At 44.5% G+C, this 144,179-nt stretch overlaps 1 protein-coding gene across 1 annotated transcript; it reads left to right on the top strand.

The window, feature by feature from the left end:
* The first annotated feature begins 26,909 nt into the window (after positions 1 to 26,909).
* On the top strand, positions 26,910 to 119,339 carry LOC149456584 (solute carrier family 22 member 6-B-like). The gene is made up of 10 exons (XM_089684772.1): positions 26,910 to 27,369; positions 45,176 to 45,279; positions 53,718 to 53,872; positions 82,079 to 82,247; positions 86,845 to 86,968; positions 97,947 to 98,065; positions 99,699 to 99,913; positions 106,179 to 106,287; positions 106,359 to 106,559; positions 119,152 to 119,339. The coding sequence occupies exons 1-10, from the start codon at positions 26,995 to 26,997 to the stop codon at positions 119,213 to 119,215; spliced, it is 1,635 nt and encodes a 544-aa protein (XP_089540898.1). The 5' UTR covers positions 26,910 to 26,994; the 3' UTR covers positions 119,216 to 119,339.
* The last annotated feature ends 24,840 nt before the right edge of the window (positions 119,340 to 144,179 follow it).

Raw genomic sequence — 144,179 nt, forward strand, 5'->3', positions numbered from 1 at the left:
GTGAGGCCAAAGTTGTTGGAGTTACAAAAATCAACAAATTCTAGTATGCGAGATTGGGGACCATCCCAGATGATTATGATATCGTCGATATATCGACTATGAAACACCAGATGTTGACTAAACGGGTTGTTCTTCCAGATGTGCTGGTTTTCCCACAGGCCCATTGTTAGATTCGCATAACTAGGAGCAAAATTGGCTCCCATGGCTGTGCCTTGTATCTGTGGGTAGAAATCACCATCAAAGACAAAATAATTGTGTTCCAGCCAAAATTTTGTAGCTGTAAGTAGGAAGTCGGCTGTGACACTTATCAATGTGAGTGGTTTTATATGAATTTGAATGAATAAATATTCTGTATGGTTTTACGCTATATGGATTCCTTTTTCTTTCTCCTCCATGTCCTACTCTGAATATATGATGAATTAACTGCCATTGAGAGGTATTCCATCAGCTGAAGTCTGTTGCCATAGAGTATAGCTGGTGTATTTTTTGCCAGCATGGAGCTCTGGTGATTGGATTCAATCTATTTGGTGGTGGATTTTCATTTGGGTTAACATTATACAAGATAAAGAATTTTGAAGATTGGAGCACCTCATCATTGTTTCACTGACTGTTTCACCTATTGTCTCACCAATTTATTGACTTTTTTCTTGTGGACACTTTCTCATAATATTTGTTGCCACTTTCGGTTATTGTTTGATGTCAATTATTTTAAGATATTAGTATGTTATGTTTTTGAACAATTTTCCACACATTTCAGTTTTGGACACTTTCCCACATTTTTTTATTACAGTTTTTTACATTTGTTTTTTAGCACTTGTTATATTATTAGAGATATTTTTCGGGTAGAGTGCAATAAATTTCCTTGGTTGTTTGCCCTGGTTGGGGTTAAATATTTCTTCCATCATTTTACCAATTGGTTCACGAATTGTTTCACAAATTTATTGATTTTTTTTATCTTTTTCTTTTGAACACTTGCTTACACCTTTGTTATTAATAATTATAAATACTTTTTTTGATATATTTGTTTATGTTAATCACTCATAGATATATTGATTAATAATATGCCATGTTTTTGAATAGTTTTCCACACATTTTAGTTTTGGACACTTTCCCACACTTTTTTATAGTTGTTATAAAAGCAGTTTTGTATTATAAGAGATATTTTTTGGGAAGAGCGCTGTCTTGATATTTATTGCTTTAATATATAAAGAATGGCTGGTAGTGATACTTTCCATTGCAGCCACAATTGGACGGCCCGGGGTTTTTTTGGATCCTTGTGCATCTTGGGCAAATGGTAGAAATAAGGGACTTTGTAGAATTCTTTTTGGAAGAAAGAGGCCTCAGTTTTAGTTAAGGTGCCGTCTTCAAGGGCCTTGTTGATAATAGTTTGGGATTTTGTCAGATAGAAGTCTGTGATCTTCGGTAAAATAATCGGTTCTGTTTTTTATCACTATGCCACCTCCTTTATCTGCTGATTTGATGATAATGTCAATGTCACTGACTGAGAGTGTTTAGAGCTGTTTTTTCTAAATACAACAAGTTAGATGTAAAGTGTTTGTTTCTGGACTTCTCTTTCTTGCACATATCACTTGAGGTGATTGTAGCCGTATTAGTGCACTTGCGACAGAAACAACTGAGTACTGACGTGATACTTTTTTTATTTGCACTAACATAGAATTTTGAGGACAAGCTTTTGGGGAGTGTCCCTTCTTCAAGGTCCAAGCAGTACTATTATTACAAAGTGTTAGCAGAATGTTAGAGATGTGGGGGATGAGAAAAAAAAAAAGCAGAAAGAAACACAAGCCTAGGGTTAGCCTAGAGATAAGACACAGCAAAGCAAAGACTGGGGGGGGGGGGAGAACAACACTCACAGAGAGAGTCATAAAAATGTTGGGTAATGATTGAGGAATCCCATGTCCAAATCTCTAACATTCTGCTGAAACTTTGTAATAATAGTACTGCTTGCACCTTGAAGAAGGGGACATACCCCAAAAGCTTGTCCTCAAAATTGTACATTAGTGCAAATAAAAAAAAGCATAATGTCAGTACTTAATTGCACATATCAGTGAGTTCACTGAAAACTATTTGATAGAAGGTGTCCACATACGGTCCTTTGGATTGTGTGGGGTTAAATACTGGTTTTGGTTTGAAATGAGTATGTTTAGTGGGTGGGGATTTATTGGGATGTTGTCACCAAAAGATAAGGTTGTCATCTGTACTTTCATTCCATAGGTCACATAAATCTTGAAGACGAGATTCCTCTAATGATATGGGGGATAAAACGGGTGAACAATATCTAATTTGGGATTTTATGAATTTTGAATGTTGAAGTACATTTTTAAGGTTAAATTACAGATGAATCTATTCAAATATTTAAACAGAGTGAAGGAATTGGGTAGGGATGTGGGTGCAAAGTTCAAACCTCGTAAGAAGGAGACTTCTGCTGGGGAAAGATTATGTGAGGATAAATTAAACATTTTTATTGTTTCCGTAGTTTTTGTGGGGGGGGGGTGTTTGTGTTTCCCCCCTCTTTTGCTTCTCCTGCAAATTTTCTTTTGATGATAGAGGATGCAGAAATGGGGGGTTGAGATGATGACCTGGATTGGGTAATAGGGGTGTGTGTGGGGGATGGATGAGGGCTGGTGATCAACTGAGGAGGGGTTTTGGCGGAAGCATGGTTGGGATTGGGGAGAGAAGTGCCTCAGGGTATTGGGATGAATTGGAGTTAGGTTTATGATGTTTTTTGGGGGGTGATGGATGGTTGTGTTAGGAATGGACTTGCCAGTAATGGTGGGACTCACCTGCCTTGTGGGCTGCAGTACCAGGGCTGACCAGCGGGTGCTCCCAGCAATCAGAGACTCAACCCTGCAGCCAGCCAAACACCTGAAACTGCTTAGGCAGGTGTATTTAAGTGATGGCCAGACCTGCAGTCTTTGCCTTGGTGTGTGTTTTTCCTGGGCCCTGTATCTTGTTCCTGCATCCCTGTTCCTGTCTCTGTCTCTGTCTGATTCGTTGCTGACCCTGCCTGATCCGGACCTCTGCTGACTTCTCCTGCTTTATCCCTGGCTTGTGACCCCGACTATTCTCTGCCTGACCCCCCTGTACCTACCTGCCCGATTGTTATTGACCCGGCCTGCCTGACGACGCTTGCATTGTATGTATTATCTGTGGGTGGTTTGGTTCGTTTGCACTGTGTTATGATTTAGTATTGCACTGCGTTTATGTTTGTATTGTTAGTCTTTAATAAATTATATTGTTGATAACTTATCTGAAGCCTGCGTTTCCCTGCGTCGGTCACATACCTCTGGTCATACCCTGGAGCCCTGACATTACACCAAGGCCAATCCTGACCAGAAGTGGCTGCACAGGGAAGCCATCTTGGCTTGTTGCTGGGAAGGATGGATCTTGATGAGGTTGTGTATTTATATCTGCTAGTGTTTGATGATAGAGAATATGCTTATCAGACTCTGAAGGAGTATCCCAGGGATGAACTGCTAGAATGTATACGGCTCGCTCATGTTCTAGTAGATCAGGGCACAGAATTCTCTGAGGTGCAGCCATTGATTCAGGTTTGTGCGGAGTTGGTTTCATCTGGTACCCCCGAATGCACGGATGAATTATTGCCGCCATTTAGTGCCGACCAGGTAGAGTCCCTGGTATGGTTATTAGAGGATGATGTGGATTACTTTCTGGAGCGTTATTCTGCATGTTCACCACAGATACTAAGAGATTGTATAAACGCAGTGCAGTCATTGACCAGACAGGCTTTGTGTAAACTGAGCTTCGTTCAACCCATACTGCAGACATGGTCAGACTTGTTGCACCCAGCCTCAGTCAGCTTACAACATCATTCCTCCACTCAAGGCACTCTTCCTACATCCCCGACAGCACCCCCAGTGACTGCCCAGTATACTCTAACTACCACATACCAGTCCTCTGCTCCCACTCGCTGCACCTATCCTTTCTTTAATCCTGTAAAGAAGTCCTCTGTAGCAACTGCTCCCTCCTCTGTTCCATCTTCCAGCTCTTCTCTGTCCTCAGCTGCTCCATCCATTTACAAACCTGCGTTTACTTGCAGTGCCCCAGTAGTTAAAACCAGAAAAAAGCGGAAATTCTTTCCAACCAGTACCATCCTGCCAGTATCCAAACCGGTGAGCCTGCCGTCTGAGAACCTGCCTTCCGTGGTTCAGCCTGGTGCCTCGGCACCCGCACTTCAGCCTGATGTCTGTACCCAGCCTGATGTCTGTACCCAGTCTGATGAACTGATCCAGCCTGATGATCCTATCACGCCTGATGACCCAGTGCCCGCTGTCGAGCCAGACGATCCGGTACCTGATGACCCGGTGCCCACTGTCATGCCTGGTGACCCGATGCCCGCTGTCGAGCCAGACGATCGAATGCCTGATGACCCAGTGCCCGCGGTCATACCTGGTGACCCGATGCCTGCTGTCGAGCCAGATGATCCAATGCCTGATGACCCAGTGCCCGCTGTCATACCTGGTGACCCGATGCCCGCTGTCGAGCCAGGAGATCCAATGCCTGATGACCCAGTGCCCGCTATCATGCCTGGTGACCCGATGCCCGCTGTCAAGCCAGACGATCCAGCGCCAGATGACCCGGTGCCCGCTGTCTATCCAGACGATCCGGTACCTGAGGACCCAGTGCCTGCTGTCATGCCTGGTGACCCGATGCCCGCTGTCGAGCCAGACGATCGAATGCCTGATGACCCAGTGCCCGCAGTCATACCTGGTGACCCGATGCCTGCTGTCGAGCCAGATGATCCAATGCCTGATGACCCAGTGCCCGCTGTCATACCTGGTGACCCGATGCCCGCTGTCGAGCCAGGAGATCCAATGCCTGATGACCCAGTGCCTGCTATCATGCCTGGTGACCCGATGCCCGCTGTCAAGCCAGACGATCCAGCGCCAGATGACCCGGTGCCCGCTGTCGATCCAGACGATCCGGTACCTGAGGACCCAGTGCCTGCTGTCATGCCTGGTGACCCGATGCCCGCTGTCGAGCCAGACGATCCAACGCCAGATGACCCGGTGCCCGCTGTCGATCCAGACGATCCGGTACCTAAGGACCCGATGCCCGCTGTCGAGCCAGACGATCCAATGCCTGATGACCCAGTGCCCGCTGTCATGCCTGGTGACCCGATGCCCGCTGTCGAGCCAGACGATCCAGCGCCAGATGACCCGGTGCCTGCTGTCGAGCCAGACGATCCGGTACCTGATGACCCGGTGCCCGCTGTCGTGCCAATTGACTCAGAGCCCACTGTCGTGCCTGGTGACTCGGTGCTCACTGCCTTGCCAGATGACGCGGTGCCCGCTGGCGAGCCAAATGACCTGATGCCTGGTGACCCAGTGCCCGCTGTCATACCTGGTGACCCGATGCCCGCTGTCGAGCCAGACAATCCAATGCCTGATGACCCAGTGCCCGCGGTCATGCCTGGTGATCCGATGCCCGCTGTCGAGCCAGACGATCCAGCGCCAGATGACCCGGTGCCTGCTGTCGAGTCAGACGATCCGGTACCTGATGACCCGGTGCCCGCTGTCGTGCCAATTGACTCAGAGCCCACTGTCGTGCCTGGTGACTTGGTGCCCACTGCCTTGCCGCCGCTCCGCCTGGGGGCCCGAGACCTGTCGCTCCGCCTGGGGGTCCGACGCCCGCCGCTCTGCCTGGGGGCCCGAGACCTGTCGCTCCGCCTGGGGGTCCGGCGCCCGCCGCTCCGCCTGGGGGTCCGAGGCCTGTCGCTCCGCCTGGGGGTCCGGCGCCCGCCGCTCCGCCTGGGGGCCCGAGGCCTGTTGCCCCGCCTGGGGGCCTGAGGCCTGTTGCCCCGCCTGGGGGCCTGAGGCCTGTTGCCCCGCCTGGGGGCCCGATGCCTGTCGCCCCGCCTGGGGGCCCGGTGCCTTTCGCCCCGCCTGGGGGCCCGATGCCTGTCGCCCCGCCTGGTGGCCCGGTGCCTGCTGCTCCGCCTGGTGGCCCGGTGCCTGCTGCTCCGCCTGGTGGCCCGGTGCCTGTCGCCCCGCCTGGGGGCCCGATGCCTGTCGCCCCGCCTGGGGGCCCGATGCCTGTCGCCCCGCCTGGGGGCCCGGTGCCTGCTGCTCCGCCTGGGGGCCCGGTGCCTGTCGGCCCGCCTGGGGGCCCAGTGCCTGTTGCTCCGCCTGGGGGCCCGGTGCCTGCTGCTCCGCCTGGTGATCCGATGTGCCTCTGCCCGGAGTCCAGCCCGATGTGCCTCTGCCCGGAGTCCAGCCCGATGTGCCTCTGCCCAGAGTCCAGCCCGATGTGCCTCTGCCCGGAGTCCAGCCCGGAGTCCAGCCCGATGTGCCTCTGCCCGATGTGCCGCTGCCCGGAGTCCTGCCCGATGTGCCGCTGCCCGGAGTCCTGCCCGATGTGCCGCTGCCCGGAGTCCTGCCCAATGTGCCGCTGCCCGGAGTCCTGCCCGATGTGCCGCTGCCCGGAGTCCTGCCCGATGTGCCGCTGCCCGGAGTCCTGCTCGATGTGCCTCTGCCCGGAGTCCTGCCCGGTGTGCCGCTGCCCGGAGTCCAGCCCGGTGTGCCGCTGCCCGGAGTCCTGCCCGATGTGCCAGTCTTTGATATCCCGCCAGTTACCAGACCCGGGCGGTGGAACATTTTGCCCAGCTAGGACTGTTTGGAGCATCCTGAGGCCGCTCCTTGAGGGGGGGGTACTGTTAGGAATGGACTTGCCAGTAATGGTGGGACTCACCTGCCTTGTGGGCTGCAGTACCAGGGCTGGCCAGCGGGTGCTCCCAGCAATCAGAGACTCAACCCTGCAGCCAGCCAAACACCTGAAACTGCTTAGGCAGGTGTATTTAAGTGATGGCCAGACCTGCAGTCTTTGCCTTGGTGTGTGTTTTTCCTGGGCCCTGTATCTTGTTCCTGCATCCCTGTTCCTGTCTCTGTCTCTGTCTGATTCGTTGCTGACCCTGCCTGATCCGGACCTCTGCTGACTTCTCCTGCTTTATCCCTGGCTTGTGACCCCGACCATTCTCTGCCTGCCCCCCCTGTACCTACCTGCCCGATTGTTATTGACCCGGCCTGCCTGACGACGCTTGCATTGTATGTATTATCTGTGGGTAGTTTGGTTCGTTTGCACTGTGTTATGTTTTAGTATTGCACTGCGTTTATGTTTGTATTGTTAGTCTTTAATAAATTATATTGTTGATAACTTATCTGAAGCCTGCGTTTCCCTGCATCGGTCACATACCTCTGGTCATACCCTGGAGCCCTGACAGGTTGTGAACTAGTTTACTGGTGGGATTGTTGGTGACTATGGTACTGTATGAATTGCTGTTGCTCTTATTGATGGTTCTAGAAACGGCCTCTTATGTGGTAATAGGGAAAGGTCCATAAGAGGTGGTATAGATTTGGTCTTTTTCTTCCAGCTGAAAACTCTATTGAGGTTGTAGTAATCAAAATCTCTACGCAGTTTAGTTAGTTTAGTTTTAATCAAGAAATCTTCTGCTTTTTTGGTATTTTTTTTAAAATGGGATCATTGAGATGGCGCGTCTGCCGGAAGTCACATATCCGGTTGTTTTGTCATACACCTGACGAGAGACTGCATAGAAATTGGACCCTTAAAAGAGTTCCTAGGAGGTCAGCATTTCAGCACAATGACAAAAGTGAAGCAGGAGAATGGTTGAGGCGTACTGACAAATCCTTCTATATCTAAGCTTTCCAGACGTTAGTTAAACGATGGGATAAGTGTATAAATGTAGTAGGGGAGTATGTTGAGAAATAAGTGCAGTTTCCACTCTTTGAAATTTGAATTTTTATTATATAAAGTCAAAAGTCCTGGTTTGTCTTGAACATGCCTTGTACATGCTGTTGCTAGGTACGTGTGTAACAAGGTAATGGAAATATACAAATGGAAAAGGACATGAAAAGTTATCCAAATCAAGCAGACCAAGAAAGATCACAGCCACACTTGTTCTGATACAAAGAACAACCCACAGGTAACCTCAGGAGAAATACAGGCTGCTGTGGTATTTCTCCTGAGGTTCTACTGTGGGTTTTTCTTTGTATTACAACCAATTCTTCTGGCAGTTGTGGCTGCGATCTTTCTTGGTTTGTACCAAGTACCTGTACTTGGCTTGGTACCAGGATATCCCCGAATTTTCCATTTCTTAATAAGTGACTGAACAGTAATGACCTGACATATTCAAGGCTTTGGGTATCTTTTTATATCCTTTTCCATCTTTATAAAGTTCTCTTACCTTGTTACACATGTCTTTTGACAGTTCTTTTCTGATCCCCATGGCTTAGTATCTAGCCTGCTCAGTGCATCCATGAAAGCTAACAAACTCATTGACTATTTATCCTCAGCCACTAATTGAACTTTAAAAAGCTATAGATGTTGGAAATTAACCATTATTTTCCATTTTAACCTGTGTGTGTCACCTTGTGTGCCTGTACCAAGACCAATTATTCCAGGGTATGTAAACTTTTGATCAGGGCCATTTGGGTGATTTCTGTTACCACTATGATTTAAAAGAAAGCCAAACAACTATGTGATAAAACATGGCTTCATATGATCACTATCCTTAAATAAAAGACAGTTTTTTGGCATAAGCAGTCATATTTTCAATACCGATGCCAACATTTTCCAATTTCTGCCAAGGTATGCAAACTTTTGAGCACAACTGTATATATGAATCCTCTCAAAATGGTTTTCAGATGCAGGTTAACACAAATTGAATAGTCTTTAAGCACTTTGTTTTCTTTTAGAAAATATAAAATTGAGCGAGGTAAATGTTTAAAGAATAACTGAATGCTGTGAATAAATGAATAAAGAGCTCCAGTCTTGCCTCTACAGAGCACTATGTTTCAGAGTTCTCAAATTACACCAATAGCCAAAAAAAATGAAAGCTGTCCTTTGTTACTATAAATAAAAGGGATGCGTGGCTTGGCGCTCGGCAGAGGCCACACTAACTGAGCTCCTGGATTCTCACAGCTCCACAGCCTACAGATCAGTCACCAGAAGCTAGATGATGGGCAAACTTTCTAAGCCCATGCAGCACACCCGTTAACACCGTTTATCTGCCTCCCCTCCAACCAGTCACCGGCAATCTTCAGATCACAGTTGGCCTCCAAACGTGGCACTTCAGTGGGCAAGATGGCAACGGCCCGCCATGAGGAAGACAGCAATGAAGAATCATTGCCAGCATCTGAGGACTTGGTAAGAGAAACTGATCATGCTGATCATCCCCTCACCTTCTCTGATATGACAGCCAAAGCTACAGATATCAAAAGCTCTCTCACAGCAGCTATCACAGATCTAAAAGCAGATCTCCTTGTAATGTCTGATCTACTGGCTGCAGAAGAGCGACAAGGAAGGCAGAGAGACAAAGCTATTGCTAGACCAGAGGACATGACTCTGTGTCTTATTCCAGCCACTTTATTGCTATGGACAGACACCTAGAAGATCTCGATAACAGAGGAAGGAGGAATAATGTGAGTGAGAGGGGTTCCTGAGTCTGTAAATCCTGAGCAGACGAAACCTGCCCTAAAAAAGATCTTTATTGGTATCTAGGAAAGAGACCCTGAAATTCTCATTGATTTTGACCAAGCACATAGATCACTAAGGCCTAGAAGTACAGACAATGCACAACCCAGATATATCATTTGTTGTCTCTACAATTTCTGCTTAAAGGAGGACATACTCTCTAAAGCCAGACAAAGCGACCTTAGCATATTTAATGGAAACACCATTAAGCTCTTTCAAGATCCGTCGCCTATCGCTTTAAATAATAGAAGGGCTCTGCGTCCCCTGCTGGAGGTACAGGCGGAAATTTGCCTTTGCATTACAAGTCACACTAAATAAAAAACAATATCTGCTAAGAACACCAGAAGAGCTAACAGAGTTTATTTACAAATACCATACACTAACCTACTAGAATGATCTCAAAAATTCAAACTCCCTTCACCGGTCTCTAATTCCTCAGAATCACCTGGCAACTCACCTAACAAAACATCTCACAAAAAAGGAAATTATAAACCAACTACATCTAGATCTGCTTTATCCTCCCGTGGTCAAAAATGCCTAAGACACAAATCCAACAACTCCTGCGCTCAGAGACCCAGATCAGAGAAAGGCCAATCGAACAATATGACAATACGATGAAAGTATAATGTTCATCCAACACTGATCAAAGGTTGTGCAGCTCAAACACGAAGCTGGGGAAGCCCGATAACAACTGTAGTAAAGAAAAAAAACAGAGTGCACCAACCTCGTGCATTACAATAGAGAATTAAATTTATTGATAAGAAATATACTCACAAGAATAGCAATATAAAAGGCATGTAACAACGAACAGTGAAAGTGGGTTAGGAGACACATGCAAAACCCATCAGGAAGGGGGATAATCTCTTGGCCAAACTGACGCGTTTCGAAGGGGGGTCCCTTCTTCCTCAGAGCTCTTGACCAAGAGATTATCTCCCTTCAGGACGGGATTTGCATGTGTCTCCTAACCCAGTGTTTTGCTGTTCGTTGTTACATGCCTTTTATATTGCTACTCTTGTGAGTATATTTCTTATTAATAAACGTATTAATTGAGGTAATGAGCAAGGTCCGTGCGCTCTGTTTTTTGTTCTTTACTGCAAAAATGCCCAAGGCCAGAGAGGACACCTGACTTAAAAAACGTCAACTTTTTCCTTTCTTAGTGTTTTGACCCTGGGCTCACTTGGATATCCATTTTTATAGGACATTATGAATCTCGTCATAGATCTATGTAGTATGACTGTCTGATGGGCAGACACTGACTATGATTAGTACATTTATCTACTGTGCCTTCTCGACTATATTGCTACGCCAGCCCTGTCACACAACTCTCACTTCCAGTCAATCATTTGAGTCTCACTCTTGCCACTTCAGGGGGGAAGTATACTATATACTTGGTGGACAGTGTCCAAACCCACTGAACATAACCAGACATATATAGATAAGCCCAATCTGAGATTTTGCTGCATATATTACTCACGTTATTTGATAAAAAACTTTATTATTGTTTATTAATACTTTTTGCCCAACTGGCCTAATATTACTGCCTGAAGTTCAGACAAGGAAGTTCTTATACAGTCAGGTCCATAAATATTGGGACATCGACACAATTCTAACATTTTTGGCTCTATACATCACCACAATGGATTTGAAATGAAACAAACAAGATGTGCTTTAACTGCAGACTGTCAGCTTTAATTTGAGTGCATTTACATCCAAATCAGGTGAACGGTGTAGGAATTACAACAGTTTGCATATGTGACTCCCACTTGTTAAGGGACCAAAAGTAATGGGACAGAATAATAATCATAAATCAAACTTTCACTGTTTAATACTTGGTTGCAAATCCTTTGCAGTCAATTACAGCCTGAAGTCTGGAACGCATAGACATCACCAGACGCTGGGTTTCATCCCTGGTGATGCTCTGCCAGGCCTCTACTGCAACTGTCTTCAGTTCCTGCTTGTTCTTGGGGCATTTTCCCTTCAGTTTTGTCTTCAGCAAGTGAAATGCATGCTCAATCGGATTCAGGTCAGGTGATTGACTTGGCCATTGCATAACAGTCCACTTCTTTCCCTTAAAAAACTCTTTGGTTGATTTTGCAGTATGCTTTGGGTCATTGTCCATCTGCACTGTGAAGCGGCGTCCAATGAGTTCTGAAGCATTTGGCTGAATATGAGCAGATAATATTGCCCGAAACACTTCAGAATTCGTCCTGCTGCTTTTGTCAGCAGTCACATGATCAATAAATACAAGAGAACCAGTTCCATTGGCAGCCATACATGCCCACACCATGACACTACCACCACCATGCTTCACTGATGAGGTGGTATGCTTAGGATCATGAGCAGTTCCTTTCCTTCTCCATACTCTTCTCTTCCCATCACTCTGGTACAAGTTGATCTTGGTCTCATCTGTCCATAGGATGTTGTTCCAGAACTGTGAAGGCTTTTTTAGAATGTCGTTTGGCAAACTCTAATCTGGCTTTCCCGTTTTTGAGGCTCACCAATGGTTTACATCTTGTGGTAAACCCTCTGTATTCACTCTGGTGAAGTCTTCTCTTGATTGTTGACTTTGACACACATACACCTACCTCCTGGAGAGTGTTCTTGATCTGGCCAACTGTTGTGAAGGGTGTTTTCTTCACCAGGGAAAGAATTCTTTGGTCATCCACCACAGTTGTTTTCCGTGGTCTTCCGGGTCTTTTGGTGTTTCTGAGCTCACCGGTGCGTTCCTTCTTTTTAAGAATGTTCCAAACAGTTGTTTTGGCCACGCCTAATGTTTTTTCTATCTCTCTGATGGGTTTGTTTTGTTTTTTTCAACCTAATGATGGCTTGCTTCACTGATAGTGACAGCTCTTTGGATCTCATCTTGAGAGTTGACAGCAACAGATTCCAAATGCAAATAGCACACTTGAAATGAACTCTGGACCTTTTATCTGCTCATTGTAATTGGGATAATGAAGGAATAACACACACCTGGCCATGGAACAGCTGAGAAGCCAATTGCCCCATTACTTTTGGTCCCTTAACAAGTGGGAGGCACATATGCAAACTGTTGTAATTCTTACACCGTTCACCTGATTTGGATGTAAATACCCTCAAATTAAAGCTGACAGTCTGCAGTTAAAGCACATCTTGTTTGTTTCATTTGTGTCAATTTGTGTAGAATTGTGTCGATGTCCCAATATTTATGGACCTGACTGTATGTAGTACATAAGGTGTACATTTATTGGCTAGGTTACTAGTTAATATAACTATCACTTCTATGATAGGAACACCTTGTATGCTTTTAAATTATTTATTTATTTCAGGTATTTATATAGCGCCGTCAATTTATGCAGCGCTTTACAATCTAAGGTCCCTAACTTACATTCATACATACATACACTAGGGCCAATTTAGACAGGATCTAAATAACCTAACAGCATGTCTTTGGAGATTGGGAGGAAACTCACGCAGGCACAGGGAGAACATGCAAGCTTCAGGCAAGTGGTGCCGTGGTTAGGATTTGAACCGATGACCCTAGTACTACCAGGCAGAAGTGCTAACCGTTTAGCCACTGTGCTGCCCATTTAAATGCCCAGTTGCCTTTGAGTTAGGGACCCTCGCATATAACCTGTGATGATTACTGGAAGAGAGGTCCTAGCATCTTTAATAATGTTAAGTGTAACTGATCTGCATCACCATGCTCAAAGAGATTAATGTTTAACCTTACAAACTTAGAAACAGTTTGTTTATTCTCCTTCTCCCTGGGGCTATGGGTATACCCAGATGCTCCTATATATGGGACATTGTGACCCTCTCCATACATAACCTGACTGCTTGATTGTTTAGTATAAAATTTGACCACCATAAATGCCCATAGTGGTTTAACTACGGTGGTGGTCTGCCAATTCTGAGATACATCTCGCTGGTTTATACTTCAATCATTATTTGTAAGTTGCCAGAATATCCCTCTGAGTTTCCCTATTCACCGCCTCAGGAGGGAGATATGCCTACCAGGACATGTCATCTATATGTTTGAAGGCAGGCTATGCACCCTTTATGCATATGCAGTCATGTATAGTTTTGTTTTTACAGGGGTCCTGCTGCATATAATTGCTTGAGTTAATAAATAAGACATTCAATTACTGTTTATTACTGTTTTTGTACAAATGGATTAGTGATTATTACTGACGGTTGGATTTGAAAGTACTTTCTCCCAGTGCCTGAAGTGTTCATTAACTGGTCATACTGCTAGCGAATACAACCATTATATATAGGATATGAATCCCCAGTTGACAGTTGTGCACCAGCTAGGGGTTCACCTATATAGTTCAGATGAACAGCAGACAATAAGTTTTAGTATTTCATTAAAGATAATAAGGCATTGATTTTCATTGTTATACTTTCTATCAACAGCATACACATTATATACTTGTTTGATATACTATTATCATTTTTTTAACCCCTCAATTGACCGACTAATTGACTTATTTTCTTGTTTTTCTTTATTGTGGCTGTGGAGCTGTTGATATCCATCTTTCTATGACAGATTGCTTCATAATTAATATATCTGGTTTAGATATTTTGTGTGTGGCACACCCATATAGGTTATGGGCACTCCCACTCTCCTGCATAAATTGTAGATTTTGCTCAGCTATTATATAGAATATCTATATCTTTTTGCTATCTGTCTACAGTCTAACCACCTTAGGATACTCTTTGTTTTGTAGTATCATAGGTATTGTTACACATCTTTGCTTCTTCTTCCCTCTTGAGGGATAAACCTCTTCTCTCTCTCACTCTCTCTCCCCCCCCCTTTTTTTTTCTTTTCTTTTATTGAAACATCAAGCCTACGGATTTGTGACCTATATTAGGTATACATCCTTGATTTATTAACTGTGAAAGTTACTACCTTCAAAACATCTGTTGCTCATAGTTGCCATCCGCTCCTGACCCCCCATAATGATAAAGGAATAAATATCCCTGAGAAGAGATCGACTCTTCTAAGAGAACTTAAAAAGGTGAAACCTAAGGTGGTCTTTATACAAGAAACACACGTTATAACATATAATATCCCTAAACTTGGTGACAACTATTTTACTAAAGCTTTTCATTCAACAAATTTTCTAGCCAAAACGAAAGGAGTCTCCATACTATTAAGTAAAGATGCTGCTTTCTCCATTACAAATCAACTAATAGACCGTGATGAAAAGTATATTTTTATTAAAGGGACCCAGGAAGGTGGACCTATCACTCTGGCTAATGTGTTCTTCCCGAACTCTGCTCATCCTTTTGCCAATAAAATTGTGGATGATTTAAAATGGTTTGCCACAGGTTGTATAATTCTTGGAGGGGACTTTAATATACCCCTAAATCTGATTCAGGATACCTCCTCTGGCAAAACTTGTATCTTTTACAGAATACGTCAGAAAATCAAATGTATGTTAATATCGTTGACACTGGTCAACTTTTAGAGGTCCAAACATCCAACAGACAAATATTTAACCTTCTATTCACCCCCACATGACCAATACTCTTGGATAGACTATTTTTTCTTCTCTCAGAGAGACCTCCCCATTCTATCAGAAGCTAAGCTAGGAATTCAATCCTTTTCTGATCATGCACAAATCTCATTAGATATCTCAGAACAACTCCCTAAAACGTGTAATTGGAGATTGAATCCATCATTACTCATTGATCCCACCATCCACGAACATGTTGTGGAGGCCATCAAAATGTATTTCACCCTCAATTCATGTGAGGACCTCCCCTCTTAACAATTTGGGAGGCATATAAATGTGTTGTAAGAAGAGAATTAATTAAATGGGGTTCAAGATGCAAAAAGGAAAAAGAAAAACTACTGAATTACCTCTCTGCTAAAATTGCCGAACTTGAATCATTACATAAATTCTCTCTCTTGACCCAATCGGCGACGGAGTTGCTAAAAGCTAGAACAGTATTAAAAACAATCTAGACCAAAAACTTAAATGCTCGCTATTTTCTAAAAACTAATTTATTATGAGCATGGTGATAAAAGTGGTAAGTTCTTAAACAAAGCTTTGAAGGACAAAGGAAAATATTTTCTGCATCAACACAGGAGATGGTAAAATAGTACATGCATCTGATAAAATTGCATCGCAGTTTCACAAATTCTATTGTAAACTGCACAATTTCCCATAAACCAACCACCTTACACAGTAAAAGAGACCAAATTTTTAAATTATTATTATAGATTTCTTCAGGCAGAGCAAATTACCTGCATTACTCGCATTATCTCAGACAGCTACTAATGATTTAGAATGCAATTTCAGAGAAGAATTATTACTGGCTATAAAAGACTTCTTTCTGCATTGGGGAAACCTTAAGAACATTGTGCCCTAGTCGAAAATTTCAGTGAGTAGTCTCTATACAATAAGGCCAATCCTTTTAATTCATCAATCATACTGCTTTTCACATGGTGGCCTGTTCTTTCCCCCAGCTGTTTGAAATTGTGCCCCCCACATCCCCCCTGGGGACTTGGTCTGCCTGCGGTCTGGTGGTGTCCTATCTATCGCCCTGAGAAATTTGCATATTACATGATATTTATATGCCTACATTCTAGTAAGTGCTTTACCATCTCTTTCTTAACTGTATATAAATATAATAGCTCTGGCTATTCTTTGTAAGTTTCTAAATCCTATAGATGCATTTCAAACCCATGAAGAAGTGACTCCAGTCGTGAAACATGTTGGGCAGATTGTGAACAGTGGAACCCCCTACAGTTGGAACAAGTGGACTATTTACATCCATACTATGTGTCCAATGTCAGGAACCTTAACCGAATTGGGGGGAACACACGTTTTTTATAAAATGCATCATAATTTTAAACAAGTTATATCGACTTTAAGAAGTTATGTTAATATGTTATTACGTGTTTTTATCCATATTGGTATTGTGCTTATGTGCCTATAAAGTCCATGTTGATTATACCCCAAATTCATAGACTAATCAATGCTTGGGATGACCAGGCAGATGGAGTTGACAGACTGCCTAGCAACAAGGATGCATTGAGTGGGCTGTGCTGCCAGCGGCAAACAGTGCTGAGGGGGTGCCCTTCTGATTGCCTGCAAAGAGGTTGTGGGCAGGATAGAGAGTGGCTGGGCAGTAGGGAATAGAGCAGGAGCCAAAGTATACTTTATGCTCCTAAAAGCAGGAGCATTTCACCGCTGGGGTATCCAAGACATATAAGATGTCAGGGCCATGTGCACCCACAATTTTGTGAAATTATTTGCCCTTGCTCTTTGGACAGCCTGTTACTTTAGCCGTGGAGTAGATAGAAGTGGTTCAAACAGTTTGAAAGTCCTTATAACTGTTACCCCTAAATACAAATGGATTAAATGTTAAGATTAGCAGACCACTGGCATAATCCGGAGCTCCGTCGCCGACCTACACAATCCACCGCCATCCATGCTGCTGCGGACCACGGCGGAGCAGCTGGATCCTTGGGTGCTTCCCCTGTGCCTGGGAGAGAAGCCCCGGGGGATATCTCCGCCATCTGTGGCGGTGGATGCGCGCGGCCTAGCGCAGCCGCATGGTCCGTGACTCCGGAGGTTTCTGCCTGCATCCGCTATCATCCGGGCGGCGGCGGACCCTCCTGAGACGTTGGTGACATCCTCTGCATCCCCTGGACCTGGGGAAGAGACGGAGCAGCATATTGCCGTTCCCTGTGGCTGCGGCCTACTGCATCCGGCCCGGACCTCCTCCTCCTCACATCCGAGCTACGGTGAGTGCAGGAGGCTGGTAGACACTGACCATCCTATCCCCCTTTGACGTCTCAGGGGACGGGGCTCCCGCCCACCACTCCAGGGACCCCGTTCCTCTGTGATTGAGGCCTTTGCTGGGCCCAGAAACCCACTGAGGCCTATATACTGCCCTGGAGGGGTGTATGGGCTGACTATACTTGCTCTGGAGGATTCTTAGGCCATCATAAGGGATCCTCTGTCCTATACTTGCCCCCCTGTTCATCCCAGACCCTGGAGCTATTAATGGGGTGCACCACGGCCTATGTCCACTCCACATCCTCATGGCTTGCTAACTGTATTTACAATATAAAGTTTTTTCGGATAAGCTTGACAGCGTTTATGTAAATACAACCCTAAACCTGATTCGGGCGTTATAGGTCCCCTGGGGTCATTATCTCCTTTTATCATCCAATTTCCAGTTGATCACCCCCGGGAGACTCTCTGTATGCCGTCCACCAAAAAAAAGAAGGGACAAGCTCAAAAGTCCCTCACTACATATCTACTTAAGACACACGAGATTTGCAACATGTCTCTAGGTGACGCAGAACGAGCATCCCCATCCGAACCCTTGCGTGATATCACAGCTCCTTCATTAACTCTGGTCAGTGAAGATGCACAGCAACTTACAAAGGGTGACCTGGAATCTTGCTTGGAAACCATGTACACCAAATTGGCCGCCAAATTCCAATCAGAATTACACAAAAGCACTAATGTTCTCTCTCAGGAAATAGCCACACTGGGCTCTAGAACCGATCGCTTGGAAACTAAACATGATGAACTTAGCCTAGCCTATGGGGACCTTTCCAGAGAACATGATCATCTACAAACGGCCTTTTTACAATTGCAGGCACAGGTTGAAGACCTTGATAATCGCAACCGCAGAAATAATCTGCGAGTCAGGGGAATTCCGGAATCTGTTTCTGATCTCTCACAAACCGTTACCAAGCTATTCAAATCTCTCCTTCCGGATTGCAATCCCGGATCCTTTGCCTGTGATCGCATCCATAGAGCCCTGCGCCCTAAACCCCCTAGTGATAAACCGCCTAGGGACATTGTTCTGTGTCTAAAAGATTTCCTGACCAAAGAAGACATACTCAGAGCTGCTCGCAACACTCCAACGATCTCCTTTGAAGGCTCGGTTTTACAAATTTTTCCAGATGTTTCTCCGGCTACATTGGAGAAGCGCAGGAAAATGAAGGAGGTTACAACGGCTCTTTTTTCAGCTCGTATCCGTTATAAATGGGGCTTCCCTTTTAAGTTGATAGTTCCACATAATGGGAGCACATATATAGCTACATCCCTTCCTGAGGGCAGAGAGATCCTGACCAAGTTGGGCCTGGCGGATGCCCCATCACCTCGACGTCCCCCCCCTACACCTCGTGTCTCTCCTATCTGGCACACTCCATCTCCACGGAGGGAAAGGAGGAGGGCCCGACAAGAACTGGGCTGATGGGACCATGCCTTCCTGCCTATTATTACTTGCATCGATGATCCTGGTCAGCGATTTCCCTTGATTGGGATAGGAGGCAACCCACGGGATGTCTATTGTTCAGCACCCCCTACACATTGGGGATATATATATGTGTTTTTGTGGACGCTGTTGAGCTGTTTCTGTGTTTATATAGACTATATATGCTCTCTCGTTGATAACTGGATGTGTTTAAGTCTAACAAGGGTCTTCGGGCCCTCTGAATATCGCCCACTGATTCATAGCCTCACAACTCTTGGACACGTTACCCCACCCTGCCTCCTGACATGACCGGAGGAATCACCGCCCGATTGTGGGGTGACGGCTCCGTTTTTCATGTGTTATGGAGACAGGGTTTGGGCCCGATTGGCCCTTTGATGTTGAAATTTTTTGTTTTTTCAGGTACAGCTAATTGCATACCTGATCCATGTCTCTCAGTTACTCTTTTCATTGTCGCAGCTATCATTGCTTCACTTTTACTGTTTTTTGTCTTTTTTTTCCTCAAAAATTTCGTACATGATGTTGACTTGATACCGGTGTGTGGACGTCACGACCCCCATTTTGGGGTCTGGATGTCCCCCAGACTGGTAATGCTACCCGTAAATCTATTTGTTATGGACTTGAAGGTCCTTACATCTAGCCAAATAATTCGAGTATATGTCTTGTCAATGTATATTTTTTTGCTGATGGTAATAATTTTTGCATATTATGGCAATTCAATGTATCTCGCATAATGTCCAGGGTTTCAACTCGCCAAACAAGCGCAAAACAGCCTTTCTTCAGTATAGGCGATTAGGGGCTAAAATTATTTTATTGCAGGAAACACATTTTGCAGCCGCAAAACACCCGACATATTTTCACAAATCCTATAGACAAGGGTATTATACTTTACACTCCTCCAAGAGTAGAGGGGTGGCCATTTTTCTGCATAATTCAATCCCCTTTGAGGTTCAACATGTGTACCGTGATCCAGACAGTAGGTTTATTATTCTTAAGGGCACCCTTTCAGGCCGAGAACTTACAATAGCAAATGTCTACGCACCGAATTCGGCACAAGCTACCTTTTTCTCAAAATTTTTTGATGTTCTTGATAGATTTTTGTCACCCCATCTATTGGTGGGTGGTGATTTCAACCTGGTAGCAAATCCTCTTTTGGACCGTAGCTCACTCTTGCACTCTTCCCACGCCTTCCCAAAATCACTTACTAAAAGACTAGAGGCCTTCCAATTAGTAGATGCCTGGAGGGCGCATAATGTAGGAGCTAGAGAATATTCATTTTATTCTCACCCACATGACTCTTATGCTAGATTAGACTATATTTATTGCACCCCTATTTTATTAGCAAACTCTAGGATAGCGAACATCCACTTGAGTCCTTGGTCGGATCACAATATTATAGCCTTGTCTATCACATGTATGGGACTTGCACCCACTCCCTTCTCATGGAGACTCAATGATTCTATGCTTACGGATATTGACTCCCGCCATGAAGTAGCTGCATCTATTTTGGAATATTTTCAATCTAATTCGACTCCTGATATTTCTCCAGCCACATTATGGGTAGCCCATAAGGCGGTCCTACGAGGCCGCCTTATTTCTATGGCTTCATCCAGAAATAGAAAACGATGGCAGCAAATTCTGCTTCTTACCCGAGAATTGGAAGCACATTACTGAAGTCATATTGCTAACCCATCTTTTCTTAATAAACAGTTACTATCTCAAAAGCGCTTAGAATTGAATACTCTGCTATCCCAAAAAACTGAAAAAGCTCTCCGCTGGTCAAAAGCCACATTTTTGTTACATAGCAACTCGGCTTCCTCTATGTTTGCAAGGAAACTGAATCACTCCATGCGCCCCCCACATATTTATAAATTGCGTACTAACTCGGGTGCTATTTCATCTCTGCCTCAGGAGGTTTTGGGCATTTTTGAAAACTTTTATTCTAACCTATTAGCCCCTCCACGGTCGGACTCTGTTTCACCAGCAGCCTCGTGGCTAGATTCTATACCCCTCCCTGCTCTCACACCTTCTCAAGTTGCTTCTCTTAATGCCCCCTGCACTCTGTTGGAGATAACTCGTGCAATTAGCGCCCTGAAAAGCTCTACTGCGCCAGGTCCAGACGGGTTCACTGCTAGTTATTACAAACATTTTGCCTCTACTTTGGCTCCCTATCTGATAACTTTATTTAATGATGTTTTGCAGGGGGGTAGGTTCCCGGAGGAGATGCTGTTGGCTAACATGTCTTTAATACCCAAACCACAGAAAGATCACAGCTTACCACAAAACTATAGACCAATCTCCGTAATGAATAATGATCTGAAAATATTTAGCCGCATCTTGGCGGACAGGTTGGCCCCTATTATCTCCTCTTTGGTCTCTCCGGACCAATCTGGATTTATCCCAGACAGATTTATCACTGATAATATTCGCCTCACGCTCAACGTTATTCAAGATGCTAATTTACATTCTAAAGAGGTCTTGCTGATGAGTCTGGATATAAACAAGGCCTTTGACAGTGTTCTTTGGCCCTATATGTTTTCCTTGCTACGAAAAATGGGCTTTAATAACGAATTTTTAGCCGGTATACACGCCTTATATGACTCTCCGAAGACAAGAATACGGCTCCCTGGCTGCAATTCAGACTTTTTCACATTGGGTAGAGGTACCCGTCAGGGCTGTCCCCTTTCACCCCTTTTATTTGCACTGGTGTTGGAACCCTTGGCAGTAGCGATCAGATCACACCCGGATATTTCAGGCTACCCGTTGTTAGTCTCACAATTTAAAATGAGCATGTATGCTGATGATGTTATGCTTTTTCTTACTAACCCGTTGACTTCATTGCCTAATTTATGTGTCATACTGAATGATTTTGCTATAACGTCAGGTCTTACTGTTAATTTTACCAAATCGGTAGTTATGCCGATTAATATTCCTGATTCCCTAAGTGCATCTCTCCGCAGCTCCTTCCCATTCCGCTGGTCTACAGACCGGATATCCTATTTAGGTGTTAATCTCACTCCCAGTTATTCAGATATATTTGCTGCTAATTATCCACCGTGTATATCACGTCTATCTACTCTACTGAGGATTTGGCATGGTTATCCTATTTCATTCTTGGGTAGAGTCACGGCTGTTAAAATGAATATTTTGCCTAAACTTCTTTATCTTTTTAGAGCTCTTCCAGTTCCAGTCTCAAAAACGTTTCTGAGCCAATTTCAGCGGACCATTAATAATTTTATCTGGGGTAATAAGCGTGCACGTTTTGCCTCAGCGATTTTATACCGCTCACAACGGACTGGAGGCCTCGGTCTTCCCAATTTTTGGATATATTATCTTTCGGCTCGTTTTGTGCAGCTATCACAGTGGGCAACTATTAACTCTCAGATCCCATGGGTCAAATTTGAATCTCAGTCCATACGCCCATTCTACTTACCGAGCATCTTGTGGTCCAGGGTCTCTCCACGTTCACTTACATTTTATAACTCCATAGTGACCCATTCAATGACACTTTGGTCCACATACAAATTTAAATTAAATTTGGTCTCTCCTATTCCCCCCGGTATTTCATTTTTTGGTGATCCAACTTTTACACCAGCTTTTTCTTCTCCTCAACTGTTTCGTTGGTGGTATGATCAATCTCTTATCAGATTATCTGATTTTCAAAGAGGAGGATCTTACATTACCTTTGATATGCTACGCGCGCTTTTTGATATTCCCCTTCGCGAGTACCATCGTTACCGACAGATTAGACACTTTTTTGAATCACATTCTGGCCTTACACCGTCTTCTCTGGTTTCCTTTTTTGAACGTACCAGCCATGACTCTCCCAGGGGTAGGGGTCTTATTTCCAATTTTTATCACCAATCTTTACTTTGTCTTTTTCATACGCCTCCGTTGTACCGACAGAGGTGGGAGGAGGATAGTGGTACCACTTTTTCGGATGAGGATTGGGATTCCATGGTGGATAATATCTGTAAAAGCTCTCGATCTCTTTCGGTTCGTGAAACGGCCCTTAAGGTTTTAACTAGATGGTATTATACCCCATCAAGACTACATAGATTGTACCCACAAACGTCCCCTCTATGTTTTCGAGGCTGTGGTTTTACAGGCACTTTGGTGCATATATTTTGGGATTGCCCGTCCATATCTCTGATTTGGCGCAGGATATCCGAGGTGGCCACCTCACTGGCGGGTACCCCAGTATGCTTATCTATTCAAACTTGCCTATTGGGGGCTCACATCCCAGGGGTCCCTGATGCCATTATGAGATTGATACATACTATTTGTATTGCCACTTTATGGTCTATTGCCTTACACTGGAGATCCAATGCTGTACCTTTGGCCTCCATCCTGCACAGAATTGATGCTGTAATGCTCATGGAACGCATTCATTATACTTTGCTGGATAAGATGCACTTATTTGATAAAAAATGGGAGTCATGGAGGGATTATAGACATTTATTGCATGATTGATAACGTTTTCAGTGAACAATGACTGACAGATGCTGTTGACAGACGTATTATTCAATTTCTCTTATCATTAACGTATTTCATGTACTTGCAATCTACTTTTCTTCTGTTTCTTCTCTTCATTATTATGATATCTTTTTCTGAATTGTACTTTTCCAAAGTGCCTTGTTTTTGCTGTTAATATTTGAAAATGTGCTGTTATTTTATTGTCTACTTATACTCAATAAAATCGTTTGTAAACAAAAAAAAAAGATTAGCAGACCACTGTAAAGGTAGAACTTCTCTGTTGTGTCCTTGGTACTTTAGGAACCTCTAGTTCTCTTGTGTGACGTATTACTTGGTAAAGAAAACTCGACCATCTGCATAGAATATCACTAAGTAAAGCTTGGCCCCCTGAGATACATTATTCAGAAAATACACTGCTCAAAAAAATTAAAAGAACACTTTTTAATCAGAATTTAGCATCAACTCAATTAAACTCCTGGGATATTGATCTGGTCAGTTAAGTAGCAGAGGTTGTTAATCAGTTTCAGCTGCTTTTGGTGTTCATGAAATCAACAACAGGTGCACTAAATGGGCAACAATGAGATGACCCCCAAAACAGGAATGGCTTTACAGGTGGAAGTCACTGACTTTTTTTTCCCTACTCATCTTTTCTGCCTGTTTTCACTAGTTTTGCATTTGGCTAGGGTCAGTGTCACTACTGGTAGCATGAGGCGATACCTGGACCATACAAAGGTTGCACAGGCAGTCCAACTCCTCCAGGATGGCACATCAATATGTGCCATTGCCAGAAGGTTTTCTGTGTCTCCCAGCAATCAAGTCTCCCAGTCTCAAGAGCATGGAGGAGATTCCAGGAGACAGGCAGTTACTCTAGGAGAGCTGGACAGGGCCATAGAAAGTCCCTAACCCATCAGCAGGACCGTTATCTGTTCATTTGTGCAAGGAGGAACAGGATGAGCAATGCCAGAGCCCTACAAAATGACCTCCAGCAGGCCACTGATGTGAATGTCTCTGACCAAACAATCAGAAACAGACTTCATGACGGTGGCCTGAGGGTCCGACGTCCTCTAGTGGGCCCTTTGCTCACTGCCCGGCACCATAGAGCTTGATTGGCATTTGCTATTGTACACCAGAATTGGCAGGTCCACCACTGGTGCCCTTTGCTTTTCACAGATGAGAGCAGGTTCACCCTGAGCATGTGTGACAGACGTGAAGGGGTTTTGGGAAGTCGTGGAGAACGCTATGCTGCCTGTAACATCATTCAGCATGACCATTTTGGTGGTGGGTCAGTGATGGTCTGGGGAGGCACATCCATGGAGGGACGCACAGACCTCTACAGGCAAGACAATGGCACCCTGACTGCCATTAGGTATTGTGATTAAATCCTTGGATCCATTGCCAGACCCTACGTTGGTGCAGTAGGTCCTGACTCCCTCCTGGTACACTACAATGGTCTCATGTGGCAAGAGTATGCAGGCAGTTCCTGGAAGATGAAGGAATTGATACCACTGAATGGCCCCCATGCTTGTCTGACCTAAATCCAATGGAACACCTCTGGGATATCATGTTCGGTCCATCCACCGGTGCCAGGTTACACCTTAGACTGTCCAGGTGCTCAGTGATGCCCTGGTCCAGATCTGAGAGGATATACCCCAGGACACCATCTGTCATTTCATTAGGAGCATGCCCCGATGTTGTCAGGCATGCATACAAGCACATGGGGGCCATGCAAACTACTGGGTGCTGTTTGAGTTGCTGCAATGAAATTTCAGCAAATTGGACTAGCCTGCTGCATCAGTTTTTCACTTTAATTTGTGGGGTGTCTTTGAATTCAGTCATCTGTAGGTTGATACGTTCCTAACACATTACCCAGTCCATATCAGCATAGGTATCCAGTAGAGATGAGCGAATCGAACCAGGCGAAGTGGAATTTGTTTCGAATTTCAGGAAAAATTCGATTCGTGCCGAATCCGAATATTAGCCAACTTCGGGTGCGCAAATCGGATTTTTCCCGATCAGCCGGCAAAAAGTGTCCCTGCAGAGAGCTCCGCTATTTCTGACAGTTCTCTGACAGTTCCTTCACATTTACAGCGGTTGAAACATTGTATCTATTTGTTTCCATTTAGGATACAGATGTTTTTATTCGGAAACAGATACAATGTTTCAACCGCTGTAAATGTGAAGGAACTGTCAGAGAACTGTCAGAAATAGCGGAGCTCTCTGCAGATACACTTTTTGCTGTACTGGAAAACTTCTTCTTTTCATTCTTCTTTTCATTCTTCTCATTCTTCTTTTCATTCTTCTTTTCATTCTTCTTCTCATTCTTCTTTTCATTCTTCTTCTTTTCATTCTTCTTTTCATTCTTCTCATTCTTCTTTTCATTCTTCTTTTCATTCTTCTTCTTCTTTTCATTCTTCTTCTTCTTCTTTTCATTCTTCTTTTCATTCTTCTTCTTCTTCTTTTCATTCTTCTTCTTCTTCTTTTCATTCTTCTCATTCTTCTTTTCATTCTTCTTCTTCTTTTCATTCTTCTTCTTCTTTTCATTCTTCTTCTTCTTCTTTTCATTCTTCTTTTCATTCTTCTTCTTCTTCTTTTCATTCTTCTTTTCATTCTTCTTCTTCTTTTCATTCTTCTCATTCTTCTTTTCATTCTTCTTTTCATTCTTCTTCTTCTTCTTTTCATTCTTCTTCTTCTTTTCATTCTTCTTTTCATTCTTCTTCTGCTTTTCATTCTTCTCATTCTTCTTTTCATTCTTCTTTTCATTCTTCTTCTTCTTCTTTTCATTCTTCTTCTTCTTTTCATTCTTCTTTTCATTCTTCTTCTTCTTCTTTTCATTCTTCTTCTTCTTCTTTTCATTCTTTTTCATTCTTCTTCTTCTTTTCATTCTTCTCATTCTTCTTTTCATTCTTCTTTTCATTCTTCTTCTTCTTCTTTTCATTCTTCTTCTTCTTTTCATTCTTCTTTTCATTCTTCTTCTTCTTTTCATTCTTCTTCTTCTTCTTTTCATTCTTCTTCTTCTTCTTCTTCTTCTTCTTCGTCGTGCCCCGTGACTGCCCAAATGAGTGAAGTGTGCGGTGATTCTAAGATCGACGGCACTCATCTGCATGTCATACTGACTGACAGTATTATTTCTCTTCCCCAGCAGACTCCAAGGGCATTTAAATTAAAGGTACAGTGTTCTGCACTAATTTAAAGGCTCTCTGAAGCCTAGAAACCCTTTTAATTAGTTAAATTCACAGCGAATAAATTCGCATCGAATCGAATTTCTCCCGCAAATTCGGCGAATCAGCCGAATCGAATTTTTGAATAATTCGCTCATCTCTAGTATCCAGCATGATATTTTCCCCCATTGAGATCTGATGTGTTTTCAAAGTGTTCCTTGAATTTTTTTGAGCAGTGTAGTACAAGATAATATATGCAATAAGGTACATCTATTTACCATTTAGTTTCAGAATATTTCATCTGAATTGAGAATAAAAACACATTACATAGTCCATAGAATACTTTTTGGTTTCATAATGAAGCATGACTGGTACATCTAGCATTGCCCTTTATACTCTGATGTATTTTACAAGTTAATGCTTCATTATATAAACTAAACGTTTAACATTTGACAATGCAGTTTACTCTTAAATAGGACCAAAGCTTCACATTCACAGCATTCAAACTACCAACAAACACCATAAGGCTTGCAGTGAATTGACTATGATTTTGACAACCAACTTCCAGTCTTCCTAGTAGTCAGTGTATGGACTATTAGCAGCCATGGCATTTCAAGAGATCCTGATGCAAATAGGGGGCATGGGACGTTACCAGGTCATACATTTCATTCTTCTAGCCATGCCCTCAATCCTGCTAGCCAGCCACAATCTCTTGCAGAATTTCACTGCAGCAATTCCAACACATCGCTGTAGACTCAATGATTCCTGGGAGGATGGCAATTTTACTGGGATTTGGGTGGAAGCCTTTATTCCAGTTGAAGCAAATGGAAAACCCTCTAGATGTTTCCGCTATACCAGCCCCCAATTCCATATTCTCAATGCCACTTCTTCAAGTAACACAAGTGATGCAGAAAAAGAGCCATGTGTAGACGGATGGGTCTATGACGGCAGTGAATACTCTTCTACTGTCATTAACCAAGTAAGGCATTTTATATTTTTTTCTAATCCATTTGTTCTTTTTCTTAGATGTTTATGCTATATTGATAGCTAGTCAGAAATATAATGATAGCCAATAGCATGTAGCTTCCTGTGAATTATAGGATATGATTTACAGCATGCAGAGTACTACTTTATCATTTATCTGTCTATTTATTTATCTATCTATCTATCTATCTATCTATCTATTAATATATAGTTTGAAAGTATTTTGACTGATATATTCAATGTTATTTGTTGTCAGGGATTATTTTGTGCTTTGGGGCTTTATACTTTCTGCTTCCCTAAGACAAATTATGCAAGCCTCTCCTCATGCAGTCAAGCAGTTAAACTTACAATCAAATTTGGAAAATCAGATATTACAGCCATATGATTCACGTCAAGTTCAGGAATGAGAGGCTGAAACAGACAGCTTGATCCTTCACTTCCGTGTTACCGCACTAAGCTAGCATTTTACTAGGTGTCCATACAGGGACCGGAGCAATGAGAACTACAAATGGATTGTACTGACCAGAAGGGTGGTGGCCTGGAACCATGTACTGTACAAGAAAGTGTGTCACTAACATTTAGGAACACAATACAAAGATTGCTGTGTTCTGTTCCTAGAAGCCCAGCTGTCCTAGGCTACAGCTTATGGTGCTTTTGCAGAAATCCAACCATAGGAATTCCACAGTGTCGTTTGTGTTCATAGAACCATCCCTAAATCAGCCTGTCTGTGGCTAGCCATTACTGCGTCTAAAGCAGTATCACCCCATTAAGCATTAAGTCCATTCACATGCATTTACACTAACAAACTACCCATTCTACAACCACAACAGAATCTGTAATATTACATTACAGTCAACAAAACCCACAACTGCTCTGAGGCAGACGAAGTAGTTCAAAATAGTACTATAGTACTATTAATAATGGCTTCATACATTGAAAGAGCTCTGATCTTTTGCAGAGGAGAGGGTTGACAGAAGTTCTTGGAGTAGTGTTTCCCAAAAACTTTTATAGATTTCAATTGGGAGACTGTTACTCCCAGGTACTTTGAAGCTAGGGAAAGCTGTGTCTGTTTAAAATTCTTCAAAGTGAGGGGACTATTGAGCATATTTCTATCTACATCCTCTAGCTGAGTTATGTGGATGTTTTGTAGGAAGTCTAGGAGGTCCTCCCCATAATATACAACTTTAGTGTTACATAAATGCTCAAATTATGATCTGAAACCATGAAAAATCAAGGGGATATCAGACACAATATTAGTAGGGGAGATGGCTATGGAGGAGACAAAATAAGGTCCTTCCTGTGATCACACAATGCCCGCCAACAGGTGACCTCTTTTTTCTCTTTCCTCAAAATAAGTGTGTAATGTACATTGTAAAAAGGCTTCTGAGGACAACATGTATTGATGACGAAACGCAGCAAGCAGAACTTCTTGTGTGTCACTTCCGGTCTGGTGTGGAATGCACGCTGAGGTGTTGGTGGCTTCCACGTGATCAGAGGAGGGATTGCCTATGTGTTTTTTTACAGTTTTATATGGGCATAGTCCTTTTTATCCTTTTAATAAAATACACAGTTTTACACTATGAGAGGATTCTACTTCTCTCTTTTTTTAAACATATGCCATTTAAACCATTGGAATATTATTTGGATATTGCTGAGGAGGTAACAGCATAGAGATCCAAGCAGGCCTTTGAGGGACCACAAAGTACAATGTAACCTTTCTTGTTGAAAAACAAGGAGGTCAATGGAATCTGGTAAGTGAGGGTAGTTTACATTCACTGGTGGTGGAACACTTAATGGTGATATCAGTGAAAAGAGCACTCCTTTATGTTATATGGACTTCCTATATACTATAATGGTGTTGGTGTTGATGCAAGCACACATCATTTGGGACTTTACACTTAAAATTCGTTTGGAGGAAGCATTTTGGACTTTGCACTTATAAGTTGATATGAGGAATATGTTTTTTAGAGCACATTTATGTTATAAGTTTTTCACATTATATTGAGTATTATTTAGCAAGTGCTATCAGTTATATATGGTAATTAAGATCTTCTAAGGTAAGGGATAGTGGCTGCAGTCATTAATTTATGTGTCTTTTTTTGCTATTATTTAATATTATTTGTTACTATTAGTTGCGGGTGGTTTTTGTGTATTAATAAGCAATATGTCTTTCCATCAAAGACTCCTAAGATATACTTTCAATGTGTCCTACACAACTGAGGTGGCATCCGAGTGTCTGTTAATTAGTACAAATGTTTATCATATGAGCCGTATTTTTAAAATGGTTAGCCAAAAGGGGTTCAGCTTCCAGAGGACCTACCTTTGGGGGGGACCATTACGTGGGATACTTAGTATCTCAAAAGGCCCATGAGCAGATAACAAACTCTTGGCATCAACTGGAAAAATAAATGATTATCCAAGGCAAGGTCAACCCAGGATAAGGAGAGATGAGTACTTGAAAAACAAGAGAATTATGTAGTATGTGGATGACAGCTTTCAATGTACTTTTTCCATGCATGCACTATATTCTTTTGCTACCTGTACTCTCTTTGGGATAAAGTGTATCTAAAGCCAAACATTTTTAGGATTAGATCGAAAAGACAATGGTTAAAAGCTGTCTTAGGTTTTTTTGAGTTTGGTAACCCTTTAGGTATATTTATTTTCACATCCTGGCTGGAAAAAGTGACTGGAAATTTTCCAAAGTGAGTATAAATCCCTCTCTGAAAGGTCATCAAAACAACTGACCCCATTGAGGGACTGAGTTCCCAGCAGCCATTTGTCAGTGTGAGTTGGAATAGTTTAGGGAGAACTGACAATCTGTTGATGGAGAGTTAGGTGCTATATGGTGCTTTATTGTGCTAAGTTACTGTGGATTGAAAACATTTTCTATTTTTTGTAAACTATTGTATGCTGTTTAATAGCATCGCAGTATAAATGAGTACAGCAGCCCCAGCCATTCATGTTAATTAAAGATTTTACACTCAACATTGGCTGCCTGAGTGGAGGAAATACATCAGACATTACACTGAATGAGCTCAATCAGAGCCCTTATGAGGGGTTTATGTTTGCCTAATTATTTAATTTAGCTTGTATCTGACTCTCAGTTTGAGGTAGAGGATACGGATGAGCTAACAGTTCACTCGGAAACTGAGACCTCACACTTTGTTTTTGCCTTAGGTACCCTATAAAATCCATAGCAGACTCAAAGGGGTTTATTTACTAAAGCTGGAGAGTCCAAAATCAGACTCCCTTCTGCATAGAAACCAATCAGCTTCCAGGTTTCATTGCCAAAGCTTCATTGAACAAGCTGAGGTTAGAAGCTGATTGGTTTCTATGCAGAAGGGAGTCTGATTTTGGACTCTCCAGCTTTAGTAAATAAACCCCAAAGGGTCTGGTAAGCATTTTGAGGGGAACTATAGGAAATTTGTGATCTTGTGCTACAGCAAAAGTGACATTTACAAAAAAGAAAAAAATTGATGCAGTTCAAATTTCCAGCAAACAACATTTATTGCCAGCTCCAGCACACAGACTCCTACGAAAGTCTCCCAAATTACATAGCCGATGCCGTCTTTGGACTGTTTTTTTTTCTTAGATGCACGTAATGTAATGTCATTTGCTGGCAATTTTAAACATTTTCTTTTCCTTTGTAAATGTCAGGGCTACTGCACTTCTGTACATCACAGACATGCGCCCCTTCACAGGCAGAATTAGAGCACCACCAAGCATGTTATTTAACCACTTGCCTACAGGGCACTTATACCCCCTTCCTGCCCAGGCCAATTTTCAGTTTTCAGAGCTGTCACAATTTGAATGACAATTGCACGGTCATGCAACACTGTACCCATATGAAATTTTTATCATTTTTTGAGACAGATAGAGCTTTCTTTTGGTGGTATGTAATCACCTCTGGGTTTTTTATTTTTTGCTAAACAAACCAAAAACCACTGAAAATAAAAAAAAAGTTTTTTTTTAGTTTTTGTTATAAAATTTTGTAAATAAGTGATTTTTCTCCTTCACTGATGTGCGCTAATGGGGCTGCAGTGATGGGCACTGATAGGCTGCACTGGTGGACACTGATAGGTGGCACTGATGGGCACTGTTGAGGAGGCACTGGTAGGTGGCACTGATGGGCATTGACAGGCATCACTGATGGGCACTGAAAGGCAGCACTCATATATGGCACTGATAGGCAGCACTGGCTGGCACTGTTAGGTGGCATTGATAGGTAGCACTGACGGGCACTGATAGGTGGCACTGATGCGCACTGTTAGGCAGCACTGACTGGCATTGATAGGTGGCACTGAAAGGCAGCTCAGATGGGCACTGATATGTGGCATTGATGTGGCACTGATGGGCACTGGCAGGTGGCATGAATGAGCACTGACAGCTGGCACTGATGGACACTAACAGGTGGCACTGCTGGGGCTACACTGATCATCAGGGCACACTGATCATCAGTGCCCTGATGATCAGTGCACATGTCCCCTCTGAGGGATGCCAATTACCGGCTCTCCTCTTCTCTCGAGCTGTCAGCGTGACAGATCGTGAGAAGAGAAATGCCTATAAGCAGCATTTTCCTATTTACATGTGATCAGCTGTGACTGGACACAGCTGATCACCTGACCGAGCTGACATCTTCGGTTCTTTCCGTTGATCCGCTGTGTCCAAGGGACACAGCGCACTGCTGACCAACGTGCTGCACCGAGCATGCGTGATTAGAATGGGAGGACGTCATATGACGTCCTCCCAGAACGAGAGAACCATCTTGCACCCGTCATTACCTTATATGGTGGGCGGGAGGCGGTTAAAAGATTTAGGCCAAACGTAGTTCCTACATTTTGTTTTCATTTCTACATGTTCCCCAGGACAGTCAACCCCCCACCCCCCTTATATTTTTTGAAACATCCTTGCCTATTAGCTCAGAAAATGGGCATTTTTAATTTGACAAATTTGTCTTCCATTGATTTCAAAGGGGATCAAAGGGGATCAGCTTCTGAACTTCTTTGAATTTCAATGGTAGATTGATTTCTGCCCAACTACTGTGCTAAGACAAGTAGTTTCAGTTACAAAAACAAAGTCTTAAAGCAAAACTGAATGTTTAAATAAAAGCTGTACTTTTAAATAAGATATGTAATGAAGTGTTCTCCTGATTCTTTACTTCATTAAAACAACTCTGTTGCTAAACATGATTTTTTAAGTTGAAGCTGTGCCCGTAAAGGAGAATTTAAGTACCTCTCGTGAGGACTGTGCCACTAAATGCTGCTCTGATTAGGGTGTCCTTTTATGAAACAGAGATCAGCGGCGATCCTGAGGATCGTTGCTGATCTCCGATCATTAGTGGTTTAGGAAACAGAGATGATCAGCGGAGAACATGTTCTCCTCTGATCATCTCAGCACACAGACTGTCAGTATATGAAGGAGCGATGTCAGCCCTTCACTGGCGATCTGTGTTCTCCCTTTAGATTCTCCAGCTTAGAGCTGGAGAATCGGAGGAAACGCAAACGAAGCAGCGGTAATTTACCACTGTTTAGTAAACTGTGTTTGACTGATCTTTTACTGTAATCTCGCGAGATTATAGTAAAAGCAGCCGTTTTGCAGCATTTTTAGATCACTTCTCCCTTCATTCGGAGAACTGATCTACACCGTTTCATAAAAAGACATTCACAGAACTGTGTTCTCCAAGAATGCCGGAGAACTGAGCAGCGGTCATTTACAACTGCATGATAAAAGGACACCTATGAGGAATTGCTAGCTAAAGTCTGTGCAGAAAACTACACTTCAGGGTGTGTTGATTTATTGTTGCCCTTGTTGGTTTCTCCCAATGACTTCTACCTTACTACTGTGTCTTATATTGACAAGAGAATTGGTGGGAAGAACCACAGAGCTGCAAGGAAAACAGGAGATCAACACTCCTGATTGTATTAGTTTCTGTATTGACTTCATATGGTGATTCCTCTCAAACAGAGCGCTGTTCAGTGTCACGGTCAGCAGGACAGGTAAGTATTTACACCCTTGTTTACAGTAGGGTTGCCAACTCGTCCCTTTAAACCGGAACACATATTCATTATACAATTTCTGTGACTTATTAAGGTGGTAATTAAATTAGAGCCTTATATGCATTAATTTAGCCTCAGAACCTGTGTAATTAATATGTGTTTGGGTTTAAAGAGATGAGGTGGCAACCATAGTTTACAGGTACAGCTTTAATTTAAAAAAAAAAATGGAAAAAAAACAGCTTAGGAAAGAAGTTACAAAGTTTAATGAGGAATACATTTCATTACATGACTGGTCTAGTTGTATATTAATTTGAAAGTGTCCATCAATAATAATAATATACTGTTGCCTATTCTGGATTTATGTCCAGCAAAACTGTTAGCAGGAAATCAGAGTTGCTTATCATTAAATGATTACCCAGAGTAAATTGCTGATCAGCTGTCTTTACACTAATAGATTTTCGAACAACCTTTCACTTGAATGTTTGTACAAATATTCATATCAAAATTCTTTGTACATTTAATGACTGAATGAATGACGTTCGAAACTACTTTAACATTTTGTTGCTTTTAACATTCAGTCTTGGAATGAATGTAATTTCCTGAATTAAAACTGCATACACTGCTATAAATCTGTCCGTTAGAAGAAAAAAGTTTTCATTCTGCTCTTTCAGAACATTAATTTGACCCCACTAACAATTAGAAAATGGAACAAATGTTATTAAAGCAATAATATTTTGAACAAAATTCTATTAGTCTATAGTCAGCTTTAGCCATACATTACAAAACCAGAGCAGTGTTAAAGGGATGAATATCAGTGTGTACCAGAGGCGGACTGACAACTCATGGGGCCCCCGGGCAATAGGGGATCATGGGGCCCCTGTGTCCTTGCCCAAACTCCAAAAAGCCTATGAAAAAGGTACCAGGGGCATCTCATGGGGCCCCCTACTGACCCCGGGCCCTCGGCAGTGCCTGGGTTTCCAAATGGTCAGTCCGCCAATACTAAAAAGAATTCTCTTTGAAACTATTGTGTCCCCTATAATTACCATGAGTAGTAGCATGTTAAATAATGCATTCAATAGCAGCAGTAATGTTTATATAGAGAATTTATTGCATGGAGTAGCTATCTACTCCTCAATTACTGTGTAATATAATGCACATTTGGTAATGGTGAGTCAATAACCATTTTAATTGTAACACCCTCCAGGTTAGTCAGATAGTTTTTGTTAGATAGAGGCTGAGTATCAGCCTAGGGATGAGTCAGCCTGAGAGTGAGGAAGTGAGGGTACCTCAGGACAGACTAGGAGGCTGTAACAGGTCAGGGTTTCTGGAGCCCTCCCAACTCTCCAGAAACTTGAGAGCTTTCTGGAGGTGGGGTGGAGGCTCAGATCTGCTTGAGGGACCCTGGCCAATCCCCTGGCAGGAAGCTAGGCATGGTGACCATGCAAATCTGAAGGGAGGGGGCCCTAAGGAGGGAAGCCTACCTACAAGCAGGTTGCTGGAAAAGAAGATCTCCACTGCCTCAACGTCTCCCAGAGAGGATAGCCTGTGTAGCAGGGAAGGAGCGAGTCCAGCGGAGGGCATTCAGATGCAAGACCCAAATAGCTTCTCACCTTGGACTTTTCTAAAATAACAGCTCTTGGGCGCCCTTGCTCAGGGATACCCTCAGGCAGCTGGGTGAAGAGAAGGAATCATCCGGGGTCTGAGGAGGTACACCTAATAGCCTTTGGTGCTCTAAAAGAAAAGACTGTTGCTAATCCGAATCTTTGTACGTAGTTGCTAAGGAGTTGTCCTCAAATTCTAGTTCCTCGGGCATCCCATATACACCTAGACCACATCAAAGCTCTTAACCCCTTAACAAAATCAGAAAACCAAGCTCAAGGACTGTTCTTTGACTCCAGTGTCCAAAGTGTGGAAAATGCATATTGCCTGGCCATGCAGAGCATAGGGGGGACCCAAATCAAATCCAGCGGCCCCAAACGGGTAGTGCTACATAATCCTTAATGTTTTTTTAAAACGATCTTTAAAGCAGAACTAGCCTGAGCTTTACAAGCATATCAAACTATTCAGGTCAATATTTCTAATTTTAAAGTAAACTCACCCATCCATTTATTTTTTTTAAAAATCGTTTTAAAAAACAGCCCCTTGCATTCCTATCTGAGACCATTATAAGAGCAGGTGATTCAGATAGCATTTACTTCCTATAATCTATCTGCTCTTGTAGGCAGGGGGGTGTGCTAGCTGAGAAAGCTCGTCCTCCCATATTCCAGATGCCAGTTTTGTGACATGGTGCATTATCCTGCTGGATGCTGCCATCAGAAGATGGGTACAATGTACTCCTAAAGGGATGGACATGGTCAGCATCCGTTGTGCTGTTTAACCGGTGCTCAGTTGGTACTAAGAGGCCCAAAGTGTGCCTAGAAAATATCCCCCACACCATTACACCACCAGCCTGAACCGTTAATACAAGGCAGGATGAATCCATGCTTGTTTGCACTAAATTCTAACCCTACCATCTGAATGTCACAGCTGAAATTGAGACTCATCAGACAAGGCAACGTTTTTCCAATCTTCTATTGTCCAATTTTGGTGAGCCTGTGTGCATTGTTTCTAGTGCAACCCGGTGTGGTCTTCTACTGCTTCAAGGTTTGATGTGCTCTGCGTTCAGAGATGGTATCTGCACACCTTGGTTGTAATGAGTGATTATTTGAGTTAATGTTGCCTTTCTAACATCTCAAAAACGTCTGCCCATTCTCCTCTGACCTCTGACATCAACAAGGCATTTTTGTCCACATAACTGCCGCTCACTGGATATTTTCTCTTTTTCTGACCATTCTCTGTAAATCCTAGAGATGACTGTGTATGAAAATCCTAATACATCAGCGTTTTTTAAATACTAAGACCAGCCCATCTGACACCAACAACCATGCCTTCTTCAAAGTCACTTAAATCCCCTTTATTCCCCATTCTGCTTGAACTTCAGCAAGTCATTTTCACCACATCTAGATGCCTAGATACATTGAGTTGCTGCCATGTGATTGGCTGATTAGCAATTTGTGTTACGAAGCAATTGAATAGGTGTACCTAATAAAGAGGCCAGTGAATGTATATACATATTACAAGTGTCCCAACCCAGAAGGTTGAATGTGTAGTTCACTCATGTATATTTACCTGCAAAGGTGAACCTGGCATACTTGTTCTGCATCTCAAGGCTTCTTAAACCAGAGGGTTGAATTGCTTTAACTCCCAATATTCATGTTCTTGGATACACCATAGTTATACATTGTTCTCCCATTTAGAACACTTCTTCCCAGTAAATGATACAGACAAATTCTGCCATTAAATAAAGATTGTTTTACTTGTAAACTTGAAATGTTAACAGGAACATATTACATCACTATTCAATACATTTTCCCCACACATGTACAATTGATTGTTTAATACTGTTAAGCTAGATTGGCTGTGCTGCTAGATCAATACACTGTCCCTAGCGGTGTGTGATTAGTTCAGAGGAAACTGTCATTGTATGTGGCTTTGCAAACACTGGTTGTGCTGAGCCCCTGGACAGCTCACTGCTATTTGAGAGAGCATAAGGTTCTCCCTGCAGCATTGGTGAGTTGTGGTGATGTAAGATCAGTGGGTGAAAGCAAATAGGGGTTATTTACTAAAATGGAGAATGCTAAATCTGGGCAACTCTGCAAAGAAACCAATCAGCTTCCAGATTTTATTGTCAAAGCTTACTTGAACAGGCTGAATTTAGAAGCTGATTGACTACTATGTACAGCTGCACCAGATTCTAAGTGTTCCGGTTTTAGATTGTAAGCTCTAATGAGCAGTTCCCTCTGAATCCTCCTGTATTTAATTGTATTGTAACTGTACTGTTTGCAGTCATGTTGTAAAGCGCTTTGCAAACTGTTGGCACTATATAAATCCTGTATAATAATAATTAGTAAATCTACCCCACTGTGTATCAAAGAACCATAAAAGAGTAATAGCATAAAATGACCATCAAGTCTGCCCCTTTTTTTCATTTTTTTTTTCTCTCCAACTTTATTGTCTGAGAACAGACTTATGTTTATCCCAAAATGTTTACATTCAAAAAGAAGCCTCCAACACACCCAAAAGTGTTGGAGATTATACAAAGCAAGAAGAGCAGATTGTTTAGGAATAATTGAACTTTTTGATTCAGGGCAGTAAAAGTAAGTGCTCCATAACACTTTTATATGATACAATCAGGGGGAATTCAAAATAACCCCAATAACAGTTTTCTGGTTCTAGTTCCCTTTAGGTAACCCATAGATGGGTCAATTTTTTTCATTCAAACAGCAGATTGAATTTAAAAACTGACCCGATTCTCTCATTCACATATTCAAGATGGATGAGGGAATCCTCCCCGCTGAGCTATTGTATTTTGACAGTGGGGAGACTTCCCCACCATCAGAATATTTCACACTAAGTGCAGTGCTTATCACAATAAACATGAATAATAATAATACATTGCAAAACATAAATAGTAATACAAATAGTAATATAGATTCGGTATCCAAAAAAATTTATACAGTCATGGCCGAAATTGTTGGCACCCTTGATATTTCTCCAGGAAATCATGTATTTCTCACGAAACGTATTGCATTAACACATGTTTTGCTATACACATGTTTATTCCCTTTGTGTGTATTGGGACAAAACAAAAAAAGGGAGGAAAGAAAGCAAATTCGACATAATGTCACACAAACCTCCAAAAATGGGCTGGACAAAAGTATTGGCACCCTTTCACAACTGCGGATAAATAAGAATGTTACAAGCATGTGATGCTCCTGTAAACTCACCTGGGGCAAGTAACAGGTGTGGGCAATATAGAAATCACACCTGAAAGCAGATAAAAAGGAGAGACGTTCACTTAACCTTTGCATTGTGTGTCTGTCTGTGCCACACTAAGCATGGACAACAGAAAGAGGAGACGAGAACTGTCTGAGGACCTGAGAACCAAAATTGTGGCAAAATATCAACAATCTCAAGGTTACAAGTCCATCTCCAGAGAACTAGATTTGCCTTTGTCCACAGTGCGCAACATTATCAAGAAGTTTGCAACCCATGGCACTGTAGCTAATCTCCCTGGTCGTGGACGGATGAGGAAAATTGATGAAAGATTGCAACGCAGAATAGTCCGGATGGTGGATAAGCAGCCCCAAACATGTTCCAAAGACATTCAAGCTGTCCTGCAGGCTCAGGGAGCATCAGTGTCAGCGCGAACTATCCGTCGACATTTAAATGAAATGAAACGCTATGGCAGGAGACCCAGGAGGACCCCACTGCTGACACAGAGACATAAAAAAGCAAGACTACAGTTTGCCAAAATGTACTTGAGTAAGCCAAAAGCCTTCTGGGAAAACGTCTTGTGGACAGATGAGACCAAGATAGAGCTTTTCGGTAAAGCACATCATTCTACTGTTTACCGAAAACGGAATGAGGCCTACAAAGAACAAAACACAGTACCTACGGTAAAATATGGTGGAGGTTCAATGATGTTTTGGGGTTGTTTTGCTGCCTCTGGCACTGGGTGCCTTGACTGTGTGCAAGGCATCATGAAATCTGAGGATTACCAAAGGATTTTGGGTCGCACTGTAGGGCCCAGTGTCAGAAAGCTGGGTTTGCGTCCAAGATCCTGGGTCTTCCAGCAGGACAATGACCCCAAACATACGTCAAAAAGCACTCAGAAATGGATGGCAAAGAAGCGCTGGAGAGTTCTGAAGTGGCCAGCAATGAGCCCAGATCTAAATCCCATTGAACACCTGTGGAGAGATCTTAAAATTGCTGTTGGGAAAAGGTGTCCTTCCAATAAGAGAGACCTGGAGCTGTTTGCAAAGGAAGAGTGGTCCAAAATTCCGGGTGAGAGGTGTCAGAAGCTTATTGATGGTTATAGGAAGCGACTGATTTCAGTTATGTTTTCCAAAGGGTGTGCAACCAAATATTAAGTTAAGGGTGCCAATACTTTTGTCCAGCCCATTTTTGGGGTTTTGTGTGACATTATGTCATATTTGCTTTTCTGCCTCTGTTTTATATTTGTTCCAATACATACAAAGGGAATAAACATGTGTATAGCAAAACATGTGTTAATGCAATACCTTTTTTGTGTGAAATACTTGATTTTCAGGAAAAATATCAAGGGTGCCAACAATTTCGGCCATGACTGTAAATAAAATACAACCCTGTGTGACACTCCAAAAAGTCCCACTTTCACCCTTGAAAGTCAAATTATAAATAAACCTTTTTGTTTCAGTAAAATGTGCAAAGTCCAAAATAGGTCCAAATAAATTATTCCTCCGTGTTCAACTTCAACATCCCCATGTGTCCAAACAAGTTGTATATCTCAAAAAAACAAAAAACTAAATAGTGTGTTACCTCAAAATAATCAATAGGTATATACTTCAATATAATCAATAGGTATTTTCACAAGGAGGTTTGCACATTTAGCCTCAAAGATGCCCATAAAATTAAAACAAAATATAAATAACATATACAACAAATTAATAATAATAAATGAAAAATGAATTAGATTGTAAGCTTTTGGGAGGAGGGCCCTCCTAACCCTTTTGTACTGAATTGTGTTGTTACTGTACTATATCTCTAAATATTTTAATGTGCTGCGCAAACTGATGGTGCTATATCAATTCTGTATTATATTAATAATGTTAACCGCTTCCTGTCTGCTCTATAGCAGATATAGAGGTTTTGCATTTCCGGGTAGGGGGCCCGCGCGAGCCCTACCCGCACCGCCTTTCGAGTCCATGGCTGTCAATCACGGGTCCCGCCCGGTGATTTCTCATCGGTGCCCAGTGATTTCCAATGATCTGCGACGGGGAGGAGAACTGTTTTGTTTACTAACAGTTCTCCTCCCTGTCAGCTAGAGCACACTGCATAGCACAGCCATCCAAAGCAGTGTGCTTACAGTGAAGCACACTGACACAGCCCCCTATGTAAAACACTCCCAGCACACAGTTAACCCTTTGATCACCGCTCATGTTGACCCCTTCTTGCCCAGTGCCATTAGCACAGTGTCAGTGCTTTTTTTTTTATCACTGATCACTATACTGGTGTCAGAATGCTCTCCGCAGTCCCGAAGTCCAGCTATAAGTTGCTAATCGTTGCCATTACTAGTAAAAATTAAAAAAAAAAATTCCAGTATCTATACCACCATTTGTAAACGCTATAACTTTCACGTAACCAGTTAATATACATGTATTGGGATTTTTTTTTAGCAAAGACATGTAGAGAATACATTTTGGCCTAAATTTATGATGAAATTAGATTGTTTTATTTTTTTTACTGGACATGTTTAATAGCAAAAAGTCTAAAATATTATTTTTTTCTCAAAATTGTCAGTCTGGTTTTTTTTTTATAGTGCAAAAAATAAAAACCGCACAGGTAATCAAATACCACCGAAAGATAGCTCAATTTGTGGGAAAAAAGGACATAAATTTAATTTAGGTGTAGTGTTACATGACCACGCACAAGAACAACACACTTTTCCCCATTATGCCCAGGCTTGATACGTCACACCCTTTTCCTTGCTTTTCTTTTCTTACCACCCCTTTTCCCAGTACTCCTTATCTGACATATTTCCCCATCCCACTTTTCCAACACTTCTCCAGTGTTCTTCATCTATTTCTCTCTTTTCTGATCCCCTGCTGCTCATATTTATCATCTTTGCCGTAACCCAAATGTTAATATGCTCTCAATACATTGTGGAATACACAAAACCTCTACATACTACCTATGTATCAAAAATAATTTATAATGTTTTACCTAATGTTTCATATTCTAGTGTGCTATTTACATTGAATATTTATATGTAACTTTGCAGTCCGTTTCTTGTGTAACACCTTGCTATTATGTAGTAGGATGCTAAAAGAGACACAAGGTGACAGTGTCCTGTAACTCAGTGGCGCGCACTCTGGTGAAAAGCTTTATAGATTTTGTAGACTGAACAGCAGAACTTTGTTAGAAGGTAGCGAACTAGGGGACTACGTTTCCCAGAGGAACTGGCATGTGGTCGAAGCCATGTAAAGGCAGATGCCCGAGAACAAAGGCAAAAAGTGAACTGGGTGAGAGCTGGAAGTAAGGTGTGAAGAGAAAGCTGTGAAGAATGCCGGAGGACTGGACCAGGCCGCAGAGTGGGAGAGCGCAGAACAAGGGAGCCATCTGCTGACATCGCCAAAGAATCTGGAGAACTATCCTGGGGGTCGAAGACCCGGAGGGCTGCTGTCACAAATGAACTCTGCAAGAAGAACTGCAGGACCGCTGGGGGCCCCATCTACAGAGAGATCACCAGTGACTGGGATGATGCCACAGGTGTGAGTGTGTCCCAATTTACAGCCAATTAAGTTGTCACTAACATTCTATTGATTCAACCACTCTCTATACCAGCAATGGGCAAACTACGGCCCGCCTGACCTTTTAATCCGGTCCGCGGAGCGTGATACTGTCAGGATGGCTCTCAGGATGTGTGTAGGCGGGGCAGCGTGACGAACGCGAGGGGAGCTAGGCTCCTCTCACAGTCTGCCCTGAAGACCGGTGTAGCATGAAAATCTGTCTCTTATGAGGATCTGTCCCCCTCGACGTATCTGCGCATGTGCCGGAGATCGCAGATCGGCTGCTAATGCCTGAAACTGGCACATGCGCAGATACGTCGAGGGGGACAGATCCTCATAGGAGACAGATTTTCATGCTACACCGGAACGGCGCGGGAATACAGCGAGAGGAACGCGCGGAGCAAAGGTAAGTGAATTGACACAGGGGGGACTTAATATGGGGGATGAATTAATATGGGGAATGAATTACTATAGGGGGGATGAATTACTATGGGGGATGAATTACTATATGGGGGATGAATTACTATGGGGGGATGAATTACTATATGGGGGATGAATTACTATATGGGGGATGAATTATTATATAGGGGATGAATTACTATGGGGGATGAATTACTATATGGGGGATGAATTACTATGGGGGATGAATTACTATGGGGGATGAATTACTATATGGGGGATGAATTACTATGGGGGATGAATTACTATATGGGGGATGAATTACTATGGGGGATGAATTACTATGGGGGATGAATTACTATATGGGGGATGAATTACTATATGGGGGATGAATTACTATGGGGGATGAATTACTATGCTTACTATGGGGGAATATTACTATACTTACTATGGATGACACATACACATCATTCATCTACTCTTGGTCCGGCCCCCGGGTCCAATATATGAACCCTGTCAGGGCTCCCGAGTGTGACCAGAGGTGTGTGACTGACGCAGGGAAACGCAGACTTCAGATATGTGATAAACAATATAATTTATTAACACTAACAATACAAACATAAACGCAGTGCAATACTAAAACATAATACAGTGCAAACAAACCAAACCAACCACCCACAGATAACAGTACATACAAGCAAGCGTCGTCAGGCAGGCCGGGTCAATATCAATAGGGCAGGTAGGTACAGGGGGAGCAAGCGGAGATTGGTCGGGGTCACAGGCCAGGTTCAGCAGGTAGCAAGCAGCGTAGTACAGAGGGTCAGGCAGAGGGATGGTCAGGGTCACAAGCCAGGGATCAGAACAGGTAGCAAGCAGCGTGGTACAGAGGGTCAGGCAGAGGGATGGTCAGGAGCGAGCCGGGATCAGAGCAGGAGAAGTCAGCAGCGGTTCAGATCAGGCAGGGTCAGCAAAGGAACAGAAACAGGATGCAGGACAGATACAGGGCCCAGGACAAACACAACACCAAGGCAGAGTCTGCAGGTCTGGCCATCCCTTAAATACACCAGTATAATCAGTTCCAGGTGTTAGCTGGCTGAAAGGTTGAGTCTCTGATTGCTGGGAGCACCCGCTGGCCAGCCCTGGTACTGCAGATCAAAAGGCAGGTGAGTCCCACCATTGCTGGCCAGTCCATTCCTGACAAACCCATTGCGGCCCTCAAGTCAAAAAGTTTGCCCACCCCTGCTCTATACAGTTACTGACATTGTTGACAAGTTACACAAGCTGAGTCCTAGTTCACCTGGCATATTAGCAAACACAACTTCAGCTTAATCCAGTCATTAGAGCCAACTGCAGTCTCTGCCTCTTTGGGCCAGGCTACACTTTCCTCTACAATTGGTCTACATCCATCAAGGGACACTTGTCATTATTGCCATCGGCTACTGTGGCTTAGAGAGGAATTAACCCTTTGCCAATAAGTGCATCTACCGACCCTTTAAGTCTCTTGCTTAAAACTTGCATCTCATTTTATGCTTTAAAGCAGTACTGCCCAAGGTAAATACCACTTAAAGAAATAGTGTCTGTGCTTGCCTAAATCCTTTTTGAGGGACTTCCACCTATTGCAACCAAGGAGATCTGGAGTGTTGTAGTGCCCCAACTGGGTCCCAACAAGCATGTAGATCTTTTACTGCAGTTAAAACTTAATTAAAGAGTTAAAAGTTAATTAAAGAGCTCTTTCTTCATCTCAGATTTGAACCTTGTCACCAGCTTCTGAGAGCCCAAAGTAAGCCAGCCTTATTCTTTAGTAGTTTTTCCTTTGCTCACTGGGGACAAAAACATCTCAGAGTTGAGGCCTTTGGTTAAATTCTCACTTGCAGGATGTCCAAAACTGCTTGAGATTTTAACTGTATGTGTTGACCTGTTATTATTTACCATAATTTTGTGCTGCTGTAATTATATTCAACTTTAATATACAGAAAGTATCAGCTCACTCTAACTTGTGTGTGAGTTCATTTTCTGGTAATATTGAGAGAGTTTACTCTGACCAAAAGTGTACGGTGGTGTCAGCAGGGATTGGGCTTTCAGAGTGTGGTCAAGAGTGACAGGGAGCCCGAAAACAACTCAGTGACCCTTAAGGGGGTAGTGCTACACTTGTTATATTGATTGTAACATTATCACTCATTCTATCATAAAAATTAGAAAAAATATTATTGAAAATACCAACATAACATTTAGTTGCCTCTGCATATCGGTGATATTTAGTACTTTGGGCATTGTGTTTGTAAGAGGATGCTTTTTTTAACAATATACTATGCGATTATACACTAATATTAAACAGGTTTATGACTACCAATACAACTCTGATTGGCTTTTACCTTCCACCGCTGCCCTGACAGTCATACAGTGTATGTTCAGCCAAAAACATTTTTTTTTCTTTTTTTAGTTATGTATAGAGTTAGAAAGCATTAGAAATATTTTTGCTACAAAGATTTCTCCTCACTTACAGTCACAGGAACAACAGTCAAACCATAGAGGAAGTGATGACAAATCTGCAACAGGGGTTAATTTACTAAAGGCAAATAGACTATGTGGTTTGCAAGTGCAGTTGTTCCAGAGTTTTGGAAATTAGGTGAAACGTCACTTTGCAAAAAATACCCAATCACATGCAAGTAAAATAAAAAAACAGTATCTTTGCTTGCACATGATTGGATGATGGAAGTCAGCAGAGCTTTAACTCATGTACTGAGCTCTGGAGCAACTGCATGTGCAGAATGTGCTTGCAAAGTGCATAGTCTATATGCCTTTAATAAATCAATCTCACAGACAGCAATAAAAAATTGACTGGGATTCTAGCCTTTTCTTCCTTTACTAGAAGCAAATTAATTTTCTGTTTGCTATGGCTAGCAGTAAAACATAAAATCCTTCCTCGCTTTTCAGATTCCACCTCTCACCTTATTTGCCTCTTTTAAAGTAGTTTACATATTAATTTTCTGTGTTGTTTCTCATGATTCTTTCTCCCCTTGTCCCTTCTTTCTTGTAGTGGGATCTGGTCTGTAGTCGTCACAGGATGAGACAACTGGCTCAGTCCATTTACATGTCGGGAGTTCTGGTTGGGTCCATTGTGTTTGGAGGTCTTGCAGATAAGTAAGATTTGGCCTGGTCATAATATGTTCCAGAGGGATTGATTGACTAAAACTGGAGAGTGCCAAATCTGGTGCAGCTCTGCATGGTAGCCTATCAGCTTTTAACTTTAGCTTGTTCAGTTAAGCTTTGACCAAAAAAAGCCTGAAAGCTGATTGGTTTCTATGCTGAGCTGCACCAGATTTTACACTCTCCAGTTTTAGTAAATCAACCCCCGTGTGTCTATCAAGGGCATAACTACATATCATGGAGAGCCCCAGCAACCTCAGTACTGTCATTGATCTTCACATAAAGTTATTTACATGTGAATGCTGACATGGGCTGCATACTTGAGTCATCTGTACATGGCAATAGGACAGAGCTTGTAAGCACAGGTGACAGCACTTCACACTGAGATATCAGACACAGCCTGGGACAAAGATTTCCAGGTACAAGGGAATGTAAACCAGTACATTTCAACAATGACTGGGCCCAGGGCAGCTGCTGCTCTTTTTGCCCCTTTTGCCCCACCTTAAAGATGGCCCTGGTCAGAACACTATTAGGGACAAGAGCTTTGGACAGATATTGCCAAGAGACTTTTAAAAATAATTTTACAGCTAACCACTATGTGCTCCTTAGCTACCTTGTATTTATTAGCATCTCAGATCTCAGGGCCTCAATGTAAATTCTAAGCCCCCCCACCCCCTTCCACTGCTACAGCAAGCAAGTCCAGAAAGAGGTGGTGTAAAAAAGAGTTTTAGTAGCAAAAATAATGTGTTATATAATGAAATAATTACTGCATAATTACTCTATAACTTTAAGACAAACTTCTTTCATCTTTGGGTTTTTTAGTTTTTGTAGCATTACAAACAGCTGTCAGAGATACCCTGGTATTTCTTTACACCCTGTGCAATTGTGTTAGGCATACAGGGTTAAAGTGGAACTTAACTGTATCTGAGCACCACAAACTGAAAATGTTATTTGATTAATTTTTATTATTCAGACTCATCCATGTCTCCATGCTTTAATTAGTTGACAAATCATTTAGCAAAAACACCTCCCTAGCATTTCTATCTGTGGCCATCTTGAGTAAGGGCAGATGATTCATGTAGCATTTACTTCCTGGAATTATCTGCCCTTAGCTCAGGCATGCAGAGAGAAGGGTGTGCTTAGCTGAGAAAGCCCCTCCTCCCCTCCCCCAGATGAAAGAAAAAACAATGCCCATGAAGACTCCTCGGATGTATGACATCATTTGTATAGGCCTGAAATCAGGAAGCAACTGAAGAAATGTAAAAAAAGTTTAAAACAAGTAAATATAATATATATTTTCCTCTGTTTTCTAATTGCTAGCATAATAAGGATTAAAAATAGTTAATGTTGATTGAAAGAGTTCAGTTTAATTTACTTTAATTTTAGTGCTGGACAGGATGACCAGAAGCTCTGAGGGCAATTTGTTTTAAAATTACAAATATGAAAAGGTTATAGGGTCAGTATTTCAATTGCCTAAAAACCCCTTTAATAGGGCCTCCTGACACCCCAGGCCCCATAACAACTGTGTACAAACTATGTCTATTGTTACATGAATGATGTTTAACCACTTCCATACTTTTACCCCTTCCTGCCCAGGCCAGTTTTCAGCTTTTAGTGCTGTCGCACTTTGAATGACAATTGCGCGGTCATGCAACATTGTACCCATATGAATTTTTTATCATTTTCTTCCCCCACAAATAGAGCTTTCCTTTGGTGGTAATTAATCGCCCCTGGGTTTTTTATTTTTTTCACTATAAACAAAAAAAGACAGAAAAATTTAAAAAAAAAATAAGGTTTTCTTTGTTTCTATTATAAAATTTTGCAAATAAGTAATTTTTCTTCATAAATTTAGGCAAAAATTAATACTGCTACATACGTTTGGTAAAAACCCCCAAATCAGTGTATATTATTTAGTCTGTGTGAAAGTTATAGAGTCTACAAGCTATGGCACCAATCATTCCAAATTGGTCACACCTAAAGCACTGATGGCCTATTTCATTTCTTGAGGCCCTAATATGCTAGGAAAGCACAAATAGCCCCCAAAAGACCCCTTTTTGAAAAATAGACAGTCCAAAGTATTTAGTAAAAGACATGGTGAGTTATTTAAAGTTGTCATTTTTTACAACAATACCACATTTGAGACTTTTTCACAGCCTAGCTAAAGAAAGATTATCTGTGGTTTTAGGAGAGCATTGGACCAGGAAGCAGGCAACAGCCACAGGAGTCGACCAGGCAGCAGGCAGGAATATGGTGGATAAACACGCCAGGGTCAGAACAGGCAGCAGGCTGGGATCCATGCAGAAGGAAGAAACATGGTCGATAAAAAGTCCTGGGTCAGTACAGGCAGCAGGCAGACATATGGTCAGCAGAGCCAAAGTATTGGTCCAGGCAGCAGGCAGGAACATGGTCTGAAAAAGTCTTGGGTCAGTACAGGTAGCAAAAGGAGATATGGTCAGCACACCAAAGTATTGGTCCAGGCAACAGGCTTGAACATGGTCCATAAAAAGTCCTAGGTCAGTACAGGCAGCAAGCATAGATATGATTAGCACAGCCAAAGTATTGGTCCAGGCAGCAGGCAGGAACATGGTCAGAAAAAGTCTTGGGCCAGTACAGGTAGCAAGAGGAAATATGGTCAGCACAGCCAAAGTATTGGTCCAGGCAACAGGCAAGAACATGGTCCATAAAAAGTCCTGGGTCAATGCAGAAAGAGATATGATCATCACAAAGGTCCAGGCAGCAGGCAGGAACATCAGGCTTAGGGCCTTGCTCAGGTAGGACCGGGGCACAGGGGTAGAGGCTTTGTCCCACCCAATCTTTTCGAAGCTTCCGAACAAACAGACCCTGTTCCAGAAATTACAAAACCCAGAGAAAACCAAAAACTGTTTTTTCTCTATTCTGAAGCCCCTCACATATGAGACCCCCTCATGAATTGATTATAATTGTGGATACACTCTGGATTTTGGTCGGGACCTTGTGTTCTATGAATTTCTACCATTATGTCATTATGGATAGTGGACAGGACATAAACATCTCTCCTATCCCTCCACTTCACGGCCAGCACTTCCTCTTTCCTAAGACTTGCAGATTCCCCTCTTTGTAGAATTGTGTTAACTAAATTTTGTGGGAAGCCCTTCCTGTTTGTGCGGGCAGTACCGCAGGCCATTGTTTTTTCAAGGTACAGGTGGCAGAAAAGGGGCAGGCTTGTATAATAATTGTCTAGGTAGATGTGATACCCCTTTTGGAAAAGTGGACAGGCCAGGTCCCAGACAATTTTTCCACTTGTGCCAATGTAGGTTGGGCACCCAGGGGGCTGAAGCTGGGAGTCTTTGCCTTCATACACGTGAAAGGCATGCACATATCCCGTGACACTTTCACACAGCTTGTTGAGCTTCAGTCCATACCTGGCCCTTTTACTAGGAATATATTGCTTGAATCCCAGCCGGCCAGTAAAGTGGACAAGAGATTCGTCCACACAGATATTTTGATCAGTGACATAAAGTTCAGAAAATATTCTAGAAAAAAAATTAATTAGGGGGCGAATTTTATACAGTTTGTTATAGCTTGGCTGATCTGGGGGAGGGCACTGGGAATTATCACTGAAATGCAGGAAGCGCATTTTCATGTCATAACGTGACCTGGACATCACAGATGAAAAGATGGGAATGTGATGGATGGGGTGGGTGGACCAATATGAATGTAATTCATTTTTTTTTGTAAGCCCCATGTTGACCGTAAGGCCCAAAAACAATTTAAGCTTCTCTACTGTTAGCCATCTCCACTCGAATGGACGGGCATAGCATGAATTGGGGTTGTCTGTGATATACTGTTGGACAAATAGGTTAGTTTGATTGACAGTTTATTGAAGGAAATTATCAGGGAAAAATAAATTTAAAAAATCAATAGGGGAAATATTTTCTGTGTTGGGCTGCGCGCCTGGTTGTGCAGTGAAAGGGTGGATTGTAGCTGATCCTGAGCTGGAAGACAACCACAGAGGGTTTGCCAGAGCGTCTGGGAGGTATGTTTGGGCCCTGACTCTTGGGGTCTGGCATGATATCCCAGTGCTGGTACTGGGCCTGTCATCCTGGGTCTAGCTCTGTTGGCATTTGCTGACTGACCATTTTGGTGTAATGGCATTGGTACGTTGGCGTTGCTCGTTGTTGCCCGCTGTTCAGAGTGTCTTACTCTTTTAGGAGGGACTGCTTCCTCTTCTGATTCGGTCACTGATCCACTGCTTTCTATTGGCTCGTAATTCAAATGAGAATCAGACAGTGAGAGCTCCCTGCTGCTCTCGTCCGTCATGCTGAGGATTTGGAAAGCCTCCTCACTAGAGTAATATTTTTTTGACATGTTGGCAGTATGTTAGGCAACTGTAATGGGTACACAACTGATGGGCTGCAGTGATGGTGGCTCTGTTATGGGTACTCTGATGACAGGCTGATGACAAGTACACTGACAGGCTGCACAGTTGTATGCATTGACAGATACACTGATAGGCATTGGACACCCTGGCTGCCGTTGTGCTACATGCTGGGTGTCAGGTGCGCTCCCATGACCTTAATGAGGGGTGGGCTCCCTCAGGTTCACCTGCCCTTGTTTCTATCCATTTAAATGCATGTGCCTCCATTGTGAGAACTCTCAAGATTTATAGAGTTAGGACCACAGATACTCAGGGTGCCGTGATGTGGCTCTGTGGCTTACGTATGTATTTGCAAATGTGTGCTAACTAAACCCTTGTTTTTAAACGCATGTTCTTAGACAGGTTAATTTGGTTTTTGATAGTTGGCTAACTGGCTGGCAGTTTGAACTGGCTTTCTTATCCCACTCTGCTGATAAGTTATACTTATCCATGTTCCTTGCCGACAATAGCCATTATTAGACTGGGGTAGGCTGGCAAGTTGAACTGGATAGTCCTATTTTTTTTACTTTGTGACGCCTTCCATGTTCACTGTTTAAAAAGCCAGTTAAAAGACCTGGGTAGGTGACCAGTTTTTTCTTTGTACACTGATAGGCTTCCCTTATGAATGTGCTGACAGGTACACTGATGGGCTGCTGGACAGGTACGCTGATGGGCTCTGCTGGACAGGTACGCTGATGGGCTCTGCTGGACAGGTACGCTGATGGGCTCTGCTGGACAGGTACGCTGATGGGCTCTGTGGACAGGTACCCTGATGGGCTCTGCTGACAGGCTGCACGACAGGTACACTGATGCACTGTACTAGCAGGTATTTGATGGGATGTGCTAGCAGGAATGTGATGGACTGTGCTAGCAGGAATGTGATGGGCTGTGCTAGCAGGAATGTGATGGGCTGCGCTAGCAGGTTTGCTGATGGGCTGTACTGACAGATACATTGATGGGCTGCACGACAGGTACACCAATGGGTTGTGCTGACAGGTATGTGATGGGCTGTGCTGACAGGTACACTGACAGACTGGTGACAGGTATGCTGTTGGGCTGGTGGCAGGTATCAGGAACGCTGATGGACTAGCGACAGGTACGCTGATGGACTGGCGACAGGTACGCTGATGGACTGGCGACAGGTTTGCTGATGGGCTGGCAACAGGTAGGTTGATAGGCTGGTGACAGGTAGGTTGATGGGCTGGCAAAAGGTACACTGATGGACTGGCGACAGGTACGCTGATGGGCTGGCGACAGGTAAGCTGATGGACTGGTGACAGGTACCAGGAAAGCTGATGGGCTGGCGACAAGTACACTGATGGGCTGGCGACAGGTAGGTTGATGGGCTGGCGACAGGTAGGTTGATGGGCAGCTGTGACAGGTAGGTTGATGGGCAGCTGTGACAGGTACACTGATGGGCAGCTGTGACAGGTACACTGATGGGCAGCTGGTGACAGGTACACTGATGGGCAGCTGGTGACAGGTACACTGATGGGAAGCTGTGACAGGCAATCAAGGCAGTGTGGAGGCAATCGGTAGTGTGGTGCACAATACTGATAGCTGTAACTCACTGTTCCCCTTCTTCTCCTCACACAGGATCCATGTGTGAGGAGAAGAAGTGGTAATAGCAAGTTACCGCTTTTTGTTTATAGTTGTGAGCGGCTGTGATAGGACACAGCCGATCGCAGGGTAAACAGACAATTTTATTGGCTGTTACCCTCATCAAGGATGCGCTGTGTCCATGGGACACAGCCGACGAGAGACCGGCACGCTGCGCACCGCCGGGGGCACGATCTGGGGGCGTGTCCAGAAGGACGCCATATGGTGTCCAACCGGATGGACGAGGTGTTTTGCCAGCTGCCTTTGTGCTATTGGCCAGGCGAGAACCGGTTAAAGGAGTTGTCCAGTCAATCTGTAAAAAAATAAAAGTCAGCACTACAAAAACTGGTGTCTTCCCCGCAGCCTGTTTCACCAGCCATCCTGTGTTCCCGGCGCCGGCATCTTCAGTGTGGACAACTGGCATGTGCAAGTAGTGCTGCACTTCCTGAATGGTCCTGTAGTCTTCTGGAACCTGTCAAGTGTCCCCAGAAGACTACGGGGGGGGCAACATCTGCTTCCGATCACCTAGGCAATCGCAGAGGAAGTAGGAATGAGTACCTGTCAATTTCAGGTACCCACTCCCCAAAGGTGCCAATCCTTAGCCTTTTGGGTGGAGCTCCACTTGAATATATATTTATATATAGATATAATTTAGAGGGTACTGCAAATGTAATGTTGATTTGTGACTAGTTCAGTTGAGATTAAAGTATACCTGTCAAGAGAGCTGTAAGGGCTGCTATTGCTGAACCACACACTTGATAAATATAAATGAGTGTCAGAAACTTGTTAGATATCCTTATCCATAGTCTATACATGTCCTGGGTCAGTAACTCAAAGTATGGAAGCCAGAACATCAGCATGACACTCAGGGGACCAACATTCTCAAGCTGATAGTTGAGGAACTGCAGCCTACATAATTCTTTATAATTTCTTTCACATGTAATTTTATTGTAATGACTCAAGTAATTTTTATCGGGATCTACATTACAGGGCCAAAGATCTATCTAGTCAGTTCTTCACAGTAGACATCTGTGCAATTTTGATCCACATATATTTGAAAATGTATACAATGTAACAAATACTGAAACCAGCGAATTTATACATATTCAAAACATTAAAAAAAAGTTTTGTCTCTAGCTCTACTAATTGACTAATCTTTTTATAACTCATGAACTATACATCGTGTGTAACCACTTGCCGACCGCAGATAGCCAAATGATGGCTACACTGGGGCCGGCCAGTTCTGGGAGGACGTCATATGATGCCCTCCCAGAAAGCGCTCTCCTGAGAACCCCCGGGGGCGCACTACCGGCGATCTCCGTGATCGCTGTGTCCTACGGACACAACTGATCACGTGATGTAGTAAAAGGCCAATCACAGCGGCCTTTTACCACGTGATCAGCTGTGTCCAAATGGAAATGCAATTGCCGGTACTCGGCTGCACTTTCCTCACGCTGTCAGGCCGTGAGGAAGGTACTGCTGACAACCGGCAGTTATCAGAGCAGGGAATCGACACCAATCATCATGGCACTGATGATCAGTGCCCTGATGATTGGTGCCCAGCAGTGCCACCCACCAGTTCCGCCCACCTGTGCCCAGCAGTGCGCTCACCTGTGCCCAGCAGTGCACCCACCTGTGCCTAGCAGTGCGCCCACCTGTGCTCAGCAGTGCAGCCACCTGTGCCCAGCAGTGCCACACACCTGTGCTCAAAAGTGCCACCTACCTGTGCCCAGCAGTGCCACCCACCTGTGCCCACCAGTGCACATCAGTGCAGCCCAACAGTGCTGCCAGTCAGTGCCACCAGTCAGTGCCCAGTGGTTGTGCCAGTCAGTGCCCAGAAGTTGCGCCAGTCAATGCCTAGCAGTGCCGCCAATCAGTGCCCAACAGTGATGCCAGTCAGTGCCACCTATCAGTGCTGTCTATCAGTGCCACCTATCAGTGCCGCCTATCCGTGACACCTCATTAGTGCTGCCTATCAGTGCCGCCTATTCGTGCCACCTCAATAGTGCTGCCTATCAGTGCCGCTTATTAGTGCCCATCAGTGCTGCCTCATCAATGCACATCAGTGAAGGAGAAAAATTACCTGTTTGAAAAATTTTATAATAGAAACAAAGAAACTTTTTTCTTTCAAATTTTTTGCATTTTTTGTTAATAGCGCAAAACATAAAGTGCCCAGCGGCGATTAAATACCACCAAAAGAAAGCTCTATTTGTGAGAAAAAAATGATAAAAATTTCATATGGGTACAATCTTGCATGACCACGCAATTGTCAATCAAAGTGCGACAGCGCTGAAAGCTGAAAATTGGCCTGGTAGGCAAGTGGTTATTACAATAAAATTACTGGTTTAATATAATACCTTTACACATTTAAATTAAATGCTAATAGTAGTTTTACTTGGTGTTCTGGAATTCAGAAAATATTTTCCTATCATAACAGGTTTGGTCGCAGACCTTTGCACATATGGTCAAACCTTCAGATGTTTGTGAGTGGAATATGTGCATCCTTTGCTCCCAATTACATCACATACTGTGTGTTGAGATTTCTGACTGGAGCATCTCTCTCTGGTATTGTTCTCAACTCATATTCTCTGAGTAAGTATCTCGTTTATCATAACATTACTGTATCAGTATGGGTGTCCAACAATCTTGGACACCTTTTAAATAAACTGGCACAACGTTTAAAATACGCTGTACCATTTACAAAAGGATGGTTTAATGCAAATGCCACATCTGTAGACCTTTTCTTTCACGCATCAAGCCTGGCCCATGCATTACCAATATTTATATTCCTAAGTCCTGGCTTCTTTCCACGACATGGGCTATAAAAAAATGGGCATCGAGCCTCCTTCTTTGAGGACAACTAAAGAGGTTACTACTGTCATCATCCTCAAGAAAGAAGGCTCAGTGGTCATTTTGTTCTACCCATGTCCTGGAAAGAATCCAGGATTCAGGGGTGACAAAAAAGACCTACCGGTATGGCATTTGCATTAAACAATATTGTTACTAGAGATGAGCGAAGTATTCAAAAATTCGATTCGGCTGATTCGGCGAATTCGAGGAATAAATTCGATTCGATGCGAATATATTCGCTGCGAATTTAACTTATAAAAAGGTGTTTCTAGGCTTCAGAGAGCCTTTATATTAGTGCAGAATACTGTACCTTTAATTTAAATGCCATTGGAGTCTGCTGGGGAAGAGAAATAATACTGTCAGTCAGTATGACATGCAGATGAGTGCCGTCGATCTTAGAATCACCGCACACTTCACTCATTTGGGCAGTCACGGGGCCAAAACCAGAGTGTGGAGCCACAGTGTGGCGGTGGAGGCAGCAGCAATGGGAGGCCATACAGCACCCTATGACAAAATGGAACCCACCAGCAGTGTGAGGAGACCTGAAAGTGGCACATGGCAGAGTGTGGCGATGGAGACAGCAGCAATGGGAGGCCGTAAAGGGACCCATGACACACTCTGGACCTGGCAGCAGCATGAGGAGGCGGTACAGGGGCCCATGACAGATTACGGGCCTGGCAGCAGCAATGGGAGGCCCGTAATCTGCCAGCACCCTATGACAAAATGGAACCCACCAACAGTGTAAGGAGACCTGAAAGTGGCACATGGCAGAGTGTGGCAATGAAGTCAGCAGCAATGGGAGGCCGTACAGGGACCCATGACACACTCTGGACCTGGCAGCAGCAAGAGGAGGCGGTACAGGGGCCCATGGCAGAGTGGCGAAGCGTAAGCAGCTTAAATTGAAGGCCATACAGAGGCCTATGTTAAAAATAATAACATGTTTGGGGCATGATTCATGGCGGATTTAGTCAGTTGTGTCAGGAACTGGTGGTTTGAAATCCAGACTAATCCACGCCTGATTCATTTTCACAAACGTGAGTCTCTCCACACTTTGGGTGGACAGTCGTGTCCTCCGCGGAGTTACAATACCTCCTGCCGCACTAAACACGCGCTCCGATGCCACGCTACTGGCCGGGCATGACAGCCTTTCAAGGGCAAATTCAGCTAGTTGGGGCCAAAGGTCAAGTTTCGTTGCCCAGTAGTCAAGGGGATTGTCTACCTCGGTTGGCAGGGTGCTGTCCAAGTAGGCCCAAGCCTGTTGTTTGAGGTCCTGCTCCAGGTCCACCTGATGCTGCTGCTGCTGCGACTGGTTAGTAGTTTCCTCACTGCGCTGGTGAAGAAAGCTACTCATCATCGACTGCAGACTGAAGCAGCCGCTGCTGGTGGAGCTGCCACTGCTCTTACCACCCCACCCCTCCCCTGCTGCCATGGCAGCGGAACGCGAGCGCACAGGGCCCACAGTGTCTGAGGATGGACGTTGGCGCAGAAAGGCAGAGACCAACTGACTACATAGGTGGTTTTTATAGTACGTTATTTTGGCCTCCCTCTCAGCAGGTGTGAAAAAGGCCTCCATTTTTGAACAGTAGCAAGGGTCCAACAAGGTGGACAGCCAAAAGTCATCCCTCTGTCTGATGGTTATTATTCGGCTGTCGCTACGCAAGCAAGCGAGCATGCTATGGGCCATTTGTGCCAAGGAATGCGAGGGACTCCCTGCCTCCATCTCCACAGCATACTGCCACGGTGCGTCTGGGTCCTCTGTCTCCTCCTCCTCTACCAGATGCTCCTGCTCCTCCACTCCTGTCCGCTGAGTGGAAAAACCACCCATTTCACTCAATAATTCCTGAGCACAAATGTCCTCCTCTACCTCCTCCTCTTCTTCCTGTCCTGCCCCCACAGGGGTCATGTGGCGTTGAGATCTGTGCGCCACGTCTACCGCACCCTGACCAGCCATTGTTAACAGCATTTGTTCCAGGACGTGCAACAGAGGAATGACGTCGTTCATCCCATAGTCCTGCCGACTCACGAATAGCGTGGCCTCCTCAAAGGGCCTGAGCAAGCGGCAGGTGTCACGCATGAGCTGCCAATGGCTGACATCGAAGTTACACAGGGGAGTACCTTTATCCGCTTGTAACATCAGGAAATCGGTGATGGCCTTTCGCTGTTCGTAAAGGCGGTCTAACATGTGTAGGGTTGAATTCCACCTTGTTGCAACGTCGCAGATCAGGCGATGCTGTGGAATTCCGTTCTGCCGCTGCAGCTTAAGGAGGGTGTGCTTTGCGGTGTAGGAATGGCTGAAATGCATGCAAAGTTTACGTGACGTTTTAAGGATGTCTTGCAGTGGGATGGTGGATTTTAGGAACCGCTTGACAACCAGATTGAACACGTGAGCCATGCATGGCGCATGGCACAACCTTCCTTGACGCAGAGCAGACACCATGTTCTTTCCGTTGTCGGTCAACATGGTTCCGATTTTGAGTTTGCGCGGAGACAGCCATCTGTCGATTTCTCTGTTCATTACACTCAGAAGTTCCTCCCCTGTGTGACTACGTTCGCCAAGGCATACCAGGTGCAGCACAGCGTGACACCGTTGCGCCCTGCACATGTGATATGCCGGTCGGGTAATGGGACTTGGCACGGGGGTGGCGGCTGAGGACACGGCGGAAGAAGAGGTGGTAGAGGCGGACATCTTTTGTGGACCAAGGACGTGCAAACGTGGAGGCAAAAGCGGCATGACCTGTCCAAGTTGCTGGTGCGGCTGTGCCGGCACCACGTTCACCCAGTGGACCGTAAATGACATGTACTGTCCCTGACCATAGTTACAGCTCCACACGTCGGCGCTGCCGTGCACTTTGGCAGAGACCGACATGCTCAAAGACTGGCCCACCATTTCTTCTACATGTGAATGCATGGCTGGCATTGCCTTTTTGGCGAAGAAATGACGGCTTGGCACTCTCCACCGCGGCGCGGCACAAGCCATCATTTCTCGGAAAGGTGCTGAGTCCACCACTTGGAAAGGGAGGGACTGCAGCACCAGCAACTTGGACAGGAGGACGTTCAGCTTTTGCACCGTCGGGTGCGTGCTCTCAAACTGTTGTCTCTTGGAAACGGATTCCAAGAAAGACTGCTGACGGAATCCGTGAAGAGGAGTAGCAGGAGAAGGAGCATCTGAACGAGCGGAAGATGCCAACGAGCGACAACTCCCCTCAGCAGAGGTGTTGGAGCCTTGACTGGCTGATAGAGGGCGATTGACGTCGGGTGACGGAGCAAGTAACGGAGCGGGTGATGGAGCGGGGGCTGGGGCAGGCAGAACCGCCGTATCTTTATCACGGTTTTCCCAGGCCACCAAATGGCGACGCTGCATATGCTGACGCAACGCTGTAGTCCCAACATGGGCCCCCTGGCCACGCTTGACTTTCTGGCCACATAGTCGACATACGGCTACGTTTACTTCCTCGGGCGGCTTGACGAAAAATTGCCACACCGCCGAGTAGGAAACTTTGCCCCCGATACTCCTCACTGGCTGACTGCTACTTCCTCCGTGCACACCGGCACCACTACTGGCCGTGGTGGTAGGCTGCAGTGGAGCTGGTGCTCTACTCCGTGGCCGTTTGCCTCCACTGACACTGCTGCGACCCTGCTGCCTCCTGGGCAACCCACCGACTGCTTTGCTCGCTGCCAAGCTGCCACCCTCTTCTCCTGATGCTGCGGAAGCAATAGCCTGATGACGACGAGGCTGCCAAGTGCGATCAGCCTCATCATCATCAATTAGGGTCTCCGCCTCACTACTAGCCCCCTCGGCTGCGTGTGGGTCAGGAGACAGACCTGTCTCTAGACCGGCTACCGAGCCACTCTCTTCGCCAGTACTTCTTCGCCTGGCTGCTGAAGAGGCGGATGTCTCCCCCCGTTCCTGACCGCCCTCTGTTAGCTCTTCCTCACTGTACAGTGGGGCTGAGCCCACAGCATGCGATACTTCGCTTGGTGAGGGAACACCAAAGGACAGGGGCAGGTAGAGGACACGTGATTTCAGTGGGCTTGCTCCCGGGCCATGCCAAATAACGGTTGTGTCTGACGTACCCACCGACCGTTGGCTGTAGGTGTCAGAGGGGACCTGGGAAGAGGAAGACGACCGAGCCAACCAATCGATGATGGCAGGGTTGTCGGTGGAGACACGACCACTGGATGACACCGGGAGCACTGGCCTCTGGCTGCAACTAGTGCTGCCTCCACCCCTTCCTCTGCTGCCACGTCTGCTCGCTCCTAAAACATTGCCTCCTCTGCCACTCCTCTGCGTGTTGTCTGACATACTCTTTAATTAAACGATTCTGTGTCCCTGAGTAACAATTCTGTGTCCCTGAGTAACAATTCTGTGTCTGTCCCTGAGTAACAATTCTGTGTCCCTGAGTAACAATTCTGTGTCCCTCAGTAACAATTCTGTGTCCCTCAGTAACAATTCTGTGTCTGTCCCTGAGTAACAATTCTGTGTCCCTGAGTAACAATTCTGTGTCCCTCAGTAACAATTCTGTGTCTCTCAGTAACAATTCTGTGTCCCTCAGTAACAATTCTGTGTCTGTCCCTGAGTAACAATTCTGTGTCTGTCCCTGAGTAACAATTCTGTGTCCCTCAGTAACAATTCTGTGTCCCTCAGTAACAATTCTGTGTCTGTCCCTGAGTAACAATTCTGTGTCTGTCCCTGAGTAACAATTCTGTGTCCCTGAGTAACAATTCTGTGTCTGTCCCTGAGTAACAATTCTGTGTCCCTGAGTAACAATTCTGTGTCCCTCAGTAACAATTCAGTGTCCCTCAGTAACAATTCTGTGTCCCTGAGTAACAATTCTGTGTCGCTGAGTAACAATTCTGTGTCCCTCAGTAACAATTCTGTGTCCCTCAGTAACAATTCTGTGTCCCTCAGTAACAATTCTGTGTCCCTCAGGAACAATTCTGTGTCTGTCCCTGAGTAACAATTCTGTGTCCCTGAGTAACAATTATGTGTCCCTGAGTAACAATTCTGTGTCCCTGAGTAACAATTCTGTGTCCCTCAGTAACAATTCTGTGTCCCTCAGTAACAATTCTGTGTCTGTCCCTGAGTAACAATTCTGTGTCTGTCCCTGAGTAACAATTCTGTGTCCCTCAGTAACAATTCTGTGTCTGTCCCTGAGTAACAATTCTGTGTCCCTGAGTAACAATTCTGTGTCCCTGAGTAACAATTCTGTGTCCCTCAGTAACAATTCTGTGTCCCTCAGTAACAATTCTGTGTCTGTCCCTGAGTAACAATTCTGTGTCTGTCCCTGAGTAACAATTCTGTGTCTGTCCCTGAGTAACAATTCTGTGTCCCTGAGTAACAATTCTGTGTCCCTCAGTAACAATTCTGTGTCCCTCAGTAACAATTCTGTTTCCCTCAGTAACAATTCTGTGTCTGTCCCTGAGTAACAATTCTGTGTCCCTGAGTAACAATTCTGTGTCCCTCAGTAACAATTCTGTGTCCCTCAGTAACAATTCTGTGTCTGTCCCTGAGTAACAATTCTGTGTCCCTGAGTAACAATTCTGTGTCCCTCAGTAACAATTCTGTGTCCCTCAGTAACAATTCTGTGTCTGTCCCTGAGTAACAATTCTGTGTCCCTAAGTAACAATTCTGTGTCCCTAAGTAACAATTCTGTGTCCCTAAGTAACGGTTCTGTGGCCCTAAGTAACGGTTCTGTGGTCCTAAGTAACGGTTCTGTGGCCCTAAGTAACGGTTCTGTGGCCCTAAGTAACAATTCTGTGTCCCTAAGTAACAATTCTGTGTCCCTAAGTAACGGTTCTGTGTCCCTAAGTAACGGTTCTGTGGCCCTAAGTAACGGTTCTGTGGCCCTAAGTAACGTTTCTGTGTCCCTAAGTAACGGTTCTGTGTCCCTAAGTAACGGTTCTGTGGCCCTAAGTAACGGTTCTGTGTCCCTAAGTAACGTTTCTGTGGCCCTAAGTAACGGTTCTGTGGCCCTAAGTAACGATTCTGTGTCCCTAAGTAACGGTTCTGTGTCCCTAAGTAACGATTCTGTGGCCCTAAGTAACGGTTCTGTGTCCCTAAGTAACGTTTCTGTGGCCCTAAGTAACGGTTCTGTGTCCCTAAGTAACGGTTCTGTGTCCCTAAGTAACGATTCTGTGTCCCTAAGTAACGATTCTGTGGCCCTAACTCTCTCCCTGAATACAGACAGCTCTGCCTCTCTTGAATGACTGGAGGCTAATGCAGAATTCTAAAATGGCCGCAATTTATAGCTGGACCATTACACAGTGCTGGCTGGCTGGCTGCTGATTGGCTAATGCGATCACATGTCATGAATGAATGCATAATGGGTCAGCGCGCCTTGTCTGTGCACCTTCCCAGAGATCCCCGCTCCGTCGCCGCACATGTCGCCGCCATTTTAGGAAAAATTTCCTAATATTCGAAACGAATTCCACTTCGCCAAGTTCGATTCGCTCATCTCTAATTGTTACAAACAGTCCAGTGTATTTTAAACTAGTGAGGCCTCTTGTCTGCATTGACTAGTTTATGTAAAAGGTGAACTTAGCCTTAAAAGCTAAAGTCTGTGCTGGAGAAAAAGTTACCCCTGTAGCGGGTTCTCCTATGCACTGCATGGGTTAACTGCTTGTTTTGTCTAGGGGGATTAGAATAAGGTGAAATGCTTACCTTATTCCTCTCAACACTAGACTTCCTCCATGCTGCCCGACCAGTCCCCTAAAATAGGTTCTCTTTGCTGCTCGACCAGTTGTAGCTCTCTGACATCATCACATACAATGTAGGCCCAGAGGTCCTGAATTATACATGAGGACACCAAGGCCCACCCACATCCCAGGAGCACTGGACAGCACAGGCTGCTGAGGAGCAAGGAATAAGGTGATAGAAATAATTATAATGTACTGTATTTTACTAATGAGGAAATTACATTACTAAGTGCCTAAATACTAATGTAAGGTTCTTTAAATAATAACAGGTTCACTTGGCAGAATGACTTTGCAGAAAGATGTAATTAGAATGCCTTGAAATGCCTTGTTGTGGAACTTGGATACAGTTAGTCTCCTTGAGTTACACTGAGGTATTTGGAAGTCTAGTTTGGTAAAGTTAACAAGTTGTTCCAAGACAGCAGAAATGAATGTTTCTTGTAATTATTGTGGGATGCTAAGACAAATTCTTAGGTGTATAATTTATCATGTAAAATATTTCTGTTGGTGAGAACTAGAGATGAGCGAATCGAAGTAGGCGAAGTGGAATTCGAGTCGAATATTGGAAAATTTTCGATTCGCGCCGAATCCGAAAAATAGCCTACTTCGGACGCGCGAATCAAAATTTTTCCTAAAATGGCGGCGGACATGTGCGGCGACGGAGCGGGGATGTCTGGGAAGGCGCGCAGACAAGGCGCGCTGACCCATAATGCATTCCTTAATGACATGTGATCGCATTAGCCAATCAGCAGCCAGGCAGCCAGCACTGTGTAATGGTCGAGCTATAAATAGCGGCCATTTTAGAATTCTTCATTTGCCTCCAGTCATTCAAGAGAGGCAGACCGCTCTGTATTAGGGACAGAGTTAGGGCCACAGAAACGTTACTTGGGAACAGAGAAACGTTACTTAGGGACAGAGAAGCATTACTCAGGGACACAGAATTGTTAATGAGGGCCACAGAATCGTTACTTAGGGCCACAGAAACGTTAGTTAGGGCCACAGAATTGTTACTCAGGGACAGACACAGAATTGTTACTGAGGGCCACAGAACTGTTACTTAGGGCCACAGAAACGTTATTAGGGCCACAGAATTGTTACTCAGGGACAGACAGAATTGTTACTGAGTGCCAGAGAATTGTTACTTAGGGCCACAGAAACGTTAGTTAGGGCCACAGAATTGTTACTCAGGGACAGACACAGAATTGTTACTGAGGGCCACAGAACTGTTACTTAGGGCCACAGAAACGTTATTAGGGCCACAGAATTGTTACTCAGGGACAGACAGAATTGTTACTGAGTGCCAGAGAATTGTTACTTAGGGCCACAGAAACGTTAGTTAGGGCCACAGAATTGTTACTCAGGGACAGACACAGAATTGTTACTGAGGGCCACAGAACTGTTACTGAGGGCCACAGAAATGTTAGTTAGGGCCACAGAATTGTTACTCAGGGACAGACACAGAATTGTTACTGAGGGCCACAGAACTGTTACTTAGGGCCACAGAAACGTTAGTTAGGGCCACAGAATTGTTACTCAGGGACAGACACAGAATTGTTACTGAGGGCCACAGAATTGTTACTTAGGGCCACAGAATTGTTACTCAGGGACAGACAGAATTGTTACTGAGTGCCAGAGAATTGTTACTTAGGGCCATTGAAACATTACTCAGGGACACAGAATTGTTACTGAGGGCCACAGAACTGTTACTTAGGGCCACAGAAACGTTAGTTAGGGCCACAGAATTGTTACTCAGGGACAGACACAGAATTGTTACTGAGGGCCACAGAATTGTTACTTAGGGCCACAGAAACGTTACTCAGGGACACAGAATTGTTACTGAGGGCCACAGAACCGTTACTTAGGGCCACAGAATTGTTACTCAGGGACAGACACAGAATTGTTACTCAGGGACACAGAATTGTTACTCAGGGACACAGAATTGTTACTGAGGGCCACAGAACCATTACTTAGGGCCACAGAATTGTTACTCAGGGACACAGAATTGTTACTGAGGGCCACAGAACCGTTACTTAGGGCCACAGAATTGTTACTCAGGGACACAGAATTGTTACTGAGGGCCACAGAACCGTTACTTAGGGCCACAGAATTGTTACTCAGGGACACAGAATTGTTACTGAGGGCCACAGAACCGTTACTTAGGGCCACAGAATTGTTACTCAGGGACAGACACAGAATTGTTACTGAGGGACACAGAATTGTTACTGAGGGCCACAGAAACGTTAATCAGGGACACAGAATTGTTACTGAGGGCCACAGAATTGTTACTTAGGGCCACAGAATTGTTACTCAGGGACAAACAGAATTGTTACTGAGTGCCAGAGAATTGTTACTTAGGGCCACAGAAATGTTACTCAGGGACACAGAATTGTTACTGAGGGCCACAGAACTGTTACTTAGGGCCACAGAAACGTTAGTTAGGGCCACAGAATTGTTACTCAGGGACAGACACAGAATTGTTACTGAGGGCCACAGAATTGTTACTTAGGGCCACAGAAACGTTACTCATGGACACAGAATTGTTACTGAGGGCCACAGAACTGTTACTTAGGGCCACAGAATTGTTACTCAGGGACACAGAATTGTTACTGAGGGCCACAGAACTGTTACTTAGGGCCACAGAAAGGTTACTCAGGGACACAGAATTGTTACTGAGGGCCACAGAACTGTTACTTAGGGCCACAGAATTGTTACTCGGACAGACACAGAATTGTTACTCAGGGACACAGAATTGTTACTGAGGGCCACAGAACCGTTACTTAGGGCCACATAAACGTTAATCAGGGACACAGAATTGTTACTGAGGGCCACAGAACCGTTACTTAGGGCCACATAATTGTTACTCAGGGACAGACACAGAATTGTTACTGAGGGACACAGAATTGTTACTGAGGGCCACAGAACCGTTACTTAGGGCCACAGAATTGTTACTCAGGGACAGACACAGAATTGTTACTCAGGGACACAGAATTGTTACTCAGGGACACAGAATCGTTGAATTAAAGAGTATGTCAGACAACATGCAGAGGAGTGGCAGAGGAGGCAATGTTTTAGGAGCGAGCAGACGTGGCAGCAGAGGAAGGGGTCGAGGCAGCACTATTCGCAGCCAGAGGCCAGTGCTCCCGGTGTCATCCAGCGGTCGTGTCTCCACCGACAACCCTGCCGTCGTCGATTGGTTGGCTCGGTCGTCTTCCTCTTCCCAGGTCACCTCTGACACCTACAGCCAACGGTCGGTGGGTACGTCAGACACAACCGTTAGTTGGCATGGCCCGGGACCAAGCCCACTGAAATCACGTGTCCTCTACCTGCCCTTGTCCTTTGGTGTTCCCTCACCAAGCGAAGTATCGCATGCTGTGGGCTCAGCCCCACTGTACAGTGAGGAAGAGCTAACAGAGGGCGGTCAGGAACGGGGGGAGACATCCGCCTTTTCAGCAGCCAGGCGAAGAAGTAGTGGTGAGGAGAGTGGCTCGGTAGCCGGTCTAGAGACAGGTCTGTCTCCTGACCCAGACGCAGCCGAGGGGGCTAGTAGTGAGGCGGAGACCCTACTTGATGATGAGGAGGCTGATCGCACTTGGCAGCCTCGTCGTCATCAGGCAATTTCTTCCGCATCATCAGGAGAAGAGGGTGGCAGTTTGGCAGCGAGCAAAACAGTCGGTGGGTTGCCCAGGAGACAGCAGCAGGGTCGCAGCAGTGTCAGTGGAGCCAAACGGCCACGGAGTAGAGCACCAGCTCCACTGCAGCCTACCACCACGGCCAGTAGTGGTGTGCACGGAGGAAGCAGCAGTCAGCCAGTGAGGAGTATCGGGGGCAAAGTTTCCTACTCGGCGGTGTGGCAATTTTTTGTCAAGCCGCCCGAGGAAGTAAACGTAGCCGTATGTCGACTATGTGGCCAGAAAGTCAAGCGTGGCCAGGGGGCCCATGTTGGGACTACAGCGTTGCGGCAGCATATGCAGCGTCGCCATTTGGTGGCCTGGGAAAACCGTGATAAAGATACGGCGCTTCTGCCCGCCCCAGCCCCCGCTCCATCACCCGCTCCGTTACTTGCTCCGTCACCTGACGTCAATCGCCCTCCATCAGCCAGTCAAGGCTCCAACACCTCTGCTGAGGGGAGTTGTCGCTCGTTGGCATCTTCCACTCGTTCAGATGCTCCTTCTCCTGCTACTCCTCTTCACGGATTCAGTCAGCAGTCTTTCTTGGAATCCGTTTCCAAGAGACAACAGTTTGCGAGCACGCACCCGACGGTGCAAAAGCTGAACGTCCTCCTGTCCAAGTTGCTGGTGCTGCAGTCCCTCCCTTTCCAAGTGGTGGACTCAGCACCTTTCCGAGAAATGATGGCTTGTGCCGCGCCGCGGTGGAGAGTGCCAAGCCGTCATTTCTTCGCCAAAAAGGCAGTGCCAGCCCTGCATTCACATGTAGAAGAGATGGTGGGCCAGTCTTTGAGCATGTCGGTCTCTGCCAAAGTGCACGGCAGCGCCGACGTGTGGAGCTGTAACTACGGTCAGGGACAGTACATGTCATTTACGGCCCACTGGGTGAACGTGGTGCCGTCACAGCCGCACCAGCAACTTGGACAGGTCACGCCGCTTTTGCCTCCACGTTTGCATGTCCTTGGTCCGGCAAAGATGTCCGCATCTACCACCTCTTCTTCCGCCGTGTCCTCAGCCGCCACCCCCGTGCCAAGTCCCATTACCCGACCGGCATATCACATGTGCAGGGCGCAACGGTGTCACGCTGTGCTGCACCTGGTATGCCTTGGCGAACGTAGTCACACAGGGGAGGAACTTCTCAGTGTAATGAACAGAGAAATCGACAGATGGCTGTCTCCGCGCAAACTCAAAATCGGAACCATGTTGACCGACAACGGAAAGAACATGTTGTCTGCTCTGCGTCAAGGAAGGTTGTGCCATGCGCCATGCATGGCTCACGTGTTCAATCTGGTTGTCAAGCGGTTCCTAAAATCCACCATCCCACTGCAAGACATCCTTAAAATGTCACGTAAACTTTGCATGCATTTCAGCCATTCCTACACCGCAAAGCACACCCTCCTTGAGCTGCAGCGGCAGAACGGAATTGCACAGCATCGCCTGATCTGCGACGTTGCAACAAGGTGGAATTCAACCCTACACATGTTAGACCGCCTTTACGAACAGCGAAAGGCCATCACCGATTTCCTGATGTTACAAGCGGATAAAGGTACTCCCCTGTGTAACTTCGATGTCAGCCATTGGCAGCTCATGCGTGACACCTGCCGCTTGCTCAGGCCCTTTGAGGAGGCCACGCTATTCGTGAGTCGGCAGGACTATGGGATGAACGACGTCATTCCTCTGTTGCACGTCCTGGAACAAATGCTGTTAACAATGGCTGGTCAGGGTGCGGTAGACGTGGCGCACAGATCTCAACGCCACATGACCCCTGTGGGGGCAGGACAGGAAGAAGAGGAGGAGGTAGAGGAGGACATTTGTGCTCAGGAATTATTGAGTGAAATGGGTGGTTTTTCCACTCAGCGGACAGGAGTGGAGGAGCAGGAGCATCTGGTAGAGGAGGAGGAGACAGAGGACCCAGACACACCGTGGCAGTATGCTGTGGAGATGGAGGCAGGGAGTCCCTCGCATTCCTTGGCACAAATGGCCCATAGCATGCTCGGTTGCTTGCGTAGCGACAGCCGAATAATAACCATCAGTCAGAGGGATGACTTTTGGCTGTCCACCTTGTTGGACCCTCGCTACCGTTCAAAAATGGTGGCCTTTTTCACACCTGCTGAGAGGGAGGCCAAAATAACGTACTATAAAAACCACCTATGTAGTCAGTTGGTCTCTGCCTTTGTGCGCCAACGTCCATCCTCAGACACTGTGGGCCCTGTGCGCTCGCGTTCCGCTGCCATGGCAGCAGGGGAGGGGTGGGGTGGTAGGAGCAGTGGCAGCTCCACCAGCAGCGGCTGCCTCAGTCTGCAGTCGATGATGAGTAGCTTTCTTCACCAGCGCAGTGAGGAAACTACTAACCAGCCGCAGCAGCAGCAGCAGCAGCATCAGGTGGACCTGGAGCTGGACCTCAAACAACAGGCTTGGGCCTACTTGGACAGCACCCTGCCAACCGAGGTAGACTACTTGACTACTGGGCAACGAAACTTGACCTTTGGCCCCAACTAGCTGAATTTGCCCTTGAAAGGCTGTCATGCCCGGCCAGTAGCGTGGCATCGGAGCACGTGTTTAGTGCGGCAGGAGGTATTGTAACTCCGCGGAGGACACGACTGTCCACCCAAAGTGTGGAGAGACTCACGTTTGTGAAAATGAATCAGGCGTGGATTAGTCTGGATTTCAAACCACCAGTTCCTGACACAACTGACTAAATCCGCCATGAATCATGCCTCAAACATGTGCCACTTTCAGGTCTCCTCACACACTGCTGGTGTGTTCCATTTTTTGTCATAGGGTGCTGGCAGATTACGGGCCTCCCATAGCTGCTGCCAGGCCCCTAATCTGCCATGGGCCCCTATATACCGCCTCCTCATGCTACTGCCAAGTCCAGAGTCTGTGATGGGTCCCTGTACGGCCTCCCATTGCTGCTGTCTCCATAGCCACACTCTGCCATGTGCCACTTTCAGGTCTCCTCACACACTGCTGGTGTGTTCAATTTTTTGACATAGGGTGCTGGCAGATTACGGGCCTCCCGTAGCTGCTGCCAGGCCCCTAATCTGCCATGGGCCCCTATATACCGCCTCCTCATGCTGCTGCCAAGTCCAGAGTCTGTCATGGGTCCCTGTACGGCCTCCCATTGCTGCTGTCTCCATCGCCACACTCTGCCATGTGCCACTTTCAGGTCTCCTCACACTGCTGGTGTGTTGAATTTTTTGACATAGGGTGCTGGCAGATTACGGGCCTCCTATAGCTGCTGCCAGGCCCCTAATCTGCCATAGGCCCCTATATACCGCCTCCTCATGCTGCTGCCAAGTCCAGAGTCTGTCATGGGTCCCTGTACGGCCTCCCATTGCTGCTGTCTCCATCGCCACACTCTGCCATGTGCCACTGTAAGGGACCGCCCGGCGGTACTACTAGCACTCCACTGAATAGGCGTCCCCAGCGCACGGAGTCTAAGTCCCAGGGTGCTTGTTCACCAGGGCCCCTGATGGTGGGGATGGACTTGGAACTCCCTGAGACCAGGTCGTGACTACTGGGTGCGCCCGTCAGTGGTAGTAGTATGCGCAAGGGGCTCCCACGGGGAAGAGTCTGATGTGAGGAGGTCAGAAGACCCCGCTGCAAGGGATGGATGGATGGATGAGCAAGGTCAGACGGGCCGGGTCGGTAACAGAGAGGACGGCAAGGTACAAGGCAGCGGGCATAGAATGGTCAGGTCACACGCCAGGTCAGCAACAGCAGGTCAAATCCAATAGGGGGCATTCAGGAGAGAGGTCAGGCAAAGCAAGGGTCAGAGCAGGAGAAAGCAGCAAGGTCAGGTACAATCCGGGTCAAAACTTACAAGGGGCACAGGATCACAGGTTCACAGGATGCAGGGAAGACCAGAAGGCACTGAATGACAGCTCAGGGCCATTTAAATATCCCGCCCTGCGCTGCCATTGGTGCCCAGCGGGCGGCCGCGGCTTCTACTGCGCATGCGCGAACTCGAACGCCGCGGCCGGCCCGGACCTAGTGCCCGTGTCCCTGCACAGGGCGGTGCACTGCGCCTGCGCCGGGACCATCGCGGCAGGGATCGAGGAGATCCCTGACATTGCCCCCCCCCTACGGGCAGCCTCCGGATGCCCACCCGATCTCTCCACCACGGGTGATCGCGAAAGAACCTCCGGACAAGTCTGGGTGCATGGACATTACGGGCTGGTTCCCAAGAATTGTCCTCAGGGCCATAGCCCTTCCATTTGATAAGGAATTGGGTCTGGCCTCCCCTCCTCCGACACTTCAGGATCGTTTCAACCTCAAACTCTTCTTCTCCTTCGACCGTTACCGCTTCCGGGGGTCTAGATTCCCGGTCAGGGAAGGCATCTGGGACCACTGGCTTCAGCAGGGACACATGGAAGACCGGGTGGATCTTGAGCGTGTCAGGGAGGGCGAGTTCGTAGGCCACTTCGTTAACCATCCGTTTAATGCAGAAGGGGCCTATAAATTTGGGCCCCAATTTCTTTGACGGGCAAAGCATCTTTAAATTGGACGTCGCCAGCCAAACCTTCTCCCCAGGCCGCAATACCAGATCTCCCCTCCGTTTCCTGTTGGATGCTTTCCTGTAGTCTTCCTGGGCCCGACTGATGGCCACTTGAAGCTTCTTATTGTTCGCAGCGAAGAACGTTACCACATCTTGTGTTGCTGGTACTGGGCATTCCGACACCAAATCCAGGAGGAAGACTGGGTGAAAGCCATAGTTGGCAAAGAACGGGGACTGCCCTGTTGCTGAGTGGCGGGCGTTGTTATACGCAAATTCCGCTAGAGGTAGAAGTGGCAGCCAGTCATCTTGAGTAAACGAGGTATAGCATCTCAAGTATTGCTCCAAGGTCTGATTGGTCCTTTCGGTTTGACCGTTAGTTTGAGGGTGGAACGCAGAGGAGAGAGATAATTGGATGTCCAGGGCCTTGCACAGTGCTCTCCAGAATCTGGACGTGAACTGGACCCCTCGGTCCGAGACAATGTCTTCGGGGACCCCATGCAACCTGACTACCTCACGAATGAAGACTCGCGCGGTCTCGGCCGCCGAGGGGGTTTTCTTCAACGGGATGAAGTGGGCCATCTTGGACAAGCGGTCCACGACTACCAGGATTGCCGTGTGGTCTCGGGATGGCGGAAGCTCGACTATAAAGTCTAATGAGATCTTTTGCCAAGGCCGTTCAGGAATAGGTAAGGGTCGCAGCAGACCCCAAACCTTGTTTCTTGATGGCTTGTTCTTCTGGCAGGTGACACAGGACCTTACATAGCCCTTACAATCCTTAGCCATGTCTGGCCACCAGAATGAGCGTCGGAGAAGTTCCAGGGTCTTTTCTGGGCCAAAGTGCCCCGCCATCGGGTGGTCGTGGCAATGCCCCAAGACCAGGGTTCGGGCTTCGTCCGGCACCACAATTCGATCTTCCCTCCATAGGAGTCCCCCTTTGTTCTGGAGCGGCCCTCCGCCTGGGGTAGAGAAGTTTGTGGATGCTTCCATTAGTCTGGAACGAAGGTCCGACTGAAGGACCAAGAAGTTACCCGAGGACAGGATGGTGTCGGGTACTGGGGTCTCCTTGGCGTCTTCGTACATCCGTGATAACGCATCCGGCTTAGTGTTCTTCGATCCCGGCCGGTACGTAATGTGGAAGTTGAATCTTGAAAAGAATAGTGCCCATCTCGCCTGTCGCGGGCATAGACGCTTGGCGGTTCTCAGATACTCTAAGTTCTTGTGGTCAGTAAATATTAAGATGGGGTGCACCGCACCTTCCAGCAGGTACCTCCATTCCTCTAACGCCGTTTTGATCGCTAGTAGCTCTCGATCACCGATATCATAGTTCCTCTCCGCTGGGGTAAGCTTCCGTGAGAAGAACGCTACAGGGTGGAGCAGTTCCTTGGTGCCTTTTCGTTGGGAGAGGATGGAGCCTAACGCATTCTCCGACGCATCTACCTCCAAGATATAGGGCAGAGCGGCGTCTGGGTGACCCAAAATGGGTGCCGAAGTGAACAGCTTCTTCAAGACTTCGAAAGCTCCCTGCGCTTCTGGTGTCCATCTGAATCGGGTTCCCAGCTTGGTTAGCTGAGTAATGGGGGAGACCAGACCCGAGAAGTTCTTGATGAACTTCCGGTAAAAATTTGCAAAGCCGATAAATCGTTGGACGCCTTTCCTGTCTGTGGGTTCAGGCCAATCCAGTATTGCAGCGACCTTCTGGGGATCCATCGCGACCCCCGCGGTGCAGATAATCAGGCCCAAGAAGGCAATGCTGGATTGTTCAAAACAACATTTTTCTGCCTTGGCGTACAACCCATGCTGCCGTAACCGCCCCAATACTTTTGCTACATGTATTCTGTGTTCCCCCAAAGACGGGGAGAAAATCAGAATATCGTCTAAATAAACGATCACAAAGACATCCAGAAAGTCCCTAAAAATATCATTTACAAAGTGTTGAAAAGTGGCCGGAGCATTGCACAACCCGAACGGCATGACCAGATATTCAAAATGACCGAAGCGGGTGCGGAAGGCCGTCTTCCACTCGTCCCCCTCCCTTATGCGAATCAAGTTGTACGCCCCCCTCAGATCCAGCTTGGTAAAAACCACTGCTGACTTTAGACTTTGGAACAGCTCTGGTACTAACGGTAGTGGGTAACGGTTTTTTATCGTGACCCTGTTCAATTCCCTGTAATCGATGCACGGCCTTAAGGTTTTATCTTTCTTTTCAACAAAGAAGATTCCCGCCCCCGCCGGTGAAGTGGAGTGGCGGATGAACCCCTTCTGGAGGCTGTCCTCGATATATTCCTTTAGAGCCCCCAATTCGGGCTCTGAAAGGGGGAAGATTCGCCCAAAAGGAATTTCTGAGCCGGGTAACAGGTCAATGGGGCAGTCATAAGGGCGGTGGGGGGGTAGAGTATCGGCTCCCCGTTTGCTGAACACATCTAGAAACCCATGGTAGACTGCAGGGATTACTTGTTTTAATTCAGCTTCCCCCTCAGAGCACAGGAGGATTTGGGGGGCCCCCGGGCCCGGAGTGCGGCAGTATATCCGACAGTATGGGGAAGGGAACGTGATTACTCCGGTCTCCCAGTCAATCTGGGGGTTATGGGCCCGTAACCATGGGAGCCCCAGAATGACTGGGAAGAGGGGTGAAGCTATAGCATCCAGGCGGAGGAGTTCCTGGTGCTGGCCGGCAATGACAGTGGTGATGGAGGGGGTTTCCTGGTTCACTACCCCCGATTTTATCCGGGAACCGTCGGCCAAATAAATATTGAACCCCTTCTGTTTCAATTGAAGGGGAATACCCTGCTGGTGAGCAAAATTAATATCCAAGAAGCAGCTGCATGCCCCAGAGTCAATTATGGCCGATACTTCCACGGTCCTTTCTGGAAGCTGAAAGGAAAGGGGTACCACTAAGTATTGGGATGGACCAACATTGCCAATGGATAAGGAAGAAGAGGTGCACTTACTCATTTTCTGCGGGCAGGAACGTGCCATATGACCAGCTTCGCCACAATAGAGGCACAGGTTCTGGGATCGTCTGCGCAGATGTTCCTCTGGGGATAGTTTAGGCCGTGCCAGGCCGAGCTGCATGGGTTGTCTCCAGGTGGCCGGTTTTGGATGATTGGCCTAGGTGTTTGACTGGGACCTTGAAATGATCCCCAGGGATTTCCATGACCCTGGCCGGACCTCTCAAACCTGCGTTCCCGCAGTCTACGGTCAATTTTAATGGTCAGTGCTATTAAGTCCTCTAAAGTCTCAGGTACCTCCACCCGGGCGAGCACGTCTTTCAGGCCATCTGATAGGCCAATACGGAACTGATGCAGGAGTGCGAACTCGTTCCAGCGAGTATCCCCCATCCACCGCCTAAATTCAGATGCGTACTCCTCGGCCGCTCGACGGCCTTGCCGGAGCGTGTACAGAGTAGCTTCAGCAGAAGCTGCCCGCTGCGGGTCATCATAAAGGATGGCCATAGCATCAAAAAAACTGTCAACCGAACTGAGGTGAGGGTCATTTTTTCCCCGTAATCGATGGGCCCAGTCTTGGGGTTCACCCTGCAGAAGGGAGATGACGAACCCCACCTTCACGGATTCAGTCACGAAGGTTCGGGGTTGTAGCTCAAAATAGAGGAGGCAGGACTCGCGGAATGATCTGAAGCGTGTGCGGTCCCCGTGGAAACGTTCCGGTAAGGGTACTCGGGGGTCGGCCGCCGGGAGTGGTGCGGATGCCCCAGACACCAGCACAGGGGCTGCTACGGCAGGAGGTGCGGGGACCGTGGCCTGTGGGGCGGGAACGGATATAGTGCAGGTCTGGAATTGAGTTTCAATCTGCTGGCATCTATCCTGCAGGGCCGATACGGCCTGTGTCAAATTGGACAGGTGCCTGCAGATCTCCTCCAGCGGTGAGGGACCTCCTCTAGACTCAGTCATGGCCTTCTGGTACTGTAAGGAACCGCCCGGCGGTACTACTAGCACTCCACTGAATAGGCGTCCCCAGCGCACGGAGTCTAAGTCCCAGGGTGCTTGTTCACCAGGGCCCCTGATGGTGGGGATGGACTTGGAGCTCCCTGAGACCAGGTCGTGACTACTGGGTGCGCCCGTCAGTGGTAGTAGTATGCGCAAGGGGCTCCCACGGGGAAGAGTCTGATGTGAGGAGGTCAGAAGACCCCGCTGCAAGGGATGGATGGATGGATGAGCAAGGTCAGACGGGCCGGGTCGGTAACAGAGAGGACGGCAAGGTACAAGGCAGCGGGCATAGAATGGTCGGGTCACACGCCAGGTCAGCAACAGCAGGTCAAATCCAATAGGGGGCATTCAGGAGAGAGGTCAGGCAAAGCAAGGGTCAGAGCAGGAGAAAGCAGCAAGGTCAGGTACAATCCGGGTCAAAACTTACAAGGGGCACAGGATCACAGGTTCACAGGATGCAGGGAAGACCAGAAGGCACTGAATGACAGCTCAGGGCCATTTAAATATCCCGCCCTGCGCTGCCATTGGTGCCCAGCGGGCGGCCGCGGCTTCTACTGCGCATGCGCGAACTCGAACGCCGCGGCCGGCCCGGACCTAGTGCCCGTGTCCCTGCACAGGGCGGTGCACTGCGCCTGCGCCGGGACCATCGCGGCAGGGATCGAGGAGATCCCTGACAGCCACTTTCAGGTCTCCTCACACTGCTGGTGTGTTGAATTTTTTGACATAGGGTGCTGGCAGATTACGGGCCTCCTATAGCTGCTGCCAGGCCCCTAATCTGCCATAGGCCCCTATATACCGCCTCCTCATGCTGCTGCCAAGTCCAGAGTCTGTCATGGGTCCCTGTACGGCCTCCCATTGCTGCTGTCTCCATCGCCACACTCTGCCATGTGCCACTTTCAGGTCTCCTCACACTGCTGGTGTGTTGAATTTTTTGACATAGGGTGCTGGCAGATTACGGGCCTCCTATAGCTGCTGCCAGGCCCCTAATCTGCCATAGGCCCCTATATACCGCCTCCTCATGCTGCTGCCAAGTCCAGAGTCTGTCATGGGTCCCTGTACGGCCTCCCATTGCTGCTGTCTCCATCACCACACTCTGCCATGTGCCACTTTCAGGTCTCCTCACACTGCTGGTGTGTTGAATTTTTTGACATAGGGTGCTGGCAGATTACGGGCCTCCTATAGCTGCTGCCAGGCCCCTAATCTGCCATAGGTCCCTATATACCGCCTCCTCATGCTGCTGCCAAGTCCAGAGTCTGTCATGGGTCCCTGTACGGCCTCCCATTGCTGCTGTCTCCATCGCCACACTCTGCCATGTGCCACTTTCAGGTCTCCTCACACTGCTGGTGTGTTGAATTTTTTGACATAGGGTGCTGGCAGATTACGGGCCTCCTATAGCTGCTGCCAGGCCCCTAATCTGCCATAGGCCCCTATATACCGCCTCCTCATGCTGCTGCCAAGTCCAGAGTCTGTCATGGGTCCCTGTACGGCCTCCCATTGCTGCTGTCTCCATCGCCACACTCTGCCATGTGCCACTTTCAGGTCTCCTCACACACTGCTGGTGTGTTCAATTTTTTGACATAGGGTGCTGGCAGATTACGGGCCTCCTATAGCTGCTGCCAGGCCCCTAATCTGCCATAGGCCTCTATATACCGACTCCTCATGCTGCTGCCAAGTCCAGAGTCTGTCATGGGTCCCTGTACGGCCTCCCATTGCTGCTGTCTCCATCGCCACACTCTGCCATGTGCCACTTTCAGGTCTCCTCACACTGCTGGTGTGTTGAATTTTTTGACATAGGGTGCTGGCAGATGACGGGCCTCCTATAGCTGCTGCCAAGCCCCTAATCTGCCATAGGCCCCTATATACCGCCTCCTCATGCTGCTGCCAAGTCCAGAGTCTGTCATGGGTCCCTGTACGGCCTCCCATTGCTGCTGTCTCCATCGCCACACTCTGCCATGTGCCACTTTCAGGTCTCCTCACACACTGCTGGTGTGTTGAATTTTTTGACATAGGGTGCTGGCAGATTACGGGCCTCCTATAGCTGCTGCCAGGCCCCTAATCTGCCATAGGCCCCTATATACCGCCTCCTCATGCTGCTGCCAAGTCCAGAGTCTGTCATGGGTCCCTGTACGGCCTCCCATTGCTGCTGTCTCCATCGCCACACTCTGCCATGTGCCACTTTCAGGTCTCCTCACACTGCTGGTGTGTTGAATTTTTTGACATAGGGTGCTGGCAGATTACGGGCCTCCTATAGCTGCTGCCAGGCCCCTAATCTGCCATAGGCCCCTATATACCGCCTCCTCATGCTGCTGCCAAGTCCAGAGTCTGTCATGGGTCCCTGTACGGCCTCCCATTGCTGCTGTCTCCATCGCCACACTCTGCCATGTGCCACTTTCAGGTCTCCTCACACACTGCTGGTGTGTTCAAATTTTTGACATAGGGTGCTGGCAGATTACGGGCCTCCTATAGCTGCTGCCAGGCCCCTAATCTGCCATAGGCCCCTATATACCGCCTCCTCATGCTGCTGCCAAGTCCAGAGTCTGTCATGGGTCCCTGTACGGCCTCCCATTGCTGCTGTCTCCATCGCCACACTCTGCCATGTGCCACTTTCAGGTCTCCTCACACACTGCTGGTGTGTTCAAATTTTTGACATAGGGTGCTGGCAGATTACGGGCCTCCTATAGCTGCTGCCAGGCCCCTAATCTGCCATAGGCCTCTATATACCGCCTCCTCATGCTGCTGCCAAGTCCAGAGTCTGTCATGGGTCCCTGTACGGCCTCCCATTGCTGCTGTCTCCATCGCCACACTCTGCCATGTGCCACTTTCAGGTCTCCTCACACTGCTGGTGTGTTGAATTTTTTGACATAGGGTGCTGGCAGATTACGGGCCTCCTATAGCTGCTGCCAGGCCCCTAATCTGCCATAGGCCTCTATATACCGCCTCCTCATGCTGCTGCCAAGTCCAGAGTCTGTCATGGGTCCCTGTACGGCCTCCCATTGCTGCTGTCTCCATCGCCACACTCTGCCATGTGCCACTTTCAGGTCTCCTCACACTGCTGGTGTGTTGAATTTTTTGACATAGGGTGCTGGCAGATTACGGGCCTCCTATAGCTGCTGCCAGGCCCCTAATCTGCCATAGGCCCCTATATACCGCCTCCTCATGCTGCTGCCAAGTCCAGAGTCTGTCATGGGTCCCTGTACGGCCTCCCATTGCTGCTGTCTCCATCGCCACACTCTGCCATGTGCCACTTTCAGGTCTCCTCACACACTGCTGGTGTGTTCAATTTTTTGACATAGGGTGCTGGCAGATTACGGGCCTCCTATAGCTGCTGCCAAGCCCCTAATCTGCCATAGGCCCCTATATACCGCCTCCTCATGCTGCTGCCAAGTCCAGAGTCTGTCATGGGTCCCTGTACGGCCTCCCATTGCTGCTGTCTCCATCGCCACACTCTGCCATGTGCCACTTTCAGGTCTCCTCACACACTGCTGGTGTGTTCAATTTTTTGACATAGGGTGCTGGCAGATTACGGGCCTCCTATAGCTGCTGCCAGGCCCCTAATCTGCCATAGGCCCCTATATACCGCCTCCTCATGCTGCTGCCAAGTCCAGAGTCTGTCATGGGTCCCTGTACGGCCTCCCATTGCTGCTGTCTCCATCGCCACACTCTGCCATGTGCCACTTTCAGGTCTCCTCACACTGCTGGTGTGTTGAATTTTTTGACATAGGGTGCTGGCAGATTACGGGCCTCCTATAGCTGCTGCCAGGCCCCTAATCTGCCATAGGCCCCTATATACCGCCTCCTCATGCTGCTGCCAAGTCCAGAGTCTGTCATGGGTCCCTGTACGGCCTCCCATTGCTGCTGTCTCCATCGCCACACTCTGCCATGTGCCACTTTCAGGTCTCCTCACACACTGCTGGTGTGTTAAATTTTTTGACATAGGGTGCTGGCAGATTACCGGCCTCCCATAGCTGCTGCCAGGCCCCTAATCTGCCATAGGCCCCTATATACCGCCTCCTCATGCTGCTGCCAAGTCCAGAGTCTGTCATGGGTCCCTGTACGGCCTCCCATTGCTGCTGTCTCCATCGCCACACTCTGCCATGTGCCACTTTCAGGTCTCCTCACACACTGCTGGTGTGTTCAATTTTTTGACATAGGGTGCTGGCAGATTACGGGCCTCCTATAGCTGCTGCCAGGCCCCTAATCTGCCATAGGCCTCTATATACCGCCTCCTCATGCTGCTGCCAAGTCCAGAGTCTGTCATGGGTCCCTGTATGGCCTCCCATTGCTGCTGTCTCCATCGCCACACTCTGCCATGTGCCACTTTCAGGTCTCCTCACACTGCTGGTGTGTTGAATTTTTTGACATAGGGTGCTGGCAGATTACGGGCCTCCTATAGCTGCTGCCAGGCCCCTAATCTGCCATAGGCCCCTATATACTGCCTCCTCATGCTGCTGCCAAGTCCAGAGTCTGTCATGGGTCCCTGTACGGCCTCCCATTGCTGCTGTCTCCATCGCCACACTCTGCCATGTGCCACTTTCAGGTCTCCTCACACTGCTGGTGTGTTGAATTTTTTGACATAGGGTGCTGGCAGATTACGGGCCTCCTATAGCTGCTGCCAGGCCCCTAATCTGCCATAGGCCCCTATATACCGCCTCCTCATGCTGCTGCCAAGTCCAGAGTCTGTCATGGGTCCCTGTACGGCCTCCCATTGCTGCTGTCTCCATCGCCACACTCTGCCATGTGCCACTTTCAGGTCTCCTCACACTGCTGGTGTGTTGAATTTTTTGACATAGGGTGCTGGCAGATTACGGGCCTCCTATAGCTGCTGCCAGGCCCCTAATCTGCCATAGGCCCCTATATACCGCCTCCTCATGCTGCTGCCAAGTCCAGAGTCTGTCATGGGTCCCTGTACGGCCTCCCATTGCTGCTGTCTCCATCGCCACACTCTGCCATGTGCCACTTTCAGGTCTCCTCACACACTGATGGTGTGTTGAATTTTTTGACATAGGGTGCTGGCAGATTACGGGCCTCCCATAGCTGCTGCCAGGCCCCTAATCTGCCATGGGCCCCTATATACCGCCTCCTCATGCTGCTGCCAAGTCCAGAGTCTGTCATGGGTCCCTGTACGGCCTCCCATTGCTGCTGTCTCCATCGCCACACTCTGCCATGTGCCACTTTCAGGTCTCCTCACACTGCTGGTGTGTTGAATTTTTTGACATAGGGTGCTGGCAGATTACGGGCCTCCCATAGCTGCTGCCAGGCCCCTAATCTGCCATGGGCCCCTATACCGACTCCTCATGCTGTGACGTTGCAACAAGGTGGAATTCAACCCTACATATGTTAGACCGCCTTTACGAACAGCAAAAGGCCATCACAGATTTCCTGATGTTAAAAGCGGATAAAGGTACTCCCTGTGTAACTTAGATGTCAGCCATTGGCAGCTCATGCGTGACACCTGCGCTTGCTCAGGCCCTTTGAGGAGGCCACGCTATTCGTGAGTCGGCAGGACTATGGGATGAACGACGTCATTCCTCTGTTGCACGTCCTGGAACAAATGCTGTTAACAATGGCTGGTCAGGGTGCGGTAGACGTGGCGCACAGATCTCAACGCCACATGACCCCTGTGGGGGCAGGACAGGAAGAAGAGGAGGAGGTAGAGGAGGACATTTGTGCTCAGGAATTATTGAGTGAAATGGGTGGTTTTTCCACTCAGCGGACAGGAGTGGAGGAGCAGGAGCATCTGGTAGAGGAGGAGGAAGAGGAGACAGAGGACCCAGACGCACCGTGGCAGTATGCTGTGGAGATGGAGGCAGGGAGTCCCTCGCATTCCTTGGCACAAATGGCCCATAGCATGCTCGCTTGCTTGCGTAGCGACAGCCGAATAATAACCATCAGACAGAGGGATGACTTTTGGCTGTCCACCATGTTGGACCCTCGCTACCGTTCAAAAATGGTGGCCTTTTTCACACCTGCTGAGAGGGAGGCCAAAATAACGTACTATAAAAACCACCTATGTAGTCAGCTGGTCTCTGCCTGTCTGCGCCAACGTCCATCCTCAGACACTGTGGGCCCTGTGCGCTCGCGTTCCGCTGCCATGGCAGCAGGGGAGGGGTGGGGTGGTAGGAGCAGTGGCAGCTCCACCAGCAGCGGCTGCCTCAGTCTGCAGTCGATGATGAGTAGCTTTCTTCACCAGCGCAGTGAGGAAACTACTAACCAGCCGCAGCAGCAGCAGCAGCAGCAGCAGCAGCAGCATCAGGTGGACCTGGAGCAGGACCTCAAACAACAGGCTTAGGCCTACTTGGACAGCACCCTGCCAACCGAGGTAGACAATCCCCTTGACTACTGGGCAACGAAACTTGACCTTTGGCCCCAACTAGCTGAATTTGCCCTTGAAAGGCTGTCATGCCCGGCCAGTAGCGTGGCATCGGAACGCGTGTTTAGTGCGGCAGGAGGTATTGCAACTCCGCGGAGGACACGACTGTCCATCCAAAGTGTGGAGAGACTCACGTTTGTGAAAATGAATCAGGCGTGGATTAGTCTGGATTTCAAACCACCAGTTCCTGACACAACTGACTAAATCCGCCATGAATCATGCCCCAAACATGTGCCACTTTCAGGTCTCCTCACACTGCTGGTGTGTTCCATTTTTTGTCATAGGGTGCTGGCAGATTACGGGCCTCCCATAGCTGCTGCCAGGCCCCTAATCTGCCATGGGCCCCTATACCGCCTCCTCATGCTGCTGCCAGGTCCAGAGTCTCTCATGGGTCCCTGTACGGCCTCCCATTGCTGCTGTCTCCATCGCCACACTCTGCCATGTGCCACTTTCAGGTCTCCTCACACTGCTGGTGGGTTCCATTTTTTGTCATAGGGTGCTGGCAGATTACGGGCCTCCCATAGCTGCTGCCAGGCCCCTAATCTGCCATGGGCCCCCGTACCGACTCCTCATGCTGCTGCCAGGCCCGTAATCTGTCATGGGCCCCTGTTGTCGCTTGTTGGCATATTCCGCTCGTTCAGATGCTCCTTCTCCTGCTACTCCTCTTCACGGATTCCGTCAGCAGTCTTTCTTGGAATCCGTTTCCAAGAGACAACAGTTTGCGAGCACGCACCCGACGGTGCAGAAGCTGAACGTCCTCCTGTCCAAGTTGCTGCTGCCAGGCTCATAATCTGTCATGCGCCCCTGTACCGCCTCCTCATGCTGCTGCCAGGTCCAGAGTGTGTCATGGGCCCCGTACCGACTCCTCATGCTGCTGCCAGGCCCGTAATCTGTCATGGGCCCCTGTACCGCCTCCCCATGCTGCTGCCAGGTCCAGAGTGTGTCATGGGTCCCTGTACGGCCTCCCATTGCTGCTGTCAGGCCCGTAATCTGCCATGGGCCCCCGTACCGACTCCTCATGCTGCTGCCAGGCCCGTAATCTGTCATGGGCCCCTGTACCGCCTCCTCATGCTGCTGCCAGGTCCAGAGTGTGTCATGGGTCCCTGTACGGCCTCCCATTGCTGCTGTCTCTATCGCCACACTCTGCCATGTGCCACTTTCAGGTCTCCTCACACTGCTGGTGGTTTCCATTTTTGTCATAGGGTGCTGTATGGCCTCCCATTGCTGCTGCCTCCACCGCCACACTGTGGCTCCACACTCTGGTTTTGGCCCCGTGACTGCCCAAATGAGTGAAGTGTGCGGTGATTCTAAGATCGACGGCACTCATCTGCATGACATACTGACTGACAGTATTATTTCTCTTCCTCAGCAGACTCCAAGGGCATTTAAATTAAAGGTACAGTGTTCTGCACTAATATTAAGTCTCTCTGAAGCCTAGAAACACCCTTTTTTAAGTTAAATTCACAGCGAATATATTCGACTCGAATCAAAATTTTTCCACGAATTCGCCGAATCAGTCGAATCGAATTTTTGAATACTTCGCTCATCTCTAGTGAGAACCTTACATAGCAACTGTCCAGGATTGGAGCTTAAAAGTCTCTGGATTGACTAGATGGTCAGATCCTCGGAAACGTCTGTCATTTTGGGAGTCTCTACACATGTTAATTGTTCTTCTTTACTCGTCTTTACTTTGCAATCCTTCTCTTCTAAAGAAAAAAAAAGTACTTAAAAAAACTTCTCTGTGAGCAAAGGTTGGTGATTTCCATACTAAAGATGAGTCACCTTACTCGTCCCATAAAGTCCTAAACAAATGAGCAAGGAACCCTTGCAATGAGGAGGAAAGGGTAACTTCATCTCCAGCCCTATCTACAGGTTTAGGGTCTAATCACACAAGTAGCTGCATGACAGCACAGTGGCTGGTTTGCGGTTGGATGCAGTAGGACAATTGCAGTGCAGATGCACCAATTGTGGCACATTGCAGTGTTCTTTTTTTATTATTTAAATGAACTATATTGAAATGTCAAGGTGGAGCTGTGGATTGCACTGCATTAGAAAAAAGTACAGCAGACTTTCAGTGTGCACCACCACAGACCACTACAACACGGTGAGGTGAACTGGGCACATAGGTGACAAAGCATTTTGCTTGACTTACAATGGGACTGCGCTGGAATAGCCGCCCAGCACAATCCCACCACACTTGATGTAAATGGGTCCTTAAGGGAATGTTACACCAGTGATCCAGTTTCTGGCAGGAGAAGCATTTCTAAAAATGGAATTGGGCGATTTGTAAAATGTATATAATCTCATCAGTGTGGAGTCAATTGTTTCTATGAATGCTTGGCAATTGCATATGTGCATGGGGCAGTCATAATTGCTCATTTCAAATTTAGGCTCTGCTTTCTGCTTTGCATTGCTGTACAGTGATCTTCCTTTACAGTTCTCTCTGACAATTTATGGCTGTGGGTATATTGCTGCATTAAAATGAATTCACTTTTTATTTTATTTCAACAATTGCTAATCAGGAAGTGGAGATTGCCGTGAAATACAGACCTCCCTCTGTAGTAACCGAGCTATAATGTTATGTGTGTATTATGTTAAAAAATATAGAACAGCAAGAGTGTGAAAATAAAAGCCATGAAAGCCACAGCAAAAATTTGCTGCAGAAAGAATTAAAAATATGTACTCGCTGAAAAACATTATACATTTGTTCTCTTTAAATATGGAGGCTTCCAGAATTGGCTTTACTTACCATATAATACTTCAATTTCTTTATAGTTGTGGAGTGGATCCCCACAGAATCACGAGCTTTCGCTAATACAGCCATTGGATACTGTTACACAGTGGGCCAGCTGGTCCTGGTGGGATTGGCTTATCTAATTCAGGACTGGCGCATGTTACAGTTGGCTACATCCATTCCTTTCTTCATCTACTTTTTATATTCATGGTAATTTTTTTATTACTTCTTTTTAAGCATTCTTACTTTATGACTTGGAAATTAATTTCTGTTATGATATCATATCTGTGATTACATATTTACTTTAGAAGCCACTAGAAATATTGAAGACCAAGTTTTTTCTGACACTTTTTGTTTTTGCTAGAAAATTTGAACCCCCAAAAATTATTGATTTTTTTACAGTAGAGATCCTAGAAAATAAAACGGTGGGTGTTGAAATTTTTTATGCCACAAAGTATTTGCGCAACGATTTTTCAAACGCAAATTTTTGGGAAAAAATACACTTTTTTGAATTTTATGTTGTGTGATAAAGTATAAAAGATGATTCTAGGCAGAGTAATTAGATACCAAACATGACATGCTTTAAAATAGCGTATGCCCATGCATCGGTGACAAACTACGTACATTTTTCAATATGTACATCAATAAGCTATGCTTTTAAAGACTTTACAGGTTAACACTTTAGATTTACATAGGAGGTCAAGTGCTAGAATTAGTGCCCTCGATCTGACATTTTTGGTGATACCTCACTTGCATGGTGCAATCTCTGTGTACATACTGACACGGGACCGCAGTGACAGGTACTCTTTTCTGAGAAATCTGGGGTCTATTAGACTCTAGATCTCTCCTCTGCCCTTAAAGCATCTGCTCACACCAAGTTTGGTGTGATCAGATGCTTTCCCAATTTCAAAATGTTACTTATATCCGGCGAAATAGAAATAATGAAATGCTCGTAGCTTACAGTTCCTTAGACCATAGATATGATTGGGGCCATTCTGGTCGCTGATCAGCTCTATGGTCAGCTGGCAGAAATGCCGTCTGAACTCTCAGGTTTCCCGGTGGGATGGGAGTGCCCAAGAAAACTGTGGAAGGTGGCGGGTGGGAAGACGTCCTGTCCCACTGCTTGCAAAAGCAATCCAGAGATTAGTTAGCCTCTATGATTGCTTTTACATGAAAGCTGACCGCCAGCTGAAAAAAACGATACCAGGATGATGCCTGTAGCTGCAGGCATCATCCTGGTATAACCACTCAAAGTCCAGCAACGTACCAGCATGTTGCTGGTCCTTGTTGGGCATATATGTAATAGCAGAGAACATGGGCATATGAAGAATCGGGTCTGTGGACCAATATGACCGCAATTCATTCTTTTTTGTAATGCCCGTATTGAGGGTTAGGCCCAAAAAAGTTTTAAATTTGGGAATTGTCTGACAAGAGCTGAATTTGGGTGGGCAGTGATGTATTGTTGTGTGCATAAATTGCTTTGGCCCACAATCAATTGGTACAAATCTTCTGTGAAAAACAGCGGAGGGGCTAAACGCTAATGCTGGCAACAAACAGGGCTGATTCTGTTAACACTGCATTTTTGGGGACACTATAGTAAGGAGGCAGTAGTATCGTTCTGCTTGTGATCAATATATTGATCCATACAAACACTATACTAGTAATGGGGGGTGATAAGTGATGAGTGTAATAGTATCAGGTCAATCTAATGCTAGCTGACTCTGGCTGGGAGGGTCGCAAACTGACCCTGAAGTTATCTGATACCACTAGTGGCAGTAATGCAGTGATCAGTAAAAAATTCTATATGCTGACACTTTACTAATGGCACTGGCTGGGTGACAGGGTGATCGAATGGTTAATAGGGGCAATCAAAGTGTTAAATGTGCTAATCTAAAAATGTGTAAAATTTAATGCTTTTACTCACAGTATGGTGTTCTCTCTTGTCTTCCTGGACTGGCAGGGGGGCAGTATGGGACACACTCATGCGTGCTTACACTTGGAAATAGAAGGTGATGTAAGGGTACGTCACTCTGCCCAAAGCAGCCACTTGACGGTCGTGAAGTAAAAAAAAAAAAACCTTAAAAAATTTATTTTTTTAACATTATGTTTTATTAAAAATAATACTTTCATCAGAGTAGTGCAATGTTACAATAGTAACATTGCACTAATGTGGGTGGGGGGTTATCGGGGATTTTAATTTTTTTTTACACTTTGCTTTGCAGGAACAATAAAAATTATCACTCCTCCAATGCAATGCTTACTTTGAACTGGATTAAATTCATGACAGTTCAAAATACTAGTGATCTGTGATTGTCTACAGCTGATTGTATGGTACAAGGTGCTGTGATTGGCTCATGTACCATGTGAGAGTTGTGGCCCAATCACAAAGAAGGGAAGCAGAGCTTTTATGAATCAAATTGATTCGTAACAGCTTTGCTAGCATTGTGATCATGTGATCTTATAGCGATCACATGATCACCAGGTCCCGTATACCGGTGGACACATTGGTCACTGGTGGGGGCATGGGGCACCCCTCGTGTTAGTTCAGCTACAGCGACATACCCGTATGTTGCTCTGCCTGTAGCTGCCGCCCATCCACAGTAGAAGTACAGGATCAAAAATCATTTTTATACAATGAGGAGGATTAACCCCACAGTGAGTATAACAAGCATGCTTTACTGCATATACAGACTGATTTTACTGTTGTGGGTTTAGTAACACATTAACAGAATTTTCTCTTTGCAAAGTAGATTTTCACCTATCTTAGTAAATGAGGTGAAGTTGTGCCGACTTCAATTATCCAACCATGTGCAAGCAGAAATCCTGTTTTTGAATTTTCCTTGCATATGATTATGTATTCTTTGCAAAGGTCAATTCTACTTTGTTTTATCTCAATCACGAAAAAACATTAACATTTACTTTGTAAAGTGAACATGCTCTTCTCCTATAGCAAAAGAGGGTTGATGTTGGAACATGTTCAGAAAATGCTATTACATACAGTAGATAGGGTTCAGTTGCTCCAGCAGTAATAGCTGTCAGTGACAGCTCACCTCACCTCACTGCTGAAAGGGTAGAGCATGCTCATTTCTTGTCCCAGCATAGTGCCCAACATTGTGCCAGGACAATATATCATTATAAAGGAAAACGTGTACACATTGTTTATGAAGGGAAGGTCTTGATTGCAGTAATAAGTATCTTACTGCGTATGGCCAGGAATTTGTTAGACATCAGCTGTGGGCAGATAAGAAATGGAGTACTTATCAAAGATGGTGCAGGCTACAATAAAAGAGGGCATGGGGCAGCTTTCCTGTGGTTTTATTGAACTTTTCAAATAGGTATTCAATATATATATATATACAGTGAAGGAAATAAGTATTTGATCCCATTCTGATTTTGAATGTTTGCCCACTCACAAAGAAATGATCAGTCTAAATATCGAATGGTAGGTGTGTTGTAACACAGAGACAGAATAGCAACACAAATTACCTAAAAAAATTCCCTCTATGCATACCATGAATACCAACTGAACTTAAAAGTAATCGATACCATAAGGTGATGAAAAACATATAAACTAAGTCTATTAGTGAAAAACTAGAATACATAAACACCTCTCATATATACCAATTACTAATGCCTCATAATTAATCTGTGATGGAAAATAATGAATATAAAATTCATGATAAATACTCAAATATCAGTGATAAAATCAATTTTCATAATAATACTAATTCATAATAAAAAATGTGACAAATCGTGATAAATTGTGACAAACCTATAGATCAAAATAAATAGTGATTCTTCAACAAAATATGTAATACATATATCCTGTGATAAACCCTATAACAGAATAAAATTAAAATTAAATAGATAGCTACTTAATTCAGTGATAAAATAAATGAACTCAGTGTCCAGAATAAACTCAAAAAGCCCATGCAAAATGTGAAAACACTCTGTGATCTTCACTTCTAGTGCTCAAAAAGGAATCCTCCAATGGCAGCAATGCCTGCCTACCTCCCCTCCTCGACCCACAAAGGGCCACAAGGCAAAAAACCTCCTCAAAGGCAATCCTTTACTCCAGGCAGCTCAGCAAGGGACCTTAGGACTTCCACTCCACCTCCTCTCAAACGTCATATAGGACACAAACAAAAGCTTCCCATAGTGTAATACCGTTTATTAGGAGTAATTTGGCATAACATACTTTTCCCACTCACATGTAATCCTTGTATACAGCGCTTTCCACCTCACATCATGGGTGTATTCTCATACAGGGAGGGAAACAAATATGGTCGAGATTACGTCACTTCCGGTCACGTGGGGACGTTTGTCCGGACGCAGCGGCCATATTTGTTTCCCTCCCTGTATGAGAATACACCCACAGAAAAGGTCACTTTGGATGAGCTACCATACTTATGATCTTTGTCAGAAGACCTAACTGCATAAGGAGCCTGTACCTTTTAAATGAAGCATTTGATTCAACATTTCCAATTAAATCTTAAGCAATATCTTTTGTTTTTTGTTTTTTTTTACCCCAGGCACCTCTTTGAATAACTATTGTAATGTTTATTAGTATTCATAGTACACATGTTTACTGATGTTCGTTGGTAGCACTTGATAGCATTTCATAACATGTTACAAGGTACACTACCTTGTGGCTCTTGGTCTGTAAAATAACCTATACTGAGTGACGCTGAGAAGCACTTAGAAGTGAGTTTTATTAACAAGCTGTAATAAAATACCCCTGTCGTCTGAGACCTGATGTTACAACTTAATGAGGATAACCATGATAATATCACTATCTGGCACTCAGGTGGATCCCTGAATCCTGCCGTTGGCTTGTTCTTCATGGGAAATATGAACAGGCCATTAAAGACCTAAAGAAAGTGGCAAGAATTAATAGAAAAACAGAGGAGGGGGAAAAACTTACCATGCAGGTATGTACTGAGAGTAGCAATTTAAATGTGATAAGGCGTTCTCCCATTACAGTTAGTGTATAAAAAAATACAGTAAGAAATAAACAATACATTAAAGGGAATAAACAACAACTTGTTTAGTAGAGATGGTCATCTACGTCTGCTTTTGTTTGATGAGAACCACTGCCTACATGAATGTCTTCCGGGGATATATATTACTAAAGATAAAAACAGGGGCGGACTGACAACTCATGGGGCCCCGGGGCAATAGGGGATCATGGGGCCCCTGTATCCTTTCCCAAACTCAAAAAAGCCTATGAAAAAGGTACCAGGGAATCTCATGGGGCCCCCTACTGACCCCGGGCCCTTGGGCAGTGCCCGAGTTTCCAAATGGTCAGTACGCCCCTGGATAAAAATAACCAACCAGTGCGGTGCTACCTAAAAATGAATAGAATTAATAAAATACACACAACAATGTGTGTAAAACTCCTACTAATAGTGAAACATAAGAGCATGATGTATGTAACATTCAGATGAATTAACAAAATATAAAAGTTAGAATAAATATGACAATTGTGAGATGGTGAAGTTCATAATTAGAATATCGTGCAAAAGTTAATTTATTTCGGTAATGCAACTTAAAAGGTGAAACTAATATATGAGATAGACTCATTACATACAAAGCAAGATAGATCAAGCCGTGATTTGCCATAATAGTGATGAGTATGGCTTACAGCTCATGAAAACCCCAAATCCACAATCTCAGAAAATTAGAATATTGTGAAAAGGTGCAATATTCTAGGCTCAAAGTGTCCCACTCTAATCAGCTAAATAAGCCATAACGTAAATAAATAAATAAATAAATATAATGGCGCCTATGGAAAGAGAGAGAAAAAATATATATATGTATGGGTCACCAGCTGCAAAATCCACCATAAATAAATAAAGTGTAACAAATAACACAAAAAATATAATTTGCGCTAGTAAATAAATATTAAAATATACCTGTGAACAAAAAAATATAAAATATTATCCATGTAAATAATACTTATAAATACATATAAAGAATTTTTTTATATATAAAAAAAGTGTCCAAAAAACAGTCCAAATTTGAGATGTGTAATACAGATCCAAAAACGTGCACAAAAAATATAAATGTGACAATCCACCACCAAAAGTACTAAATAAACTCACCAGAGCTATAAAAAAACTGAAGCATATATTGCTCTGGGAGCGGTGGTATTAGTAGAGTAATAGACCATTCATGGATGTGTCTTCAGGGAGTAATATTCTGCAGAACCCAGATCCAAGCAGACCAATTTCAATGGAGCGAATGCTCTAGAATCAAATACCACTAAGGAAATCCACTTCTCCAAAAAGATCACCCTAATCGTATCCAAGAGGGGAAATGCCAGACACTCGGAAGAAATAAAAGAACTTCATGGTGCAGTATTATTAAAAAACAGCTTCCTTTATTATGCACTCATTGCACTTATCTCAAAAGGTGTCCCAGCCGACACGAGCGTTAACAGCATACAGGAATCACAGTGAAAAACGAACCCAGCTACTCGGCACATGCGCAGTAGCTCGCTGGGAAACGTAATGACGTCACATCAATCCAGCCCCGACCTACGCATTTCGTCATCGACGTCCTCATTTTCCAGCAGGACTTGGCACCTGCCAAAAGCACCAAAACCTGGTTCAATGACCGTGGGATTACTGTGCTTGATTGGCCAGCAAACTCGCCTGACCTGAACCCCATAGAGAATCTATGGGGCATTGCCAAGAGAAAGATGAGAGACATGAGACCGAACAATGCAGAAGAGCTGAAGGCCGCTATTGAAGCATCCTGGTCTTCCATAACACCTCAGCAGTGCCACAGGCTGATAGCTTCCATGCCACGCCGCCTTGAGGCAGTAATTGCTTCAAAAGGGGCCCAATCCAAGTACTGAGCACATATGCATGCTTATACTTTTAAGAGGTCCAAAATTGTTCTATGTACAATCCTTGTTTTATTGATTGCATGTAATATTCTAATTTTCTGAGATTGTGGATTTGGGGTTTTCATGAGCTGTAAGTCATAATCATCACAATTATGACAAATCACGGCTTGAACTATTTTGCTTTGCATGTAATGAGTCTATCTCATATATTAGTTTCACCTTTTAAGTTGCATTACTGAAATAAATGAACTTTTGCACGATATCTAATTTTTCGAGTTTCACCTGTACACTCAACAGATTCCCCAGTGACCTAGTCCTGCAACTACACTTTGTGCAGTTCAAACTATCTCCACCATGTGAAAACCAGTTTTGCTCACCTTCACAATATTACCTCTTTGCTGATAGGAGGTCTATAAAGCTTGATCCCCATAAAGAGTTATTATTATTATACAGGATTTATATAGCGCCAACAATTTGCTCAGTTAAATATTCTGGTTAGATTCCTTAGCTGTAAAACCTCTTTCCTGGTAGGGGGTCTGCACAGCTTGTTAAGGGTTATGCACTCCAGTTGAACAGGCCATACAAGCCATGTATCTACGTGAGTACAACCAGCCTGTCAGGTTTTTTTACATACAAATACTTCGAGCCGCTATAACCACTAGCAGTAATCAGTAATCATTGTGTTCGGCTGGGAAGGCTCTCCGTCCCACCCCCCACCCCCACCGACAGAAAACAATAGCGCTGCCTTTGACAATGACCTTGTTGATGAGGAAATTGAGCATTTCTCTTTCCTTCTACCCTTGGTGGATGGAAAGAAAATCGAATCATCTATGGGTTGCATAAGACTTCCATCATATTATGAACCAAACATGAAAGAAAGAGAATGGCATAGCGTTCACTGTATTATTTTTTAAAATATCCAAAAGTGAGTTAAAAACACTTACAAACAATCAAAAGCAAAAGCGCATCACAGATCCAAATCCACCGCATGAAGTAACAGGAGAATAATGCAGTGTAACAGGTTCATCAGAGGGTTGGAGACTGGATGCTCTCAGCACTCTAATATAGACAAGCCCACATATGGCTGCCATGGAAACTGTGCACAAAGCCGATCATGTCACTGCATACCAAAATGGAAGTCTCACTACTGCCTGATAATCAATAGTATGCAAGTTTCTGAACCTCTAGCATGCAATCAAGAATGCAAAAAACTACAAGGTTAAATCCACACATGTATAAACTATTAAAAGCATAATTTTACAAATAACCTGATCCATAAAAGAGACTGAAATGTATTCCTTAAAAATAAAAATGTTAGCTAACAACAATAATGAGATCCTACACATCCTAATAAAAATAATACTGTATATAAAAATTTAATTAAAAAGGATGGTAAAAGGACTAATATTATAAAACCTACCATTTCTAACTGATACCCACTGACAGAGGGTAAAAACCAAAAGGTTGTAAACTGGGCTGCCTGCATAATCCGCAGACACCCTAGAGGCAACTAATAAAACAATTAGGATCAAATTCTATGTTAAGACCTCTGGGGGGCAGGACTTTGATCTCATATATCCGTCTGGACATATGACTCCTACTTGCTAAGCTGTCTAATGAAATTGCCTTCTCTCCAATGTCTGACAACTTTTTCTACCCCCCAGAATTTATGTTAACCTGGGGCCCTATTGTGACATATTCTAAAATGTTGGGAGATACTTTGGGAGAGATTTGCTAAAACTGGTGCACTCGGAATTTGGTGCAGCTGTGCATGGTAGCCAATCAGCTATTAACTTCAGCTTGTCCAATTAGGCTTTGACAATAAAACCTAGAAGCTGATTGGTTTCTATGCACCAGATTATGCACTCTCCATGTTTAGTAAATAACCCCCCACTGTTTCTTCTCACTAAATGTGTTCCCTCAAGCATTCCCTCAGGAACATTCCAACATTTACACCACACCGTCTGTGGTGCATGAAATAAAATCTGCAATCTGAAAAGTTTCCTGAGGGGCAGAAGCAACAAATTATTTTCTTCTCTTTAGATTTTCCTTAACTGTAACACAGGCCTTGCATCTTTCTAAAGAATAGAACCCAGTCCCAGTGAAAATAGTAAAGCCCCCTTTACGAGGAGGGTCAATTATACCTTCACTAATTTCCCTTTAAGATTAGGTACTCTCCTAAAGACAAACTTAGCCAGTTCAGGTAGCACTGGGTTCAAATATTTGTCCTTCTTCAGGATTCCTCAATGCTTCTTAAATACACTCTCTGTTTTCTTATACTGTATGGTATAATCCAAAATCAAAGAGTGTCCAAAATCCGTATTCTCAAACGAAACATTATCTCTCACCTTGTCTGATTAATGGACCCCTCTCCATTTCTCTCACTTTTTTAATTCCCTTAGTTATGAACTTATATATCGCTTATGTATAAACTTCATAGCAATGATTTCCAATTGTTGCACAAAATCCTCTTCAGCCCTACAGTTGTGCAGCAGCCTCATGGGTTGCGCTCTAGGCGCATTGGATAACCACGAGGCTTGGTGGCAGCTGTTGGAATGAACATAGCTGTTGCGATCGGTTGGTTTAAAGAAGATTTTGGTCAAAAATTCTCCTCTGTCTATCATAGCCTCAAATTTCTAAAAAGTAATACTTTTCTATCACTTTTCCAAAATAAGACAATATTTTTATCATTACCGTCCTGTCTTTGCATAAACCTTTTCAAACTGTCCTCATCCCCCTCTCATATAATAAAAATATTATTGATATGTCTCTTGTAGCATCTTAATTGTTCAAGTGTTTAGTTTAAAATTTATTCTGACAACTACATTCATTTTGAATGTATTAGCAACACTCGAGGTGAATTTCACCCCATGGCTACACCTGTTACCTGTTGAAAAAACGTTTACTAAACATACTAGAAGTCATTATGCTGGAGCCCGAACAACACATTTAAACAAAAATGTTTTTGTTTCTTTTGGAAGTGATGTTCTCTCCATGGCCTATATAATAAAAATAGTCCTCCCGCGCTCAGATGTCCTGAACAGACCTAATGAAGGATAAAAGCAGCTAAACACCTAATCCTATACCTGTAGGGCAAAAAATTATAATGAATATAAAGTTGTGTAGCGCTAGATGACATAAACCTTAGTACCAATATCAAAATACAAATATGTGACAATTGGTGCTCAAAAAACATACAAGGACTGACCGACCTGATAAGTGACCTCTAAATGTGGTGAACCCAGTCCCTATGAGGGATATAAAGCAAGTGACCCTTAGTACCCACAGCTGGGACTCAAAAGATATATAAACCTGTGAATCCCTGTGGAGGGATAAGGACGCACTCAGTGCTCCTAACAAACCATAAAAACCATATAAACAGTAAAAGTGTATCAAAGTCCAATGAATGTGAACACAAACGGCGGTGCTCCAATCTTCTTGATCATGCAAAACGTACACTGTGCACACACAACACACTGGTTGGTGCTCCCAAGAATAGCTGTAATGGCCTCTCACCTCCACTCAGCAACCCCTAGGGGCCACACAGCCTTGCTTGACCTAATGGATAGGCAGGTAGATGGGTACTTGCAAACAACTCAGATCAATGGCCCATACAACAGAAGAACACATCCTTCATAGTGTAAAACCGCTTTATTGAGTAATAAAAAGTCTTCTGTGCACTTGTCGGGGCCCAGTTTGTATAAAATCAAATTAAGGTGTAGATGAAAGTTCCTCAAACGGCAACCCAAAGAAAATAGTGAGAACAAAAAAAGGGAAGGATTTAACACTTTTACTTTGCTGGTAGTGAATTAATGCATGGTCCCTTTTAAGACACTAGATAAAATCAGACTTCAAGTTGTGGCAAATTCCAATGGGCATAAGTGTCTATGGGCAAGGACAACTCTCTCTGAATGTCAAAGGCCAAAAGCAACAGTACTGGGAATCCCGCTCTGCTGGAAAAGGAAACTTGATGTTTCAGTTGGCACTGCTGTATTCTGGCCTGAAACTGTATGTCCTGCAGTCAGCTTGGATGATGAGACTGTAGTGCAGATGTATCCCAACAGTGGTGGCTGGAAGAAATAGGCCGCAGCCTGAGGCAAATATATGTTCACAACTATGTGCAAGTAGGTAGCTGAGATGATGAAACTGTCAGTGTTCTCTTAGTGGATACATGGGACTTTCTCACCCAATCACTGTGATCTGGCAGATCATAGCAGTTTGTCTTTTCCAGCAAATGGGGGCCCGTCAAAGACTCTCAGGTTTTGATTCAGCATCCCGTCTGGTCTCCTGCTAACAAATTGACTCGCTGAGCAGCGTGGCAGGACGGGCGATCAGTAGGCTCTTTTTAGACCTTCTCCCATTCCAACTCTTTCTACGTGGCCTAGTTCAGCACTCCAGCCATCAGCACACTTCCTCTTCTCTCAGCCTCTCCCCTCACTCTCCTGGCCAGTTTCCCGGGCTTTGATATTTATATGTCTCTGCCCACATGCTACCTCCTTTGAGAAATGCAGTCCCTGAGCATCCTGCTCACCATTCAAGTCCTGCTGTTCAGCATACAAGTTCCAGTGGGCCGTTCTGCCAAATGTGAATGACTTTGAATGGCAGGCCGCCATTATCTAATGTCCATTTTAAAGCACTGCATCTAACACTATTTCACAAATCCTTTATAAAATGTGATTGGGGGAAGCCTCAGCGACAGCATACACTGGCCAGTGCATATTTGGCAGAATTTTATTTTTATTTTTTTACAATTAGCTTGGCTTACATACAGCAGCAACATCCCAAACTGTTTAATTTCAGTTAAATGGATGGGCTTTTTTTTTCAAGTATCTTTAGCACTGACATGCTTTTTCATTAAATGGTAATAGACCACATTGGCCAGTGAATTTGGCCAATAGTTTACTGTGACTGTCCCTTTTCTCACCGATCAAGCTTTCATTAAGAATTAACAGACCACAGATGATGCAGCACTGTGAAATTGACCAGCAGCAGGACATTTTTATTGGCTGAAATTAACTAGAGAGAAAAAGTACAAGAGTACAGGCAGGTGTTTACCTATAAATATTAAGACGCCACCAATAATACATCAGTGTAAAGCTGGCCAGCAGCAGAAAAGGTTTAATTAGGGTAGTGGGCCTAACTGGTGTATACCTAACTGTTCTTGCACTTTGCATTGTACTTTGCATTGTACTTTGTTTTTCTTTCTAATGATGCAACATAATGCTGTGAAAAAAGGTAGCTCTAAGAACAGATGGTCAGTAACAAGCGAAGCTCAACTTTAAAAAGGCCCTATCTCCATAAAATAAAATTAAATATTAAAAAAATCTTCTCAAAATGAAATCCCCAAAATAACACCCCTGAATCAAACCCCAAAATACAACCCTTGAAATTTTGTTTATGAGACACCTTGCAGCAAAAATAAGTTTACCTAAAATAAAGGCACTATCAACAAAAGCCTCAATATACCAACCTCTGAAGTAAAAGCCCATTTTTAATGGGAAGCCTTGCAGAAAAAAAAAAATACTAAGCACTAAGGACAGGAGCTAAAAGTGACAGCTGACCTCAAACCCAAAACAAAATATTATAAAGGACAAAAAAATAATATGGATAGCAAAGATGGCAGCAAATGATTTAATTGCACAAAGAGCTGGCAATCAAAATAAAGTATAGTTTACTAACTGACCCTTATCTCCCCCTAGGCATTTTGTCTGCTTTTCTTGCAACAACTTTCAGTTCACTGACACTATGGTTGCTCTGTGCCCTTCCTCTTATAGTGAGGGGGCTTGCTTAAAAAAGTTCCCTTTTTGGCCCTTCTATGTCTGCCTACCATAGTTCAAAGGCCATACAATGCATTATGCTATTATGAATTTTATCATAAATTCACACGGACATCAAATCAATCAGGATTCACCTCTAACTCATGGTAATGGTGAATCTGAACCTCATTCCTAGTTTGTTCCAGGCAATTATTGTTAAGGGTAACGAAACCCATACTATGTACTATCTTACCCACACATGGAAAACAATTGGATGACTTCCAATAATATAAGATTTTTGTACGTGACTAGTCTAGCTAGCAATGCTATATAAGGCTATGTCAAGACTAAGTGCTCATGTTGGTAATTCTCTATGGGTTGAATTGTTGTGAACTGGGACTTGAGTATCTTAATAAATTGTCATCATATCAAATACATTTTCATCCAAAAATGTTTCTGTCTGTATTTTAGTAATGCCCAATTCTAATGTGGTCTGACAAAGGGAATAATTATTCTGCAAGTATTGTGATTGTGTGATGAAAATGAAATACTTAAAGAGAAATTAATACTAAAGTTTTTGTAAACCCAGATATATTCTCACTTTATTAGAATAGGATACATCACAAAGAACTAACGGACATAGAAAACACTTAAAAATATCAGAGCTACCTTTTTGTCCCCCAGGTCATGTGGCCACTTTTTTTTCTCACTCTACAGCCCACAATGGTGGGCGGGACTAAGCTGCAGTGGCATTAGCAGGACGCATCCTCCTCCCTGGGCAAAGCAGAGTGTGGGGGGAGTTGTCAATCAAGGCATGTGATCAGCCCCATAGATACTGCTGCATGTGTCTATCGCAGCTTGGAAGATCAAGCTCCATGGCAAGCCAGGAGTAGTTGAAGTGTTGGAAGACGGGAGCATATACTCTGCAAAGGGAATAGACTGAATAAACTGCAGATTATTGCCTCATAGATCAAGGAAGTCAAATTGACTGACAGGATCAATAGGACATGTCACAGAAAGCAAAGTTTAGTTTAAAAATATACAGTATATATGGTAGGCTTTCTTTCTTCTTCAATAAAATATAATAAATGCCCATTTTTGTGCAGGTGAAAAATGTTCATTTATTATTTTTTTTTTTTTTGGGAGCCAGTAAAGCATTGCACCAGCGATCAGCAAATTGCTGATACCATGCAGGTCTCCTGCAGACCTGTCAGTGTATCTGCTTCCTTGCACCTCGTACGGGGATGCCGATATTTACTGACAGGAAGACCCCATGAACTACCACAGTGCTCACAGCGCTATGATAGTTCACTGAGAACTACAAGCTGACAGCCGCTAAAGGCCGCTGGGACTTGTAGTTTTCTCATTCACAGAACACTGTGAATAAGTGACAAGGCCAGGAGGGTGGAGCCCCGCACAGCCATGTTTTTTTAAAATTGTGACAACTAGCAGGAGAAGATCCCCCGTTATCTGTCACAACGGGAGATCAGGGGGGAGGGGACTGGTCCGTTTGTAACATGTTACATGTTGCACCCTGAATATTTACAAAAAGTGAACTTATCCTTCAATGCATGTCACTGAGAATTTGATGCCAAAATAGAAAAAAATCAGTCCTATGCTAATTTGTGTCAGACTTAGCAAACAGAGCACCTATAGTATAGTATAATATATACGGAATCTCTGTACATATTACTAACCAACCAAAAAAATAATCAAGGGGGTTAAAATAAGATTTACAGTGAGAAAAAGTATATTTTTCTTTATTATGTTCAATAACAGGACCAATAGATATGGTAAGCTTGGTGTAACAAAGCGTGTTGTTCATCGTAATTTCACTAGTGCCTTTCAGGTATAGTTTAGTTTAGTTCAGTATAGGGCAGAATATATTGATGTGCCCAGCACTACTTACAGGAGTGAGGCAACACAATCTCTAGCATTGGAGCAGAGTGCTGCCTATGACAGGTAACAGTTGTCAAGTCACATTCCCTGTAAATGTTGTCTGTTAATATCATATGCTGTCGCTGTATTGGTACATAGGGAGCCAGTCTTGGCACTGTTTCGGAAGCCAGTCTTGGCACTGTTTCCAGGGTTACCAGAAAATTGTAAGTTAATAAAGTTCCTTTCAGCACATCCAGCCCTGGAACTCGAGTTGCTTAAAGGGTAACTCCACTATTGTGGAGGGAAAAAAATCAACAAATAAAAAAAAAAAAAATAAGCATTCATTTCACTTGCTGAAGGCAAACCTAAAGGCAAAAAGACCCACAAACAAAGAACAACTGAAGACAGCTGCAGTTAGAGCCTGGCAAAGCTTCAGAAAGAAGGAAACCTAGTCTTTGGTAATGTCCATGGGTTCCAGACTTCAGGCAGTCATTTCCAGTAAAGGATTCTCAACAAAATATTAAAAATGAACATTTTATTTATTTATGATTATATTCTTTTGTCCAATTACTTTTGGTCCCTTGAAAAAGGGGGGATGGCTACTTCTAAAAGCTTCCTCCAATGTGGATGTACATACCCTCAAATTAAACCTGAGAGCGTGCACAAATCCATTACATAACTATAGCTTGAATATGTTTTGGTAAATACCTGAAAAAACTAAACTTGTGCCTGTGTCCAAATATATATGGACCTAACTGTAATTTCCTGCTTGTGTGATTGGCTCACTGATCTTCCCAGAAGTCTGCACTGAGATACAAGTCAGATTTTTGGCATCTCCTGCATCAAAAATGTCATTTTTGGTGAGATACTCCCACAGGGAAATCATGTCTAAAGGGATGCAGACTCTGCACGTTTCCTCATTAGAGTCCTGCAGATGCAGCAGCTGACTAATAATTATAAAATCACTTCCATACATATTCACTTTGCACATGGACACAGAGAAATAAACAGCTATTTCTTCAGAATAACAAACGGTAGGACTCTGCACAAAGTCTTAGATTGTAAGCTCCAAGGAGCAGGGCCCTCCTATCCCTCTTGTATTGAACTGTATTGTTGCTGTATTGTCTCCCGTTATATTGTAAAGCACTGAGCAAACTGTTGGCGCAATATGAATCCTGTATAATAATAATAAGTTTGTTAAAATCCCTGCAATGTACATAGATCACCCAGAGGGGAATGTTTTTTTTCCCAACAAAAGTGGAGTGACTCTTTCAGGAGAGGCAAGTTCACTTTGTCCACCCTTAGCCCTGCCAGTGTTTGTGTTGGCAAATCTTTATATACTCTGTTGTTTATATTTTTTACATTAAAATAACAATTTGTATCAAGATTAGATATTAATACTATTCCTACTCTTCATTCCAGTCACTGAAATATGACATGCAAGGAGAAATGAATGCCACTCATAAAGCTAATTATTCTGTGATAGACCTAATAAGGACTCCTGTGGTTCGTCGCATATCTATTTGTTTATCTTGCACTTGGTAGGTACTAACCTTCTCATTGTCATATCTATATGAAGATAAAGGTGTTTCTTTCACCATTCTTTTTTTTGCCAATCACAGTTTTGTAAATATTATGATTGTGCTTCATCACAAGGATTGCAATTAAGTGCTGACTATAAGTATTAGAAATGTGCTCCACTTACCCTAGACTTGCTGGTGGCTTCCACCAAAACTAGAATAGAGATGTAGGTTAAGCTCCTCCATTCACACCCCTTTCTTTGAATGCACTATAATCTAAACATGAGTGCATACCAGCCATTGGATGACAGAATAGTTCTATTTTTTGAATAGGAAGGGTAATGTGTTAAAGTGACATTTCAATTTAAACAGTTAACATGTTTACCTGATTTCCTCACCATTGGCATGTAGGGACACATGTTCCTTGTTACATAGTCTGGCTGACAAATCTCTGTGCTATTGAAAGTTTGTAATGGAGCACAAAATTAAAATTACATTTCATCTGGTAGATCGTTATATGTGGTCACTTTGTAGATCAATATCAGATTGCATTAGGTGAGCCAGATGCAGTTACTATTTTACACTATTATTTATTACAGTATCTGGTTATTATTACAGTTACTTATATAGTGCTGTAAATTTTACGCAACACTTTACATATATATCGTACATTCACACCAGTTCAAGCCCTCATGGAACATACAATCTAAGGTCCACATTATTATTATATTATTATACAGGATTTATATAGCACCAACAGTTTGTGCAGTGCTTTACAAAATTAAGGTAGACATTACAGTTACAATACAATTTGGTACAAGAGGAAACAGAGGGTCCTGCTTGTTAGAGCCTACATTCATACATACGGATGCTAGGGCCAATTTAGACAGGAGCCAATGTCTCTGGAGTGTGGGAGGAAACCAGAGTACTTGGAGGAAACTCACACAAGCACAGGGAGAACATGCAAACTCCAAGCAGGTAGTGCCGTGGTTGGGATTTAAACCAATGACCCTAGTGCTGCCAGGTGAAAGTGCTAACTACTTAGCCACTGTGCTCCCCCACAGACTGAATAATTATATGACGATGCCTAAGTGTTGTATGACATTTGACTGTTTTAAGGGTTCAGCCTCAAAAGTGATTTAAAATACTTATGAACTACAACTTGAAAAGTAATAAACACCCATCTTAGTGTTAGTAAAACACAGATGGTCTTGCTGATTATTTTTAAACATATTCCATGGGTCATTCCAGTAAAACATTTTGTTAATTATGAAAACCTCCATATCCAATAGAACACAAGTAGTCATTACCAAACTGTGTATAATCAGATAGTACATTACACATTATTACACAATACAATAAGGAATGCAGCAAGTCTGTTCTGCTCCCTGAGAAATTACAATGCATTTACATGAGAGAGAGGAACTCAACAACCTAGTACTGTTGGCTGCAGTTACTGAGTCCTAGATTGGAACCAGTGTGAATATCCTATTATTCTATTATTAGATTTTTCCTACATCACAGATCTGCTCGGCTATGACTTTCTATGCAAACCACATGAGTCATCCCAATTTATTTTACATTGTCATTAGTAACATCACTAGCACCTGATAGAAACTTCAGATTTCTAATGTCTGCTTCTTTCCTTAACTAGGTTCTCTACCAGTTTTGCCTATTACGGTCTTGCCATGGACCTTCAGAAATTTGGGCTCAGCATTTATATCATTCAAGTCATGTTTGGCACTGTTGACATCCCAGCCAAGTTTTTCTCTTATTTTGTGCTTAATTACATCGGGCGCCGTGTTCTGCAGGCCTCTGCTTTAATTTTGGCTGGTGCTGCAATTTTAGTGAATATTTTTCTTTCTGAAGGTAAACTGTCTGATGCAAATTTATTTGCAATTAATTTTGTTGATGTTTTGCTGTTAATTCTTGTTCAGTCTATGTGCCTACTTATCGCAAGAGAACCAGAGATACTATTTTTTAATTTGAGAGTCTAACCCATATTACCTATATCCTGCTCAGTTTTCATAGGAAGTGTCTCTTTTTCAAGAATCTCTGACAATCATAAAATAGGAAATAGTCACTAGCACACCAGGATTATGCAAAAGAAAAGGACATTTATTGCCACAGACTCAAAGTGTGACATAATGGGATGCAAAGGACCCATTCATCAAGGCAGAACATGACTACTGTCTTGATGAAGGGGTCCCTTGTGGGGTGATTCCTGCATTAATGAAGGGGTACTTTGCAGTCATCAAACACTGAACTATAAATGTAATGTAAAATAAATGTTCTAAACCTTTGCACAACCCCACTGTGCTGGTTACACTTTGCCATTTTAGCCTGCATTATATGATGGTACCATCTCACATTTGATCACTATACCACTCACAACCTGAAATTTTTAACTATAATTTTTAGCTATAAGTAGTTTACTGGATTACATAGACTCTCTAGCAACCATGGAGCAGCAGAGAGGTTTAAAAAAATTAGCAACTATAATGCTTATTTGTGTAAATTCTTATAAAGAATTAAGGCAGTGATAAATTGTTTGTTCTTTGCATGCAAAGCTCCGGATGCAGACATCTCTTGGGGCAATCAAGCCATTGATTACCTCCTAAAAAGAAATTACATGGGGATTTTATAGTCATATGAAAATCTCTACACACGTAGACCTTATTCCTTCCTCTTTCAAAGGTGAAGAGGAAAAGACAGTATTACTTTGTCCACACCTGCCAGTAATCCAGTGTAGTTTTTCATTTGCAACTAAAGGGTCCTATTTTTAAGTTCTTCTGTGCACAACTAACTTTACCAGCGTCTAGAGAAGTGATGGCCAACTTTCTTGATATGGGGGCCTCAAGTGTGGCCACTGACATGACTAAAGAGCTAAACAGTGACTGGACAGCCCTTTCATTAATTAATGCTTTCATATTTGTGATTCCTTTCACCCTTTTTGAAAATTACTTGTGCAACATTTCTCTCAAAAAGGTCCATTATAAAAAAAACATATAAAGAATAAAGGGGTGGACAGCACAAAAAAGTAAGATAATATTAAAGAAATAAAACAAACCTTTTAACTAATACAAGCCAGTCTAAGAAATATGTTTTCTTCACTCCCTTTAAGTACCAAAACTTTCCAAGTGCTGCACAGAGGGGCAGTGTTGGGGGCATATGTGTGCTGAAGCACTTCCAAAAATGTTTAAAGCACCCCATAGCATGCCCATCAACAGTCATCACCCTCCTCCAAAGCATCTTGCATGGCACCTTTCCTCTAGGTCCCCCGCCTGTCATATTGTGTGTGTGCAGACCTGGCTTTCTGGTGCAGGCAGTGCTCTTGCCCCTAAGCCTACCACAATGTGTAATCACCAGTGAGCTGTACCCGAAAATATCTAAACTATCACCAGTTGCTGCCTGTGGGAAGGGGGTAACCAGGATAAAAGTTAGTGGGGGCAATCTGATCACCAATGTAGAATAAAAACATTGACCACCAATGTAAGGCGAATGCACTGGCCAACAATGTAATGTAAGGGAAGGACTCTGACCACCAATGTAGAAGGAAAACATTGACCACCAATGTAAGGTGAATGGACTGGCCAACAATGAAATGTAAGGGAAGCACACTGGCCACCAATATAATGGGGACCACACTGACCAACAATGTAAGCAGAATATACTGACCACCAATGTAAAGAAAGAACACACACAATTGCAACAAATGTTATAACTGAAGTGTATTTCACAGCAGTTATATGTTTAAATCCATACAATATGGTAACAAAAAGCAAAATACAGGGAATCTTTACAGAGTGGACCTTAACATAGTTATGTGATAAAATACTACCTAGTGTAGTTTTCAGACATAATTTCATTATTTACTGAAGACAGTAAAAGGAAGTCTACATTCCTGATACATTTCTCTTTTTAATATCCACAAGTGCACTAAATTCTCTACATAAAAGAAAACAGCTAAATACAAAGTTAAATACATACAACTGAGCTGTTTCGCCTGCCAAAGGATTTTGTCCATTCCTTAATCAGATCAGCCACATTACACCGCCCTGTCTGGAAGGCCAGGATTTTCCTCTGCTGCAGCTCAGAAACACTTATATGCAGGGGCGGACTGACCATTTGGAAACTCGGGCACTGCCCGAGGGCCCAGGGTCAGTAGGGAGCCCCATGAGATGCCCCTGGTACCTTTTTCATAGGCTTTTTCGAGTTTGGGCAAGGACACAGGGGCCCCATGATCCCCTATTGCCTGGGGGCCCCATGAGTTGTCAGTCTGCCCATGACAGCAAACTCTGTAAGTTAAATGTATGAGCTATGGTATGAACAATTCTAAACAGAGTTCCCTTTAACATATGCACAGAAATAAATACCAAACCCTGGGCTTGAGAAGTATCAAAGAGAGTCTTCGTGTCCTGGGTCTTCAGCTAGCTCAGTAAGGGCCCAAAAAGATGGCTGTGCAATTGCGCCCAGCAATAGTAGATAATTTAGGTAGATAATTCCAGGTAAAGATCACAACTTGTAAGAAGGTGTGAGGTATAAAAGGTGTCTGCATGCAGTTCCCCTTATTGAAGAGTGTACACAGTCTGGGCTTCCGCCCACTCACCAATCCTGATGATACCATGGCTCAAGGGTTCCAGGATGTCCTGGAAAGCTCCTGCAGAATCTGCAACCAGCGTGGGACACTCGGCCTAACACCTGGTGACACTGGGGTTCTGCTGTAACTGAGACGGTGATGATGCTCTTGTCTCGGATCAGTTACTTCTGCCGACAGGAAGATGTGGATGGGTGATCTGTTGGCAGGTCTGTAGCTCACACGCCAAAGACTCTCCACACCATCCGGACTGCGTGGACTGCTTAACTCTCCACAGAAGCCAGGTCCCTCTTCTCATCTTCAGCCCGTAGTCCCAAGAGGAAGAGCATACTTCAGAGTCTGACCTGTATATCCTCTCCCAGCATTCACTTCTCCTCTAGCCGGCTGGAGCCTGTAGTTCTCAAACGCATCAGCTTCTTGCCTTCTGAACTACATGTCCTACAATCCCCAGCTCTTTGTTGGATCCTCCTCTCTCTCTCAGTGCCACTGAACACAATGTCAATATTACAACTAAACACTAGAGGGGGCATTAGATCAACATATTCCTTATTAAGTGTTCTTGCGAAGAACACTTATTGTTATCTCACAAATATATTCTTATTCTTATTATAGCCAAATTTGCCACGCTAACTCCTCCCACAGTTTTTACACTACAAAGACAAGTAATATATCAAAACGTGCGGATTGTTCCAGATCGGATTGCTATTACTTTGTGGAATGTTTCGCCGAATCGTTCACGAAATATCGCGGTTTTTGTGGTGAAATTTTCCCATAGAAATGAATGGAGCAACTACAGTGAGAACTGACAAAGCTACAGTGTGGAAGGAAAAATCAGAACATGATTTGTAAACTGCCATCACTCTGTCATTTTCAAGCCCACCTACACATATCTTATATCAAAACGTTCAGCTAACCCTGCTGTCACTAAAAATTCACGGCTAAGCCATACTCCTGATAGTTTTCACAATATGACCATTTGTTTGCAACTCACCCCTCCCATTGACTTTCATTGAAACTTCACTCACAGCCACCTGAAATTTTAAGGGACGTATTTAAACTGCGACTGTGCCTTCATTTTTAATATTGCAGAGACATACTATACATCAAAGTTTAGCTCCGCTTTTTGTGATTCTTACAATATCAAGCTCTTCGCTGTAGCATTTATACTTTTAAAACTACAAGTGTTTGAAGATGGCAATCGCCAGTGACGTTGGCAAGTTGGAGCAGTGTGTTTAGAACAGCACTTCTCACATTCCTGTGACTGAGTGAGTTGCTATAGCAACCAAAGGTGACTCACGATGCAGGTGAGTCACCAAGCTGGACTGTGAGCTGCAAAATACAAGCTGAAATGCATTTCTCACTATCAGGCTTGCCATGTGCACTGCTTACTTTTCATCAATCACTTGGTAAAGGTTGCCTGCAAGAACACTTTACACAATTTCCACAGAAATTGTAGATTTTCTAGTTATAAATGTCTTGCGATGGCACAGGTAGGTTAACCAGCACTGGGCTATATTACCTTTTGGATAGGATTAGGAAGTGTCATCATTTTATTGCTGTCTGTGTCTTTGCTGGGGAGACTCATTCCCATTGTTCTGATAACTATTGTACAAGAAGTGATAAAAAATCTAAAATTTAGGAGTAGTTATAGATACAGGCTGTAAGGGGAAATCTTCCAATACAGACACTTTTTTTAGAAACAGTTGACTAGGATGGATTTTCTCTTCACATTAACGATTGTTCCTCTCCAGATGTGTATCTGGGACAAGAAGAGATATTAACTTTGAAGGAACAGTAAAAGAAAAATCTCACAATCTTTTTAACTGCTTTATCCAAACCTAGAAAAAGTTTTGAATTTACATACACTTTAAAGTGTGTAGAAAGGTGCAGTCTGTATTCCTCACTGTAAGAATGCAGAAGAGAAAGGAGGTTTTCAGGAACTTGGTTCCTCTATGGCAGGGGCGTCCCTAGGGTTGGTGTCACCCGGTGGGGTAACACTTGGTCACACCCCCTCCGACGATCCCCGGTGAATGGATCGGTTCTGCGGATTGAGCATAATGGATTGGACTCCGATTCATTATGCTCCCCAATCCGCAGATCCGATCCATCCTGCGGGGATCGTTAGCATGCAACCTATATGGGGTAACATCAGACCCACTCCACGAAGAGGTAAGTTGTAAAGCAAGATGACGATCCCCACAGGATGGATCTGATCTGCGGATTGGGGAGCATAATGGATCGGACTCTGATCCATTATGCTCAATCCGCAGATCCGATCCATCCTGCAGGGATTGTCGGCTTGCTTTACAACTTACCTTTTCGTGGAGCGTGTCTGGTGTCACCACGTGTGGTAGGTGTCACCCGGTGCGACCCGCACCCGCCGCACCTGCCTGGGGACACCACTGCTCTATGGCTTCCTGCTGTCACTGGGAGACAGCTGTCCAATTTGACACTGGCGCTGCAAGTGACTTTTGCAGGCATCTTGAGTCAGGCAGAGTCAACTTAAGACTCCGGGTTCTGGGTTTGGCATGCTTTATGTGAGTTGCTAGTATAGAGACAGGATCCCCATCTTGCAGGGACAGTGCTTAGAGAAAGGTTCCAGAGGAGGAGGGACAGTGTAGGGATTAAGTCTACCCCACTTCAGGAAGCCTCCCTTTTTGGGTGTAGACTGGCCAGGCTGCATTTCGCTCCTCATTGCAGACACTGATGGCATCTTTCATGGCTACAGACCACTTGTACACTTTTTAAGCGGCTCTGGACGGTTGTGCCTACCCGCCGGGCCTAGTTGTACTGTGTTAAACTTTTCTACAATATATTGCTCTTGCCTATTTTTGACTTTGTGTGTTTACTGCCTGCCACACCATGCTGCCCCTTGCTCACAGGTGTATTTAACACCCCAGTCACATCAAGCCCAACTTTGAAATTGTGCGACTTACAGTGAAGTTGTACGATTTCAAAGTTGGGTGAGATGCCGATTTCAGGTGCGATTTACAAGACATTTGACGCAGATGTCTATTTAAATCGCACCAAAAGTAGTGCATGTATTACTTTAGAAATCGGTGCAGCTCTGACCAAGTCGGAACCGCACCGATTTAACAGCTCTAATTGCGGACAGCAGGGTGTGACTTGGCAAGTTGCATAGCATGCAAATTGCATGCCAAGTTGCACCCGGGTGTAAAACTACATGCCCATCAAAGACTATTCTGTGCACAGGGTGACAACTGCTTTACAAATTGATCATTTGATTTTGTCCATAATTCCACTTTAATTTTCAGTGCAGGTAGAGTTTGGGCTCTGAAAGTTCCCACAAAAATGTTTCTAAAATGATGCCCTTAAAAAAAGGTGTTTTTTTTTTTTTTTTTACAAATGACTGGTTTGCATATTGGCATTTATGGGTGACATATGATCACTTTCAATTAAAACAAACCCCCAACGAATATGGTGTTTTATTAGATCCTTAGAATAAACACTCATATAAAAGTTTTGTTGTGCTAAGCACACTGCAGTAAACTTTCTATGTTCCTTTGTGCCTTCTAGACTATCATGTTGCACGAATTGTAATGGCCGTGTTTGGGAAAGGATGTCTGGCAGCTTCATTTAACTGTTTGTACTTATTCACAGGGGAATTATACCCAACTGTCATCAGGTAAGACACAGAGTGGGAGGGTAAGACCTTGTTTATTTTGACCAACTGATGGCTTATGGCTTCTATTTCAGGCAGACAGGCATGGGGCTAGGAACTGTGATGGCATGCTTGGGAGGAATTGTTGCCCCACTTGTTCAGATGACTGCAGATTATTATCACCAACTCCCCCTCATTATCTTTAGCCTGTGTGCTATATTCTCTGGAGTTGCAGCATCTTTTCTTCCCGAGACACTTGGTGTGCCTCTCCCTGAGACCATACAGGAGGTGGAAAGGTTGGTATCCCAGTACTGTTATCCTTTTAGTTTAGGCCCTTCTGATCCTGTCTAGACTCTAAAGACATATAAATAAAGAAGCAATGTAAAAGGTACTGTAGGATGCAAGTTGTTCAGAAATACAAGAAATACAGCCCTTAAAGTTGACCACATAAACCATATTTATTGAAGCTGATTTACTAAAGGGCATAGACGAGTATTTCATTAACCACTTAGACACACTGTATTCTCAATCTGCAACCTTTTCGTGCTAATATAAGTTCTTCCTTCTAGCTACACAGATAGCTGTAATTGTTGTCCATCCAGTTTTAATCCTGATATTACTCTCCTAAATATTTTCTGGTTTTCAATTGTCATTTCATTCATCTTTTTTGCTGGAGCTTAAGTTACATTTGTTCAGCCTGGCTGAAGGATATGCAATTTCCCAAAACATGCTGGCTCTCCTCAAGTCTTCAATAAATTTTCTAAGATGATAACAATTATCACAGTATAGAGCATTCTTTTGGACATAAGCACTGCCCCTTCTGACAGAGCGCATTACTCTCATTCCTTTTGGTTATCCTTACTAAACGAGTATGGCAGGATCAGAGTGTCCCACTGGAGGATTGTGCTACAATACTGGAGTGTCAGAATGGAGGATTCCCACATGAGCCAGGTAAAGGTTCGACTGCCCAGTGTTTTACATTTATTTCCCTTCAGGCCCATGCACTGCCATATGTGGATGGGGGAAGGTTTTTGGCCCGGTTTTAGCTTCAGCACAGACAGACATAGCTTTCTACTTAGGGCTGTGATAAGCTAACAGGGTAGTGAGGGAGCACAGAGAAGGTATGCATTAGTAGCAGAGGAGGTGGGCTATAAAGAGAACCTGGTTCATTGTCTTGAATAGGTAAAGTGAAAGGTGTACATAATTCTGGGTCACTTGGGATGACCTGCACTGTCCAGAATCGTTATGGAATACACTTTCTGCAAAAAGGGTAGAATATTATTAAACACCAGAACATGCATGTGCAATATTGTACCAATAATCAATAGCAGCATGCCAACCTTGGATTTTAGATAATTGCAAGAAAAATTTTGGCAAACACATGAAATTTAAAACAAAAACAAAATAAATATAAAAAATAAATAATAATAATAATAATAATAATAATTAATAAAAAAATATATATATATATATGTATAGACACATACACACTATATTGCCAAAAGTATTAGGACACCCCTCAAAATCATTGGATTCAAGTGTTCCAAGCACCTCCATGGCCACAGGTATATAAAATCAAGCACCTAGGCATGCAGACTGCTTCTACAAACATTTGTGAAAGAATGGGTCGCTCTCAGGAGTTCAGTGAATTCAAGCGCAGTACCTTGATAAGTTGCCACCTGTGTAGTAAGTCGATCCGTGAAATTTCCTTGCTACTAAATATTCCATGGTCAACTGTTAGTGGTATTATAACAAAGTTAAAGCAACTGGGAACAACAGCAACTCAGCCATGAAGTGGTAGACCAAGTACAATGACACAGGCATGCTGAAGCATACAGTGCGCAGAGGTCTCCAACTGTCTGCAGTCAATAGCTAAAGACCTCCAAAGTTTGTGTGGCCTTCAGATTAGCACAAAAGCAGTGCATAGAGAGCCTCATGGAATGGGTTTCCATTGCCGAGGAGCTGAATCCAAGCATTATATCACCAAGTGCAATGCAGAGCGTCGGGATGCAGTGGTGTAAAGCATGCCACCACTGGACTCTAGAGCAGTGGAGACGTGTTCCCTGGTGTGGTGAATTATGCTTCTCTGTCTGGCAATCTGATGGACGTGTCTGGGTTTGGCGGTTGCCAGAAGAATGATATTTACCTGACTGGATTGTGCCAAGTGTAAAGTTTGGTGGAGGGGAAATTATGGCTTGGGGTTGTTTTTCAGGGGTTGAGCTTGCCCTATTAGTTCCAGTGAAGGGAACTCTTAAGGTGCCAGCATACCAAGACATTTTGGACAGTTTCATGCTCCCGACTTTGTGAGAACAGTGTGGGGAGGGGCCCTTCCTGTTCCAACATGACTGCGCACCAGTGCACAAAGGAAGATCCATAAAGACATGGATGAGTGAGTTTAGGGTGGAGGAACTTGACTGGCCTGCACAGAGTCCTGACCCCAACCCAACAGAACTCTTTTAGGATGAATTAGAGCAGAGACTGCGAGTCAGGCCTTCTCGTCCAACATTGGTGCCCAATCACACAAATGCGCTTCTGGAAGAATGGTCAGACATTCCCATAGACACACTCCTAAACCTTGTGGACAACCTTCCCAAAAGATTTGAAGCTGTTATAGCTGCAAAGGGTGGGCCAACTCAATATTGAACCCTACGGACTAAGACTGGGATGCCATTGAAGTTTATGTGCGTGTAAAGGCAGGCGTCCCAATATTTTTGGCAATCTAGTGTATATATTGCACTAACCCCTTAGGAGTCGCTGAATTATTTTCGGGCTCCCTGTCACTCTGGACCCCTCTCTGAAATCCAAACCCCTGCTGACACCACAGTACTCTTCTGACCAGAATACATTATCGCCAGAAAATAGACTCATACACAGATTAGAGTGAACTGTTATGATGCTTGTAATAAACATGGCTGCAAGCTCGGTCAAGAGCAAAAAGTGGTTTATGTATACGTAATGGCACTCTTCACTTGGGGGTGTACTCACTTTTGTTGCCAGTGGCTTAGACATTAATGGCTGTGTGTTGCGTTATTTTGAGTGGACAGCAAATTTACATTGTTATACAAGCTGTACACTCACTACTTTACATTGTAGCAAAGTGTCATTTCATGTGTTGTCACATGAAAAGATATACAGTAATAAAATATTTACAAAAATGTGAGGGGTGTACTCACTTCTGTGAGATACTGTATATATATATATATATATATATATATATATATATATATACAGTGCCTTGAAATTTTACCCCTTCAAATTTTCCACATGTTCCACATTTTGTCATGTTACAACAAAAAATGTAAATGTATTTTTTGGGATTTTATGAGATAGACAACACAAAGTGACACATAATTGTGAAGTGGAAGAAAAATGATAAATGGTTTTGAACATTTCTTTACAATCTAGGGGGTGCTGGGGTGGGCTCCGCCCCCCCAGATTTCAGTTGTGCCCACCCAGACTGCTGTGCTCCTTCCCCCCCATCCCCATAATCAGAGCCGGGACAAGGGAAAGGGAGCCTGGACCAGTTAAGTCCAGAAAGTGATACAAAATAAAGAGTCAGGAGGAGCAGTGCTGTGCTGTGCTCTGCTCCCTCCTCCTATCAGAACAGCGCTTCTCCATATAGCTGATGACACAGGATCGCTCCGACCATCAGGCTGTACACAGTTTCATTACCCACCCCTATCTCCTCCAAGGACTGTTCATCTCTTGGCAGCAGGAAATGTAGGTGGGGCAGGTAATGAAACTGTGCACATTCCGATGGTCGGAGTGATCCTGTGTCATCAGCTATATGGAGCAGCGCTGTTCTGGTAGGAGGAGGGGGCAGAGCACAGCTCGAACCTCTGGACTGTAAGTTGGAAGGATGGGGGTTGGGGAGCTTACAGGTGAATTGAACATAATGAGGGGGGAGGTGTGGCGGGAAACAGCCATTTGTGCTTGGGATGAGAGGGGGCTATTTGTGCTGGAAAGGATAATGGGGGTTGGGGGGATTTCTGCTAGGTGAAAGAATAGGGGGATTTGACCCAGGAGAGGGCTTGGGGCCACTTTTTGTGCCTATTTGTGTTAAGGGGGGCAGGGGATTTGGGCTAAGAAGGGGCAGAGGATTTGGGCTAAGCAGTGGCAGAGGATTTGGAAAGGGAGAGGATTTGTGCTGAGAAGGGTACTTTGGAGGGGGCTGTGCTATGAGGAGGAATTTAGGGGAATTTGTCATAGGGAGGAGGGATTAGTGGGAGGGGATATGTGCTAGTAGGGGAGATTGGGGAGATTTGTGCTAGGAGGGAGATTAACAGGGAATCTGTGCTAGAAGGAGAGATTGGGGGGATTTGTGCTAGGAGGGAGAATTGGGGGGATTTGTGCTAGGAGGGGGTATTTGTGCAAGAAGGGGGATTGGGTGGGGGTATTTGTGCTAGAAGGGGGGATTGGGGGAATGTGTGCTAAGAGGAGGGGATTGGGGGAATGTGTGCTAAGAGGAGGGGACTGGGGGAATTTGTGCTAGGAGATGGTGATGGAATGTGGGCTAAGAGGCAGGACTGAAGGGGAATTTGTGCTAGGAGGTGGGATGGGGGATGTGCTAGGATGGGAAATCCTAGGATGGGAAATTCAAGGGGGAAGTTGATGTGTGCATGGAGCGGTTATTTTTGGTTGAGGGAGATTTGTGCTAAGAGGGGGAATTGGGGGCATTGAAGGCAGGCTTGTGGGGCAAAGATTTGTGCTGGGAGGGGGTTTATACTAGGAGGAGGGGACATTTTTGCATTGCACCTGCCTGTAGGTAAGCCCCTATCCTGGGCCCCCTCCCTGGCTCCACACTGCTGTCTCCCACTCCATCTTCCACCCGACATTTCTCCCCTTCACCCAGGCTCTGCAATACTTAGGAGTTGCCTTGGTCACCATGCCCAGCCTGATGCCAGGGAACTGGCCAGTCCAATTGGTCCCTCAAGTATGCATATCTGAGCTTCCTTTGCTCCTCCATCCCTCCTTCAGAAAGCTCTCAGGTTTCTGGAGAGGTGGGAGGGCTCTAGAAGCTCTGACTTTCAGAACCTTCTTAGTTTGTTCACTTTTACCTCTACTGTACACTTATACACTTCTTTCTCTTCAGCATTTTTAAGCCAGTGCACTCAACTACCTGAGCCCAGCAACCTGTCACCTCATCCCAGTGACAATAATACACATGTTTAACTCTTTGTCTCCACTCTTAGCATTGACTTGAGGTGTATCCCAGGAAGGTCTATAACATTACTGGTTGGTGCTTTAGTACTCTGAGGCCTCACTCCATCTTCTCTGACTTCAAGGTTGGGTCCATAGAATGCTCTGTACCACAATCTGACCCAAATTGGGGTACTGATCACTAGAGAAGGAACCAAGCACACAGGCTGCTTTGCTACCAGGGACCTCTGCCACCTATGCCAAGTTACTTCAGCTTCCTGACTGGCTGACTGCAATAATGCACATAGATGCTTGTACTGTAGTCACTGGCAATGGCACACAACAAGGGTTAACTCAACCTTCTTTTAGGACATTAGTACTGCATCTTCTTTTCATATTGTCTTAGCCCCTGATATATCCATGGTAAGTAATACGCCATGAATGCACCCCTTTACATACAGTATGTCTTTAGACCAGGCAGTTGTCCTTAAAAATGGAGCTTCTCTTTACTTGTAAAATGTCTTCCATTACAGCTCACAGTACAATACATTTCTTCTAAATATAGTTCACACTCTCAGCATTTCCCTTTAACTTGTGGTGCCTCCTGGTAGCCCTGGCACCATAATTGTCATACCTCCATAAGGCAGAAAGTCCATAATGTCCATGTTCTGGGAACCCCAATGTTTAAGGATCATTTCCCATTGGTTATGCACATCCACCATATCACCTGCATGTTTGAAAAGTCGTTGGACCACCTGGTGTTTTTGCACCTTTGAACTTTTTATATATATATGTGTGTATTCATTTTTATATATTCTTTCTGATACGTTGTTATTATATTTTTTATTTATTAATTTATTTTATTTTTTAATTTATTTCATATCACTATCCAAAATTGAAGGATGGTGAAGTTTCTTATGATTATTCATCATATTGTCACTAGAGGTTTTTGATGATATTATACAGCACGCATAGAGGAGATTTATCCCCTTATAGGGATTCACTTATTTTCTACTTTGTTTTTCTATTGTCATTTTTTTGGTAATATCAGTCACTGTGATTCGGTTTTCTTTGTGTGTGAAATTGGTCCCACAATGAGGGATTTGTGAATTATCATTTATCCGGCTTTTTTCACATTAATCCAGTCCCATTTGGACTGTTTGGTTTATCACAAATTTCTTTTCAAATCACCATGTTCAATCACTTTTTGGTTGTCACTATAGATCCCGAAGTGGATCAGTTCACTTTGTTCACTTTATCTCAGTCCCTTTTTGGACTTATTTAATTTTAATTTTGTTTAAACCATTATGTACAATCACCTTTTGGTTTCACTACAGATCCCATAGTGGATCAGTTCACTTTTTTATTCACGGGTTAATTGTCACGTATGTAATAATATTGATTTATTTTGTAACATAGTTTATTTATAGATAAGCGCTGCACCAGTTTATTTAATATAGCAATCCCTTTATGCTGCTCTTCCCTTGTATTTATAGGCCACCAGTATGGTGGCACCATGAACACCCGGGAAGCTGTGTAGCAAAGTTAACTCTTTTCTGTCCTGGAGGCACCGCTATATACACATACTATACATTGTACAATTTACTAATCATAGCACATTACAGTATCCAAAAGATAAAATAATTTTAGGCACCTGCCCACAAGCTTCTATGTTATTGGATGAATGGTAATGTGCATTAAAATCTGGGCAGCCTTTGACAGTCTTTTTAACATGTAACAGCCCATAACAGTTTTACATAACATATCAGTAGTCCATGTCATGCTTTTTGCAACATGTGCCGGAAACCCCAATTACTGCACTGTAATGAGATATACAAGATTCACCTAGTACATTTGAATACCCAATCATATACAGATGAATTTTAAAAAATCTATTCCAAGTGAATGGATGATTGTGGTAAACACAGATTCCATTTGAACGCATTTATTTTGCTAAATGAACACTTAGTAAATCAACCCCAATGACTGACACTATCCTGCCACAGGTATGTGTTGTGTTTAGTTTGACTCCATGCTGCATAGTCATCTAAATGCATTTTCTTCACCTTTGATTTGTGCAAATCAGATTTTAATTAATTTTGTTGGGTTATCAATAAAGCATCAGTGAATTGGTGTGGTCGGGTAATGGGCATAACAGAGATAAGGCAGTCCTCTTAATCACTCGTCTGAAAGTCTAAGCCACAGTGCATGGTGGATACTACAGTACATACTATACAAAGCTTTCATTGTGTTTATTTCCATAGCTTCACAGAACAGAGTTTGTAGTCACCAGAACTTACTGCTGAGCTCAACAAGATTTGTGTGGTTCTATGTTAGAGAGTTATAATAGCAAAAAAGATCCCCTATTAAAGTAATAGTATCAGTCACTTTACAAGCCTGAATTAATAAATTCCAGACATATCACATATATACAGCACTCCTACCACATATCCCAAGATACTCATTAACTGCTACCTTGCCCATGGCTACTAGTTAAATTAAGTACCGTGCTAATCACAGTAATTTTCAGATTATAGTAAAGACAATAATACCCAATACAAATTAGAGACACACGGGAAAATTGCCATTACACAAGGCTATATAACATTTCACTACACTGAAGAAATGGGATATGCAACATTAGCATGCTAAGCTCAGAGAGTTCTGAGAAATTAAAATGAAACAGAAAATTGTCAGCATCTGATACTACCGGTTGTCTGTGTCCCCCACTGCCGCCCTGTGGTATAATACAGAAATCCTCACATTGAACAGCAGAGAAATACACATATTAAGGGTTAATAACCATATAGCTATCCACTGACAACAAGAGAACAGAGGCAATAGCCATGTTAAATTATTCCTCAGCAAGTGTACACTACATAATATACATATGAGTTCAATTGTGACATATGATGATATGGTACAAAAAAAATGGGTACATAATACAATATCGGTAAACATAAGAAAACGTTGACTATTAACAGAATTGTTTCATACTATGGTAATCTGGAGTATAGAGGAGAGTCTTATCAGTGGAATAGGGCAAAATTATAATATCAAAGAATCCCAGTAATCCCATTTATTATAAAAGACATGTCATAGTGTCATACAAAGTATGGTATATACGTTTTGACATTTTGATCATTTCCATTCTGGATAATAGTTGAGACCATGGTGTCAGCTGAGAGTGCCAATTAAGTGCTTACCCATTGTATAGAGCAGAATGCAACACTGTGGCTCCAACCCTACAGCTGCTACCTCAATACTATGTCCCTGCAGAGCTGCAGTGATGTAGCAGTTGGTGGTTGGAAACTGTGGTGCACAGCAGGGGACATAATCATCTGAAAAGCCTAAAAGTGTTGGATGCTGAAGATTCTTTGGCCAATGTTGCTCTAAAGACAGCAAAAACAGGTAAGATAGCCCAGCTCCGCTTCTACTGATGCAAGACAGACAGTGGGACAGGTGAATATTTTAACTGTTCTATTAAAGGATGGCTTTTCATGCGCACAATAAAACACACAATAGCATTTCTACTAATAAAATTCACTGCAGTCCAATGTTGCATACATCAGGCTACATGAGTGTATATATACAGTATATATACTCTTTGTGCAAACAAAGTCCATCGGCTGAACATGTGTATCCAAAATACATTTGTGTAAGTTAGTTTACTAGTCTGTAAAAACAAGATCAAAGCACCAGTTCATCATCATGCCAAACCTATATATAGCAAGGTGCTGGCTTTCATTTACCTCTTGTGGAATACTTGTGGTCTCTTCACCAGCTCTTTCTTTTTGCTAACTTTATTCACAGTATCTATGAGATGTAGTGAGTGGGGGGAGGGAGCGCTAAGACGCATCTACCCTGTGTTCATTTGGGGATGAACCATCAACAGTGGGGGTTAGTAGAAGGTCCATGTGGAGGTGGTGTCCAAGTCCATCTGTAGTGGGGCACTTGTAGTAGTATGGACTTGTCCGAGGAGGCAGCCCGCTGTAAGAGCTTGTAGATACTCCTAATGCAGATAGAGAAGAGAGACAGCAGCGTCACTCTAAGCGTAGACGGTTAAAATCAGGCAGATTTAATGGTGAAATTGCACTCATATAGGTAGCTAACAGGTAGGCATGTCAAGTGATGGAGGTCTAGTGGGAGCATCAGGTCCTTTGGCCGTGCTCTGGGTTTTTTCCCACTGCTCTGGTGGTGTCCAGGGCTAGGGGGGTAGCAAAGGGGCGCAGGGAGGCTCGCAGGGATGATGTCACTGAATGGACCGTGTTTTCAAGATGGCGCGCATTTGGAGCATGCTTACTCCTTCGTCAGGCCGATCTGGTGGCCATGTTAGTGTGGGCTTATATGGGCAAAGCTGGTAGGTAGGGCTGACCAGTCAATTAAGTCACATGGCGAGCAGGGGTGCAACAATAACAATAAGACAATAGGAGCGCTGGAACAGGAGATTGCAAAGCTTAAATGATATGCATGAAGCACAAGGATATATACACATGAAACTAAAAAGGATATGCCAGTAATACTCACAGCAAAAGTTGGTGGCTGGGGGGAAAAGTGAGGGGGAGTAAAAAAAGTCTCATATGTTTTGGGTTTTTTTTGTTTTGTTTTTTTTCCCCAAGGTTTTTATTCTCCAATGTTTCCTTTATCTCCCCCACCCCTTTGTTAACATTTAGTGATGGGACTGAAGCTGTAATTTGCAGTGAGTGTAGCAATGGGATCAGATATTCAGACACTGGGTTTTTTCTTTCTGTGAGTGGGCGGGAGTCATTCTTTGTGATTGATAAGCATCTGCAGAACAGGACAAAGTGATTGACAATTGACATTAGTTACATTTGTAAGACTTATTTGTCTTTTTTTTTTAATAGTGTGGTGCCAAAAAGTGCTTGTTTATTTACCATCTCCTTTTATTTTGGTGAATCAGTATGGGAAGGTGGGTGATATCTGGGGATCCCTTAATTTTTTAAAGGGGCTTTCAGACTTTTATACGCCCTCACCCACTGACCTTTAAAACCACTGAGCCAGGGTTGTGGGGAAGAGGACTTTGTCCTTGTCAACATAAGGAGAAGGTGTTTTGCCGGGGGGACCATCCATGTTGAGCGCTCGTGTTCTGGTATGGCTGAGAAGGGTCTGTAATGGATTTTGGGGGATCTGATGCTTTTTTCTTTCTTTTTTTTTGCATGGGCTTCCCCTTAAAAATCATCCCCATGCATGTTATTTTTTATTTTTAATGTTGCCCTTTAAAGCGATAAAAAAGTGCCATTGGTGATTTGACATAATAAAGCTTACCTGTAGGTAAAAAGAATATCTCCTAAATGTGTACTGTCGTTAGCCGGTGACTTCACTGGTGCATGCCGTGGCTTGTGGGAGTGACATCACCACGAGGGAGGAAGAAAGGGTGAAGATGACAGCCCTGTCAGCGGTGACAACGCACCGCTGGAAGGCATCGTTCTAAGGAAGTATTAAGTATGCAGTGCACATTATGCCATTGCCTTGCAGGGTATTTTTTATGTCACAGTTTACTACCACTTTAAGCATTAATAAAATTATGGCTCCCTGGAAAACTGAATTTTTAAAAATATTTCTTTGCTTTAGCATATGTTCCCCAAGGCAGTGCCCAGGCCCCCATATCATTTATTTGACAATCCCCTGCTCGTTAGCCTAGAAATTACTGTTTTTTAACATTTGACTCCTATTGACTTCCATGGGGTTCAGATTTGCCCCCAAACTACAGTAGTCTGCCAACTAACCCAGAACCATACACAGGTATGTATGGCTTATCCCTAATAAACACTAATGCATTTGTTAAAATGAGGAAGGAAGAATTCATATATAAAAATGTCATTGGACTTAAAAAAGAAAAAAGGGAGAGTGGGGTGTGGGGCAAGCAGTACTGTCAAAGGAAATTTTGGTTTGTTAGTGGTATCTTTTAAATTGCCTTAAGCTGGCAATACACTGCACAAATTTCAGCAAATTCCTGCTGAATCTGGCAACATTTGAGTTGTTGATTGTCCATTATACATTTTTTAAATTACTTTTGTTGAATAAGGCAGTCAAAAAATTCTCAGCCAAACAGTGCTTGCATTCAATCAGATGCAAACACTTTTCAGGTATTCAGCAGAAGTTAGAGTGCCTGTTGAAAACAATAGCCAACATTTCTTTATCCATACTGCTTGGATCCATGGATGGGGTAATCGATGGGTGTCTTTCCTTAGGCGTTCTCTGATTGGACAAGGTCAAGAGGCAGGGCTGTAATGTCACAATCTCCATTTCACCCAATCAAAGAACACTGCATATATTGAGAAAAATGAAAAAGAGCCTCTTATCTCAATTAGGAACAGCAGAGGCCAGCACACAGATCTTGCCAGAGCTGTAAACAGCTAATTAGGCTTGGCAGGATGTCTGTTTCCACAAACCATAAAAAACTTTACAGATTAACACTTCCCTCTAACCTATAGTAAAACAATGACAAACTTAGTCAAGCCTGTCACACATGATGCATAAGGGAATTAAAGCTCTAGAAATGCATAGCTTGCCATAAAACAGCTTTCTGAGACCTCCGCCTAACCCACAACTTAACAAAATCCACACACAATTCATAGAATCCAACAGGAACAGGACACATTAATACTAAGTATATATTTGAATGGGGAATATCATACCAAGTAAATCAAGGTAATACATGACTACGTTAGCAAATACAAAAGGGAAGAAAGCCATCTACTCCATCCTGGGTGACATACCCATCCAAAATACTATGTGTTTGGTGTCTCTGGACACAAAATATAATTCTGAATAATAATCTATCAGTTTCCAGAATGCAACCTGGACATAGTGGAAGATATTAATATTAGTTTAAAACTACGTGTAAGGGAGGGGCCGCCACAGCCATAAAACGTGGTGACCCCCCCCCCCCACCCATTAAACAAAGTAATTGGTCAGATGGTCTCTGGTAACACCCCTTTGATATGACAGAAAAAGGTAAATGCCAGGACCTGTGGGCAAGTTCTCACTTTACCATCAACAAAGGAACTTCTGTCAACACCTTGCTCATTGACTGAACTCTGCTAAAACCAGGACTTTGCAAACATTCTTCATTTTCACCTACTTTTTGTTTCTCTGTTGCTTTATTGTTCTTTTTATTTCTTTGTAACATTTTTTTTCTGTAAATATTTTCATTTACACCATTTTGACTTTTTCATCATTATACCCTATTTTGAAAAGTGTTAAAACTGTCTCTAAGGCTTTTAATACAAACTAAAAGACTCCCTTCTCTTGAAAAGTGCTACTGTATACGATAATCCTCTAAATATGCCTGTCTGAGGTAACAGTGTGTGTTACAGATATTTATTCTAAAATCATAGTTGTTTTTCTGAAGATTGTGAGTTCTTCCTTCTCAGTAAAAAGGCGGTGGTGTCGTTTAAAGAATTAAGTGCTAATTAACCTAACCCAGTGACAATCGCTCCCAGGCTGCTGGCACATAGATTGTGGTCCTGCGAGCTGGAAAATCTTTGTGCAGGGTGCAGCTGAGAGTGGTATTGTTACGTAAGTGACAGCGAAGTGTGAGATTGGCTGGTACTTTGTCACAAGTTGGTGAGAAGAGCAGAGGTTAGGCACCACGTTCGTCACACTGGAATTCAACTTCAAGATACACTGTTTTTTTAAGGGTCTCCTCAGTCTGCTCTAGTTGCCCTTTATTACTGTGATTTTTTTGGGATTAGTTAATTACTTTAATGTTTTTTTCTTCCTCAGAACTCCTCATCAAGATGAGGTCACCAAATATGCTAAGGAGATGGCTTTGAAGAGCACTATATGAATATGAAATATGATACCATATGAAACAATACATGGAAAAACCTAAGTCTGCTCATTTTATCACCCTTGGCAATACTAAATGTGGAAGAAAATACTGTATATGCTTAATAATCTAGGAATTAAGTTATCACCACTGTTCAATTTAAGATTAATAACCATTTTGCAATCATAATCACTCTGCTTTTTATTGTGAACATCTAATTCCTCATGACACACAGAAAAGACTTGATTTTTCAACTGAAGTTGGGTTTAAAGAGACAAGATTGTAAGATGAATCAGGAAAAATCTAGGTTAGTGTGTTTAAAGTGTTTTCTATATACTGTACCATTTGTGATGTGGTGTGTTAGTATTAGTTGATCTGTATCAACAAGTCAGCTACCAAGGAATCAATTTTACTCTTGCAGAAAATAAGCCACCAGCACTAGCAGTTTGTAGCACCAGCCACTCTGTTGTAATCTTAGTGATAGCAAGGTTCCATTCTAGAGCTAGGACACACTATGTTGTAGACTCAGTGGGGTTCCTGGTGCAAACATACAAACCAGAAGAGCTTGGTCTGGAATACATTCCCATTCCAGCACTGTGCCTAGCTCTGATATAGCTATCCAAGGCAGCTGGAAACAGACAGAAATCATGCTGTTCAAAGCCAGTGAGGGGTTGATCTCCGAGCAAACTGAAAATGCTAAAGAAAAAGACTGGGCACATTGGATGATAAGATTTGGAAAAAAAAGGCCCAATATATTGGCTTCTGTTCTGTTACTAGGCTAATGAACCAAAAAGTGGTGGTTGGTTGTAGAGGGTGCCTGTCACCATGAGTTAAATCGATCAAATGGCCCAAGCATCTGCTAAAGTGCTACTCATGATAAGGCTCGTCTTGTTAGTATTTATTAGATGTGGTTGCAAAAATAATGGTCAATGAAGCACTTAAAGCAAACCTGAGAAAAATATAGTCAATTTTTTTTTTAAATTACAAAAGATTTATAGAATCAGTGGAGGAATTAATGATCCAAAGCTGAAGTTTTGCAAGGTTTTTGATCATTTGAAGGATGGTCAAACAATAAAACCTTTTCTGGATCAGTAGTATTTCTACAGTCAGCTTGCTATGTGGTAAACACTCTTGTCTTGCAGCTCTTAGTTAGAATCTGTCCAAAACTATGTGGCAGATTTACTAAATCTACCCTGCACTCAGAATCTGGTGCAGCTGTGCATGGTAACCAATCAGCTTCTACCTTCAGCTTGTTCAATTAAGTTTTGACAATAAAGCCTGGAAGTTTACTGGGTCCAATGCAGAGTTGCACCAGAAGTTGTACTCTTCAGTTTTAGTAAATAACCCCCATTTGGTGCCAGCAGTTTTATTGTGCTTTCTTTTTGCATGGGTTTTGTGTGGCTGCTGCAGTTTTCTTCCACTATCCAAAAAAAACCATACTGGAATGTTAATTGGGTTCCCCTCAGAGTGCCCTAGAATGTATGGCAGTGACGTTAGACTATGAGCTTCCTTAGAGTTGATTTCTTTTTGGTAGTCTGTCACCATTATATAAATGTGGGAATGTAACATATAGTCCATTTTGCTGATAGCTTTTCTTAGAAATTAGCAGCTTTTTATAAGTCAATAAGAGAAACTCTCCAATCAAATCAAGGGGTATTGGGTTTACAGACAACGGCAAAGAAAATATAAAGATCATCCTTAAAAATCATCACTAAAATGGACTGTGGATGGTATGTTCTGCAACAGTTGCCGTAACAAAAAATTATTATTGGTGGTATTTTGTGTCTATGCTATTGACATATATATGTGTATATCAAGATACAAAATCACCAGCACTCTAAATAAGTGAATTTCACATATTTATTGTGAATACAGCATTACATAAAGTCATAAGAAACCAATGTTTTGGGGCCTCACAGGTCCCTTCCTTGTTGTCACTATGTGGCCTTGATAAAGGGACTCTGCAAGGCCCTGAAACATTTGTTTCTTATGACTTATGTGATGCTGTCTTCACAATAAATATATGATATGCATTTCTTTGCACTGCTAGTGGCTTTGTATCATCATATCTTCATATCTGGTTTTGGTATGGCACCATGACACATTATTTAAAGGTGAAGTACTTTTATTTTGATTTTTATGGTATCTCTTTATATTTATTTTTAAAAGCAACATTTACCAACTTTTCCATTATTATTTTCTTGAGAAGATAACCCATACCTATAGTACTTAAATAAAATATTAAAACTAAATCTCATAGTAAGTAGGAAATAGATTTGGAGATTTTGACAGATGGAAATTCAGTGATGAGTCATACAAATCTATTTTATAGAATATAAAAAAGAGTAAAAAAGAAGGGAAATTAAAATATAGGTAATAAGAATTTCTGGAACAATTCAGCCTTTACTGAAACACACGTGAAAATAAATATTTTCAGATGTATAAAACAAAAGTGCTGCAGCATTAAAACATTGCATCACAGCAGAATGAAGATAATAATTGAATATACATACTGCCTTTTTTACAAAGTTCACGCTTGTTCCACTTTAAAGTACAATTAAAGGCTTCTGTATGGCAGTCTAAACAAGTACCAAATCCAGTTACTATGTGATTCACAGGCCTCGCAGAGTAAACAAAAATACTACCTCTCCTGAGCCAAATCCCACTTCACTGGAGTCTCCCATGCTCCCCCTCCAAGACACTGCAGCTCACAATTGGAGAGTTACATCAACAGAGGCAGTGCTGCCAATCCAGAAAGCAGTGGGCAGGACTAGGTGCGGCCAGGTGCTGATTGATAAGCTATAGGCCTGCAAATCAAAAGTGGCAATGTTGATAGCCCCACCCCCTCTAATATTTTCATATCCCACTCTAGCGCAAGCAGGCACAGCATACATGAGAGTGGTAACTCTGCTCTGAATTCAGGAGCTTTGCAACATTGTTCCCACACCATCAGGGAGGGATTAAATTCTGTGGAGGCCCTTAGGCAGTCTAACCTTGGGGCCCCCTTAGCAGGTTTCTGGAGGTTTCTAGTGTGCACGCTCTAGTGTGATAACATTGTACTAAGTAGTGTGTATGTCAGGTACTAGATGGAGATGACCATCATTACTGTACATTACAAATATATAGGTTGCACCAACATTTTTTACAAACTGACAGCTGAAATAAAGTGAGCTTTTAAGAGACAAACTGTAATGTGAACTTGATGTCTATGGTTTATGTACTTTAAGTTGTTATTAGGTACATTACATTAATACATTATTTCCTCTATATAGTCTTTAAGGTAAAGTTTTCATTTCTTTTAAGTTGATTCATTTTTTTATCTTATGTAAACAATTTAAGAAAGCTTCATTGTATTTTTCTTTCAAGATCAATATTATATTGAAGGTAGTTTTTATGAATTACAGTGGAGAGTTAATTGCCCAACCAAGCTCAAACAATAATTATTATGGTCACCTGTAAAAGAAAATCAGGAGCATGCAGATCTTCTGTTTTTTTATTATAGTTGAAACTTACCAACGTTGCTATCATATGACGGTCAAGAATGAAGATAGCAATTAACTGAAGGCATTTTTTTTTGGTTTGGATACAATGGTTTTGATTGCTCCTCTATATGGATTACCATTACTAAGCCTAATATTTTGCACAGCAGACTACATTCAATTCATAAGGTCCATATTGGAAAATTTTTTATCTTGTATGACTGGTCCTCTTAAGCATGTAGACCAGGGGTCTCCAAACTATCTAAACAAAGGGCCAGTTTACTGTCCTTCAGACTTTAAGGGGGCTGGACTGTGGCCATTGGGAGCAGAAATTGTACTGCCATCAGTGAGAGTAAACAATGCATCTTTGGCATTAGGAAGAAGAATAGTGCCCCATTGTTGGTGTCAATGGGAGAAATAGTGCCCCATTGTTGATGTCAGTAACAGTAATTATGTCCCTTTGTTGGTGTCAGTGGCAGGAATAGTGTATTGCATCATTTGGAGAAAAAGTGCTTGAAGGGCCAGATAAAAGCAAGCAAAGGGCCACATATGGCCCCCCGGGCTGCAGTTTGGACACCACTGATGTAGACCATTCCCCTAAGAAGAGACATTTAAGTGACATTTATTTGCTTCTTTGTTAGTGTTTTTTGATAACACCATTAGAGATGAGTGAATTTCTCAAAAATTCGATTCGGCTGATTCGTCGAATTCCAGTGTGAAATTCGATTCGATGCGAATTTCTTCGCTACGAAGTTAACTTATTAAAAGGGTTTCTAGGCTTCAGAGAGCCTTTAAATTAGTGCAGAACACTGTACCTTTAATTTAAATGCCCTTGGAGATGAGGAAGGAGAAGGAGAAGGAGAAGGAGAAGGATGAGAAGAAGGAGAAGGATGAGAAGAAGGAGAAGGATGAGAAGAAGGAGAAGGAGAAGGAGAAGGATGAGAAGAAGGAGAAGGAGAAGGATGAGAAGAAGGAGAAGGATGAGAAGAAGGAGAAGGATGAGAAGAAGGAGAAGGAGAAGGATGAGAAGAAGGAGAAGGAGAAGGATGAGAAGAAGGAGAAGGATGAGAAGAAGGAGAAGGAGAAGGATGAGAAGAAGGAGAAGGATGAGAAGAAAGAGAAGGAGAAGGAGAAGGATGAGAAGAAGGAGAAGGAGAAGGATGAGAAGAAGGAGAAGGAGAAGGATGAGAAGAAGGAGAAGGATGAGAAGAAGGATGAGAAGAAGGAGAAGGAGAAGGATGAGGAGAAGGAGAAGGAGAAGGAGAAGGATGAGAAGAAGGAGAAGGAGAAGGATGAGAAGAAGGAGAAGGAGAAGGATGAGAAGAAGGAGAAGGATGAGAAGAAGGATGAGAAGAAGGAGAAGGATGAGAAGAAGGAGAAGGAGAAGGATGAGAAGAAGGAGAAGGATGAGAAGAAGGAGAAGGAGAAGGATGAGAAGAAGGAGAAGGATGAGAAGAAGGATGAGAAGAAGGAGAAGGATGAGAAGAAGGAGAAGGAGAAGGATGAGAAGAAGGAGAAGGATGAGAAGAAAGAGAAGGAGAAGGAGAAGGAGAAGGATGAGAAGAAGGAGAAGGAGAAGGATGAGAAGAAGGAGAAGGAGAAGGATGAGAAGAAGGAGAAGGATGAGAAGAAGGATGAGAAGAAAGAGAAGGAGAAGGATGAGGAGAAGGAGAAGGATGAGAAGAAGAAGGAGAAGGATGAGAAGAAGGAGAAGGATGAGAAGAAGGAGAAGGATGAGAAGAAGGAGAAGGATGAGAAGAAGGAGAAGGAGAAGCAGAAGGAGAAGGATGAGAAGAAGGAGAAGGAGAAGGATGAGAAGATGGAGAAGGAGAAGGATGAGAAGAAGGAGAAGGATGAGAAGAAGGAGAAGGAGAAGGATGAGAAGAAGGAGAAGGATGAGGAGAAGGAGAAGGATGAGAAGAAGAAGGATGAGAAGAAGGAGAAGGATGAGAAGAAGAAGGATGAGAAGAAGGAGAAGGATGAGAAGAAGGAGAAGGATGAGAAGAAGGAGAAGGATGAGAAGAAGGAGAAGGATGAGAAGAAGGAGAAGGATGAGAAGAAGAAGGATGAGAAGAAGAATAAGGAGAAGGATGAGAAGAAGGAGAAGGATGAGAAGAAGAAGGATGAGAAGAAGGAGAAGGAGAAGGATGAGAAGAAGGAGAAGGATGAGAAGAAGGAGAAGGAGAAGCAGAAGGAGAAGGATGAGAAGAAGGAAAAGGAGAAGGATGAGAAGATGGAGAAGGAGAAGGATGAGAAGAAGGAGAAGGATGAGAAGAAGGAGAAGGATGAGAAGAAGGAGAAGGATGAGAAGAAGGATGAGAAGAAGGAGAAGGATGAGAAGAAGGAGAAGGAGAAGGATGAGAAGAAGGAGAAGGATGAGAAGAAGGAGAAGGATGAGAAGAAGGATGAGAAGAAGGATGAGAAGAAGGAGAAGGATGAGAAGAAGGACAGTTCTGTGACAGTTTCTGTCTATTTCTGACAGTTCTGGGACATTCACTCCATACAGCGGTTTCAACCGCTGTATGGAGGGAATGTCATAGAACTGTCAGAAATAGACTATTAATGACAGTTCTGGGACATTCCTTCCATACAGCGGTTGAAACATTGTATCTATTTGTTTCCATAAATGGATCCATTTATGGAAACAAATAGATACAATGTTTCAACCGCTGTATGGAAGGACAGTCCCAGAACTGTCATTAATAGTCTATTTCTGACAGTTCTATGACATTCCCTCCATACAGCGGTTGAAACCGCTGTATGGAGTGAATGTCCCAGAACTGTCATAAATAGTCTATTTCTGACAGTTCTGGGACAATCACTCCATACAGCGGTTTCAACCGCTGTATGGAGGGAATGTCATAGAACTGTCAGAAATAGACTATTAATGACAGTTCTGGGACATTCCTTCCATACAGCGGTTGAAACATTGTATCTATTTGTTTCCATAAATGGATCCATTTATGGAAACAAATAGATACAATGTTTCAACCGCTGTATGGAAGGACAGTCCCAGAACTGTCATTAATAGTCTATTTCTGACAGTTCTATGACATTCCCTCCATACAGCGGTTGAAACCGCTGTATGGAGTGAATGTCCCAGAACTGTCATAAATAGTCTATTTCTGACAGTTCTGGGACAATCACTCCATACAGCGGTTTCAACCGCTGTATGGAGGGAATGTCATAGAACTGTCAGAAATAGACTATTAATGACAGTTCTGGGACTGTCCTTCCATACAGCGGTTGAAACATTGTATCTATTTGTTTCCATAAATGGATCCATTTATGGAAACAAATAGATACAATGTTTCAACCGCTGTATGGAAGGAATGTCCCAGAACTGTCATAAATAGTCTATTTCTGACAGTTCTGGGACATTCCCTCCATACAGCGGTTTCCGGCAAAAAGTGTATGTGCAGAGTTCCTCTATTCTGCAGATACACTTAGAGGAGCTCTGCAGATACACTTAGAGGAGCTCTGCACATACACTTTTTGCCGGCTTGGAATTATTCTTATTTTCATCCTACTTCTTCTTCTTCTTCTTCTTCATCCTCATCCTCATCCTCTTCTTCTTCTTCTGAGGATGAGGATGAGGATGAAGAAGAAGAAGAAGAAGTAGGATGAAAATAAGATTAATTCCAAGCCGGCAAAAAGTGTATGTGCAGAGCTCCTCTAAGTGTATCTGCAGAGCTCCTCTAAGTGTATCTGCAGAATAGAGGAACTCTGCACATACACTTTTTGCCGGCTTGGAATTATTCTTCTTTTCATCCTACTTCTTCTTCTTCATCCTCATCCTCATCCTCTTCTTCTGAGGATGAAGAAGAACAAGTAGGATGAAAATAAGAATAATTCCAAGCCGGCAAAAAGTGTATGTGCAGAGTTCCTCTATTTCTGACAGTTCTCTCACAGCTTCTTCACATGTACAGCGGTTGAAACATCTGTATCCTAAATGTAAACTAATAGATACAATGTTTCAACCGCTAAACATGTGTTCCTTCTGTCAGAGAACTGTCAGAAATAGCGGAGCTCACTGCAGGGACACTTTTGCCGGCTGATCGGGAAATGTTCGATTCGCGCACCCGAAGTAGGCAAAATTTCGGATTCGACGCGAATCGAATATTTCCTGAAATTCGACTCGAATTCCGGTTCGCCTGGTTCGATTCGCTCATCTCTAAACACCATGTTTGAACATTGTCATACAAGGAGTTCATAGTTATGCATGAGAATTAGGGACAAGGAAAAGAGGGAGATCTTTCCACCCCGCATAAATACATGTGGGCCACGTACATAGAGTGAGATTCTCATGTCGTATGAAAAATGCTGGCTAAGCTATAGAATGACCTCTGTTATTATGCCATATTAAAAATTATAGAGGATAAATGTGAAGAAAAGACAGCAGGTTGGAAAGATATGACTTTTTCCAGATAATAAGTCAGTGAATTCCTACACTTCTAACAAGATGGAGATACAACATTCTATTCATTAAGGTAACGGTGTTATAATTCAGATAATTATCACCCCATCTGAAAATCATTTACTACGCATTAACTTGGTTGTTATGAGTGAATAATTTAATCTGAGTATATAACATATTAATTTAGGGGAAAGGTTATGACAGTTAGTATTGAAATACTTATTTATATTGTAACACTTTCAATAAAAGTTTAAAACGTTTTTGTTCTGATACAGTATAAAAGCACATACTTAGCAGATTTTATAACATAGGTGGCATGGCATTTATCCCCATCCACCATAATATTGCACCTATTTGGATATGCAGTCAGTGCTCTGAAATAATTACAGGAGGAAGCATTGTGTGATGTGACTCATAGATGTTCCTTCACTTAGATGTTACTTTGGAAAAGGGTGACTGACAGTCAGTTAAGTAAGAGATGGAAATACATTCTCTTCTCCTTTCCTTAATGCACTCATGTTGCCAATCACAAAGCAACAACAATTAAAGGAAAAAAGGACTTTTCACATGACATGTCCTGATCTGCTTGTTTTGTGATCAATGGTAAAACATTTTAGGGGAGCAGTACAGAGAAAAGTCACAGCCCAGCAGGGAAAGCTGGATGTCTCTGCAGACCCTCAGTGGTCCATCTGAGATAAGGTTGTTAACTCCCCTCATTGTGGAAATTGATCTTCAGGATGATGCTAGTTTTTAACATTGGGCTTTTAGTTCCAAAACACCTAGAAAATAAAGTGTATAAAAAATATCCCTAATCCTTAACTACTAATGTGACCTATCCTCTGAAATCAGCCTAACCCTTGCAATGACTTTTATCCTGAACTCTAACATCTAAACCCACCAGTAAAATTGTATATATAGCCAAAAGCCTGTTAAGTTTTGAAAAACTAAGGAACAGTTATATCCAATGTTATCTTTTGCTGTCTGTATCCCATTGGAAGGAATTCCCTTCACTTCCTGTCCCAGAGGCGCAAGAGAAAGGGAATCTTTACTACGTGAGGGAAATTCCCCTTCTAGTCTAGGTTCACACCTAAGCATTTTGCAGTGCATTTTGCAGAAATGCACTACAGTACATTTAACATGATTTCCAATGAGACACGTTTACATTTCTGCATTTTCACCCGGTGTGTTTTTGGAAAGGGTCATGGACTTTTTTAAACGCAAAATGTTGCATTTTGATTCAATAGACTTCAATGGAGGTGCTGCAGAAATGCATGTAGTGCTTTTTTGATGCATTTTTGATGCATTTTTATGCGTTTTTTATGTGTTTTTGATGCGTTTTGCATTTTAATCTGCCCTGCAACAACTTGGCAAACAAACCCGCAAAACGCATCTAAAACACATGTGCAAAAACGCAAAACGCATTGCAAACAACACTGTAGAAACTGATTAAATGCAAACTGCATAGGTGTGAACCTAGCCTTAGACAGTTGACATGGCAATAGGTGTACTCCTTGAGCTTTCCTTCACCTCTTGATCTAGGCACAACATTTACATTTTTTAAATTTTGGACTTTCTATCTATCTATCTATCTATCTATCTATCTATCTATCTATCTATCTATCTATCTATCTATCTATCTTCTGTCTTGATGACTATGGTCACCAGGACAAACAGAGAGTGTGAATGTAGTCAGCAGGGACAAAGACAGCACTAAAAACTGACAGTGGTTCTAATCTCTCTCTACTTTAACTAAAGATGAAAACAAAAACCCCTGTGCATACACTTTAACATTAAAATAACATTAAAACAATAAAATAGTGCACACATATGCTATGGCCCCATTGATTCCTATGGGTTAACCATATTCTGCAGGCTGGCTGGAAAACAACTCACCTATAGAAATAAATGGGTTTATAGTGAGCATGCACGGTATAAAGATGGGTCATGGGGGAACAATTTTGCTTTTATATTGCAGGCTGCACTAATTACTTACCTTACTTTGGGTAGTGCCAATTTGTCCCCCAAATCACATTCTCTGGTCATGCCACCTGCCTTCTGGTCAACACCATTAACTACCACTCATATGGTGCCAGCCTTATTTCTTAAGAAAGGAGTCTTGAACGTCAACCAAACGAGAATTATAGTCTGTACCATAGACCAGAAATTAGGTTTAACGATAGTAAATGGGCTCCAGCAGGAACAGGTCAAGGGGTAAGCAGAAGAGACGCCTTCCCTGGGCGCATAGGTGCTATCGGGAGAGAGCGTGCTAAGACCCATTGAACGCTCCCCTCTCCAGCTACCTGAATGACAGGAGTGATTCTGCTGTCACTCATGTCATTCAGAACAGAGCACAACACAGAGCAACCAAATTATAACAAAATAAAATACTCCCACCAGCTGTGGGGCTAGATCGCCTCCCCTACCTTCTCCATTAGCTTCAGGCGCTCTGCTTCAGGACAATCTGGAGGCGGAGACTACTCTTTGCAGGTTATTGCTGCTTGTTGTGTGGGCGAGATGGGGATGCGGCCAGCCTCAAAAATCCTACTGGCCTGCATGGAAGAGGGAGATGTGTCCTCATGGTAGTGAAATTTTAACCCACCACCCCCTTCTGCATTTGTGGTAATGTCAGTGATAGTTAACCCCCTCCTCCCACATTGGTGGACATAGGTGGGGTTAAATTTTAATGCCACTGACTACAAATGTTGGAGAGGGGGTTAATAATACTAGCACCTGTGCTGGGAGTTATTATTATGCCCACTGGCATCAATGTTGGGAGTTATTGAGTGTAGTGACATAAATGCTGGGAGTTATTATTGCATCCTCTTACACCCATGCTGGGGGTTATTAATGTATCCACTGACATCAATGCTGAGGGTTATTACATCCATTGGCATTTGTGCTGAGGGTTATTATAGTGTCCACTGACACCAATACTGGGAGTTATTGCATGCACCGACACCTATGCTGGGGGTTGTTATTGCCAACGCTGACTCCTATGCTATGGGTCATTAATGCGCCCACTAACTCCAATGCTGGGGGTTATTCTTGTGTCCGGGAGGGGGGATGCAATTTGGCATCTAGGCCTGGGCACTGGTTAACCTCATCCTGCCACTAATCCCCAGAAAAATATACAGGCAACTAGTGCTGTCTGGTCCCTTCTGTGTTATGATTGGGAGCAATCTTAGCGCATATGATGAACACCCTGACATCCACCCTATAAATGGTGAAGTAACTGCATATTCCTCCATAAGAGTCTTGCTGCCTGGGCACAGATATATAAATACAAGGGCGAATTGGGACTTTTGAACCTACAGTAGAAATGTAGGTTTTAGGGTCCTCCTGGCCAACCCACCAACTTTTCAAAATGCAACACAGCTAGTGTTTTTCCAACAACACTGCCTTTATTTTTGATGCCAGACTTAACAAGAAAAAAAATTAATAAAAATTACAAATGAGCGCTTGTGAAAGAAAGCTGCTAGCACCAAAAGATGACACGCCAACCTTATATAACTGTACAGAGGAAAGAATAGTGCAGCACTAAATCATACTAAAAAAAACTACTGTATACATGAAAAGTCATCAATTCATGATATATGTGCAAAGAAAATCTCTCCCAATTGCTATAATCAATACCAAATGAAATATCAATCCATACATCACATATGGACCGATACTACAAATAATAATCAAATGGTGGTAACTAATAAAGAATCCAGTTAATGAAGTGCATAGGATTGCTATCCTCCCCATAATTCTCACTCAGTAATCCAGCACTCCTCTCAGCTCAGGTGATAAGCATGGATCAGTGATATCTGATGACCACCACCGGAGCTAACAGTGATGAATTGTATGCTTAATTGGAAATCCCAGGATATGATTCTACAGTTGTCTTGATGGCGTGAGTATCATCTAATGAAGACCCATTGAAATTATATGGATATAAATTTGGCATCTTTCATTTGGTCATGACATTTAGCTTAAAGGGTCGCTCCTTTTCACCTTGGACTTCTGAATAGGTGACCAGGGATTGGAACGCTGGAACTACTACGCTGGCTATGATACATGTACTTGTACTCTAGCCCTCTGGAGACTGTATATGGGTGGAGTGCACATTGCTGGTGACACGGTGAAGAAGATTTTTGGTCCTCTCTTTCTCTTTGCACTGTTTTGGACACTATCTGAATTTGAATATACACTTCATTGATTTGACTTTTTGTTTGTTACCACCATCGGTCCATATGTGATGTATGGATTGATATTTCATTTGGTTGTTGATTAGAGCAATTGGGAGTGATTTTCTTTGCACATATATCATGTATTGATGACTTTTCATGTATAAGGTAATTTTCTTTAGTATGATTTAGCGCTGCACTATTCTTTCCTCTGTACAAGAAAAAAAATAGACTTTACACTGTATTTATGACACAATCACGAAAATATATTCAGACAAATAATCCCTCTAATTTCTACAATATTGTGCTAAGTGAATAAAATACCAGATGTACAGTACTATACAAAAAGTTTAGGCAGGTGTGAAAAAATGCTGTCAAGTAAGGATGATTTTTAAAAATATATATTTTAATTATTTCATTTTTATCAATTTACAAAATTCAAAATGAGTGAAGAGACGAAAAATCTAAATCAAATTAATATCTGGTGTGACTACCCTTTGCCTTCAAAACAGCATACATTTTTTTGGGTACACTTGCACACGGTTTTTGAAGGAATTCAGCAAGATATTACAGACATTTTGGAGAACTAACCACAGATCGTTTGTGGATATAGGGTGCCTTAGATCCTTCTGTCTCTTCATGTAATCCCAGACAGACTCCATGATGTTGAGATCGGGGCTCTGTGGGGGCCAAACCTTCACTTAGAGGACTCCATGTTCTTTTTTATTCTAAAGATAGTTCTTAAAGCGGAGTTCCACCCAAAAGGGGAAGTTCCACTTTAAGCCTTTATCCCACGCTCCCCATTAAGGATTAACACCTTTGGGGAGCGGGTACCTGAATTTGACAGGTACCTGCTTCCACTTCTGCTGTGATTGCCTAGACAATTGGAAGAGGAAGTTGTCCTTCCCCCTCTATCCCCGTAGTCTTCTGGGACACGTGAAAAAATTTAGGGCCACTCACACATCGCCCTGATGGTATGGCCTGATGGATAAGTATCTGTTTGTATTTATCAGCATTGAAGACACCATTGATTCTAACCAAATCTTCAACTCCATTTGCAGAAATTGTTGGAATACAGTGTTAATGTATTATGGGCAAAAACGACATCAGTATTCAGTAGATATGTGGATTGTGCACTGTCTGTTCTGTAGGGCTATATACAGGAAGTCTAGCAGAAATGCAGTGCCAAACTTGCAAGGAACCTCCACCATGCTTCATTGTTGCCTGCAAACACTTATTATTGTACCACTCTCCAGCCCTTCATGAACAAACTGCCTCCTCCTGCATCCAAATATTTCCAATTTTGACTCATCAGTCCAGAGCACCTCCTGCCATTTCTCTGCACCCCATTTCCTATGTTTCTGTGCATAGTTGGAACGCCTTGTTTCCACATCGGTGGTATGGCTTTTTGGCCACAATTCTTCCATGCGCTTATTGGGATCCCTCTCACAGATCCACCAAGTCTGCTATCACTCCAAAGATCCGCTCACCACCGCACACAAATCTCCCTCAAGGGGTCAGCACTTCACTAATGGCTCCTCTCCAGGAAAGACCAAATGCAGCGCCAATATCTCATTTGGAACATAAAACACATGCTTCCATAGTGTAGTATGTTTATTGCCAGTATAAGGACAGTAAAACAATTTGCGCACTCACATCAAATTGTAGTAATCACAGCTCCAACCTCATGCTTTCGGATGTGATGAATATCTTTGGAGTGACAGCAGACTTGGAGGATCTGTGAGAGGGATCCCAATAAGCACTTTGGCCCACAAGGATCGAAGTTTTAAGGTGAGTGGCTTATCTAGCCGGTGGTCGGATTGTCTTCTGTCAACAACCAAATCCACTTTCACACATATACCAGCACGAGTGTTATCGTTGTTTTCTTCATCTGAGTGTTGTCATCCGTATATATAGGACTGTATGAGCACAGAATAGACCAGCAATGGGCAAACTACGGCCCGGCGGACCTTTTAATCCGGCCCGCAGAGCGATACTGTCAGGATGGCTGTCAGGATGTGTGTAGGCGGGGCAGCGTGATGAACGTGAAGGGAGCTAGGCTCCTCTTACAGTCCGCCCTGAAGACCGGAACGGTGCGGGAACACGGCGAGAGGAACGCACGGAGCAAAGGTAAGTGAATTGACACAGGGGGAACTTGGGGACTTAATATGGGGGATTAATTAATATGGGGAATGAATTACTATAGGGGGGATGAATTACTATAGGGGGGATGAATTACTATATGGGGGATGAATTACTATGGGGGATGAATTACTATATGGGGGATTAATTACTATGGAGGATGAATTACTATGGGGGATGAATTACTATATGGGGGATTAATTACTATGGGGGATGAATTACTATGGGGGATGAATTACTATATGGGGGATGAATTACTATGGGGGATGAATTACTATATGGGGGATGAATTACTATATGGGGGATGAATTACTATGGGGGATGAATTACTATGGGGGATGAATTACTATATGGGGGATGAATTACTATGGGGGATGAATTACTATATGGGGGATGAATTACTATATGGGGGATGAATTACTATGGGGGATGAATTACTATATGGGGGATGAATTACTATATGGGGGATGAATTACTATATGGGGGATTAATTACTATGCTTACTATAGGGGAATATTACTATACTTACTATGGATGACACATACACATCATTCATCTACTCTTGGTCCGGCCCCCGGGTCCAATATATGAACCCATTGCGGCCCTCAAGTCAAAAAGTTTGCCCACCCCTGAAATAGACAATTTTGTTTTTTATTGTTTGTGTGCGGTTGCACTGAATATGTTCACATATATGCACATTTGATCTCATCTATGGTTTTTTTACTGTGTGGGGGTATTTATAGATATATGTGTGTGTTTATGTACACTTTTCTTCATTTGTATATTTTTATGTATACTTTAATAGGCAATATTATTTGGAGGGTTGCATTTAATATGCATTTCTAGTAGCTGCAATCATTAAGCAGTATTAGTCACCATCACTGTTGGAGTGTTATATATTTTTGTTCACTTTAATAGTGCCACTAGAGGAAATTTTTTGCATGATGTCACTCTACGTTGGCACTGTATCAGTCAATTTGATTTATTTTTCACTTATTGATACACTATTTGTCACTTTTATGTTTATGGATATATGACTTATTTTTAGTTTTTAGTGTGAGTATTCGCTACATTTTTCCATGTATATGTTTATGATAATCATTGGTATATGATTTAATGTTAGCAGCTTCTCTAAGTTAGTTAGTGTGGGACATTGTTGAGCGCAGGGGGTTCACACCATTATTGTACATCCAAAGATGATCTGTGATTAGTTCTCAAAGAAGTGTGGAACAACTAACCTGCGAAGTTCCTTCAAAAACTGTGTGTAAGTGTACCTATAAAATTTGATGCTGTCTTGAAGGCAAAGGGCAATCATACAAATATTGATTTGATTTGGATTTTTATTCAGTTTATTTACTTTTTTCAACCCCTTTTTGTTAATTGATAAATAAAAAATAATAACACTTCTATTTCCGAAAGCTTTCCTAATTTACACCATTTTGTCACACCTGGCTAAAACTTTTTCACAGTACTATATATAACAGCCAAGAAACAGATGACAGATACATTACATAACAAGTAATTGGGCAAGCAAGTGTTGTTAAGTATAATGAAGAGGATAACCAAAGTATAATGAAGAGGATAACCAATGATACAGATCTGAAATCATTGTATTATGTAGTTCCCAAGATGTTGCAATTAGGTAGTCTTTAGCAATGTTTCTCTAGTGAAAATGAAGGGGAATGAAAAATATATCAAGGATGTCATCATAAACTAGATTTTAGGTGATATTTAGAGATGAGCGAAGAAATGAAAAATTCGATTCGACTGATTCGGCGAATTCGTGGACAATATTCGATTCGAGTCGAATAAATTCGCTGTGAATTTAACTTAAAAAAGGGTGTTTCTAGGCTTCAGAGAGACTTAATATTAGTGCAGAACACTGTACCTTTAATTTAAATGCCCTTGGAGTCTGCTGGGGAAGAGAAATAATACTGTCTGTCAGTATGACATGCAGATGAGTGCCGTCGATCTTAGAATCACTGCACACTTCACTCCTTTGGCCAGTCACGGGGCCAAAACCAGTGTTTGGAGCCACAGTGTGGCGATGGAGACAGCAGCAATGGGAGGCCGTACAGGGACCCATGAGAGACTCTGGACTTGGCAGCAGCATGAGGAGGCGGTATATAGGGGCCCATGGCAGATTAGGGGCCTGGCAGCAGCTATGTGAGGCCCGTAATCTGCCTGCACCCTATGTCAAAAAATTAAACACACCAGCAGTGTGAAGAGACCTGAAAGTGGCACATGGCAGCAGAGTGTGGCGATGGAGACAGCAGCAATGGGAGGCCGTACAGGGACCCATGAGAGACTCTAGACTTGGCAGCAGCATGAGGAGGCGGTATATAGGGGCCCATGGCAGATTAGGGGCCTGGCAGCAGCTATGTGAGGCCCGTAATCTGCCTGCACCCTATGTCAAAAAATTAAACACACCAGCAGTGTGAAGAGACCTGAAAGTGGCACATGGCAGAGTGTGGCGATGGAGACAGCAGCAATGGGAGGCCGTACAGGGACCCATGACAGACTCTAGACTTGGCAGCAGCATGAGGAGGCGGTATATAGGGGCCCATGGCAGATTAGGGGCCTGGCAGCAGCTATGTGAGGCCCGTAATCTGCCTGCACCCTATGTCAAAAAATTTAACACACCAGCAGTGTGAAGAGACCTGAAAGTGGCACATGGCAGCAGAGTGTGGCGATGGAGACAGCAGCAATGGGAGGCCGTACAGGGACCCATGAGAGACTCTGGACTTGGCAGCAGCATGAGGAGGCGGTATATAGGGGCCCATGGCAGATTAGGGGCCTGGCAGCAGCTATGTGAGGCCCGTAATCTGCCTGCACCCTATGTCAAAAAATTTAACACACCAGCAGTGTGAAGAGACCTGAAAGTGGCACATGGCAGCAGAGTGTGGCGATGGAGACAGCAGCAATGGGAGGCCGTACAGGGACCCATGAGAGACTCTAGACTTGGCAGCAGCATGAGGAGGCGGTATATAGGGGCCCATGGCAGATTAGGGGCCTGGCAGCAGCTATGTGAGGCCCGTAATCTGCCTGCACCCTATGTCAAAAAATTAAACACACCAGCAGTGTGAAGAGACCTGAAAGTGGCACATGGCAGCAGAGTGTGGCGATGGAGACAGCAGCAATGGGAGGCCGTACAGGGACCCATGAGAGACTCTAGACTTGGCAGCAGCATGAGGAGGCGGTATATAGGGGCCCATGGCAGATTAGGGGCCTGGCAGCAGCTATGTGAGGCCCGTAATCTGCCTGCACCCTATGTCAAAAAATTTAACACACCAGCAGTGTGAAGAGACCTGAAAGTGGCACATGGCAGCAGAGTGTGGCGATGGAGACAGCAGCAATGGGAGGCCGTACAGGGACCCATGAGAGACTCTGGACTTGGCAGCAGCATGAGGAGGCGGTATATAGGGGCCCATGGCAGATTAGGGGCCTGGCAGCAGCTATGTGAGGCCCGTAATCTGCCTGCACCCTATGTCAAAAAATTAAACACACCAGCAGTGTGAAGAGACCTGAAAGTGGCACATGGCAGCAGAGTGTGGCGATGGAGACAGCAGCAATGGGAGGCCGTACAGGGACCCATGAGAGACTCTAGACTTGGCAGCAGCATGAGGAGGCGGTATATAGGGGCCCATGGCAGATTAGGGGCCTGGCAGCAGCTATGTGAGGCCCGTAATCTGCCTGCACCCTATGTCAAAAAATTAAACACACCAGCAGTGTGAAGAGACCTGAAAGTGGCACATGGCAGCAGAGTGTGGCGATGGAGACAGCAGCAATGGGAGGCCGTACAGGGACCCATGAGAGACTCTGGACTTGGCAGCAGCATGAGGAGGCGGTATATAGGGGCCCATGGCAGATTAGGGGCCTGGCAGCAGCTATGTGAGGCCCGTAATCTGCCTGCACCCTATGTCAAAAAATTAAACACACCAGCAGTGTGAAGAGACCTGAAAGTGGCACATGGCAGAGTGTGGCGATGGAGACAGCAGCAATGGGAGGCCGTACAGGGACCCATGACAGACTCTAGACTTGGCAGCAGCATGAGGAGGCGGTTTATAGGGGCCCATGGCAGATTAGGGGCCTGGCAGCAGCTATGTGAGGCCCGTAATCTGCCTGCACCCTATGTCAAAAAATTTAACACACCAGCAGTGTGAAGAGACCTGAAAGTGGCACATGGCAGCAGAGTGTGGCGATGGAGACAGCAGCAATGGGAGGCCGTACAGGGACCCATGAGAGACTCTGGACTTGGCAGCAGCATGAGGAGGCGGTATATAGGGGCCCATGGCAGATTAGGGGCCTGGCAGCAGCTATGTGAGGCCCGTTATCTTGCAGCACCCTATGTCAAAAAATTAAACACACCAGCAGTGTGAAGAGACCTGAAAGTGGCACATGGCAGCAGAGTGTGGCGATGGAGACAGCAGCAATGGGAGGCCGTACAGGGACCCATGAGAGACTCTAGACTTGGCAGCAGCATGAGGAGGCGGTATATAGGGGCCCATGGCAGATTAGGGGCCTGGCAGCAGCTATGTGAGGCCCGTAATCTGCCTGCACCCTATGTCAAAAAATTAAACACACCAGCAGTGTGAAGAGACCTGAAAGTGGCACATGGCAGCAGAGTGTGGCGATGGAGACAGCAACAATGGGAGGCCGTACAGGGACCCATGAGAGACTCTGGACTTGGCAGCAGCATGAGGAGGCGGTATATAGGGGCCCATGGCAGATTAGGGGCCTGGCAGCAGCTATGTGAGGCCCGTTATCTTGCAGCACCCTATGTCAAAAAATTAAACACACCAGCAGTGTGAAGAGACCTGAAAGTGGCACATGGCAGAGTGTGGCGATGGAGACAGCAGCAATGGGAGGCCGTACAGGGACCCATGAGAGACTCTAGACTTGGCAGCAGCATGAGGAGGCGGTATATAGGGGCCCATGGCAGATTAGGGGCCTGGCAGCAGCTATGTGAGGCCCGTAATCTGCCTGCACCCTATGTCAAAAAATTAAACACACCAGCAGTGTGAAGAGACCTGAAAGTGGCACATGGCAGCAGAGTGTGGCGATGGAGACAGCAGCAATGGGAGGCCGTACAGGGACCCATGAGAGACTCTAGACTTGGCAGCAGCATGAGGAGGCGGTATATAGGGGCCCATGGCAGATTAGGGGCCTGGCAGCAGCTATGTGAGGCCCGTAATCTGCCTGCACCCTATGTCAAAAAATTAAACACACCAGCAGTGTGAAGAGACCTGAAAGTGGCACATGGCAGCAGAGTGTGGCGATGGAGACAGCAGCAATGGGAGGCCGTACAGGGACCCATGACAGACTCTAGACTTGGCAGCAGCATGAGGAGGCGGTATATAGGGGCCCATGGCAGATTAGGGGCCTGGCAGCAGCTATGTGAGGCCCGTAATCTGCCTGCACCCTATGTCAAAAAATTTAACACACCAGCAGTGTGAAGAGACCTGAAAGTGGCACATGGCAGCAGAGTGTGGCGATGGAGACAGCAGCAATGGGAGGCCGTACAGGGACCCATGAGAGACTCTGGACTTGGCAGCAGCATGAGGAGGCGGTATATAGGGGCCCATGGCAGATTAGGGGCCTGGCAGCAGCTATGTGAGGCCCGTAATCTGCCTGCACCCTATGTCAAAAAATTTAACACACCAGCAGTGTGAAGAGACCTGAAAGTGGCACATGGCAGCAGAGTGTGGCGATGGAGACAGCAGCAATGGGAGGCCGTACAGGGACCCATGAGAGACTCTAGACTTGGCAGCAGCATGAGGAGGCGGTATATAGGGGCCCATGGCAGATTAGGGGCCTGGCAGCAGCTATGTGAGGCCCGTAATCTGCCTGCACCCTATGTCAAAAAATTAAACACACCAGCAGTGTGAAGAGACCTGAAAGTGGCACATGGCAGCAGAGTGTGGCGATGGAGACAGCAGCAATGGGAGGCCGTACAGGGACCCATGAGAGACTCTAGACTTGGCAGCAGCATGAGGAGGCGGTATATAGGGGCCCATGGCAGATTAGGGGCCTGGCAGCAGCTATGTGAGGCCCGTAATCTGCCTGCACCCTATGTCAAAAAATTTAACACACCAGCAGTGTGAAGAGACCTGAAAGTGGCACATGGCAGCAGAGTGTGGCGATGGAGACAGCAGCAATGGGAGGCCGTACAGGGACCCATGAGAGACTCTGGACTTGGCAGCAGCATGAGGAGGCGGTATATAGGGGCCCATGGCAGATTAGGGGCCTGGCAGCAGCTATGTGAGGCCCGTAATCTGCCTGCACCCTATGTCAAAAAATTAAACACACCAGCAGTGTGAAGAGACCTGAAAGTGGCACATGGCAGCAGAGTGTGGCGATGGAGACAGCAGCAATGGGAGGCCGTACAGGGACCCATGAGAGACTCTAGACTTGGCAGCAGCATGAGGAGGCGGTATATAGGGGCCCATGGCAGATTAGGGGCCTGGCAGCAGCTATGTGAGGCCCGTAATCTGCCTGCACCCTATGTCAAAAAATTAAACACACCAGCAGTGTGAAGAGACCTGAAAGTGGCACATGGCAGCAGAGTGTGGCGATGGAGACAGCAGCAATGGGAGGCCGTACAGGGACCCATGAGAGACTCTGGACTTGGCAGCAGCATGAGGAGGCGGTATATAGGGGCCCATGGCAGATTAGGGGCCTGGCAGCAGCTATGTGAGGCCCGTAATCTGCCTGCACCCTATGTCAAAAAATTAAACACACCAGCAGTGTGAAGAGACCTGAAAGTGGCACATGGCAGAGTGTGGCGATGGAGACAGCAGCAATGGGAGGCCGTACAGGGACCCATGACAGACTCTAGACTTGGCAGCAGCATGAGGAGGCGGTTTATAGGGGCCCATGGCAGATTAGGGGCCTGGCAGCAGCTATGTGAGGCCCGTAATCTGCCTGCACCCTATGTCAAAAAATTTAACACACCAGCAGTGTGAAGAGACCTGAAAGTGGCACATGGCAGCAGAGTGTGGCGATGGAGACAGCAGCAATGGGAGGCCGTACAGGGACCCATGAGAGACTCTGGACTTGGCAGCAGCATGAGGAGGCGGTATATAGGGGCCCATGGCAGATTAGGGGCCTGGCAGCAGCTATGTGAGGCCCGTTATCTTGCAGCACCCTATGTCAAAAAATTAAACACACCAGCAGTGTGAAGAGACCTGAAAGTGGCACATGGCAGCAGAGTGTGGCGATGGAGACAGCAGCAATGGGAGGCCGTACAGGGACCCATGAGAGACTCTAGACTTGGCAGCAGCATGAGGAGGCGGTATATAGGGGCCCATGGCAGATTAGGGGCCTGGCAGCAGCTATGTGAGGCCCGTAATCTGCCTGCACCCTATGTCAAAAAATTAAACACACCAGCAGTGTGAAGAGACCTGAAAGTGGCACATGGCAGCAGAGTGTGGCGATGGAGACAGCAACAATGGGAGGCCGTACAGGGACCCATGAGAGACTCTGGACTTGGCAGCAGCATGAGGAGGCGGTATATAGGGGCCCATGGCAGATTAGGGGCCTGGCAGCAGCTATGTGAGGCCCGTAATCTGCCTGCACCCTATGTCAAAAAATTAAACACACCAGCAGTGTGAAGAGACCTGAAAGTGGCACATGGCAGAGTGTGGCGATGGAGACAGCAGCAATGGGAGGCCGTACAGGGACCCATGACAGACTCTAGACTTGGCAGCAGCATGAGGAGGCGGTATATAGGGGCCCATGGCAGATTAGGGGCCTGGCAGCAGCTATGTGAGGCCCGTAATCTGCCTGCACCCTATGTCAAAAAATTTAACACACCAGCAGTGTGAAGAGACCTGAAAGTGGCACATGGCAGCAGAGTGTGGCGATGGAGACAGCAGCAATGGGAGGCCGTACAGGGACCCATGAGAGACTCTAGACTTGGCAGCAGCATGAGGAGGCGGTATATAGGGGCCCATGGCAGATTAGGGGCCTGGCAGCAGCTATGTGAGGCCCGTAATCTGCCTGCACCCTATGTCAAAAAATTAAACACACCAGCAGTGTGAAGAGACCTGAAAGTGGCACATGGCAGCAGAGTGTGGCGATGGAGACAGCAGCAATGGGAGGCCGTACAGGGACCCATGACAGACTCTAGACTTGGCAGCAGCATGAGGAGGCGGTATATAGGGGCCCATGGCAGATTAGGGGCCTGGCAGCAGCTATGTGAGGCCCGTAATCTGCCTGCACCCTATGTCAAAAAATTTAACACACCAGCAGTGTGAAGAGACCTGAAAGTGGCACATGGCAGCAGAGTGTGGCGATGGAGACAGCAGCAATGGGAGGCCGTACAGGGACCCATGAGAGACTCTGGACTTGGCAGCAGCATGAGGAGGCGGTATATAGGGGCCCATGGCAGATTAGGGGCCTGGCAGCAGCTATGTGAGGCCCGTAATCTGCCTGCACCCTATGTCAAAAAATTTAACACACCAGCAGTGTGAAGAGACCTGAAAGTGGCACATGGCAGCAGAGTGTGGCGATGGAGACAGCAGCAATGGGAGGCCGTACAGGGACCCATGAGAGACTCTAGACTTGGCAGCAGCATGAGGAGGCGGTATATAGGGGCCCATGGCAGATTAGGGGCCTGGCAGCAGCTATGTGAGGCCCGTAATCTGCCTGCACCCTATGTCAAAAAATTAAACACACCAGCAGTGTGAAGAGACCTGAAAGTGGCACATGGCAGCAGAGTGTGGCGATGGAGACAGCAGCAATGGGAGGCCGTACAGGGACCCATGAGAGACTCTAGACTTGGCAGCAGCATGAGGAGGCGGTATATAGGGGCCCATGGCAGATTAGGGGCCTGGCAGCAGCTATGTGAGGCCCGTAATCTGCCTGCACCCTATGTCAAAAAATTAAACACACCAGCAGTGTGAAGAGACCTGAAAGTGGCACATGGCAGCAGAGTGTGGCGATGGAGACAGCAGCAATGGGAGGCCGTACAGGGACCCATGAGAGACTCTGGACTTGGCAGCAGCATGAGGAGGCGGTATATAGGGGCCCATGGCAGATTAGGGGCCTGGCAGCAGCTATGTGAGGCCCGTAATCTGCCTGCACCCTATGTCAAAAAATTAAACACACCAGCAGTGTGAAGAGACCTGAAAGTGGCACATGGCAGCAGAGTGTGGCGATGGAGACAGCAGCAATGGGAGGCCGTACAGGGACCCATGAGAGACTCTGGACTTGGCAGCAGCATGAGGAGGCGGTATATAGGGGCCCATGGCAGATTAGGGGCCTGGCAGCAGCTATGTGAGGCCCGTAATCTGCCTGCACCCTATGTCAAAAAATTAAACACACCAGCAGTGTGAAGAGACCTGAAAGTGGCACATGGCAGCAGAGTGTGGCGATGGAGACAGCAGCAATGGGAGGCCGTACAGGGACCCATGAGAGACTCTGGACCTAGCAGCAGCATGAGGAGGCGGTATATAGGGGCCTATGGCAGATTAGGGGCCTGGCAGCAGCTATAGGAGGCCCGTAATCTGCCAGCACCCTATGTCAAAAAATTAAACACACCAGCAGTGTGAGGAGACCTGAAAGTGGCACATGTTTGAGGCATGATTCATGGCGGATTTAGTCAGTTGTGTCAGGAACTGGTGATTTGAAATCCAGACTAATCCACGCCTGATTCATTTTCACAAACGTGAGTCTCTCCACACTTTGGGTGGACAGTCGTGTCCTCCGCGGAGTTACAATACCTCCTGCCGCACTAAACACGCGCTCCGATGCCACGCTACTGGCCGGGCATGACAGCCTTTCAAGGGCAAATTCAGCTAGTTGGGGCCAAAGGTCAAGTTTCGTTGCCCAGTAGTCAAGGGGATTGTCTACCTCGGTTGGCAGGGTGCTGTCCAAGTAGGCCCAAGCCTGTTGTTTGAGCTCCTGCTCCAGGTCCACCTGATGCTGCTGCTGCTGCTGCGGCTGGTTAGTAGTTTCCTCACTGCGCTGGTGAAGAAAGCTACTCATCATCGACTGCAGACTGAGGCAGCCACTGCTGGTGGAGCTGCCACTGCTCCTACCACCCCACCCCTCCCCTGCTGCCATGCCAGCGGAACGCGAGCGCACAGGGCCCACAGTGTCTGAGGATGGACGTTGGCGCACAAAGGCAGAGACCAACTGACTACATAGGTGGTTTTTATAGTACGTAATTTTGGCCTCCCTCTCAGCAGGTGTGAAAAAGGCCACCATTTTGGACCGGTAGCGAGGGTCCAACAAGGTGGACAGCCAAAAGTCATCCCTCTGTCTGATGGTTATTATTCGGCTGTCGCTACGCAAGCAACCGAGCATGCTATGGGCCATTTGTGCCAAGGAATGCGAGGGACTCCCTGCCTCCATCTCCACAGCATACTGCCACGGTGCGTCTGGGTCCTCTGTCTCCTCCTCCTCCTCCTCTACCAGATGCTCCTGCTCCTCCACTCCTGTCCGCTGAGTGGAAAAACCACCCATTTCACTCAATAATTCCTGAGCACAAATGTCCTCCTCTACCTCCTCCTCTTCTTCCTGTCCTGCCCCCACAGGGGTCATGTGGCGTTGAGATCTGTGCGCCACGTCTACCGCACCCTGACCAGCCATTGTTAACAGCATTTGTTCCAGGACGTGCAACAGAGGAATGACGTCGTTCATCCCATAGTCCTGCCGACTCACGAATAGCGTGGCCTCCTCAAAGGGCCTGAGCAAGCGGCAGGTGTCACGCATGAGCTGCCAATGGCTGACATCTAAGTTACACAGGGGAGTACCTTTATCCGCTT

Source organism: Staurois parvus, unplaced genomic scaffold (assembly GCF_062004578.1).
Source record: "Staurois parvus isolate SC_StPar_1 unplaced genomic scaffold, SC_StPar_1.0 ptg000356l, whole genome shotgun sequence".
In the NCBI taxonomy this organism is placed as follows: Eukaryota; Metazoa; Chordata; class Amphibia; order Anura; family Ranidae; genus Staurois; species Staurois parvus.

Coding starts and splice junctions, on each gene's coding strand:
- LOC149456584 (XM_089684772.1), top strand. CDS start 26,995: ATGGCATTTCAAGAGATCCTGATGCAAATAGGGGGCATGGGACGTTAC. Junction 27,370..45,175: donor CTTCTACTGTCATTAACCAA/GTAAGGCATTTT, acceptor TCTTTCTTGTAG/TGGGATCTGGTCTGTAGTCG. Junction 98,066..99,698: donor ATTTGTTTATCTTGCACTTG/GTAGGTACTAAC, acceptor TTCCTTAACTAG/GTTCTCTACCAGTTTTGCCT.